Genomic DNA, 143,496 nt, shown 5'->3' with positions numbered 1-143,496 from the left:
CACAAAGAGTCTCTTATATATTAAAAGATATGTACAATTACAAGGATGCTCATATAGGGCTGAAAGAGAAAGAGAATAAGATATATAAGTAAAGTAATATACAACAGGGACTATACTAATAAGATGCATCAAGTCACTGAATCTCCATAAAGTGTACCACCAAAAAATAAATTCTTGTGAGCTCTTACAAAGATGGAGACCCTTTTAGTGTTTGTCTCCTCATGTTTGCTTCCTTTGTATGGCAAGTGGTGAATCTTCTTATCACCTATTAATGTCCTTTTCTTTTTGCTACTTGGATTTGGAAAAGGCTTTTCCTGGTCAAGTTGCAGGTAGACTCCCCCTCCTAATTTGGAGATATTCTTCAAACCTACTCTCTTTGCTCCACCAAGAAAGAGATAGAGGACACTACAAGAGATATGCTAGGGTGGTTACTCTTTAGTCCATTTGGGAGGAGAGGAATAATAAAATTTTTCTAGATAGGTCAAGTAATAAAGAAGAAATCACGGAAAACATTTTGCTAAAAGTAGGCCATTGGATTAAACATTAAATCTTTTGATTCCTTTCTACATTCTAAGGACTAAGGCGATGGCAATCGATAGTTGAATCATCAATGCTAAAGCTGAAATTATCCCAACAATGGCATCCACCCTACAACAATACTTACAAGCTAAACTCCGATCACTGCAGTTAGGAGAAACCTGGACCTTCAAGCATAGGAGGTGCCATTAGGAATTGCAATGGCAATATCAAAGTCATTTTCTCAGGATCAATAAGCATTGGTAACTATTAAGATTGGAAATATTAGGCAAAGAAACACAACATTGTTAGGCAAGTGGTTGTGGAGATTTCCTATGGAGCAAGAAAGTTTATGGCATAGGGTGATAAGAAGCATTCATGGATTGGTAGCAAATGAATGGGATGCTTGAATAGGGCTTCTCGCTCTTCCTTGTGGAAAGACATTGCTGGTGTCCTACCCGTTTTATCACCCTTCATCAGGTATGATGCTTGCTTGGGTAATAAGGTTCTCTTTTGGGAGGACACTTGGATTGGGGACTCTCTCCATAAGGATAGATTCCCGACCAACTATTCCCTCTCTCTGGACAAATTTAAAGTTATCTCTCATTTTTGTGTCTCTAGGGATTCTTGGAATTTGGGACTAAGGAGAGGTTTGAGGGACTTAGAAGTGGGATCAGCAGATGAATTATTTTCCCTCAAGGATAGACCCCTCTTGTCCTGATAGTAGAATTTGGACTCAATCCTCTTCACCATCAATGCCATACATTGGTTGAAAACTCTGGAATTATTCAAGGATGTCTCTGTAGATGACTTGAATAGAGGTTGGAGTGTAATAGCAGGGTCTTCTGCTTCATTGTCTACCATACAAGCAGTTCCATCTCCTTTGCAGTGTGATATGAAACCAAATTTTGATGGCAGCTCTGTTGGGAACCCTGGACCCTCTGGAATTGGGGATGTGTTTAGAGATGCAGGAGGAAGAATTCTGACCATGTATTATGGTCCAGTAGGGTGGAGGACTCGTTTAGAGCATAAGTGATGGCCCTCCTTCAAGGGCTCAAATTGGCTAAGCAATTGGGCATTCAACAGATAGAAGTGAAGGGAGACTCAAAATTAGTAATAGGTTGGCTTCAAACAAATAGCTTGGGAATGTGGTCCCTTAGACAACCTGTAAGGGAATTATTGAGCCTCACAAGGGAGCCGGGTGCACATGTTAAATGGACTAGGAGGTCAGCAAATGCTTTAGCTGATAATCTAGCAAAGCAAGGTGTAAATCGGGAGCCTTTAATTTGGGCTGTTTTGTAATTTGATTTATGATGAGGGGTCACCTTGTGTCACTGTAGGTGACAGTTTGTATTTCTGCCTTTTAAGATAATGAAAGTTACCGTTTCCTATCAAAATAAATAAATAAGCATTGATAACTAGACTAGAGCTGTACTGCTAGCAATATTACAAGGGATAAGGTTGAATAGGCTGCTAAACATTACTGATTTAGTTGTGGAAGGCGACTCAAGGGTGGTAGTGGGCAGGATGAAAAATAACAGTAAGGGAACTTGGCATTATAGGAGTAAAGGGAGATCAAAGCAATGACAATAGAACTGAAAATTACATATACATGGGTCCACAGATCAGCAAATGGTTTTGCTGATTCCTTGGAAAAGGATGGTTTCAATAGAAATCAGATCTTCTGGGGTTTTTTGACAATGTACAATAAGGAAAAAGAGTTTCATGCAATTCAGTTTTATGTAAAAAACGAGATGGAATGGGTATGGTGTCTGCTGTCACTCCTTGGGACAGTTTTGGCTGCTGTACATAATTGCCTTTCTTTTATTAGTGAAATTCAATTTACCAATCAAAAAATTTATTAAATAATTTCTTTGCAATGGATAAAATTTTAACCAATCCATATAATGGTATTCAAGCACTTGGATATAGTCTGTTGGCACTCAACACTGAGATTCAAGGGAAAAATTGCAAAAAAGAAGAATAAGGTTCTCTCCAATTTCCTCATTCTTCATCCAACAAATGCAAGCTTTAAGTCTTGTAGTAGCTCTACACAAATTCATTGTTATTTTATAACAACAGACGAATGAACAGAAAACTAGGATTGGTAGACTATGGACTCCACCACTTGATGGATTCATAAAACTAAATAAGTAGTAGAGAGAACCCAGGGCCTTCTCAGGTATAGGAGGCATCTTCAGGAGTGAATCAGGTCATGCGGTGGCACTATTTTCAGGTCAGATTGGCATTGGTTACTCTTTGAAGGCTGAAATAAAGGCAGTTATGGAAGGAGTATATGGAGCAAGGGAGCCAGATGTGCATAAACTGATAATTAAAATTAAAGGATACTTGTAATTGGTGATTAAGTGGCTGCTAAGGACAGCCAACAAGGGGTGGGGAGGGATCAAATGTTTTGGGCTCAGTTGTAAAAGCAAAGTGGTACTTGGAGCTGAGATGTTTTATCTCCAATTGCAATTCGTACAGTTGTAATTAACTTTTAATCCTATTAATGAAAGTTTCAGTTTTTGGTTAAAAAATAGATGAATGAACAGGAAATTATGAAAAACAAAAGAGAAAAAACTGTCAGGTGAAATAACTTCAGAAAAGTTGTTTTGACATTTAGCTTCTCCACAAAGCATCAACTTTATTTGTAAGTAATTGCAATGCATTTTATCATTTTTTGGCACAAATTTTTAAAATAAATGAGTTGCAGTTATATAAGTTGGTTAAGGCTCAAGATTTCTGTTTGGATGGTTCCTTTGAACAACTCGAAAATAGAATAGTTAGAAAAAAGGTTAGAGATGCTGCTCAAACTTATGACCATATCTGGCACATAAAATAAACTAGAATATGGTTGGCCCTAAATGATATGGGTAACCTTCTGAAAAAAGTATGACTTGTTTGTGTACCCTTGTGAGAGCTCAGGTAGCGATTTCTGAATGCCACAAAATTGTCCAAAGTAGATTTAACATGGCAAGATATCTTATTCTTCATAACCTTGAGGTTGACACCCTGGTCAAGGGCAGACATGTGCTTAAAGCTAGAGAGCCTTCCGCTGGCTCCCCTCTGTAAATCATTAACATGTGGAGCAACATGGTTCCAACCATCCTCCACAACATTTCTCATGGAAAGAAGACCACTGGATCTAGCGAACTCCAAAGCACCAGTTCTGGTTGCTGCAAAAGCTGTAAAAAAAGGTACAAGTTTATCAAGTTCAGGAGCACAACAAGACCAAAGTCCACAATGCATGTACAAAGAGGCTCAGTACAACATTCCTTTTTGCTTTTTTTTTTCTTTTCTTTTTTATCTGTAGTCTGATTATTTGTTCCCCTGGTTAAATCATTTACCTCCAGATATATGTGATCTGAATCCATACATCTTTTATTGGAACTTTGAAACCATGCCTTGATGCAAATAATCTTATATAGAGACAAATGCAAATATCACTAACGGTATACATGGATGAATGTACATAAGACTGTGTTTGGTTGCAGTGCAATCTTATTTGAATTAATACAAATGTATGAGAGTGCAAATGAAAAGAATGCAAATTCTGGTCTAATTTTGTTTCGGGTTTTAGTTCATTATGTTTCAGGTCTTATTTTACTTCATTTGTACTGCAATCAAATAAAATAAGGTACATTTTGAAACAAAAATAAAACAGAATTTGGACCCAAATCATTTGCACTACCTTAATTTTGCATCAGTGCAAATTTATATGCACTGCAACCAAACACAGCCTAAAGAGCATGCACCAACTCTTTCCCATTCTTATTGCTTTTCTATCTGCCTTAAACAGGTAACACATTCAACATATCAAAGAAAAGAAAATTCCCTGATTTTAATTCACATGCACTCTTAGTCTTGCTAATTGAACTTCACATTCATTTGCAGAAGGATGTGCTTTGTGATAACACTTTTAGTGGTTATTCACTATTGTTTGCACTAAACTTACTCTTAATTTTTTTTTTTTAAATTAAAATAGGCTCTTACATCAGGCAATTCTTTGAATCAGATTTCTGAGGATTTACTTCCACAAGGAATTGCCAGAAGTGTACTGTTAAAAAACCACGTCTTATGAATTAAAAAGAGCCATATCCCACAAAACTAGTTTCATAAAGGGTCTGGATAGTTATGAAGCTGATTATTACATCACATATAGGCAAACCTGTAGAAATTATAACACAGACATACACCTCATACATATATAAGCTCTAGGAATCATACTTGGGTTCAAAACTTAAATTTTAGAAAAACAAATGCTGCAAACAAGTTGTGTCTCTTTATTATCCAGTTAATATATGGTAGAGCATAAAATGCACGTCTGGGAGCATTATAAAATTGTAATATAAAACAATAATCAACTCAAATATTTTGGTCACAAATGTAACATAATTAAATTTGTGGGGGAGTAGGCTAGTCCTACATTCCATTGGGATGCTTGGCATGCTAGGTGTATAATTCATTCTTTATTCTCTTAGTAAAATGATGCAGTAAATCATTGAAAAAAATATATAAAACAGTAAAGTTCAATTTGTTCTTTTGGTTTTAATTTTCACAATGACAATCAGCCAAATTTTAACAGGCACAATTCTTTTCTATGCATTAAGGTGGCATCAGTCTGTATGGTTTTGAAAATCCAGCAGTAAACCATGGAATATCTGAAAAAATGTACCATTAGAAGGTATTTCAACAAGGAAGTTTGCAGGAAGACCAATGCCAAAACCAGCCACTGTGATGCCAACACTAAATCCAACCCCACAACCAGCTCCAACGTAGCCAATCACCTCAGGGCCAAACCCAGGACCCCATCCAACACCACATCCTACGCCGATCCCCATGCCCCAAAATGCTCCAGATGTTGGATGTACAGGGTTCCATTTTGCATACCTCTTAAACAAACCTTTTATGATCATAAAGATTTGCAACTGCAATAAAACAAGTGTCATAATTCTAGAAAACAATAACCAAGTTGAAATCAAACCACTAAATTAATGTACAACAATAAGCATATGATCTGATGTGATTGATGTTAACAAGAAAAAACTCCATATCTATTGCTCGACTAAATCCAATAGTCAGTATTCTTGAGAATTACACAAGAAATTACATCAAGTCAATCACCAAGGTTTGAAATGTTGGAACCAATGGAAATATAAGTCATCCAAATACAGGAAACATGTCAGAAATGTTCTGTGGAGATATAGTGTAAATTATAGACATGGTGGAAACATTGTGAAATATGCAAAAATATAGAATGGTATTTTATGAAATGATAAAAGAATCATAGGCACACCCTTTTAAATTATTATCTTGTACTAAACCATCAAACAAAGCTGAGAAGCTATAGTTAGCAGACAAAATAATACACTGCAAAGTTGTCCTGTAAACGTTACGAGTAAAAGCTACATAATAGTGCGGGCTCAAGCAAGATTTAAATTTGTAGAAAGTGTAAGTGATTCTAATAGATCAACCAAATAATATATTGTGCAAACAAAAACTAAGAGTTAACTTCATGTCTGAGAAGAATTTTGAGCTGGATCAAAGTGGCAATCATGTACAATACTACTAGGGGTAACTGGTTTGGTGATTGGGTGGAGAGGTCTTACCAAAAACTCAGTCTGAATCCATTTCCCACCTTAAAGAAATATCCCCAGAGAAACTGGGGAGTAAATTCATAACCCCTTTCTAAATTGAACAGCCTAGGGATGGCAAGGAAGAAGTATTAATCACCCAATCCCCCTATCCAGGCCATACTTTGTAGCAGTTAGACCTCTCCACCCGCTGTCTCTTTCCATCCCAAACCTCCAAATCCATGGACATGGATTTGATTTTGGTGCAACCAGAATTCATGAATGTGCAAAGAGCTTCCTTTAGATCCTGTTTTTGTTCTACTTTAGAAATGTTGACAGACGATTTGTAATTGGTTTTGTTTGGCTTGTCACCTTAGCTTCCATCAATTATATTTTTTGTGTTGGATGGCATCTCATCACCCTCTTTGCTTTTAAATTAAAAAAAAAAAAAAAAAAAAAAAAAAACTTCTTTCTATTTACTACCATTTTTTTTTGAAAAATATAAAGTAATTTTATTAAATAGAAGGGAACTGAATATAACAGGCCCCTGGGAAAGCACAAACAGCTTCCTCCTCCACGGGGACATGGACCAAATCAAATCCACCACTAGACAGAGTACATAATTCTCCAAAGCAACAGATGGAATAACTAAATTTCACATGCACTAATTGAAGAGAAAAATTGTTAAGAAGGTAACCAATTTTGTTGTATGGAGCAAAGCATCAGGTAAGCAAGAAGCAACATGTATTTTGAGGCTAATACTTCATTATTAAGGGTGTAGGCAAGGAGGGTAAGGCTACAAAGGGGTCTACCTAAAGGACAGTAGATGGCTCTTAGAGGAGGAGGGAGAGGGAAGGGAAGTAATTTAAGGCTTGGGGAAGGCTAGGGTTTCAGTCCGACAGAGCTTACATAGGGATCTCTGAAAGACTAAAGTGTGGATAACCTTGGGCCTCTCCTATTTATAGACGTGAAGCATGTAAAAGGAGGGAAACTTTCCCAGGTGGGAAAGTTGTTATTTGATTAGATCTAAAACAGGCAAGCCGAGTGGGGTGTAGCTACATGTCCATGTGAGGATCCCGGGATCTGGGTTCCTACCCTTCTCCTCAGGATCCACACATGAGCACTAGTGTAGTTGTTGGCCTCTTCTAGAAGCTAGCTCAATTGTGCCTTAGAAACTTCTTGTAAACACCTAAGTGTTGATGAGATACCACGAGAGGAGTGTAAGGAGTTGCATTGTCGTGATATTGCGATTTGATGCTAAGGCAGAATGTCATTGCAGCGCGAGGGGTTGCGATGCTATGTCAAATCTTGGGGTGAGACCGTAGTGGCAAGGTTCTTAAATCTAGCATGCCCACAATGCAATGGTGAGGTACCATTTCATGTTGCAGGACGAGAAGTGTGAGTTGAGATTTTGCGGTTGTTGCGAAACAAAATTGCGTTAGGGTGAATTTGGGTCTTATGCTGCAATGTGGCCACACTGTGGTAATGTGTTTGTATGACCTCCGTTGCAATTCATAGGATGACTAAATCCATGTACTTCAAAGGGGATTAAATTAATTCCAAGACCATTATTAAACAAATTTAATTAAATGGAAGGTTTAAGCAATTTGTCAAGTTGCTTCAAGGGACCTCTGAATATTCTATAAAATGAATTAAACAAAAGCCCAAACCATCCAAGTATGTTATATGTGCTCCCAAGATAAATGTGTCAAGAAACACTAGTTGTTTTGTCATGTTAACTGAGTCATCTCTCATATTCCCATATAAGCATGAACCAAGAAACCCAACCAAACAATTCAAGACAACAAAAATAAAACCAGTAAAAGTGTAACCTAACACTGAATCAGCTCAACTCAATCGGAGAAAAGATTAAGGAAATTGACTAAGAACCTAGAGAACTCAAGATTTATTTCAGTAATGGATATTGTTGAGAAAACTCAATCACTAGACACCATAATTCTATTTAAACTCAAGCTTACCATTCATTGACCCCAAAATTTTTCTGATTTGGATTCTTAAACTGAAATGAAACCATCAATTATCTAAGACCCAGAAAACTCAAAACAATTTGATTGAGTATTTCCATTGTATCAGAAAAACGTCTGGTTATTAAAACGCAAATATCCCATTTTAACAGAAATATAACAAATTTATTGAGCAATGCCACGGAATACCCTGTTCAAAATCTAGTAGAAAAAGTTAAATAAATATTACACTTAAAATCCTACACCAATATTAGAGCAAGGAGAAAAAAAACGAGGAATCAAACTAGAGTCAAATATACACAAGACTCCTACCTAAAGCAACCACTGAGATTGCAGAAGCATTCAAAACCCCAGAATCGTCGCATTACAGGAATTGACAAAAGAAAATCTACAAGAAAAGATACTAAGAAATGGAATCCAAATGAAAGAATGCTGGACCCTGAGAAGATATTAGAAGGGTTAAATGACATATAATAGAAGAAAGAAGAACAAACAAAAAGAAAGCAATTACCGGATTTCCATTATCAGAGAGACCCTGCATCAACTTGTTTTCTTCCTAGCCTTTCCTGCTCCACCTCCAGCTTTCTTTCTTTCTTCTTCTTCTTCTCTCGGAAATTAAGTAGAAATTTAACTGTTATCCTCGACGTTCGGAGACCATGTGCGTTCTTTTCAGTCCACATCGGGGATCACCGTGACTGTTTGTTTGTACTGTTTCCACTCCAACGGGAGTAGCGGTGGGCCCAACGTAACCCACCAACCAATGGGCTTTGTGAAGCTGCGGCCAGCGGGGCGGGCCCATACAATCTATTGTTTCAGGAGGAAATGCCAGCACTCGACAAGCTTACGCCTTAATTTGTTGCCACAATCCGCCGCTAGGCGCTAACCCACAAATGGGAAATCGCTCATTTGCACCGAGTCCCTTCAACAACAAAAAAATCGCGATCCGATTGAGCAAAAGTTCGATCGAGTCTGATGGGTGATAGCTGATGCATTTGGGGGGCTAGAGATTGTCGTATGTCCATATCCAGGATTTTTTTTTTTAAATATCATGGGAATATTTGGGTCCTTTTATTACGATTTTTCAAAAAAACTTTGAGCTAGGTTCAGGGGGATGTGGCTGTTATTCACAAAAGAGTTTTGGAGTCTAATTCGCTTTGCCAGATCATGAGCTAGCTTTACAATATCCCTATTTACATACAAAATCTTAATATTATCAAAAAATAAGAATAATTCAGATATATGTTCATATAAAGCCTATAGATCTGATATGATGTTTTTCCCAGTTCCTTTCAGCTTCATAAGAACCTCCTTAGCATCCAATAGCAAAAAACCTGCTTTAACACCCATACAAAAAAATTTGCGTAAGCCTCTAATTATTGCCTAGAACTCAGCTGCTGCTGGTGATCTTGCCATGCATGGTTGTCCTTCTACAATAAGAAGATGAAACCTATGAGAGAACATAAATATTCCAATGGATGTAGTTTGCGTGGAGGTGCTCCATGAACCATCCACTAAGATGATCGGAAGGTTTGTGAGAAGAGCCTGATGCAAGTCCCAAACTGGTTGTAGTTGTAATGAGTTCGAAATTTGAGGCTCAGTTTCTTTAACTATATGGTAACTATCAGTCTTTTGCAGAATTTGAAGAGGGTTTGGTTTCACTTTATTAAAATTTGATCATTTCTTACATCTCATAAATTTCTAAAGATAGCACAAATCTTTGCAATGTAATTGTACTTTAAATCTTTGTTCTGCAAGTGAGTGTTATGTTGCCACCACCATTGGATTAGATCCTCTTGTCCAGAGCTTAGAAAAGCCTCTAGCACAAGTCCAGTTTGGGCCTACATCCAAACAACCCTTGAGAGAGGGCATTCCAAGAAGAGGTTCTCTTGGGTTTCTGGAGATTCCTTACAAAAAGTACACCAAGTGTCTTCTCTTCTTCTATAGATCCATATTTTTGTTTTTGTTCGAACAACTTTATGGAGAAACTTCCACATGAAGATCTAACATCTATGGGAGCATAGTCTCTTCCAAATTCTGGACCAACTCACTATACTTGATCGAGTTTGTGATGGGGTTTCTAGAAGTGAGTGATAGGCTAAATTCACAGTGAATTCCCCATTCTTTGAGTCTTTCCAGAGGAGCCTATCAGGTTGTTGTGGAGTCCTTAAGGGAATGCTTAGAATTGCTTTGACACTTCTATCTTTGAATTATTTGTTGAGGACATCAACATTCTAGGTCTAATGATCTATAATTAAATCACACTTTTAAGTGTGGAGGTTCTGGGCTCTCAGTTCTTTTGGCTGGAACATTGCTCTGTAGTTGGGGCACCCAGGGGTCCAAGAATGCTGAGATAGTTTTTCCATCTCCAAGCTTCTAGAAAAAATGAGCTTGTAGTTCATTTTTTTTTAATTTGATGATACATTTCCACCAACTCAAGTCTGTGGCTTTTTCTTTCAAGTCAAGGAAGCATTTTCCTTTGGTGTATTTTGCTTCTAGTTGCTGAGCCCAAAGATTGTCCCTGAGGTTTAGGAGTTGCCAGATTGATTTCAGCATTAGAGCTTTATTCATCGAGGAGAATCTCCTTATCCCCAGTCCTCCTAGGGTTTTGGGAGAGCAGATTGTAGACCATTTCATGTTACAATTTGTAGCTGTGTTAGATCTCCCTGCCCACCAATTTTTTTTTTTTTGCAATCTATCCAGTTTTCTACAAAACACTATGGGAAGGAGGCTTGTTTGCATGGTGTACACAGGGATGCTTTGGGTGATTGCTTTGATGAGAATAGTACAGCTAGCTTGGGAGAGGGTTTTGCTTTCCAGTGTTCTATCTTTTGAGAGGTGCAATCAGCTAGATGTTTGTTGGTGTAACTGGACCCATTTTCTCCTTTTGCTAACCAGGTTCCAAGGTATTTGGAGTTGTAATTTATTATTTTCATTTTTATTAACCATACCAGTCTTGTTTACATACCAAAGAAGAGGGGTGCAGAGAAAGCAAAACACTTTAGGCCAATTAGCCTAAGTAATGTGCTTTACAAAATCTTGGCAAAGGTCCTGGCCAATAGAATAAAGCCTTTACTCCCAGACCTAGTTCAGCAAAATCAGATAGCCTTTATCAAAGGAAGGAGCATTACAGATAATATCATCTTAGCAAAAGAGATCATTCACAAACTCAAAACTCAAAAAGGGAAAGGAAAGTGAGCAGCTTTGAAAATTGATATGGCCAAAGCCTTTGACCAAATGGGTTGGAGATTTCTCATAGAATCTACGAAAAAAATGGGCTTTTTAGAAGCTTGGTGTGAGTTAATCTAGCAATGTATTTCCACTCCATCCTTCTCAGTCAAGCTAAATGGGTCCTCTTTTGACTTGTTCATCACCAAAAGAGGCTTAAGGCAAGGAGACCCCCTCTGTCCATACCTCTTCATTATTGGAATGCAGACCCTCTCAGCCCTTCTGTATAGAGAAGAGAGTCTCTCAAAACTCCAGGGAATAAAACTTGCAAGAAACTCAAAACCCATCACCCACCTCTTGTTTGCAGATGACTACTTTTTGTTCTGCAAGGCTGACCCTGAGTCTTTTCACTAGATCAAAACCACTCTCAAGCTATTTGAGCAAATCTCGGGTAGCACATAAATTTTGCAAAATCTGGAGTCATGTTCAGTAGTTTTTGACTCTCTTCAGCTGGGATTTGCTTGAATTTGAGTGCTTCTAAGAGGATGGGGTCAAAATTTTCTTCTTGCCCTGAGCTACTCAAGAAATGGTTTTTGAGGAGATTTGATATGGCATTTGAACCAGTGACCCATCTCTCTTGGTTTTCTATCAGACTTTCTATAGCCCCCCATCTCCTTCTGAATTTTGTTTTTTGGTGGAAAAGTTTTGTATTTCTATCCCCTTTTGAGAGCCAAAGTTCTCAGGATTTTAGTCTCTAAAGCTATTCCTTAGCAAGGAGACACTTATTGTACTAGGCTTCCAGCTCAACTAGCCTACTAATTTCTTCTTGGTTAGACTGGGCTACGATGATTTCTTGCTCCAGTTGTGATAGTTTCTTATGAATATCCCCATATGTGTTTTTATTCCAAAATTTGAGGTGGTTCTTCATGATCTTGAATCTAGTTGCTATTGAGTGGGCTCTAGAGCCTACAATTGTTTGGTTCCAACTCTCTGAAACAATGTTGTCACAATCCTTGTGATTTACCCACATTGGTAAGAAATTGAACTATTTTTTTCCTTCGAATGGGTCAGGTTTGGCATTGAGCAGAATTGTGGAGTGATTAGAGTTTATGGCTGGTAAGATTGATAATTTGGTGTATGGGGACCATGTTAGCCATTCCACACTAGCAAGACCTCTGTCTAATCTTTCTCTCACCCCTTTTTTCCTTGTTGTTTATTTGTCTAAGTGAAGTAAGGCCCTAAGTAGCCTAAGTTCGAGAGGGCAAAATGATCAATCAGTTGCCTAAGGTGCTAAGATGGTCTGGTTCTGTTGCTTGGTTCCACATAGTCCTCTGAATAGATTATATCATTTAAATCTCTTATTAGTAGCCAAGGGGTTCCACTTAGGTAAGATTTTGAGGTTGTGAATTGTTTCCAAAAAGCAGCTTTATCCCCACAGCTAGGTTTCCCATATAGGAGCACTATGTTCCATGGGTCAGAAGAGTCAGTGTTGCTTCCGGTTAGTTCTATAAGCCTTTGAGAGCTATCTCTTACTAAGATATTTAGGTTGCCTTTCCAAGCACATAACAGACCCCCCCACTCAAACCGACTGAACCTACAACCTTGAAGTTGAAATACCCCAGGGATTTTGAACAATTTTTGGCTTCTTTATCTGACATTTTTGTTTCTAACAGAAATAGGATGTCTGGGTTTTGTAACTTGCACCATCTCCTAATAGTTCTTTGAACTTCTTTACTTTTCCTTCCCCTTACATTCTAAGCCAAAATTTTTATAGTCTTTGCAAATTTGCTCAGATGATAAGTTAAGTAGACTAAATCCAGATAATCCGAAGTAGAGAAATGCAGGTTTATTTGAATGAATATAATATATAGCATAGAATATAAATAGGTGAATACCTGAATTACAAGTGATGTTAAGAATGCAATCCTCTGCTGCTGCACTTTCCAGAGATTGTCCCAGGCTTTTATCCATGATGAGTCCTCCAGACATGTAAGATTATCAAGGCTCCTTTCAGAGTGATCAAGGCCTTTGTTGTGCAGGATCATTGGGCTCTGATTAACCGGTAAGAGATCTGGGGTGTTGGAGGTGGTGATTGAGTTTGTCTCTAGGTGGTTATTTTTCGGAGCTCTCATTTCCTGAATCCACTTCCTTAGAGATGCTACAAATTGTCAACCAATGAACTCCTCTAGAGTTGGGCCAAAATTTGGGGGGATGTCAGACATGGCTTGGGAGTCTAAATGGTCTTTCAGAGATGACTGGTATCTAAAAGGTCTCCCTTTTCTTCTCGAGCTAGTAGAGGAATTAATTATACCAAATCCACCAGCTGCAGTCGAGTATATTTTGTACTGATTTTCCTAGAGATTTGGGCCCAGATTAATCATTTCTTTCTTTTGCTTGTCCTCGGGAGTCAGGCCCAATATAAGAGGGTCCTGCTTTTGCGGCTTCCGAGTGGCACTGTTACTGGACTTAGCTCGTTTCCGCTTTGATGACTCGCTCGACTCACTATGGCTCATTTTTGCTACCTGATCTTTGGCTCTGCCATTACTTCTCACCGGCAGTTGGAGACCCTTCGTTATTCTCTGCCTTTTTCTCGATCAGCTCGTCCTCTGAATCTTCCTCTGAGCTTTGGTCACCTCATACGATTTGGAGCTGCTTACATGTGTTTACATTCTCCTGAGACTTTCTCTGGATTGGGAAACTGAGTGGTTTCTTTGGTTTATGCTCTACCCGCAGCCATTCACCCAGCTCATCCAGCTTTCTCTCCTCTAACTCTAACATGATTTCGTTGAGAGGTGTTGATTTTGGAATGAGTTTACACTTCTTCCAGTTGTGACCTACTAACCCGCAGTAGATACACAATTTTGTAAGATTTTCGAAAGCAAACCTAACCCAGACTGGGTTGTTGTTATTTTTTAAGAAAAAACCCCTTGATAATGGCTTCCTGAGGTCAATCTCTATGTAAAGCCTTTCCATGCATCCACGAGTGGGCTTCCCCGGTTCAATCTCTGTGTTGTCATCTAACACTCTGCCTGCAGCTGAAGCAAAAACCTTGCAGTTGTGGTCGGAGATGTAGTTTCTTGGGATGTTAAACATCTGAAGCCAAACTTTCTGGTGCCACAGTTTTATCTTTTCACCCGCAGTTCCATCTTGCCAAACTGCTACCAGCATCCAGCTCCCCCGGATGAACCAGGGGCCACCATTCAGGACCTTCAATAGATTATCTTCCTGTTCGAAAATGAAAACCCAGCCTCTGACCAACCTCTACATGGTGTGACGGGTTCCATGCATGCTTAATAAATGCATGGACATTCTCCATGGATACTTTAATATGGGGGAAGATTCTGCCCCTTAATGTTTTCTTGACCACCTCAGTCGCCTCACGTACATGCTTTACATTTATTTCTAAGTGGGGACCAACAAGAGTTGCATACTTTTCTAACACCAGTCCCAAATCTATGGCCTGCTGGGTTGTAACCGGAGAGCTTTGCTTTTCATTGGTATTCTTGGAGTCTTTAAGCATCTTGAAAGGGACGTGTCTTGGACTTTGCAGCAGTAGAAGGGCGCACTAGTTAATGGAGAAGCATTAAGGATTGCGAGGTTCAGCACAATGGGTGCGAAGTTATCGAGGGTTCAAGGAGTTTCAACACTTGGGTGCAAAGAGACTATACATCGAGGATTGGGACCCACCATTCACTATAAAAATCTAGAGAGTAGAGAGAATTTCTATCCATGTGTCAAAAGCCCAGAAAATAATGCAAATTAGAGGGATAAAATTCATACAATAATGCTAATTTTTTTTTGATAGAACGAGAGAATAATGCTAACTTTTTTGGTATAGAGAAGGTGGGTTCTGATTCTCTGAATAGAAGAACACATGCCTAGGTTTTACTTTTTAGGGCCCACCGTTCCAGAACTACATCCCCTCCCTAAAGCCAAAACAGTTTTCTGGTTTTCTCCGAACTTAAGCCTTTTTTAGTTCAACCCAATTCCAGATTACAGACTAGACTAGGGGTGTCAATTGGACTGGATTTGGTCCAATCCGGTCCAGTCCAATGTGAGTCCATTACAAATGGACCTGGTCCAATCCAATCCAATGAATATTTTGGACTATTTTGGACCGGTCCAGAGATTGTCCAATCTGTTCAAATTCCTGTTGATTTAGATTGGTTTTAACTCAAACCTGGTCCATTGCACTTATGTTCTTATCTTCTACCAATGGACCAGATATTGGCTCAATCCAATATAAATTCATTATGGACGGACCAGGTCCAATCCAAAATGTCATATTGGTTCATCCAGTCCGTCCAAATTCAATATGTCTTATTGGTCTATCCAATCCGTCCAAATGGATTTTGATTTGGATGGAGTCCAACCCAAAACCGGTCCATTGACACCCCTAGATTGGACTATAGATTGTCTGATCATAGTCCAAGTGTTCAATCGAGTCTCTCGTCTAGGTTTATTATATGGCTTTTTGATAATGCTAGCCTAAAACTAGAAAAAGAAGAGAGAAAAAAAGACCTCTTCCCTTATTTGTTGGTGTGAACCATGTGATACATGGGATTTATCAAAGAAAGTGAAATAACCAAAACTTATATTTAATTAGTGGGGATTTGTTAAATTAAAGATAAACAATTTATGTAAAAGTATATAATTGTTTTATATAATAATTAATAATCATTTACATTTTATATACTATTTTTTTCCAATACAAAAATAATAATAATTAATTTTAGGTAAGGCTGTTTATCAAACTTAGGGATGGCAATTTTCCCTATTTCCTTGATCCCCGTGGGGATCTGCCCTGAATGGGGCAGGGATGGGGACGATCCCCCCCCCCCCCCCCAAACGGGGATAGAGTTGGGGAAATTTTCATTCCCATTGGCGGGGACAGGGAAAACATTCCCTACCCCGTAGGGACCCTAATCCCCGCCCCATGGGATCCTCGCTAATATATATGTATATATATGCATACGTTTATATATGTATATATGTACACATACATCTATATGTTAATATTTTTAAAAATATAGTTGAATATGTTTGAAAGGTTTCTAATAGGATTATAAATTTTAATTATTTTATTTTTATTTTTTAAATAAAATAACAAATAAAAACATAATGGTTGACATTATAAAGAATCACGGGGATGGGGATAACTTTATCCCCATTAGCAGGGATGGGGGATAGGGACGAGGATGGGGATTTCCGTGGGGACGGGGATGGGGAGAGGCTCTTCGTCCCTACCTTGCCCCGTTGCCATTCTTAATCAAACTAATGAAACTAACAAACCCAATTTCTAGTATTTCCAGTCGGCTTTAGTTCAACAATTTCCCAACCTAGTACTAGGTTGGATAAGTTTTGCTTTGGCCATTTATAAGTTGACTAAAATTGAATAACCTGACCATAGATGTATATTAATAATTTATATTTTAAATATATATTTTTTAATATGGGAAAGTGGGAAAATTCCAATATTTCTTAGGCTAAAATATTTTATATCATAAATTCATTTTTTAATAATGCCATTGAATTTTTTAAAATATAAAATTAATTTTAAAATTTAATTTTTTATGTTTAAATCTTTTGAACTGAGCAACCAAACCGAAAATTGACCCAAACAAATATAACCTAAGTGACTAACACCCCAACCTGACCTGGTCAATTTGGTTGGCCAAACAACGTACAACCGGACCGAACTAACCTATGAACAATAGTTTAATCTCCAATAATTATTAAAATTTTATAGCAAAAATACACAATAAATTAAATTTAAAAAGCTAAATAATAGTAGTTTAAATGCCAATAATATTGAAAATTTTCTATTAAATAACAAAACAAAAATAGATTTATACATAATTATTGAAAATATATTTATCACAAAAAAATAAATAATTACTGAAATACAATAAATATTAATTTTAGTATATATAGATTAAGTTTTTAAAATTATTATTAATAACTTTTTAAAGTTATTTTCTATAATTATTATTTGGTATAAATGAAATTAGTTATTTACAATATTATTTAATTATTGAAATAATATAATTATTTAAATTTTAAAATATTAATTACTTGTTGAATTTAATAATCCATAAAATTTTAGTACTATTAATACATAATTTTATTATTTTAACTATTTAAAATCTAGTTATGTTAAATATTTCATTATTTAAAATATTTAGTTACTTAACTAAATATTTAAAATCTTAATCTATTTATTATAATTGAAAGTTATTTAGTAACTATTTAAAATATGTTATTAATTGATTTAAAATATTAATTTTAATATTTTGTTATTTAATATATTTAATTATTGAAATATTTAAACAATATCTCATTTTTTAATGTTAGATTTTTATTATTTGAATAACATTTAAATTGAATAATCTAGAAAATCATAATTTATATTGTTTGTACAAAATATCGTGATGAATTTTGTAAAAATATATAATTATTAATGATGAAGGAAGATTTGGCCCGACCTCGCAATCACTCCACGTGGCAAAAACAAATAGCTCGGCACTTAAAGCAGCGTACCCAGGGCGTAAACGCCAAAGGGAAGAAACCAGCAGTCCGAACTCCCCTTGAGGAGACCGAACTCCCTTCGAGGAGCTCGAACTCCCTACGAGGAGCCTGACCTCTCTACTAAGAGCTTGAACTCCCTACGAGGAGCCCGAACTCTCCCTTAGGCCCCGAGCCACACAAAGCAGTGACCCGAACTGGCCCACCTCATGGCAGTTCGGGACACTCCTCTATCCGAACTCAAGACTTCGCCTCGCACACCACTCCAGCACTTCGCCTCCAGGATGTCGGACTAGACAAACCACACCGTACCTGACACCGAAGGAGTCTGTATCTAAGGGCGGCGCACCTGACTGACTTGGGATCTGACGCTTGATAGCCACACTTCAACGGCCACCTGCCACCGTCACTTGCCACCGCCATCTCCAGTTACAGAGACGGCTCCGACAAAAAGAGCAGTGGCGGTTCTGCCTCAGCAGAGGTGATGACACTCGAACTGGCAGAAGCACGGAAGTAATCATACCCGAAAGCCTAGGAGTGAGTGGGCGAGGTGGTTATAAAAGACTCTCTACCCCCCAAGAACAAGGTATGCAAACTTTGTGCTATCTGGTTTTATCTTGCCTTTGAAGGATTCTAACTTGAGCTTCAGAGCCTTTACATCGGGTTCCCCCTAGAGCTTCCTCATCTTCTCCATTTTAGGTTCCCTACAACTCAGTTCAGAGGCAAGGTCGTTGACAGCTAAGACCGGCCGGATTGCGCACCATCAATTGGCGCCGTCTGTGGGATAACGCTTCGAAAAGCCTCCCTCCAAACTCTCATAACCTCTTCTCTTCAAAAAACCCAACACTCATGGCTTCTTCCAGCAACGCCGGACGTGGCACGGAGACAAACACCACTGGGGAACAACTTCAAGTCCCCGTGGTGTGCGTCGGACAGTTCACCATCCCCCTTTCGGTGGATGGGATCCCCAGCTTGAATGCGCCACAAGCAGTGGCGCCCGTAAACCTTCCTGCCATGAGCATCCCCTTTCCTCCCCCTATCGAGACAACCTTTACTGAACCAACTGCCGTCCCCCTGGCAGCCAACCAAAACCGGTTGGACGACCTGATGCAGTGCATGCGGGCAATACAAACCCAAATGCAACAATTCCAGCAACACCAGCTCCATCAACACCAAGTACTGCACAACATCTCCCAGTATCACTATCAACAGCAGTTCCCCCAACTACCGCTGAACCAACCACTACTTCCACCTCGGCACCCCGCTCCGAGGCCGGTTAAGGCCTCCCCATAAGATCAACGCCCCCACCAGGGAAAGGCCTCCCGGCCCCAGAACCCCCCTAACAGCCAGGCCTCGTCTCCAGGCCGAAGAGAGAGAAAAATCATCCCCGCCTCGCAGCTCGCAGGCGGGTCAGGAACCTCGCCCACAAGGTCAGCACCTCGGTGCTCCTAGCCCAAGTTCCCGCTCACGGAAAACCGATTCGGTGCCCTGGCAGCAGACAGCATGACAATAATAACAATAAGGCAGGTCGGCAAGGGGAGCACGAAAAGGATGCCCCCGAATCAAGCAGCAGACCAGCCAAACCATTGTAGCGACAGCCTCTGGAAGAGAGGCCAGTTCGGGGAACCATCCATGTAATTGTGGGAGGTTTGGTGGTAGCAGGGTGTACCTCGACAGCGGCCCGGACGTCAGTTCGCAAAGCGATCCTCGAGGAACGGAACCCCCCGAAAAGACTGAAGACTGAAGAACCGATCTTCTTCACGGAAGACGATGCGCGAGGGGTCCACAACCCCCACGATGACGCGCTTGTCATTAAACTGAGGATCAGCGACTTCGAGGTTAGACGCATACTCATAGATTCGGGCAGCTCAGCGGACATCCTCTTCAAATCAGCATTTGACCAACTACAGTTAGAGATGAGCGAGTTGAAGCCCGCGAACACTCCTCTGGTGGGTTTCAGCGGAGAGGAAGTCAGACCCCTCGGAAAAATAACAGTACCTGTGGAAGTCGGCACATGGCCTTGTGCGGCTAGACTCAACCACGATTTCCTGGTGGTCGCGACCCCCTCCCCATACAATTTCATAATAGGACGGCCAATCACGCATATCCTGCGGGCAGTGGTCTCCACCTACTATTTTGCCATGAAGTTCCCTACAGACTTCGGTGTGGGGGTAGCGCGGGGCGACCAGCTCGAATCCCACAAGTGTTATGTTGCCGCCCTGAAGGGAAAAACCAAGGTGGCGGACAACCTTGAACTGGAGCGGCCTGCGGAGCAAGGCGAGGAACGAGCTTCGCCCACAGAGGAAACGGTCACAGTCCCGACTCGGCTACAGATCCAGCTCGCACACTACAGATCGGTGCTTCCGTCGAGGAACCACTACAAACCGAACTGGTGAGTTTTTTACTTCAAAATTTAGATATTTTTGCCTGGTCCGCGGCCGACATGCTTGGTATTAGCTCCAGCCTAATAACTCACAAACTTAATACTGACCTTGTAGTCAGACCCGTTAGACAGAAGAAACACAACTTAGCCCCAGAGCGCTGGAGGGCGGTCGAGAAGCTCCTCGCAGTAGATTTCATAAGGGAAGTCCATTACCTGAGCTGGGTAGCCAACCCAGTGTTGGTGAAAAAGGCAAACGGCAAGTGGCGCATGTGTGTCGACTACACCAACCTGAACCGAGCTTGCCCGAAAGATTGCTTCCCCCTCCCCAGAATTGACCGCCTAGTGGACGCGACCTCGGGACATGAGTTGCTAAGCTTCCTGGACGCCTACTCAGGCTACAACCAAATTAGGATGGACCAGTCCGATGAGGAAAAAACCAGCTTCATAACCGAGTTCGGCCTGTACTGCTACAAGGTCATGCCCTTCAGATTAAAAAATGTCGGGGCAACCTTCCAAAGACTTGTAAATAGGCTGTTTCGGCCCTTGATTGGCACGAAGATAGAATGTTATGTAAACGACATGGTCGTTAAGACACAGTTTTCACAGGAATTAATACAAGACTTAGATTCTGTCTTCCAAATCCTGCGTCAATTTAGCATGAAGTTGAACCCTAACAAATGTGTCTTCGGTGTCACCTCGGGCAAGTTCCTAGGGTTCATTGTCAACCGGCGCGGTATTGAGGCCAACCCAGACAAGATAAAATCCATCCTAGATATGAAACCACCCCAGAAAGTAAAAGAAGTTCAGAGGCTAAACGGCCGCATAGCCGCTCTAAGCCGCTTCATGTCCAAATCAGCAGACCGCTGCCTACCCTTCTTCAAAGCAATCAAAGGCAAAGGGTTCGAATGGACCCAAGACTGCCAACTCGCGTTTGACGAGCTAAAAAGTTACCTCGCTAGTGTGCCAACCTTAGCTTGGCCCGAAGAGGGCGAGGTCTTAGAACTGTACCTCTCGGCAAGCGACGAGGTGGTTAGTTCGGTACTAATAAAAGAAGCAGACCGGGTCCAGCGACCCATCTATTATGTTAGTAAAATTTTGCAGGGAGTAGAAACAAGGTACCCGCAGATAGAAAAGCTAGCATACGCACTGGTGATAGCAGCTTGGAAACTCCGCCCGTACTTCCAGGCTCACACCGTCATCGTCCTGACTGACAAACCTCTGAGACAAGTTTTACTCAAACCCGAGGTTTCCGGTCGACTGACGAAATGGGCCATCGAACTCAGCGAGTATGACCTCCAATACAAGCCAAGAACTGCTCTTAAGGCCCAAGCCTTGGCAGATTTTATTGCCGAGTGCACGTTTAGCCTCGAAGCCCCTGAGTCGGCCGAGCCCGAGATCCCCAGTTCGGGCGAGCTCGGAGCTCCCAAGCCAATAGAGTCCAAACCCCGTGAAGTAGCAGCCAGTGTACCATCTGTCCTGGTTAGGCCAAACGTGAACTGGGATGAAGAGCCCTGGATCCTTCACGTAGATGACTCCTCGAACCAGTAGGACAGCGGGGCTGGAATAGTGCTACGCGGCCCAAGCGGAACAAAATTGGAATACGCACTACGCTTTGAGTTCGCGGCATCCAACAACGAGGCGGAGTACGAGGCACTGATAGCCAGGCTGAACCTAGCGCACAAGGTCGGAGCAAAGCACATAGTTATCTGCAGTGATTCCCAGCTCGTGGTCAACTAAGTTACAGGCAAGTACGAAGCACGCGAGCTCACTATGATTGCATACTTGGCAAAAGTAAATGAGACTCTGTTTTCAACTTCTAGTCACACTTCATCAGGCAAATCCCGAGGTCAGAGAACATTGAGGCCGACGCCCTGTCCTGGTTAGCCAACACGAGTCACAATGCCATGAGAACTGTGTACATAGAGGACTTACCTCGGCCCAACATTCTCGATGGGGCAGAAGAGGTCGCTCCCGTCCTTGAAGCAGAGCTGAGCTGGATCGACCCACTCGCGAGCTTCCTGCTAGATGGAACCCTCCCTGCGCACCGCAATGCAGCCGAGAGGGTGCAGCGCCAGACAGCCAAATACGTCATAATAGATGAACGGTTGTACTGACGATCCTACACGCTCCCCTACCTGCGTTGCTTGCGACCTGCCGAAGCCGAGCTCGTACTCCGCGACACTCATGAAGGTCTGTGCGGCGGACACGTGGGGGGCAGAGCCCTCGCTCAAAAGGCACTTCGGCAAGGATACTTCTGGCCAACGATGAAGGTAGAAGCCGTCGAGCTCGTCAGAAAATGCAACAAGTGTCAGAAGCATGCCAATATCCACCATCAACCTGCTCCGACCTCAAGTACCTCCCCAGTCCATGGCCCTTTGCACAATGGGGCATCGACCTTCTGGGGCCATTCCCGCCAGCAACAGGTGGGAGAAAGTTCCTAGTGGTGGCAGTAGATTACTTCACAAAGTGGATAGGAGCTGAACCTCTGGCAACAGTTACAGCCCGAAACATACAGAACTTCTTTTGGAAAAACATAGTATGTCGCTTTGGGCTACCTCGGGTACTAATCTCCGACAACGGCAAACAGTTCGAGGATATCAAGTTCCAAGAATGGGGCCAAAATATGGGAATTCGTCAGAACTTCACTTCGGTCGCACACCCGCAGGCAAACGGTTAGACAGAAGTAATGAACAGAGCCATCCTCCGCGGACTGAAAGCACAACTAGACCGAGCTAAAGGGTTGTGGGCGGACGAGCTACCAAGTGTCCTGTGGGCTCACCGAACCACGGAAAAAACCGCTACGGGAGAGACCCCCTTTAACCTCACCTACAGCACCGAAGCGGTAATCCTGGCGGAAATCGAAGTACCTACACTGCGACTAGAAGCATACGACGAGCAGACAAACGGAGACGAGTTACGCACCAACCTCGACCTACTGGATGAGGTAAGAGACCTCGTGCACATCCGAACTGCAGCCTACCAGCAAAAGGTAGCTCGGTACTATAACGCCAGAGTAAAGAAGAGGAGCTTCCGTGTCAGCGACCTGGTTCTCTGTAAGATCATGGTACCCGAACCCGGCGTGGGCAAACTCGGACCAAATTGGGAAGGACCCTACAGAGTAAAGAAAGCACTCGGGGGGGCATACGAGCTCGAAACCTTAGAGGGTAAGCAAGTACCCCGAGCATGGAACATCGTCAACCTAAGGCGATACTACCTATAGACCGCCAAGCAAAGTGGATAAAATCACCACCAAAACAGGCTGCGCGAGTGCGGCAGCCCGGACAAGAAACAGATCGGATGTATGATTAGTTCGGCAAATATGCTCCGTTCGGGAGAAAGAACAACCAACACTTAACCAAAAGAGTCATTCCATTTCAAAAGTAAGGTAGTACATAAAAAAAAAATTTACAAGCCCGGAGCTATTTCTTCATTATCAGAAGGCACTTCAACAATACCCGAAGGCCCCGCCTCGCCTTCGGAGTCTGGCTCACCATCAGCAGCATTGGCCATTTCCTGAGTTATGCGCGAAGTGGATATGGCGCTAATATCGAGCTCGGGGTACGTATTCCGGATCATCCACCGGCTTAGTATAAAACCCCTCCTGTATGAATCCACCATCAGATCATCAAAGCCCGGCGAAGCAATGTACTCATCGACAGCCTTCTTCTTGGCATCTTCGATACCTTGAGAAAAGATCTGCGTCCTCTCCCTAATGTCCTCTTGAAGGTACTCAACCTGATGCTGCAGATCCAGCCTCAAGTCCACCATGTGCTTCTCCACCACTCTCATGGCCTCGGCATCTCTCTGAGACCTCGCCTGCCTGATCCGTGAAACACGAGCAGCCGCTTCAGCAGCTCGCGAAGTTGTCTCAGCAGCGCGAAGAGCCTCTTCGGCAGCTCGCGCCTGCCTCGAGCTCCTCTCCACCTAAGCCGCCAAGGCGTGAATAGAAGAATTCACCTACCAAAAAGAACCGAGTGATCAAAAGAACCAACAAAACGAAAGCCAAAGAGCTCTAAAAAAGGGAGAACACTCACCACCATGGCATGGGTAGCGGCACGACAGGCCACATGATGCAGAGGGAGATCAGTCCACGCCGCGACCTCCTCAGGGAAAATGGCCTCCTTACTCTTTTGAAGAGCATGGGTCGGCGACAGCACACTCCTGAAATCCCCTGAGCCTGAGGGCCTAGCTCGCGTATGAGTAGACCCGGAGTTAGCAGGAGCACCGGAGTATGTAAGAGCCCCTGTGTAAGTAGTCTCAACATAAGGGACCCCTGCCGGCTCCTACATTAGAGGAACCATCTCGGGCTCCCTAGGCAGATCTTTTGATGGATAGTCCGGCACCTCGGGCTCTGCATCCCGAGGCATCTTGGCGCGAGTTCGCTTGGCAACCCGCTTTCTCCTCTTCATGCCTTGGAACAAGTGCCCACCACGGGTCCCTCGAGAGTCCATCACACCTGCGAGAAGAAGTTCGCCATCAGTAAAAAGCAAGAAAGACAGCAAGACAGAATCTCTAAGTGAAGAACCTACCCGAGCTCAGGCCGGCCGCAATGAGCTTGGCCTCCGTCAGATACTGTTGACACTTCAGCCCAAGCTGCACCCATTGCCGGAGGCCCTTTGCCATCTCTTTATCAAGCGTGACCCCGGAGTCGGGAGCGGTCATCCCCCACCCAGTCTGAAACGGCCACCCTAGCACACTTCGCACCCGGAAATAGTCCCGCTTCCATGCCGGGACCTTGTTGGGTAGTTCATGTAAAAGCTTAAAGCCCGGGCAAGGAGACAGGTAGTATGCCCGCCTATGCCCGGGGAGGGGACCCGCTTGCTTCTTAAGCATCAAGATTGAAGAAAAAATCTCCAAGTCCAAAGGAAAGCTCTCTTCACAAAACAAGGAGATTGTCCCCACCAAATTTCGAATGGAGTTCGGGTGAAGCTGGCCGATCGTCACGCCGAAGTGGTTCAAGACTTCGACAAGGAGGAGATGGAAAGACAATCGCAGCCCCGCGGTGAGCTGCTCCCGGAATATCACGATCTCATCAGGACCGTGTTCCCAAGGAAAGCTCCCCGAAGGTATGAAATAAACGTACTCCCCAGGCAGGTTATAGTAGGTAATGAGGGATTGGAGCCCCTCGGGCATCATGGTCGAAGGGCCAAACTTGTCTAACATCCGACCCCGATGAGAGGTGGACGCCAAACTACCCGAAGCGCCTCGGCCTGCTAGAAGGACTATCTGAGCTATCCAAACTAGACATCGGGGAGTAAGATGAATTACAGGAAAGTACTCACCCGGAAAAAGGCTGTAGACCACAGGAGCTCGGATGAGCAAAAGGCCTTGAACGCGAATTGGATGCGAGCTGAAACTCGGATGTGAGCTCGAGAGAAATACAGAAGTGACAGCGACTGGGTCCCCCCCCCCCCCCGCTATTTATACTCACAGTGATTGAAAAGCGACGGCTTAGATCAAAGCCAATCCGACGGCCCACAGCCGCACTGACCGCACGTCTCTTGAGACCGAGACGTGATTGGCACACGTCTTTCTAAAATTGACAGAGCACCGGCGCACGTCTTCCTGAAACTGACAGAGCGCTGGCACACGTCTTTTCGAAACTGACGGAACGCCAGCACACGTCTCCTCAAAAAAAACGGCAACGACACGTTTTTTTCAAATTTGAAAAGACGCCTGCTATCACGCCTCCCAAGTGGCGCGCTTTTTTGAAATTTCGAAATAAAGCGCGCGCCGTCGCATCTATCAGCGTTTAGGCAGGTCGGCACATTTTCCGCCTTTTGGGCGCTCGAAGAAACCCAAGGAACTCTGACAACGCACCTCGCGCCATTAGAACCAAGATTCAAAGTACCGGGCAAATCTACCTGACACCTTGCGAACTCCCCACGCCAGGGCAAGACCCTTAGCGCGAGGAGTGGGGGGCAATTGATGAAGGGAGATTTGGCCCGACCTCGCAATCACTCCACGTGGCAAAAACAAATAGCTCGGCACTTAAAGCAGCGTACCCAGGGCGTAAATGCCAAAGGGAAGAAACCAGCAGTCCGAACTCCCCTCGAGGAGACCGAACTCCCTTCGAGGAGCCCGAACTCCCTACGAGGAGTCCGACCTGCCTACTAAGAGCTCGAACTCCCTACGAGGAGCCCGAACTCTCCCTTAGGCCCCGAGCCACACAAAGCAGTGACCCGAACTGGCCCGCCTCATGGCAGTTCGGGACACTCCTCTATCCGAACTCAAGACTTCGCCTCGCACACCACTCCAGCACTTCGCCTCCAGGACGCCGGACTAGACAAACCACACCGTACCTGACACCGAAGGAGTTCGTATCCAGGGGCGGCGCACCTAACTGACTTGGGATCTGACGCTTGACAGCCGCACTTCAACGGCCACCTGCCACCGCCATCTCCAGTTACAGAGACTGCTCCGACAAAAAGAGCAATGGCGGTTCTGCCCCAGCAGAGGTGATGACACCCGAACTAGCAGAAGCACAGAAGTAATCATACCCGACCTGACAGAAGCCTAGGAGTGAGTGCGCGAGGTGGTTATAAAAGGCTTTCTACCCCCCAAGAACATGGTATGCAAACTTTGCGCTATCTGGTTTTATCTTGCCTTTGAAGGATTCTAACTTGAGCTTCAGAGCCTTTACACCGGGTTCCCCCCAGAGCTTCCTCATCTTCTCCATTTCAGGTTCCCTGCAACTCAATTCAGAGGCAAGGTCGTTGACAGCTAAGACCGGCCGGATTGCGCACCATCAATTAATAATATGAATATTATTATATTATTAAATAGATTATAATTATTTTTGTCCTTTTAGTAAATATTTTAAAGTTATTATGTAATTTTGTTAGAACATTTAAATAATTCTTAAACTTTTTAATTCATACCTTCTTTAGATAGATGTAGATAAAAAGTGGGGGAGAAGATAAATAAGAATTAGATATAATTTAGGAGAGAAACTCTCTACTAAATTAGAGATAACTTAGGAAAAAGTTGGGGATAGTGGGGGATGTTGTTTGGGAGAAATTATAGGATATTAGATTATTTAGGTTATTGGAACATGTGGGAAAGAGAGTGATTTTAGGGAGATTTTTTAGTGAAAGTAGAGTTTTTAATTGGTAATTTCAAAAATGATATAGATTAAAAAAATTAGAAAATTCAAAAAAAGTAGAAATTTTCTAGACTTCCTTTTTCTTCATATATATATATATATGAAAGTGATGCTACTCAATCCGAGGTGGTGCGCGAACTGAGGAGAGCAACCAGATGATCCTTGCTGACTGGTCGGTGCCGAGCTTACAAGGATGGTGCCGCGCTATGTATCCTGCGATCAAGAGAAGTCAGAGGTCCGAGGACTTGTCCCCGAGTAGACACTCTGACGCTCAAGTTAGTGAGAGGGTGGTGGATGATCAGGCCGAGTAATGAGGGTTCTGGTCCGAGCAAAGTAGTGGTATGTACTCTTAGTTGGGATCCCTTACCTCGAGCATGGAGTACCTTTTTATAGCCGGGCGTCCGTCTCCTGGTCGGATTAGGGTTCCAGGATAATGAGATAGAGTTCTCTGCTGAGGTTACCGGGGTAGAGTCCTACTCCTCGGCAGAGTTGTCTTCCCACCCTGATCTGTAGTCGGGCTTATCCGCGTGGCATGTAGCTGGAGGGATAAGGCGGGGGACCACAACAGAAACATAGCTCGGCTGAGTTATGTCGACGTGGCCGGGCTGAGCCATTGTGGCCAAGCTGAGCTGATGTGGCTGAGCTATGCCGACATGGTTGGGCGGTGACTGGGCGGCCACGCATCTGTCTGGGCCAGCTCAGCCATGACCCCAACACCACTCCCCCAGTTCCGAAGTCCAGGGATGAGGTTCTCTTGGTTCGTTGCTCGACTGAGGAACTTTTGGGCATGCGTATTGTCCGCGCAATGTCGGTTGTTGCCGAGGGACTTTCGAGCTGCTGTCCTGTCCGCACCGTGTTGGTCGTTGCCGAGGAGTCCTTCAATCGTTGGCTATAGAACTTAAATAAGAACCGAAATTTTGGTTCCCGAACCACTCCCCCAGTTCTGCTGTCAAGGAGGGGGATTGCTTAGCTGGACTATTGTGCGGCCGTGTAGCCTTGTTCAGCATTGGTTGAGGTTGGTACTGGGCATTCCAGTTGGGCTGGCGTCCTTGGGCGGCCCAACCGACGATCCATGTCGAAGGTTGGATCAGAACTGAGGGTCGAACTGGCACAATCAATGGTCGTAATCGCCGCCTGTTGGGGGCGCCGCTTCGGTTTTTGATGCTTTACGCGTATGTTATTGGTCGCGTCGATTGGTCTTCCGAGACATTGTCCGAGGTGCTTCATCTACACCGTTGATCTCTCCTCGGTATGTGCTCGTGGTGGCTATAAAAGAAAAGGAGGGGGGCCCTCTCCTCTGTATCATTTGCAAGAAGGTGGTTGGCGTTGTTCGGCGGTGATTGCTCGACAGATTGCTTAGTGGGTTGCTCGGCAGATAGCTCGGCAAGTTGCTTGGTGGTTTTCGTTCCTTAGCTATGTAGATTGCCCGATATGTCTTTTTCATCTCGTCGGTCCTCTTCCTCTTCCGGGTCCTCCAGTAGTTCTGGTTCCAACTCTTTTCATGGCTCGAACTATGAGCTTGGGTTGAGAGATTTTGTGGTTGTCAAAGTTGAGGAGGCTGAGGCTGGTCCTTTGGGAAGGAGGCAAAGCTTCCTCTATGGGTAGGTCGCCGGTTTGGCACCACGCCCTGCGTCTTGGCACCCGAGGATATGGCTCGGATCCGAGCTACGTATGTCATCCCCGTAGAATACCAAATGAGGTGTCCGCTGCCCGGTGAGATGGCCACTGATGCTTAGCCTGGTGAGCAATGCGTTTATGAGCATAGCTTAGAGGCTGGGCTGAGGTTCTCGTTTAGCGAGGGGGTCATCGAGGTGCTGGGCTGGTATAGGGTGTTGCCGGTGCAGCTGATGTCGAACTCTTTTAGGTTCTTTCTCGGCCTCATGTCCTACTGCGCGGTCTGTGATATTGAATTAACCATGGGGATGGTGAGCTTTATGCTCCAGCTAAAACACCACCAGTAGGGGTACTACTATTTCTCCAATAGGCAGAATATCCGGTCGTTGGTCGGGGCTCCTTTTTCTGTGAAGCACTGGAAAGAGTCATTCTTCTTAGTGCACATTCCTGGGGGTCTCCCCTTTCCTACCGAGCTACGGGAGCCGAGGACAACTGTGCCCTAGCCCTAATGGACGACACTTACTTGGGAGGAGAGATCGGCCCTAAGCATGATCCACGGAATAGATGTTATCGCGTATACATGCTCGGAGATGCTGATACTAGCCGGGTTGATGGAGAGGGTGGCCGTTCTATTTCTTTTACTGTTTGTTTGTCGAGTCACTATTCCCTTGTTTGCTTTCTACTTATCTTGGGTATTTTGTGTTGTAGGTATATGGCCAGCGAAGAAGAGATTGTTTGTCGGATGAAGGCACTTCGGCAGATGCATGGGCGAGCTGGTACGCAGTCGAAGGCTTGGCCCAAGACAGAGGAGTGGCCCCGATCCGCGAATAGGGCGGATGTTGTCGTGGTTGACCTTGAAGGGGTTCGTCATCCTATTGGTGCATTGGGGATTGAAGTGGGCGACAACAGCTCGGGTCTTTCACATGCCATGGTGGTCGGTTCGTGTCGACGATAACTTGGAGACGCCTGGGGTTCCCAAGCAGTTGTTGCGGGGGATCAAGACCATTTTGATAGCTCGGGAGTCGGTCGAGGTTGGCAATGGATCCTTGGAGTGTGCGCTTGTCCAGTCTGCTGCCCAGGTGAGTTGCTTTCTTTCTTATTTTTGTTTGTTGTTTTTTTTTTTCATGTACACTTATCATCTTCTTCTACAAAATGCTTGTGCGGCGGTCGCGTTGGTTGATCATCTCCGAGACCTCCAATCAACGTAAGAGCAAGAACACTCTGAGTATCTGCGGTAGAAGGCCCAATTGATCAAGCTTTAGGATGTCGGGGAGCGATTGGCCGCACTAGAGAGGGAGGTGGCCATGCTGAAGGTGTAGCTGGCCGAGCAGGTCAGCATTGTCCGGGGGCTAAAGCAAGAGATCGCCGAGCTTAAGGCGGAGCGGGACAGGTTGAGGCAGGAGGCAGTCAATCAATACAAAGCATCAGAGGACATGCAACTACACATGGATGAGAATGCCGAGGCTTTCTTCACGGTTGGGTTCAATGTCTTCCGACGAAGGATCCTTTGCTGCCATCCAGAGCTGGCCGAGGAGCCGCAAGGTTGGGGTGCTTTCGATCTGGATACTCCGCAAGGATCTGCCGAGGGAGCCGATGAAGAGGCTGGGGACGAGGTCGAAGCTGTTGATGGGGCTGCTGACTCTGCCACCGAGGATTGAGCGGTTGTTTCTTCCATTCTTTTTCCGCTTTTTGTCGTGCTCTTCTCTTCTTTTCTCTTTTTTATTGTTGGCTTGGTATGCCGAGTCTTAAATGATGTAATGGGCCATTTTGAGTAGAATATTAGCGCTTCTTTGTGTTGACCATATGCATGCCTCTTGTAGTCGCTATCCTTGTGCTTTTTTCTTTTTCCAGCCGAAGCATGTCTGGCTGGGCTATTGTGTGTGCCAAGTCGGGCTATGTCTTTGAATCTTGTTACTTGTACAATTTTCTTCCGTTGGCTGGAGTGTGGCCGGCTGGGCTACTACGTGGGCCAAGGCAGGTTATGCCTTAGGCGTCCTCTTCGTACTTATGCGATTTTAGTTTGTTGGCCGAGGCATGGCTGGCCAGGCTATGCCTCGGTGTCCCCGGTCTTCTGCCGACCGAGGTGTAGTTGTCCGCGATCTTTCAATTCCTGAGCTCTTAGCCATGGGATGCTTAGTTTCTGGTCTCGTGATCCTTTGGGGCCCTTTTAGGGCTCGTCGTTTCCTAGCTAGCTCGGCCGTTAAGCCGTTGGTTGTGCGGGGTTCCACGACCGCCCTTAGGTCTTGGTGGGCAGGGGCATTCTTTCTCCATGTTTAGGCTCAATCGTGGTCAGCTGAGTCGGGTAGCTTAGTCAGTGATACACTGCTAAGCAGGGCGTGATGGGCTCAACCGTTCAGGGATCAGCGGAGTCAACTTGGTTGGTAGTGCAGCTTGACCTATGCATATGTAGTGTGTGCGGTGAGCGTGTGTGTGTCTGGGGGTTAAAGATGTAGCTTCAAAGAAAGGGACTTTCATTGCTTGCAGGTCTACTGGTAGTACATCCTGAGGTTTTCCAAGTTCCAATTCCTCGGTATCGGTCGGTCTTCGAGGTCTTTGAGTCTATAAGTACTCGGTCCGAGGACCCTGGTGATTCTGTACGACCCTTCCCAGTTTGGTCCGAGCTTGCCATCTTTGGGTGCGGGGACTATGACTCTACGTAGGACGAAATCTCCTGTCTTGAATTCACGTCTTCTTACTTTGGAATCATAGTGCTTTGCCATCCTTTGCTGCTGTGCGGCCATCCTTACATGTGCTCGGTCCCGGGCTTCTTCTACCAGATCCAACTCCGTGCGTAGATCTTCGTCATTCTGTTCTTCGTTGAATAGCTCGGTCCGGATAGTTGGGGAACCTATCTCTACGAGGACTACGGCTTTGGCCCCGTAGGTCAGGCTAAAAGGGGTCTCTCTGGTGGCGGTTCGCGAGGTCGTCTTGTATGCCAAGAGAATGCTCGGTAGCTCCTCAACCCACCTTCCCTTAGCTTGATCCAAGCGCATTTTCAGGCCGTATAGCAGGGTGTAGTTGGTTACCTCGGTTTGCCCGTTACTCTGGGGTCGGTGTACTGCGGTGGTCCGATGGTTGATTCTTAGGTCGGCACAGAGGGCTTCGAACTTCTTGTCAGTAAATTGCGTCCCATTATTCGTGATAAGCACATGAGGAACGCCAAAGCGACAGATAATACCCTGCCAGAAGAAGTTCCAGGCATTATGGAGGGTGATGCATGCCAAAACTTCGGCTTCCACCCACTTCGTGAAGTAGTCTACTGCCACGAGAAGTAATTTCTTCTACGCAACCGCGATGGGGAAAGGGCCGAGGATGTCCATTCCCCATTGGGTGAACGACCACGGGCTGGTGATAGAGATTGGAGTGCCGCTGGCAACTGTTGCACTTTCGAACTAATTGGGCGGCATCTTGCTTCATCGTCGGCCAGAAGTAGCCCTGTCGGAGTGCCTTATGGGCTAATGTGCGCGTGCCGGGGTGATCTCCGCAAATGTTGTCATGTATCTCCCTGAGGATGTAGTCTGCTTCGACTGGGGGGAGACACTTCAGGTATGGGAGAGTGTGGGAGCGGCGGTAGAGTTGGCCCTGTATTAGGTAGTACTGGGTCGCTCTGTGTTGGAGCTTCTTCGCTTCTGCTCGATCTTCTGGGAGAATACTTTCTCGAAGATACTCGGTTATGGGGTCCATCCAAGATGGGCCGTGCTGTTTCTGGGATGATGAGAAGGGTTGTTGGTATGATGCTTGGTTGGGCTAGTGTGTCCAGTCAGATAGTTGAGTCAAGGTCGGTCTGCGGCGAGCTGGCTAACTTCGAAAGGGCATCGGTTTGGGTGTTCTTGGCTCATGGGATCTGTTGAATATCGAAGTGCTCGAGCTACTGAGTGAGCTCCTGCACCTTTTGTAGATAACTTGCCATGGAGGGGGTCTGAGCCTTGAATTGGCCGTGGATTTGGTTGACCACTAGCTGGGAGTCACTGAAGGCCTTGATCCTTTGGGACCCAAGGTCCAAGGCAAGGCGGAGCCCAGCAATAAGGGCCTTATACTCGGCCTTGTTGTTGGATGCCTTAAACTCGAACCTGAGGGCATGTTCCAATACCGCGTCGTTTGGGCCGAGGAGGATGAGGTCGGCACCACTGCCCTGATGGTTTGACGAGCCATCCATGTACAGAGTCCATATTGGGGGTAGTGGGGCCAGTTCCTCGGTGGGGAATGTAAATTATGCGATGAAATCTGCCAGGGACTGGGCTTTGATCGCCGACTGGGGTGCGTACTCGATGTCGAATTCATTTAGTTCCACGCTCCACTTAACTAGGCGGCCAGATACTTCCGGCCTTTGTAGTATCTGCTTAAGGGGCTGGTTAGTAAATACTCAAATGCTGAGGGCTTGGAAGTAGGGTCTAAGTTTTCTGGCAGCTGTAACAAGAGCTAAGGCTAACTTTTCTAGGTTGGAGTACTGGGTCTCTGAGCCATTGAGGACTTTGCTGGTGAAGTAGATCAGCCTCTGTATCCGGTCTTCCTCCTTAACCTGCACTGAGCTGACGACCTCATCTCTGGCCAAGGGGTAGAGCAATAGCTCATCCCCTGGGTTTGGCTTAGTCAGGAGGGGCGGCGAGCTCAGGTACTGCTTTAGTTCCTGGAAAGACTGCTCACATTCTTCGGTCCAACGGAAATCTTTTGGCCGCTTAAGGGCTTTGAAGGAAGGGAGGCACCGGTCCGCGGATTTGGACATGAATCTGCTAAGGGCGGCTATTCTTCTGGTGAGTCACTGCACCTCTTTATGGGTCCGGGGGGATGGAATGTCAAGGATGGCTTTTATCTTCTTCGGATTTGCTTCGATCCCTCTCTGTGTTACCATGAACCCCAACAACTTGCCAGAGCCGACCCCGAAAGCGCACTTGGTTGGGTTTAGCTTTATCTTGTATTTTCTGTGGGTGTCGAAGACTTTGCGAAAGTCGGCCAGGTGATGCTCGGCCTTCTTTCTCTTCACAAGCATATCGTCGACATATGCCTCTACATTCTGGCCGAGCTGTTCTTTGAACACCTCATTCACCAGTTGCTGATAAGTGGCGCCGACGTTTTTGAGGCCGAAGGGCATTGCCTTGTAGCAGTACAGGCCACAGTCGTAATAAAAGTTGTCCGCTCTTGTTCATCCGGGTGCATCCGGATTTGGTTGTAAACAGAGAATGCATCCATGAAGCTCAGCAGCTCATGTCCCACTGGTGCGTTGACGAGTTGGTCGATCCTTGGCAGGGGGAAACTGTCTTTGGGGCAGGCTTTATTTAAGTCGGTGAAGTCGATGTAGATTCTCCACTTTCCACTGGCCTTCTTCACCATTACTACGTTTGCCAGCCAATCGGGGTACTTGACTTCCCGAATGAAGCTGGCGTCAAGCAGTTTCTGTACTTCATCGGCGATCACTTGCCACTGCTCTGTGGCGAAGTTCCTCTTTTTGTACTTCACAGGTCTGTAATGGGGGGTCAACGTTTAGCCGACGTGTGATCACTTTGGGGTCGATCCCGGGCATGTCTGCTGCCGACCAAGCGAATACGTCAGCATTGTTTCTCAGTAGTTGCACAAGTTCTTCTCGGAGGTGGTCGTCTAGTAGGGATCCGACTTCGACTGTCTTCTCGGGATCCTCTTCAGAGAGGGAGACCTAGATGAGATCTTCCACGGGTTGACCGCGTTGTGCCTTTACCTCGTTGTGCAGGTCATAGGCCTCTGCCATCAATGTCTCAATGGTTGGACGTGGCCCTCGGTAGGAGAGATGATAGCAATGTCGCACTACTCCCTGGTCTCCGTGTGCCACTCCTATGCCGTACTTAGTTGGAAATTTCATGGCGAGGTGGTATGTCGAGACTACGGCTTGCAGAGCGTTGAGGGTCGGCCTACCGAGGATTACGTTGTAAGAGGAAGGGCAACACACCATGATGAAATCTACCATGGCTGTCGCAGTGATGTTGCCATCCCCGACCAAGAGGGGAAGAGTTATCCTCCCAGTGGGCAGGAGGGACTCTCCCAAGAATCCCATCAAGGGCTTGCTAACTGACGTGAGCCGCTCTTTGCCGATTCCGAGCTTCTCGAACGCGTCTTCGAACAGTATGTCAGAAGAGCTCCTTCTGTCGACTAGGATCCACCACAACTCAAAGTTAGCCACTTTGGTCGTGATGACCAAGGCGTCATCGTGCGGTGTCTGGACCCCTCGGAGGTCATCGTCAGTGAATGTGATAGATGTGTTGCGCTTCTTCCTGTGACCCCGGTCGTCGATCTCTTACAACCGAGCATACCTTTTCCGACCTGAGCTGCTCTCCCCTCCGGTAGCGGTTCCTCCTGATATGATGTGGATAACGCCGGTTGGGGGCCTCGGGGTGGCGGTTGTCGATCTTCATTCATTCTCTGCTCCTCATGGGATGGCTTCTCACTTTTGTCTATGAAGCCGCTGAGGGCTAATCAGATCTTCAATATGGTTGTGTAGGTCGAAACAGTTCTCCTGTCATGGCCATGGTCCTTGTGGAACTCGCAGTATTTGTCTCAGTTCCTCTTATTACTTTGTGCCTTCATCTTCTCGAGTCACCTGGCGTAGTTGCAGTCACGGATTTGCATCAGAATTTCAGACCGCAGAATATTGAGCGGCGTGAAATTCCGGTAGGTTGATGAAGGGGTCCGAGGTCTATGGTCTGGCCGGTGATCCTATCTCTTGTGATCTCTGTCCGACCTCTCGGACTTCCACTCGTCGGTATCTCTCGGGCTTCTCATCTTCGTCTCTGGGTTGCGCTTGAGCTTCTTCAGCGTTAATATACTTCTGTGCATGGCTCATTAGCACGGCTAGCGTCTGAGGAGGATTTTTGGAGATGGAGAAGTTGAACGGAGAAGGGCGGAGCCCATGCTATGTAGCCATTACTGTGACTGATTGGTTCAAGTCCATGACCTAGAGTGCTTCCTTGTTGAACCTCGCTAGGTAATCTCTAAGGGACTCCGCCTTCTTCTGTCGGATCTGCATGAGGCTGGCTGAGGTTTTCCAATGCTTCTGGCTAGCGGTAAACTGGGTCTCCAACTAGTCCCATGACGCTATGGAGCGCGGCGGCAGAGAGGAGTACCACGCCAAAGCTAGACCGTGTAGGGTGGCTATAAGGGCTTTACACATCAATCCTTCTGACACGCCGTGCAACATCATCTGAGCTTTGAGTGCCGTGACATTGTCGAAAGGGTTGGTGTTCCTGTCGTATTTGTCGAACTGGGGGGCTCACCATCCAGCAGGGGGCATTTCGTCCATGATGTCCTAGACGAAGGGCGGCTCCTTCGCGGTATGCGCGGCAGCCCACGCCGGCTGGTTCACGGCAGGCGTCACGCTCTTGTGGGTCTGAGTGTGCTCCAGTTCTTCTACACATTGCCGGAGCTCTCTAATCTCAGCGTCTCTGTTGTTCGGGGCCATAATGTGGGTGGCTTTCTCCTTCTTAGGTCACGCAGGGCAGTCCTTTATTGAGCTTGACTCGGCAACGAAGACCATGAAGGGCGGCATCCTCTTGCTGAACCTCTCCTTGGCGGGGATCCGAGCTGATTGGCGTGTCTGGCTGTGGTGGTCCTGCTCGTGGGAGCGGACAGTAGAGGCGGGCCTTTGGGTTGTGTCCTGCCTCTCTTTCTCGGACTGTGCTCCCCTCACATCCAACTGACATACTTTGGGGTCCTCGGTCCGAGGATCATCCTTCATGCGCATCGGGGCGTGAGAGGGGACGGCCCAGTTGGGCAGCGCAACAGACCCCAGCGCTTGCATGAACTCGAAGATCTTGTCGACCTTCTCTTGCATAGCTCGGAACTGTGTTGGGTCCATTGCGGCCGAGGGCTGCGGGGCTTCCTGATGCGAGGAGCTATGATGTCGGTTCTCCCGAGACGGGGAACGGCCTATTGGTCGTTCAGATTGGTTTTTAGGCATCTTGATCGGTTTTGAGGTTGCGCGATAAGAAATTTTTCGAGAAGGCTTTTTGTGCGCTTCCCACAGACGGTGCCAATCTGATGCTGCTCAATTCGAGGTGGTCCACGAACTGAGGAGAACAACCAGATGATCCTTGTTGACTGGTCGGTGCCGAGCTTACAAGGATGGTGCCGCGCTATGTATCCTGTGATCAAGAGAAGTTAGAGGCCCGAGGAGTTGTCCTCGGGTAGACACTCCGACACTCAAGTTAGTGAGAGGGCGGTGGATGGTCGGGCCGAGCAATGAGGGTGCTGGTCTGAGCAAAGTAGCGGTATGGGTGCTAGAAGTTGGGATTCCTTACCTCGAGCATGGAGTACCTTTTTATAGTCGAGGGTCCATCTCCTGGTCGGATTAGGGTTCCAAGATAATCGGGATAGAGTTCTCTGCCGAGGTTACCAATGTAGAGTCCTACTCCTCAGCGAAGTTGTCTTCCCACCCTTATCCGTAGTCGGGCTTATCCACGTGGCGTGTAGCTGACATGGCAGGAGGGATAAGGCGGGGGACCACGACAGTAACATATCTCGGTTGGGCTATGCCGACGTGGCCGGGCTGAGCCATTGTGCCCAAGCTGAGCTGACGTGACCAAGCTATGCCGACGTGGTCAGGCAGTAACTGGGTGGCCACACATCTCTCTAGGCCAGCTTAGCCATGACCCCAACAGAAAGAATGCGATGTTGTTTAAAATAATTAAATCTTTACTTTAATAATTTGTTACAAAATGTTAATTTAGTAATTTGAATTAATTATATTAATATTTTTAACAAAAAATAAGTTATTGCTAATTACTTAATAAAATAATTGTTTTTCCATATTATTTGTTAGTGTTCTATTTTATTTATTTTACTTTATTAATAATTAAATATTTTAATTATTTGTAAATATCACTTAAATGTTTAAAATACTTAAATATTAGTAAATATATAAAATTAGGCTATAGTCATAGTTAAATTAATCTATATTTAATTGTTTTTATTCATAATTAAATTAATCTAAGCCCAAACTTAAGGTTTAAGACTTTGGATTAGACTTGGATTGATCCTCATCTTACCCAACCCACCCAAGTTGCATGCATCGTAATATTCGTAATTGGACTGAACCAAACCAAGTGCAACCCATGCATGCATTATTTTTTGTTTTTTTAACTATTTTTAGATAATATTGAAGCTAAAATAGCTATGAAGGATTGGCTACCCCCATTGTGTAGCCCAATGAACCAAAAAATTAAAAATCTCAGGCTAAATTTTGATAGTGCATTATTAGTTTTTAAGGTTGCTTGGCCTTGCCCAACCCACACCTTAAGTGTAATTAATAATAATAAGGTTGCTTGGTGCATTTTTGAGTTAGACCTAACTAAAAAAAGTTGATTGAGCATGGAAATTTATAGATCTAATAAGGTTAGGCTAAGTTATAAATGATTTGCTACTTTTAATTATTAATTTTAATTATCCTACCAATAATAATTTTTATTAATTCTATTAATTTCACAATCCTAATTCCCGCATTATTTGCTTAAGCCCAAGGTTGGGCTAAGTTATAAATGATCTTCCCTAAGTAGGAGTCTTATGACATAATTAATTTTTTTAATTTTTATATGGAATGCAAATGGTTTATTTTTATTATTTTTCATAATTGTTTACTTTTTATTATTAATTTTAATTATCTTATTATTATTAGTAATATTGAAATAGAATTAAATTGTATTTTAGTTTTTTAATTTATGAACTACTAACCGTTAATTTCTTAACTTCTAATAGTTGCTAGATTATCTTTAGTTTTTTAATACTTTATTAACTTTAATAATTTTTATTAATTATAGTTATTAAGTTTTAAATTATATATAAATTATAGATAAACCAGAATTGTTTTAAAAAATGGGTCAATATAGACCTGTTTAACTTGTCTTCTTTGTCTAAGTGATAAAACGGACTCTACATTTTAAACTTTTATTAAAATTTATAAGTCTCTTGTGTAGTATAGGCACTATGCATAGTAAAGGTCTCAACTCATAAAAATTATTAATTTTAATAATAATATAAATTAATTAATTAAAATGAATTAGTACAAACAAAATACAAAATTAGAACATGGGTTCTATTTGCAATATATCAAACCTATGTTTAAATCATAATAATATTATTAAAACTATCAATTAATATTTTTTTGTTTTAAATTTATTATTTTTGGCCAAGGACCGGGTTTGGAGTAAAACATAATTGGTTTCCTAGAAGGTTCCCGGGCCAAAGAGTCCTACAATCTGGGTCAACTGGGAGTTCTCGATGTGAAACAAATGATAAATGTAAAGTAGAACTCAAGAACTATTACTATATGATCATTTTCTTTTATATGAGATGCTTTGTTGAAACAATATTTAAAAAACGAGCACATGATGATCTCTTTTAAGTCTTTATACGAGTTTTAAGACTTGAGTACTTATAATTGCAAGTTTCTTATTAAGAAACCATTATCTTTTTTAATGTAGCAAATAACAATGTTACAATTTTATTCCAGCCCCTGCAAACTAGGGTCCCCTCCGCTAGTATCAAATTAATTGGCATGGAGTCACATAGCATCATGGGAAGTAAAATCAATGGGCAAGAAGGAACAAAGCTTTCTATCATGATAATCAGATTTTGAGATAAATAAAATCGTATTTGATAAATTGTTTTTCTCTTTCTTTTTTCATTTGCAATACAAATAAAGTAAAGTAAATCCTGAAGCAAAGTAAAACTTGTAGATGCAAAAATAAATCAGAAGTTGCACTCCTATACACGTGTACTAGTGTAAATGAATTTGCACTGAAAGCAAATGGAGCCTAATGGTGAAATCCGTTGTTCCATACTGAGTCTAAACTCTAAAGCGGGTGTTTTCAAAGCTCAAACCGTTGTTGACATGGGCAGTTAAACCGTAACCCAGTAACCCAGATAGCCAGTTGAGTCCTCGGTTTTGGTCAGTTTCGATGATTTCATCAGAAGAACCACCTGGTTCAGCAGCTTTCTACATTAGCATCAAGGTTCAATGTATTGGTATCGAAGAGAGATGTATTGGGGCGTGCATGGGGAATGCTAGAAGTTCGGATTCTAATATCATAACATAGATACGGATTCTTTGGGACATTAATTACCCTAATCAAAATGAGACATCAATGTCTGTGAATTTGTGATAAGTCTCGCTTGTTTCATTTATGTCTAGGAGATCTCAAATGCAGTATTTACTGTGTTTCTCTTTGCCCTTGCCTGGGATTAGGGTGGTTGCGGCACCTTCTTCCAAGCAAAAGATTACAAGTTCAAGCTGGTGTATAATTGAGGATTATTGGATTCTAAAATCACATTGGCTTCATCTCCCCTTGCCAGACATCTGCAGTGGGCATAATAAACAAGTAGTATACATATCATAGAAGGGAAAATTTCAAAATAAAATAAAGCATTATCTTCTAGAATGAATTAGAAAGTAGCACACTTGGTAATATTTTTTTTGGTAGAACACACGATAATATTGAAAGGCCAAAATTAAAGTAATAACATCTATCTGAATTTAAGAGACAACAAAAATAACAGATGGAATCATGCAATTTGTGGAGATGATTCCCTATTAAGCTGCATCTTCAGAAAACCTGGCATCAAAAGGAACAGAAGAATGGGGATGAGAAGTAGTAGCACCAGTTCCAGAACCATGCTGGAGTTCAAGCACAAGCCATCGAACAGCTTTGCTCATCTGTTCCAACCTAACTGCACTGATAGGTGGAAGGCCAGTGGTGGTAGCCTGCCCAGACTTCTGTGTAACTGATCCAGTTGCTTCATCCACCAGACATTCAGAACTTATTCTTTGCTTTACAGACTCCACAAACTCCTCTGCTTGATCACAAGCTACTCTAAACAATTCCCAACGCTGCTTAAAGTTATCTAGAGCAGCATCAGTGGCAGCTGTTTTCTGGCCACCAGAAATCTCTTTGGCTTCAAGCACACCAGCTGCAGCAGCAATGAAATCCTGGTACTCATTATTCAGAGTATCTACTATGCTATCCATCAGAGGGCAAACAGCCTGCTAATATGGATAATCACAAGCCACAGGATCCTAGAACTGTAAGAATTCTGAGTGAATGATTTATAAATTATGTTGCCATATAAACTATAAGCACGAAACACCTAGTTACACAACATAATGTAAATTAGGCTTGTAAATCTTGAATCCACAATAAATTCAATTGAAGAAACAAAATGATCAACACAACTAGACCAATTTAGTTTCTGCAACCATTTGAGTTCTTCATGAGGCATGTTCTTCTTTAAGTGGAAGGATCTATCATCTCTGGATTAGATTTAGATAGAAAATTTAGTCTTCATTATATTTATTATTCAGAAAAAAATGAATAAAAAACATAAGGTGTAGAAGTTTTACCAGTGGTTGCATGGACAGGGATATGGAATCTGACAAGTGTTATCGAGTCCAACTAATTGAGACTAAAAAGTAAGATTTATGGACACATCTCACATAAACAATATTATTAAATATTATGGTTTTTGAATATTCTTGATGTGTCTCTACGACCTGCACCAATGGGAAATCGCCATATGTCCCACCTCAGAGAGCAATTCAGTAACTTTGCTAGGTAGCCTGAATGCAATGTGGAATTGTAACAATGCAGGGCTGGGGAGGGACAGACGTAAGCAGCCTTACCCCTGCACATATAGAGAGGCTGTTTCCAAGATTTAAACCCTGGCCACCCAGGTCAAAATGGGGCAACCCAACCGTTAATTAACGCCAACACAATGTGTGGAATTGTAACAGTCAGCCGTTATACGTAGGCCAACCTGACCGGGTAATTAACGCCTGTGCACTTAATGGCAATGCAGGCTTATGGCTGACCACGTGGCCATGACATGTCTATTGTGGGGAGAGGAAGCAGACTGACCCAGGGAGCTGTTATGGGATCCATTACTCCCATGTGTAATGGATCCCTACCCTATAAATAGACGAGCCTCTCGAAGGTATGACTCTCGACACACTTTGCTCCCTCTTTCTCTCCAATCACCTTGGCTCACCTCACACTTCTGCTTGCTTACTGAGCTCTTCAGCTTGTCCCCGTCTCCAGATTCTTGCTAACTTGACCATCAAAATCTCTACACTCAGGAAGCCACCCCGGGGCCTCTAACGACTCTTTGTGACCATAGGTGACCTCTCTGCTGTGATCTTTGGATGTATTTCCAGTTCTTTCCCTGCCTGCCAAACCGAGCAGCATCAATATACATTCACCCTTTATATCTCATCTTTTTACTTTCTTACAATTGTGCCCAAAACAATTGATGTGCAACTTTACCCATTGGATTTGGATGAGAGTGCTGAATCTGTTTGGGGTTAAGATGTGCTTCTCGGCTGATGTGAAAGGATTTATAGAAGCTTGGGCAATTGGAGGTTTATCCAGGGCTGGAAAGGTAGCATGGAGTATCCTTCCTGCAGCAGTTTTTTGGGCATTATGGTGTGAAAGAAATACCAAGCTATTTGAAGGAAGACAAACTCCTAAAGAAGAAGTTTTTAACAGAATTATGGGGATGATACACTCTTGGTTGGCAGCTAATATCAGTTATCCAAAAATAGGCATATGTCTTCCTTTTTTTTGATTCAGGCTCCCTATTTGTAAGGAACCTATAGTATTTTCTTGGTCTTTTGGAAGGTTGGAAATCTGTGGATAACAGTTTTCCTGCTATACAGCTTCTCATTGTACAGAGGCTTCTTTGTAATTTGGCTTTTGATTTTAATGAATTACTTTACCTTAAAAAAAATAGCATGTATTTGCTTTTTCTACCACCATTAAGAGTAGGCCAAGATGAGAAGATTTCATGTGGCTGATCATATCTGTGTTTAGGTCATCCAAAATAACTTGAAAAAGAGGCCAAACAAAACCAACCTTTTAATGCATGTTGCACATCCTCCTCAGAATTCTTACATGTGAAACATTAACTAGTTAGATGGAATAATACTGTCCAAAGATTAAAAACATGCAGAAGCTTCCACCCTTGGTGGAATTAGATTTTTTCAACTCCCTTTTAAAGGAAACTGTTCCACCTGATACTCTGAAAAGAGCATCCTAATAAGATTTCATAGTGAACCTACCATCTAGACATCCCTTATGGACTGACCTTCAAAGATTCTTATCTTTCAAAAAGATTAGCACATCCCTCCAACTCTCTATCTAAAAGCAGTCTTCAAAATGTATGATACCACACAACCTGCTATCCTCTATAGTATTGTTTCAGAGCACTGACTTTTAGAACTTAATATGTAGTATGTACAATCAAGGACATATATCATACAACTTGCAAATCCTACACCACTTAGTATTTTTCACTTCTGTAGCTCTACTTCTCCTAAAGAACAAGATCTGGTTGAGAAAATATATGTGGATTGAAACAGACACTGGGAGAAAGAAAAATCCATGTAGGAATGTAAAGCTCTTAAACCCTAACCCTAAAAATGAAATTGCACTACTTTGCTTCTCTTGGGTATCAGGTTGAACTCTGTTATCACTTTGTTTTTATCAGAAACGATGACTTTCATTAGAGATAAATTAAACTGAAATACAGAATTCAACCCTTATTAGAAAAGGTTGATCCAATAAATATCAAACATTACAGCACTGCCCAATAAAGACTCTCCCTTATGATCCCTTGTTTTGCTAGGACGTCTCTGTCATCACTTTTGAGTTGCATTCTGATCTCAGAACCCACCTTTTGGAATCTAATGCTACCAGACCTATGATCTATTGAACCTTTGGCATCATCCTCATCAACGCCTTATCCCAACTAATATGGGGTTGGCTACATGAATCCTGTTTCACCATTCCGTTCTGCTTAATGCCATATCCATTATTAAATTATTGAACCTTCGACATAGCCATTATTAAATATCAATAAAATGATAGATTATATAAGGCAAAACTTCCCCAAATCTCATAGAAATTTGACTCTTATGCATCATTCTGAAGAATGTTTATAATGCCAAGGAGTAATTTAAAAAATTCTTTATAAAGAACCACTTCAATTTATTAACACTCTAAGCTTTGGGAATTGCAGAAACATGCTGCACAACTTCCATGTATAAAGAATAACACCTTTGTAAACACATTGAAACCAAATAGCTCAAGTTAACTCCAAGCACTAAAGAGAGGTGCAAAGATGTCCACAAATTCCAGTAGGTAAACCTTGGTGAAGAGCCTGAGAAGTTAGCAGCTTAGATTTGGGGCATTTGCATTAGCTGCATCGATGAACAGAAATAAAATAAAATAACTAGATCAAAATCTCACTGGAATTATTAATTTTTCGGTGACATCATGTACACGAATGTGAACAAATGCTAAAATGGAACTGTATTTGTTATATTAAACTGCAGTGGCTTATTGTAAGCTCAATAAACTTTTCAAATCATTTGTTTCAAGTTTCAACCCATCCACCTAGAACAATTTTTGGTCAAAACAAAAGAACACAATTAATATGGTTAGTATGTGTTTATAAATCCTAGATGGAATAACTATGTACGCATTCTATTCTACTTAGAAGACAATTTAATTTCCGATTTGCTTTCACTTGTTCCAGATGGAATAACTATGTAGTATGTACTGATTCTATTCTACTTAGAAGACGATATACTTTCAATGACTGGGAACTAGAGTGGATTTCCGATCTGCTTTCTCTTGTTCAGATCCAGAATTGCAATCCTCAAGGGCTGGATTTGGAGTGGAAGGAGCACAGTTCAGAAGTCTTTTCAGTTAAGTCCTTTTATGGGAGGCTGGCTGAAGGTGGAATTAGTGATTTCTCTTACAAAGAAATCTGGGCTATAGTGGCTCCCTCAAAAAGTGAAATTCTTCATTTGGCTGGTGGCGCTGAACAAGTGCATTACTAAGGATAAAATGTTGAGAAGGGGCATAGCAATGGACAGTTCTTTATGTTCCCTATGTGATGTGGAGCAATAGCCATCCAGCCATTTGTTCATTCATTGTGAATATGTCACCAGTGTTTGGTCTCATTTTATAAAGGCTATTCAGTGGAAAGGATACCACCCATTTTCTGTTATTGTCTTGATGAGGGGATGACATGTGAAGGATATAAACAAAGTGGACAGGGCAGTATAGACTTGGTACCTGCAGCTATTATTTGGGCCACTTTGCTTGAAAGAAATGGTTAGGTCTTTGAGCAGAAAAAGAATACAGGTTATAGCTAACTCTCTTTTGGCTTAACCAGGGAGACAGGGACTGGCTTTTGGTTAGCAGAATTTGCATTAGAGAGTACAATCAATTTTTTTTTTTGTCTATAGACTTTATTGGTTGTACTTATTGGGTTTGATGTATAGAATCTCTTTGTACTTGGCTGTTTATAGTTATTTACATTCTTAATATAATACAATACCTTACCTTTTCCAAGAAATGAAGACAATATACTTTCTTTAACAGAAGACAATTCAATTAGATTCTTATCTAGACATCTAGTCCAACAAATCCTTTACCTCCTTCCATAAAAACTAGCTTCTCTACTGTTCCCCACTTCTAGGTTAGTCCTACCAACAATATCGCCCATTGGCACTACAAACACGGCAACTAAGGGGCTTATTTTAGCTCTACATACTCTCATAACAACCCAAAATCGCATACTTACCCACACAAAAATGCTTACATCTATACCATCCACCTAATTGGAGGCTTAGGCAATATACCTACTTTACCTAATTCCGTTCTTCTTAAAACACAGGCTAATCTTGGAGATGGAGAAATCCAGAATGCCTCCTCCCCTCAGGCAGGCAAGGCAGAACCAGAGGTCCAACTGATGATGGGATACTTTTTAGAGCTTTACATGCAAATTTGGTAAAGCTTACAACAGGTGATTCTTTATTTCTTTAGTTTCTACAGGATACAGATCCACTATAACGAATGGCTAGTTCTATGCTCCTTGGAGTGCAGGAAATGCAAATTAGAAACATCATTTTAGAAAGTGACTGTTTAACACTCATCAATCGGGGAGTTGGGTTCTCCTTTGTTAAACGTTATAGCAATGACGAAATTCTCTTTTTGGCGGTACAGAAATACAATAAGATTCTGTTTCTTTTTTTTTTACTTTTAATAGAGATGAAAACTTGAGAATCAAAAATCAGTATAGATAAATCTTGGGTTGATGTAATGGAATTTAATATGTACATTACTGTGATTCAGCAACTTAATTTTCAAAATCTAGCAGAAACAACAAATCACTGCTTGTGAAATATAAATTTTATTTATTCTAATCCTGTGCAGTTAAAGCGAAAAATCTTGGTTGATCCTTTCCAAGGTTCAAATATTATTGACCTCGTGAACCCCAGCAGAACCATAATTACTGGATAAAGTAGCAATAGAATGATGATGATGTCTGTTGCTATTACTAAAGGGTAGCTTTGACGCCATTGAAGGAGCTTCAGATGACCCTTACCTTATATAGAGAACGTGTAGAAAGACGATATGGGTAATATATCTAAGCAATAACGAGTGTTCAGCACAGTATGAACCCAATTGACAACTTCCAGAGATAAAAGTAATCACCTCCTAAACAATATGACTAGAAACTGAATCTCCTTTCAGTTTTTAAGATTCCAAATAGATGAAATCAGGTTAAACTATAATTATCACTAAGAATATGAATCCAAACATAGAACCAGAGAGAGAGAGTACCTATCCGTGCCTTCGTTTCTCTCAGCCTCTCAGACACGTAAAATATTATTTTGGTCAAAGTACACCAGGGGATTTGCTGCTCAACTCCGACCGAAAATGGAATCAAACACCTGCAGGCTGCAGGTACGAAGGAGGGGGTCGAAGAAATTGAGGACTGATTTTATGAGGGGGTGTGTGGTTCAGTTATCAGCAAAGAAAGTTTTTTCTCAACATTTATTATATAAGCCCCTATAGCTCAGTGGTAGAGCGTCAGTCTTGTAAACTGAAGGTCTGTAGTTCGATCCTGTATGGGGGCATTTATATTTTTAAAAACTTTGAATCGATAAATTTGTGATCAGTTTAATTTTAGCCCACTTTTCATGTTTTCCAACAAGTTTGAATAGCTTATCTCGATCAATTTGGCTTTACTCGTAGGTTTTGGGTCTTAATAGGGACAAATTGCTTTGGTAGGGTTCAAGGAAGGTGACCTTGGGTCTACCAAATCCTTTCCACGAGGACCACGACTCAATATATGGGGCTTGAAATAATGGACTAATGGGTAAAGGCTAAACCGCTAAACCAATCCACAAACAATGTTTGCAAGTTCTTAACAACTCTGAACAACTGATTTGTTTAACAAGGTTTATTCTCTCCAATATACCATTTGCTTGCAAAATAAGCAATAGTTTCTATTTTAAGGAAATTATGTTTGAATTTCGGTACAATGCATAACTTCTTCAACTCCTTTGATCCTTTCCAATCCAATTTTTCTTTTTCTTTTTTTTGTCAATTTTTTTTTCTATACCGACCTTTAAGTTTTGTTTGGATTGATTAAAAAAAATTAACTTAGTAGGGGCCATGGACACTTCTGCGAAAATGGACCCCAATAGAACAAAAAGGATTTAGGAGGAGCTCTATTAAGCTTGGAAAACCTGGCAAAAAGTTTACCCAACCCAACCCGAAAAAACAGGGTTAGAGTCTCATACTTAACTACCTGAATGTGAGAATGACCCAACCCGACCCAACCCAGAAAAAACTGGGTTGGGTCATGGGTCAACTCGTTGGCCCGACTGTTAAGTCTAATTGGGACTATTTATGCATTGTTAGAAGTTTCCACTCTTTAATTTCTTCTATTTAGTCTTTACTCTTTATTGTTTACTCTTTAAATTGTTAAATGTTCAAGTTTTTTATTTTATATTTAGAATTTTAAGATTAATTTCTTTAATTTTGGAAAATTTCATGTAGTTTTTCTTTATTTTTAAAATTTCAGTTATTTTTTGGGATGACCCAAATTGACCCATGGGTCAACCCTAACCCGAACATTTAGGGTTAGGGTCTAGCATTTGATAACCCAACCCGAAGTGCCTTGATCCAACCCGAACCCGACCCGCCCAACCCAATTGTCAGGTCTTGGAGCCCAATTTTTGAAAAATAAATTTGCCTTTTTTTTTCTCATAATATAGAGACAATTGGGTAAAAATTCCTTTTTAGCATATCAATGACTTCATTGTTCTGGCCTTCTGGGAGAAGTTAAAGCTTTCCTTTTGAGGCACTTTCGGTCCCATTGATGGATTCAGCTTCCCCCGAAACCTGAATTCTACCTAGGGACCATACCAATACAGTCCTCTTTTAATTCAATTTCCTTTTCTTATTTTACACAAGTCCCATTCTCTCAAGAATTCCTATTTCTCTTAAATTAGGTTTTCTTGTATTTCTAGAGGTATTTTCTCCCATTGAATAGTTTTTTTGTGGATCCATCTTATGCTTATGTTTTTTTTTTTTTTTGCATATGTTTGGCATATTATACTTTATCTTTTCAAAACATTTTGAGATTTTTTGAATTAATAACCGGTGTCCTTTCTGTCTCGATTTTTATCATCACAAAATCATGTTGAATTTTTTTTTTTTTTTTTTTGTCGTTCGGTTTTATTTTATTCTACCAAATTTTGATGTTTTGGTACATAGAATTTTGCTCCATTAGGCTGCTTCAATATAATGATTCATCACAATTTTTTTGAAGCCGAGTCCATCACAATTGTTGTTTGTTTTGGACCAGACATGTCATCTTGTCTCTCATGCTCTTAACCTCATCTCCTTTGCCTACCCTTCTTAACCCTATTTTTGGGAAGAGTGCAAATACAAATATGTTCAATTGTTCAGTGCAAATACGTGCAAGGTTTGGACTATATGCAAGGTTTTACACTAAAGATATTTGTATTTGCACTTTCTCCAAATAAAGCCTTATTTGTAAACCCCATTGGAGTCAATTTTCTGATTTTTTATTACGAGATGATCAATTACATTTAACTAATTGGCGGTAACTCCTCATATTGATTCCTTTAATCTTCCGATATGAGATCACTAAAGCTCAGTTTGGGAAGAGTGCAAACATGAATATGTACAGTGCAAATACAAGGTTTAGAAATATTGTTTACACAATACATGTGTGTATTTGCACTCTTTCCAAACTGAGTCTAATGAGTCATTTAATAACAGTATTTGCACTATTCTCTTGAATATTTTATTATTTAGTTATTTTATCCACTAAAAGAGAAAACAAAGTTGTTCAGCAACTTCGGCCGCTACCAAACAGCTCCTAAGTTATATACCCTAGGACTGATTGAACATGACAAATCCAGTCATTTAACAAGGCCATAACATACAACCATGCTACACAATTAGCACCTTAATGACTCTTACTCTAGGTAAGGCAGGTAGTCCTTTTCCAATGGTATGTGGTCTCTTCCATGACAGCTCTACCTTGGCAGAAGGTATCCCTATTGGGCTATTCCTTTTCCTTTGATGGCCCTGACTTTACTTCAAGTAACCCTTCTTGTGATGGTTTCACTCTGCATAAACTAGCCTCTTCCCAATTAATGCTTTCCCTGCTTCAAATTTAGGATGTGATGACAGGCCTTGATGCTATCTTACCAACACATCAAAAGCCCTAGGACTGATACAATGCAGAAACCCAAACCATTTTTAACTTTAAGGACAAATGTCCAACAGATGCTAGTAATACATGGTGTTCCAATGTAACAATGACTTTCTAGCCACGGATTACACTGTTAATATTCCATGTATCAACTGGTGCCTAATAAAATGTAAGGTCACATATGGATATAACAAATCAGGATCAGTCCTAATTTCCTAACATTCAACACGGTCAACAAAATGCTAGGAATACATGATGCTTCAAGATGTCGATGGAAATATTGGTCGTCCAAATATAGGAAACATGTCTGAAATGTCGCATGGAAATATTGTAAAAATTATATCCATGGTAGAAACATTGTAAATATGCAAAAATATATAGTGGTATTTTGTGAAAGGGTAAATTGCTGAAACCTCCCCTAAAGTTCAATAATTACAATCACCTCCCTGAACTTTCTGACACAGTTGCAAGTAGACCCCATTTATTAAAATCCTTTAACAAGAGGCACAAAAATGTTCAAAATACCCATGCAGTTAATATTGAGGCTGGTTTCTATAGTGAAAACAATACAAACTTTATGAACAACAGAAAAAAGAGAGTTTAAAATTGTAGTTTTACCTTTGAACGATTGATATTAAAGGCAATTTGGAAAATAAATCAAATTCGGAAAAGAGATTGAAAGGGTTTGGGGTAGTGAATAATATGAAGAGAAAATGTGGAAAATAAACATTTTGGTCAAAAGTAACTGCATTGGTATTTTGGACATTTTTATGCCTCTTGTCAGAGGATTCTAATAGAGGAGGTACCAAACTTCAGGGGAGGTTTCAGAAAATAGTCAAAAACTTCAGGGGAGATTTTAGCAATTTACCTTTTATGAAATGACAAGAGAAATAGGCACACCTTTTTAAATTATATTCTTGTTCTAAATCATTAAACAAAGCTAAGAAACTAAGGTTATAAACAAAGAATATGCTGTAAACATTAAGATTCAAAACTACATGATAGAATGAGTTAAAGCAAAATTTAAACTCAAAGAAAATGTAAATGGTTCTAATAGATCAACCAAATAATCTATTAAACCAACAAAAACTAATATTTATCTTTATGATCGAAATGAATATTGGGCTGCCTCAAAGTGGTAATCATGCAAGTTAGGCGAGTAATAATGTTGCTACTCCTCATATCTACAATATTGCCACCAAATTGTGTTATAAATACTCTCTCTTGTACTCTGCATAGTGCTGGTAGTGTTCACTGGGGAATATGCCAATTCCAACAAAATTTGTCGCTACTCATGGAAATGGAAATATCAAATATGTAGTGGATATATTGGGGAATTTAGGGACATTTTAAACCATGCTACAATGTGAGAGTTGCTTTTCTAGCCATCAACAAACACCCTTAATATTCCTTGTCTTGTCATTTAGTGCCTAACAAATGTAGGGACACTAAATTGGATATAAGTATATAACAGATCAAGATTTCTCATTTCCAAATATGCAACACATGAACGTTTATCCAAGTAACCCACTTTATATGTAAATAACATGCCTTAACCTTTAGCTTTATGTTGAACTTCATTTATTTATTTTTGGTAAGGGTTGAATTTATTTATTCAGTGTCCAAAACATGTGAAATTTAGTGATGCTTCTAAAATTTGCAGAGCTTCTAGATATTGCAACTATATCTGACAAAATAAACCACCTAAACATTTTGCCTAGAAAACAAATGACGGAAATGTCAGTAAGCTATGGATATTATTACTTTATTAGAAGTATAACAGGAAAAATATATGTAGAAAAAACCATGTAGTATCTGGCATCAAAAGTATCATACTGTGTGCATGGGAAGCCACCAAATGTCGCCAAATGGAAATCATACTACAATACAGAACTTGCCTCAACTGCTTCTTACAAGGCTATGTAATCTGAACTCAAACTACCAAGTACCAACTGGATCAGATACACGTTTTTTTTTTTTTTTGGTGGCATACAAAAAGAGTTATACAGAATTGAAAATTTTCTTCATGCTTCAGTCTAGGACACATACCAAACCAAGCTACCATCTTTGCAACTCAAGATATCTGACAACATAACACCAAAAGAATTTCTGAGATTGATTGATTAAAATCTCTATTTTGTCAAATGTCAAGCCATGATGTTGCCCAAGATTAAAATGGTTCTTCTGTAAAGTTGAGGGCCATGTAGGAAGAATGCCAAGGGAGACGGAAGGGAAGTTTGTGTGGGTTCTGCTTGTTGGAGAAAAAGCCTGAGGGTGGAGGCAAAGGATTTTTTGTTTGAAGAGCTAAAGATTAAAGGTAAACCAGGCCTGAAGATAAGGGAGATGAAATTGGCGACAGTTTTTCTGGAAGGTCTAGACATGATAGAATGGGTCAAAGATTTTATTTCTGAAGCAGCTTCGGAAGGCAAGCAGATTAACTGGACAGAAAAGGTTACAGAGACTGGTAGAAGGTACGTGATAGAATGTAGGAAGAATGCCAAGGGCTCCTTCATAGCCCTATCAGAATTTTTTGCAAAGAACAGAAAACAACTAGTATGCTTTCCAGAAGGCAGAGACAGCAAAGGGTGGAAGGATGTGACTGCAGATTTTCAGGCTTTTTTGGATTGCAAAGAAGCAAATGTTGAGGAAAATCCTGGAAGGACTGAGAAGGGTGAAGAGTCTTTCAAGATAGAGTTCAGTTATACCAATATGGAGCAGGAGGTGGTGACTATGGCACAGAATATCAGCAATCCAACAGTGTTGGAAAATGCCAAAAAGGAACTCTGGGCTAGTAAATGGATGTTGGTTGCAGAGAAAACTGTTACAGATTGGAAGAAGGTAGCAGCTCTACTGATACATAAGTTCAATCTGAAGAAGCTGTTTGTGTTAACCCCTTTTAACAGTTGCAAGGCTGTGATTGATTTCTGTGATAACAAGATGGAAATCACAGCTGTAAATATTCAAGAAAGTCTGGGGTCTTTTACAATATTCAAATGGACACCAACTTCTAATTCGAAATCTTTCTCCATTGAGGATGGAGTAATAGTACATCTGGTTGGGATGCCATTCCATCTATGGAACCATGAAGTAGCAGATTCTATTGCAGCCTCATGTGGAGCTCGGTTGGCAGGGGAGTTCTGGGATGATCTTCAATCAGCTGCCATCCATCTGAGTGGAGTAAGGCCTGAGGACATTCCAAGAAAAGTGTTGGTTAGGGTCAAAGGTTTATTCATTCCAGTATGGCTGGCTTCCTTCATTGAAGATAATCTGTGGAAGGAAGCTTGCCAGGAAGAAGATGAGCTGGTGGAGATCAGGGCTTTAGCTGGCAACTCAGAATTGGTGACCCAAAAAGCTTGTGAACTTTTCACGAAAATAGACAAGCAGTGGCGGATGTGCTGAGTAGATTGATATCAAAAGCAGATAGGGAGGGGGTAATAGATGGTTGGAAGATCGGAAGGAATAATGTTTCTGTAACTCATCTCTAGTTTGTAGATAATATTATCATTTTTTGTGAGGGAAGCGAGCCAAGAAGAGTGGAAAATCTTAAGGATCTAATATTATGCTTTGAGAGAGTTTCCAATCCAAAGATCAACTTTGAAAAATGTTGTGTAGTAGGGGTCAATCTGGCTGACAATGAAGTTGAGTCTATTGCAAACTCTTTGGACTGCTCTATTTCGTCTTGGCCCTTGACTTATTTGGGTTTACCTTTGGGTGGGAATCCTAGGGAAAGCAGATTTTGGTACCCAATTGTTGAGAAATTTGAAAGAAAGTTGGCAGCTTAGAAAAAGAATTATATCACTATGGGAGGAAGGGTAACTTTGATTAAGGCTACACTTGCCAATTTACCAGTCTATTATCTCTCTATGTTTAGGATCCCCCATAGGGAGGCTAGGAAATTAGAAAAATTGATGAGAGATTTTCTTTGGCAAGGGAGGAGAAAAAAGGATCACTTAGTTAATTGGGAGACAGTTTATTGGAGTAAAGAGGTAGGGGGTCTGGGATTAGGGAATTTGGTCCTAAAAAATGAAGCTTTATTGAGAAAGTGGCTATGGAGATGGCCTCTAGAAAGAGAAAGTTTGTGGCACAAGGCTGTGCTTAGTATTCATGGTTGTTTTGTCTCTAGTTGGGATGTTGGGGTATCTCATCAGGCTACCCAAACAACACCATGGAAGGCAATACATGGCGTCCTCCCCAATTTCCTTCAATTTGTAAGGTATGACACTTGCTTCGGAAATTTGGTTCTTTATTGGGAAGACACTTGGGTGGGTAATCAACCTCTAAAAGACCTATTTCCTTCTTTGTATGCCCTTTCCCTTTATAAAAAAGAGGTTATTTCTGTCTTTCTTCCCCCTCCAGTTTTACCTTTATCCTTAAACTGGGACTTCTGTTTTTGTAGGGGCTTAAGGGAGGAGGAGCTTGCTTGCGTTACTGAACTTCTATCCATTCTAGAGAGTGTTAGCTTGGACCCCTCTTCTCCTAATAAAAGAGTGTGGACTCCTATCCCAAAATGTTCTTTCACTTGTGCATCCTTCTTCAAATCCCTTTGTTTGAGTACTTCTTTTGAGCCTTTCCCAGTGAAAGAAGTTTGGACAAAGCTCGTGCCCCCCAAATTGTTGTTTTCTATTGGGAAGTGTACCTTGGTAAGATTAATACTTTAGAGAACTTTCAAAAGAAAAAGCCTTTCATTTGTTTATCCCCAAATTGGTGTGTACTGTGCAATTCTCATTGTGAGGACTGTTACCACTTATTGGTTTCTTGTTCCTTTGTTGCAGCTCTTTGAGACTAGATGTTTGTTTTGTTTGAATGTAGGTGGAATCAACCAGCAGAGGTAAAATCATCATTCTCACCAACTACCTTTGCTTGCCTAACAAAAAGAGGGAGGAGTATGTGGAGATGTTTCAGAGCAGTCACCCTATGGACAATTTGAGAAGAAAGAAACGCTAGAATTTTCCAAGATAGAGAGGTCCTTTACAAAAATGGAGGAATGTATCTTAACCAAGGCTATCCATTGGCTGAAATCCTTGGCTTCTTTCAGATATTTTTCATTTTATGACATCTAGAGGAATTGGGCCACAGTTGCACACACTTCGGTTAGAAAAACTAGAGCAACTACAGTTTGGGTAACTCCCCCAGAAGGATTTTTTAAACTGAATTTTGACAGAAGCAGCCAAGATAACCCAAGACCGTCTAGCATTAGAGGAGTATTGAGGAATGAGAATGGTAACATCATATCCTTATTCTCAGGCCCGATAGGGATAGGGGACTCTACAAGAGCTGAGATATTGGCTGCAATACAGGGAATTCAGATTGCTAATCAACTAGGAGTGGAGAACCTATTGATGGAAGGGGATTCTAAGGTGATTATGGGCTGGCTATCAAATCCAAACTCAGTTTTTTGGAGTTATAGGGATCTCATCAAAAAAGTTAAATGTTTAACAAAGCACGTAACATGTAGATATCAATGGGTGGGTAGGGAGGCAAATGCCTTGGCTGATCATCTTGCTAAACAGGGGTCTCCTAGGGACCATTTATTCTGGGCAGCATTGTAATTTTATTTCTGATCTCTTGTAATGTTTAGGGGAGGCTGCATCTCGTGCCTCTCCAAGGGATTCTTGTAAAATCTTATTTCTCTTGTTTAATGAAATCATTTTCAATTATCAAAAAAGATTAAAAAATCTCATCTTGAAGAAATGGAATCCAAAATCCAGTTAGAATTACCCTAAGAGAGAGATTGTTGCCAGAGGAAATGGAAAAAATCCTTTTTTTCTATCGATAACTATCGATATATATATATATATATAACATCTTCCCCAAAAAAACGTAACTATTAAAATGGGTAAAATGGTCCCATCATGTTTTGTAAAAATTTCTCCCAGATGGGGAAGTTACTTACCCACCTAGGAGATGGGTAAGTTTTACCCAAGAAAGTAAGGGTAACTTTACTGTGGGGCCCATTGCTTAATGAAAAAGAACATGGAAAGTTGGTCAATGGGAAAATGTTACCCATTGACCAACTTTCCCATGCATATTTACCTACAAAAGAATGGGGCCTAGATGACATAAAAAACAACAATAGGTCAACTTACCCTAATAAAACTCCCTCCTCCCTTATCCCCCCAAGGTTCAAAGTATCGATACAATACGCATATTGGCCGTATCGTATCGGTACTTAGAAACGGTCAAAACACCTTTTTTTTTAGTTTTTTTTTCAAATTTTGGCTTTTTGGGAATCTTAAAACATGTTTTTTATTATTAAAAAAAGTTGGGGGTCCAAAACACCTGGAAATGGGCGTTTCGGACCATATCTTTTTCAAAAGATATGATACGATACGCCCGATACGGGGCGTATCATCTCGATACTTTAAACCATGTACCCCCCATTTTAACCATCCCATCTTCCAAGGAGTGTGCTGATTGAGGGATGTATCTGAACAAGATGATCACACAATAGGTCAACTTGTCACTACAATGTTCCACTCCCTCAATGTATCACTTACTGGAGTCCCTTTGGATTCTTTTTTTTACTTTCACCCAATAAACTGCTTTCACCCTTATTGGCTCTATCAATTTCTTAGGATGTTGTTCCTTGTCTTCAAATAACCTTGCATCCTTTTCTTCCCATATGCTCCCTAGAATATCATTCCTAATACAAAGCCATGCTACCTTCACTCTTTTGGTTTTAAATGAAAAGGATACCATCCAAACAACAGGGAGGCACACAAACCAAACCATCCCAAATAATGATAGAAAATGAGACCAAATCTGAGATGCAAAATGGCATGACAGCAATAGATGATTAGTACATTCTCCACTTATAAGACATAAATCACACATATAGGGAGAAATGCACCAGGCTTTGTATTATTTCCTTTGGATCCTATAAAGGGTGTGGACTCCGGGTAGTGGAATACCTCACATCTTGCCTCCATGTTTTAAAACATTGAAAATACATAATCACATTTTTGTGTCGAGATGGGAGTTTTTTGTCTTATTAGACAAACTATATTTAGCTTGCATTAGTCATGGTGGCACTTGGGAGTTGAGTAAAATGAAACGTAATTTAAACTTGAAATGGTTCAGTTCTTAATTTTTCTGTTTGTAACTTTTGGTATGCTTCCTAAAACCACATAGCATTTTAGTACATCCTCTTCTTGCAGGTCCACTACTCATAACCTATGGCTACGATTGAAGTCCACTAAAGCAAGCCCAATGGTTGAAGGATCCAGAAGGCAATATTTTAAGAAAATGTAAGCTTTTCTGAAGATTCAAGGTCAACATATTAACCTTTCATTTTCATTTTTAAGTTTTCTTGGGTTAAGCATCTCATGTATAGCTTTCGTTCAGATATAAAATAGCATACACATTTGCCTTTCCTAAAAACAAAAAGATAGAAAGAAGTGGTTTCTTTTTTTATTTTGGAACTAATCCAGTAACAAGATCCTCAGATCCTATATCATGGGATGCAAGTGTGTGGCAGAAATATGAATGCTCAGATAGATGAGTGGTAAAACTAGAAAGGACAGATTTAGAAATGAAGTCATACAAAGGAACCTAGGGGCAGCTCCAATAGGTGATAAAGTGAGGGAAAAAAGATTGAGATGGTTTGATCATATGCACAAAAGAACATCAACAGAGCTTGTTAGAAAAAGTGATCTGTTGCAGGTTGAAAGGGATAGAAGGGTTAGGGATAGACCAAAAAGGACTTGGATGGAAGCAATTAGAAGTGATTTAAGCACCCCATAATTTAATGATGGATATGGCACTGAACAAAACAAAATGGTGAAACAGGATTAATGTAGCTGATTCCATATGGTTATGTTCACAGTTAACAAAAAAGGCATCAACTTTTTGAATCCAATAAAAATTTATTTCATACCATGACTTGACACCAATCCTGTCTTACACCAATCCAATGGTTAAAAGCACTCCCACATATGAGAGACCCGTAGCTGAACCAAGACCCTTTTACTCTTATTTCAAAGTGTACCCCAAGATTAAAAGCATGATAATTAGTATTATAGAAGATTTTTCCTTCTGCACATTTTTGAATTAAATATGAAGCTTAAATTCTATTCAGAAAACTAAAACATAATTCGTTATTACATACAGAATTAAATAGAAGACAGTAAAGAAATAAATAAAAATGCTTACCTCAAATTTCACAAATATGATAGATTTTCTTCAAGATATATTCATGAACTTCAAACCATGATATGTTTGCTGGCTTTTAACAGCTGCACAATGCAAATAATCACCAAAATAACCAATCTTCTGGGCCTCGCTTTTCAGGCACACAGGAGCAACTAGATCAATTAAAACTTCAGAATTGTTTCATTTCTCTTGGTTGACTGTCTATGTTTTATCTACAATATGAATCTGGTAAAACTCAAGATCATCTCCAACTCAAATAGCATCTTGAATATAAAAGTAGGCAACTGTGCAAAAAAAAAATCGCTTGATGTGTTGGAGAAACATAATGTCAACTTCATTTTTAATTAAACAAAATGAACTTATGTTATAACTTTTTGTCACATGGAATGCTGCATTCTTTCATACTCTGTCAAATCCCTGTTAAAAGCATTATTATCTCCTGTTCCTGAATATAAATGCTCAAAGACCTTCATCACACTCATTGAGCCCTGCTCCTGAATTCCTTACAGATACCATTTCCATGTCCCTCTGAACTGCTTCCTTCCTCAATCTCAAGAGCTCTGCTCTCTCATGGTGCCCTTCAGCCAACAACTCAACAAATTTGTCTTTTATAGCAAGCAGTGGGTCTCGGTCAATCAGTTCTGATTCATGGTAGGCTTCCCTAAGGATTGCTGTTTCTATTCCACCTTTCAAAGACATGTAGAATATCCCTGAATGCCTGGTGAAAACACTAGAAAATGCATTCGAGAATCGATACTCTTCCCTGAATTTTCCCAGTGTTGCCACAGGCACCCTTTTAAGAATGGACAATGAAAGCAACTCATGAAATACTCCAACTGTCCTTTTCTCCATCTCAGGTGAAGCCTGATCCAAGTGAGAAACATCAGCATAAGGAGATATATAGGGAAGCTCCATCCAGTCTCTAGTCCATTCCCTCATTTCTTTCTTAAGGAAGAACCCAGGAGGCAGCTTAACATTAAATGAAGGCCTGACTCGGATCCCTGTTAACTTAGACTCCTCTTCTGCTCTCCGTTCGATAACTGATTGAGCATACTCAGTGTTCCATGAAACCAATTCCAAGAATGACTTGCCCTCTCCTGGGCTCCCAACCAACCTAAACAAATGTGGATACTTGGGGACCAAACTGCACAAGAAATCATCTGAAAAGCCAAAATCTCTCTTCACATGAAGCAGTTTATCAGCACTGACCACTTTGTCCCTGGACATCATGAGCAATTTGCACAATTTGGCAACAATGAGCGGTTCATTCTCATCCTTTATCTGCTTCTCTTCCTCAAGAAAGCATCGAAGCCTGCTGCTAGGGCGAAGAAACGGAACAGGCTCGGTCTTTGGTTTGATCCGATCAAGGTAAATATCGAACAACCCGGGGTTTCTATTGAGGAAAGTCTTGACATTGACCTGAAGTCGCATTCTTTCTCGACGTTTCTCAAGATAACGGAGGGGAATAACCTGCCCGGGTTCATTCAGGACTTCTTTGACGACTCTGGCGCTGAGACGCCACACCTTGTCATTCTCGATTGCCTGGTCTAGATGGCGATCCTTTCGCCAAACGACCTTGAGGCTTGAAATAGAAGCGAGTTGGGTCCAAAAATTAACTCTAGAATTTACCGACAAACAGATTGAATTCAATGGATAAGAGACATTAGTTGCAGAAGTTGAACCCAAATGCAGGGGACCCCTAAAACTCTTCAAATAACAGTATATTGTAGGAATTTTCAAACAACGCATGACTTTCCAGATTTGGAAATTTACTTTATTTACTGATAACTGTGATCGAGCAGAACTGATGGGCTACTGTGGAAATATTACTAACTCCTCTCTACGAGGAATGCTAGCATCAATGGCACTTTTCACTCGTAATAACCCACTCACACCTGATAAGAAGCATGTGGGTTTCTATAAATTTTATTAACTGGGAAATGGCTGAAACTTTAAAGGAATGCTTCCAAATAAAAGTAGGAGCAAGAGGAAGAGATACCAGAGATTTATGATAGTAACATCAGCAGGATGGAGCGGACTCTTGGAGCTCAGCAGTTTTTGCACCTAATCCATCTATGGTCTCTTGTTGGCCCTCCGCCACATCATGGTCGATTTTCGCAGTATAGATTGTTGGTTGGTTATGTTCTTATTAGTCTCGAGGTAAACTCTTTCAGAGTTTCTGTGATACTGGAGAGAAGAAGGTTCTACCTTCCAGAGTTTAAACACTTAAAACTAGTGTTTGGCTGTCTGCGTCTCAAAGCAGGCAATCGGACCGAACCGCGGTAGCTGAACTGCTGGAGAGGTGCAACCTGGGCCAGGTTAGCCTGACCCAATTTGAAAATTTTGGGTCAGGATAGGGTTGAATCAGAGTTGAAGCCTTGGGCGTTGATTGTTACTAGAGGTGAGCATAGGTCGGTTCGGTACCATGGTAGAACTTGGAATCTATTCTGTAAGAATCGGTTATAGGTTTCTGGAATCGGAACTTATCCTGCGAAAATTAGTTTCAGGGTCGATTCTAGGGTCTATCCGTGAAATTTGTTCTTTCTTTACTCTCCTCCTTAAAAAATGACATGTTCTTTAAAAATTTGACTTTTAATAAATATAATATATAGTTTAAAATTTATATAATTTTTTGTTAATTAAATTGAGTATTTTAATATGTAGATTATCATAATATGTTAATATATGATTCAAAACTTATCATTATAATTTAAATTCTGTAAATATTACCTTTTACATTATTTATTATACACATTCAATATTAAAATAAAAATAAATGATCAAATCACTTAAGTAACTCAATGATCAAGTGAAATCATGACCTTTGTAACCATAAGTGCTTAGGTTCAAATCTTTATATCCTTAAAAGTATTTTTGGGTTTATTTCAAAGCAAGTTTGGTTCTAAGGTTGGTTCCACTAAGCTCAGTTCCACAAAGGCCAACCAAGGTTGATTCAAGTAGGGTAAAACCCCTAAACCCTGGAACCAGCCTGGGTGTGGGCCGGTTTCAAAATTTTGGAACCAGACCCTACCCTGTAACATATTGGGTAGGGTCAGTTCAAGGTAGGTTCGAATCTCCCGTGCTGGTTGGGAAGTTGTTCCCAATACATAGTCAAATGTGATTGTGAGGTTGGTGTGAAGAGCGCTATGTGTAAAGCAAATCCCAATTCGTTGGTAAGGTCTCTGCTAGTTGTAGTGAAGACTTGGATCAAATTCATCCTGCATCTCAACACTTCTGCACTTGGACGAAGGGTTATGAGTTTGGAGGATGGATACCTTGTTTGTGTAGTCCCTTGGGAGAATAATGAGTTCTTAGTATTTAAGTATGAAAGTGCCTCAGGGCAGTAAATTAATTATCATAAATCAAATGTATCTATACTATATTATAAAGTGATTAGGTCCCACACCAGCAGCCCTCTCCCTCTCTCTTCTCTCCTTAAACGTCTCTCCTTTCTCCTTTACCCCTTCCTAACCCTTCCATGTAGCCACATGGCAGCCCTCTCTTCTTCACTAGAGTGCCACTCCAAATCTCTCTCTTATGTTCTCAATCACTAGCCAACCCCCTTCTAAAATTTCTCCTAATCTCTCCCACCTAAAATTCTTCCTAAAACACCTCTAAATCTATATTGCCATGTGGCAGCCCTCTCTTCTTCACTAGAGTTCCACTCCAACTCCCTCCCTCTCTCTCTCTCTCTCTCTCATGTTACCAATCAGCTCAACCCCCTCTTAAAATTTCTCCTAAACAATCTCTCCCATCTAAAATTCCTCCTAAGACACCTCTTAATCTATATTATAAACCATCTAAAAACCAAAAACGTAGGTAAATTAATTTGGGGAGTTAAATTAATTTGTGAAATATTTTTTATATTTTTAATAATTACTGGTATTATTGAATATTATTTGGTAAATATCAACACCTAAACTAAAATTTTTCGTAATTTTGGTAAATTGAAAATTTTCATTACTAAGAATTATTTGCTGAAAATTACTGATTTTGGTAATTTAATTTCAGAATTTTTTGAAAAATAATTATTGAAATCATTAATTACTAAAAAAATAAATAAATTAAATTATTAATAAATACCAATTTAATAATTAAAAATCATCAGTAATTTTTAGCAATAAGTAGTTATTGATATTTTTAGTAATTTTGGTCAATTTATTGATATTTTCAAACAATAATTGAAAAATTCAGTAATTTTTTAGTGGATAGTTAATTTCAATAAATATAAATTTATTTTTTAAAATTTCAGTAATTTTTATATTTACTATAATTTTTGAGAAATAATTATCGATTTTGTTAATTTAGTGAAACTTAAATTATAAAACTTCCAAATTTTCAAATAAATAATTGGAAAATTTTAATACTTTCCAATTTCCATAAGTATTGGATACTACATTTATAATTACCATAATTAATGAACCTATATTTATGGGTTTGGGGGGTGTTATAGGTTTAAGGGATGACCCCCAGGGAATGGCAATGGGTGGGTTCGAGGTAGGGATCATACTCCCCATCCCGACCTTGAGTTTTAAATTAATCCTTGTCAAAAATTTTAGCCTGCACCCTATACAAACCCATGGGCCCTTCACAAGGCTGGAAAAAGTCTTCCACTTGTTCATGAACATATTCCTTCTACTCTTCTTGGGTTGTCCATACACAAAAGAACAAGACCAATTTTTGTTTAAATTAGTTGTCATTTTTGTATGGATGAAATTCCTATCTGCATACATAACTTTTAAATTTGCTTCTCTTTTCTAGAACAGAGCCAACCCACCACTTAGCCCAACCGAATCAACCCCCCCTCCAGCATTTCCAATCTTTCAAAAAATTAAGTTTTTATTTTCCTGCAAATTAGTAACAAGGTTTTGATTTCCATAATAAAAATACAATCAACTCCCATTCTATTTTGGGTCTCTTTTAAGGCTTGGATTGTCAGGGTAGACCCTAGTCCCTAACAATTCTAACTTAATAGCTTCATTTCACACCTAGGGCCTATTGTGGGATAGGACCCCAAACCCACTCATTTGAAAACTCAAAAACACCAATAAAATTTTTTATCTGTAGGGTAGCAAAACCATTTATATTATAAACTCCATCGTCCATAGACAGTTTTTGAAAATATTTTGCCACCTTTTCTTTTAATTCATTATTATTTTTTTTTCTTTTTTGTTTTTCCTTATCTCGACTTCTTTTTTTTATTTTTTTGCAATTTTCCGATATACATTCCTTAGTAATTTATTTAAGTGGTATAGATTTTTCTTCCTTCCCTTTTTCTTCACTCCATTTGTTTTTTTACATTCTGCAAGGGAGATTTTTTTTCCTCTTATCCCATTTCCATTCAGTAAAAAAACTAGTCATGGCCTATTTTCCTTTTGCTTTTCTCCATTTAAGATAGAAACCATTATTTTACAAGAGAAAATAACTAATAACAAGAGCTTCATGAGAGAGGCATACCTCATCTAAGCGTTGCTCTCTTGGGCTCCTAGCAAGGGCAGCTATCAAGCTTTCTACCTCCATATAAGTCGTTGGCTCCTTGTGTTGACATCTTTTGGAAATTTGCAATCACAACCATTTTTTGTAAGTATTTCATCTATATCGAAATCTTCAGTCTCATATTCAGCCTCCTCCCATGTGATTGGATTATCCTTCGGCCTGACCCGTTTGGTGTAAGCATTCGGGTTTATTTTAACCCTTTTTTATTCTCCTCCATCCAACTCACGGATAACCACCCCACTTCCTTTTTTCTTCCTCTAACTCTTATAAAAGTACTCTTCTTCTAACCCATCAGTCACTATCATAGGTTCTTCCTTCCCTTTTGCGGCCCTTTTCTCAAATGTCGCTTTCCCAGTTACTTCAGTACCGTCTAATACTTTCTCTACATCAGTTCATTTTTCCACCTCATCAAGCCTGAACCACTCTAGTTTGTTTGGTGCCCGTGAATCCTCCCCTTGATCTAACCCTGACAAGATGTTGTCTCTCCTCGAGTTACTCCCCACTTCAACCGTCACCTCAATGCCCGTACTCTTTTCTGGCCACCTTCTCCAATAACCTACTGGTTTTCTCCAGTTATATTATCAAGTGGAATGAGCCTTCCTTTTGTAGCAAATTTCTAACATGTGCATTAATATCACTGGTTTCCTAGAACAATCTTATTTTGCACTTTTCTATTGTCTTTGGAAAGATCGATCAATCCGATACGTGCTCCGGTGACCCTTCCCTTGATTCTTCCTCTCGCTCCAACCTCACTCGTTCAGCTTTACTTTGATTCTCTACGAGAACTAAATATAGGATATCACTCTTCCTTCCCTCCTTTTGGCCTTCTTGATTTTTATATTCCTTCTCTCTCTTCTTCATTCCTTATGTTCTTTTATTTATGAACTTGAGCTTATCTCTCTCCATCTTTGCTCTCAGACTTGGCCCATAGTTCAACCTCTCACCTTCCCCTTGTTCCAAGCTTTGTCCAACCATTGTATTGGATAGATTTTGTAATACTTGTTCACTCGAGATACTCTTACAATCCAGTTCCTCGTGTCCTAGCAGTCCACATTTATAGCAGAACACTAGAAGATTTTCATATTGAAATCTATACCATTCTTTCTCCCTATTTTCCACTATATCATAGTTCCTAATCCCCAAAGGTTTCTTAATGTCTAAGACTATCTTGATTTTAAAAAATCACCTTCTCCTTCTCCTTCTCCCCTACCTTCTTTGACTGGCGTTCTTGCCACCGATACTAGTTTGGCTCCCCATTCCCAAAATCTTTTGTCGACTGGAACTTGTAGAATCCTCAACTCCCCAAAACTAAGCTTGTTTAAAGGAACTGAAGGTTTCCATCTTTGCAGCAAAAGCGGGTAACCATTCACGTTCCAGGGTTCTTGATCAAGGAACAAACACACATCTTTTTCTTTTTTAAAAACAATCCACAAAGTTTCTTCTTCAATCCATTTCACTTTGTATCTCAAACCTATCCAGAAATTTCTCACTTTCTACAAGACTCCATGAGCATTCATCCTCTTATCAGATAATACTCCACCATAGACCGCCTTTTTGCATTTATTTTGGATTTTTTTTCAGTTTTCCTTCCATGCTGATTTCTCTTTCTTTTTCTTTAGGTGAGCTTTCTTTCATTGCTATCTCCATGAATCTCTTTCCTATCAAGTGATATCCTTCTTCGCCAAGGCAACTACAAGCTTACTATGGTTTTCGAAACCCTAGAAAGCTAAGGCAAGCAACCCTAAATAAGCTTAGAGCGCAAGTCTGATGCAGTCTTGAGAGTAATTTGGGATTTATGGGTTTTTCATCAAACATAGCTTCTAGGATTTCCATGTGGGGCTGAAGTTGACCTTATAAAGCCAGAAGCCACCATGTAAAAGCTCTCCCAAATGGGCACTCACTAGGTTATTCAAAATTCTTGTCCAAAAGAAATTAAAAATTGCATTTCCTAGATTCAACTAGCGGGGTATGATTGGCCTGGCCTGATAAGCTAATGTGGATTTTTGATAGAAAAGGCATATTTTCTTTAAAATTTACCTACTTTGTACCAAAATATGAAGCAATTAGGTCTTAAAATGCTCTCTCAGATAGTTTGATGACTAAAAAATATTGGAGCTGCATTTCATCTCTGTTGTGGAACCAAAGACTAAAAATTTTGTATGGAGATGCTATACTGATAGTGTGGCAGTTTTGGAAAACCTAGTCAAGAGGGGTATCAAATCTGAGAACAAATGTCTTGTATGCAATTTTGGTGCTAAGTCTGTAATGCATGCACTTTTCCTTTGTGATCATGCAAAAAGAGTATAGTTTGGAAGCTCTCTGGGTTGCAAGTGGAATGAGTCTACCTTGCCCCACTCTTTTTTGGACTGGTGCAAGTTATGGGTTGACTCTTTTGCAAGCTTTGCTGACCAAAAGGAGGACAGTCTAAACTCTTCTACTCAAGTGTTATGGTTTATTTGGAAACAAAGGAATAATTGTGCTTTTAATAATGCCAACTCAAATCTTGCCCATGTCATTTGGAGTACAAAGGTACCGGTTGGAGTATAAAGGTCCTTAAGCCCAAGCTGCGACAACCCCCCCTCTCCAGTGAGAGATTTCAAATCTCTAGAAGTTTTTTTTTGGACCCGCCCTTCTTCGAAAATCGTTTGGGCTGTTTTGTCCAATGTTTTAAAAACCTACCTAGAGGCCAAACCATTTTTGCCTTTGGGTTGCGGGTCACCGGTTTGACTAGTAGGTCGAACAGTTTAGACCGTGCCACGTCATTACACACACACATGTGTGTGTATATATATATATACGTGTGTGTATAAATATATATTTTAGAAAAAATAATGTATAAATATGTTTTAGATATATTATACGTATTATTTTATATTTAATTTATGCATTTTAATTCAGCTTTTAATTTTTTATTTAAAAAAAATATTAAAAATTGCAATTTGAGCCCCAAAAAGGTTTTTTTTCGCAAAAATAGTGGGGCAAGGTGCCTAAGGCCCCTTGGGATGCATAAATCTCAAAAAATTTACCCAAAATAATAAAAAATAACCCCATCAGACATCAGAGTGCAAAGTTATGGCCTCCTAAAGTTTTGCATGTATTGAGTGTGCAACCCGTGACCTAGTCAATGGTCGAACCAACGGGTTGAATGGCTCTTGACCAAGTCAACGGTTTTAACTGTCTGATGGGTCTTGACTCTTGACTGAACCAGACCCGGAATCCTGACCGAGTGATAGTTCGAACAGTTCAACCAGCCATGTCAATGGTGGGTTGAAAATATTAGTTTTGTAGCTGCAAATTTGGGCCCTATTGTTGCTCTATCAGCTCAACATGCGGAGGCCTTGACTATGAAGGAAGCTGGTTAAGAGTAATTTTTGAAAGTGACCGTCTTTGTATCCCTTGCTGTTTGTCTCTTAAGCTGTGTTTGGTTTGAAGGAAAAAGTAGGGAGAGGAAGGGAAAGGTAAGGAAACCTATACAAGCTTTGTAAAGGTTTCCTTACCTTTCCCTTCCTCTCCCTACTTTTTCCTTCAAACCAAACAGCCCTTAGTGAATTCCACTTTTTCCTACCAAAAAAAGGGCACTCACTAAACGACTTTACATTCTCTAGTGAAAGGTTCAGAGTATTGATACATAATGCACCAATTTTCTGAATAGGTGATACATGAAATACTACCAATTAGGCTTTCAACAAAAAAGACCATTAGGCTTTGAGCAATGGAAATATACGAATTAGGGAGTATCTAGATCTCTAAATACATAGGACTGTAATTGCTTTCTCCTAGTTAGATGTTCATATTGGAACCTGAGTTTGAATGTTCATTACTTGAATTAGTCCGTTAAAATTGAATTGAGAATATGGACACTCCATTGGACTAAACGGTAAATGTAAGTTTCATTTTTTTTATCAATTTTGTTTTCCTTTAGGAAGAAGGTAGGAAACCACCTTTCCCTACCTCTTCTTTAAAACCAAACACAGCCTTAATAGACATTATTTATGGGCCTCAAATCATGGACTCTGAATTTGGGCTTCAGTGGGCATAATCAAGGTTCAAAATATTGATACGCTCGATACGCCAGTATGGGCGTATCGGGCGAATCGATACAGCTTTTGGTGCTTTTTTTATTTTTTTTCACAACTGATTTAGGGAAACTGGTTTAGGCCTCTTCTACACCCTGAACCGGTCAGACCCCACCCCCAATACTGTAGGGGTGTACCAGAGTGGTCCCGGAGCGATACGTATCAGTCGATACGGGCCGATATGTGTCGATACTTTGAACCTTGAGTGTAATAACAAAGCATCAAAGGAAGCTGAGCCAATTCTGAACTTGGTAAAAAACAGGCCTCAACTATAAAGTTAGGCATTTCTATTTCAGGGGGTGTTCGAAAATATGGTTGGGAATAAAACTAAAAAGGCAAAAAAAAGGTATACCGAATTAAAAAGTTAAAACTGCATATCACCATTAAACACTTTCATACAATAACTAGTTGATGGGGACACGGGACAAGTTAAAGTTGATAAGTGGTTGATTATCTTAAATGGGATTGGTAATTGATCCAACTATGTAAATATAAAATTTCAAATGTTTCAAATTTTTAATTAGTGTTCTTTAGTAATTAAGAATTTATTAAAATTAACAACCTTGTATTTTCCCACTTTTTATTCACATTTTTAAAGGTTTAAACAAAGCCATAATATGAATTACAAGTTTGCTAAGATTTTTGCAATATCAAACCTATTCCAAGAAAGAAACAATTGTGTAAAATTCAGTCTTAGTAAAATGATAAAAATAACCAAACTGTTCTTATTTGGTTATCAGAGAAAGGAAAGATAAAAGCGCTCCCATCACAAATTCCTTCAGCCATTCTCACTTCAAGTCCAACCAGCAAGACCATAGCCTTCCATGCCTCCCGGATTTTCGGTAACCCTTTGATCCTTTGGACTGGTCCAAAAGGTCCAAAGTATTCATCAGATTCGATTGGAATTTGGAGCTAATCCATTTGTAATGGACTCATATTAGACCTGATCGGATTGGACCAAATCTGATCCAATTGGCACCCCCTTTGAACTATCAATATAGCCATATAGGTATGTGAAAGCCATGATCCACTTTGAGCATCCATATAGAACGTGAGTAGGATGGTTGCCGTTTCTTTGGTCATATTTATTGCTCAAATATAAGCTGATTTTGTATAGTTTAAGTGCATGTGCATCTCTGAGATTTAAATTGTGTTTAGTTGCTTCTTTTATAACAGAAGACAACTAATGGTACCAATTCTGAATTTCTGATCAATCAATCTATCATGTAGGCTGATCTCTCCATCCAACTATATATTTTATGTCTAAAGCTGAGGTCAATGAAACTTTTACTGTTAATGATCATGTGCCAAAAGGCCTAGAATCCAGAAACAGTTTATATACGGGAGTTCCAGAATTCCAACCAGAATCATTATTTCAAGATTAAATTAAATAATGAACTAGGTTATTTGAGCTTAAATATATTAACTATGGAATCATCATATATTAGGGCTGCAAGTCAGGCCAGGTTAGGTCAAGTTGAGACCAAACCCTACCCCAACCCTAACCCTAACTAAATTCCTTCAACCCTAATCCAATCCAAACTCAACTTTGAGTTGGGCTGGGCTCAGGTTGGGTCCAACCCAACCTTCTTCCCATCCCTTAAAATCTTGTACAACTTCTTAATCTTAGATCTTAACTCAACTTTCATTACATATATTAATCCTATGTTTTACTAGTATTCGTTTGTTGATGTTTTTATTGGTTCTCTAAGTACAAAATTCGGAAAAAAAATGTTTGAAATGACTATAGTTTATTATGATGATTTATAATAGATCTTTTATGGGCAGCAAGCTATGGGTGACAAACAACAGAGAGGAGATAAGGAATAAAATATTCAGAAAACATAAAATATGTTATCAATGTTTTAGTATTTCCAATTAGGATTAAGTGAAGTGATTATCTTAAATGAAATAAATGATAGTATGTGGTAGTGGCTATATAACTATCATGCATCTAGACAAATCATGTATGATCATATATATTACATATATTTATATATAATATGTACTACAGAGTTGGGCTTGGGTTGGGCCGGATTGCCCAAAGGGTCAACCCTAATCCAACCCGAAGTAAAGTTGGGTTCATAAATTTCAACCCTAACCCTAACTTGAGCATCAACCTGACCCAACCCAACCCGACTTTTTCAAGTTGGGTTAGGGCTAACCTGGCCCAAGTTGCAGCCTTATCATATATATAAAAATTGGAAAAAAGAAAGGGAAAAAAGGAAATCGTTGTTTTCATCCTAGCAATTGAAAAATTACAAAAGCATGAGGCGCAACTTGTGCCTGGTGAAAATGACTTAGAACAAGAAAGAGAGGTGAAGAAAAAAAATCGGATTAAGCATCATACTTGCAGAGGTTCTCAAAACCCATGTACTCATTCTTCTCGATCTTATAAATCATATTTGATATACAAACTCCACCTGTTAAATAAAATAAAGAGCCTTCAGATTTGAAGAAGCTCAATTTTTTGAGGGTGAATGTAGAAAAATAGTTTGTTTGGTCTTTCAGTTAAGCTGTGTTTGCGTTAGAGCAAAAGCAGAAATATGTGGTTGAAAAGGAGTTGAAAATCTCCTTCACCACTCAGCTCTGGATCATAGAGAATAACAGATTATTACTATTAGTCATGTTTTTATCTGTCATTATAATGGATGGTAATAATAACTTGGGAAGGGGGTAGTCATTTTTATTTTCCACTGAATTGTAGCATCTAAGATGCTTTTCCACTTCTGCCCCTCAATCCAAAGACAACCTTATTGAATACTTGAAACCACTTTTTCGCAAATGATACTCAACCTAGTGAGATTGTAGTGACAAAGATTGTGAAGGAAAGGATGAAGATGATGAGGGATGCCCTCCCTAATACAATGATAAGCATCCTCACTACATATTGCCCTATAAAGGCAGCAATGGTTGCCACAACAACAAAGTAGAGAGCTTCCCAATAAGGCTCAAAAATAGAAGATAAATAGTAAACTGAAAACTTCATTATATGTACACCCAAATACATATTTTTCTCTCTTTATTCTTGGGGTCAAGAATTGTTCTCGACCAGCAGAACAAAATCAAGAATGATAATAGAGACTACAGTTGCTTTACTTACCATATGGAACTGAGAAACGCTTCAGAAGGTAATATTCTACAACAGACATAGATGAAGAGAATGTCATAGCAAAGGTGGATGTGGCACTTGACACCTGCACCAAAACTCACCTAGAAAAACAATAAAATTGTCTACTAACAAGAAAAACATGAAAAAGAAAAAAGAAAAAAAAAGCCGACGCTGGTCTCCCATGCTAACCCCCAACCAAAACCCCACCCAAGTATAGGCGAAACAAAACTACAGAGAAACAAAGAGAAGATGGAACTGGAATCCGTTGGTTAACAGGTGATCTGGTAGGGTTAACAGAGAGATAGAGGTGGTGAAGCCGTGATGGGTAATGGAGTCGATTTGAGAAAAAAACACGAAGGAGAAAAAGAGGTGGATGAAAATGTAGAGAAACCCCATACTTATAGAGAATCAAAGAGAGAAGATGAAATTTGAATCCGTTGGTTTACATGTGGTCTGGTATGTTAACAGAGAGACAGAGGTGGGTCGTGATGGGTATTGGAGTCGATTTGAGAAAAAAACATGGAGAAGAGGAGGTGGGTGAAAATGTAGAGAAACCCCATGTCTTCAATCACGTCACAACACGTTTGAAATGATGTCTTTCCAATGTGGGTTGTGTTGGTTGGTGAGTCAGCATGTCCGCTCTCCGCGAACTGCAATCCACACTCAAGAGTCACTTTGCCTTCATTTTATTCCGCTGTTGTTGCTTTGTCTACGACGAAATCGAAATGTAAGTAGAACTCACTTGGCTCGGAAATCAGCAACTCGCTATCTCTTTCCCTCTCTTTCAAATTTAATCTCTTAATTAAATGATCCAGTAGATGGAGACAGAGTAAATGGTTCTGTCAGTGTGAGGTGCGTTGAGGAGCAAATCCAATTTCCCCATGTAAATGGTTCCATCGACCATGCAAAGAGGCCAAACTTGAAGCCCCATTGACAATGCCACCATCACATGCTGCCACCACTTCCACCACCACCACCACCATGAAGACCATGGCACACAAAACCATAACAGAAAAGAGGAAAACCCATAAACAAATAAATAAATAAATAACAGAGAAGTAGAGAGGGATGAGGGGAAAGAGTTCAAGAGAGAGAGAGGAGGGGGAAAAGGAGGGAGGAAGAGAAAGAGACACACAGAAAGGTGGAAGATAGACGGAGAGAGTGGGAAGAAGAGAGGGGAAGTGGTTAAAGCGGAGGGATACAGATATGCATGGACAAGTGTTGAATCATGCAAGGAAAAAAGACAGAAATATAAATACGTGTTTGCCATGCAGTAAAGAATTGCAAGTATGTAAATTTACAGTAAATCTACAAATCTACAGTAAGATTCCATTTAGCGAAAGGGGAAAGCACCCCTTTCACTTTAATATATATATAGGTAAAACTTTATTTGTATTTGCAAATATACAGGCATATAACAAGTTTAGTGAAGATCCATACAAAGGTTAATCCCATGATCCATATAAATATGAAACCATCTATACATTGTTGAACTGCAAATTTAGGCACTTCTCAAATTAATCATTTTGCAAGACAATAATGCATCTTGACTGTATTTAAGCTGCATCAAGTTAAATAAATGAGATGCCCATGTAGGTAGTTATCAAATCATCTGCAGTCATTTCCCTGAAAACCAGATAATTAACATGTGAAATAAAAGGCTAGGGAAAGGCATGCAAAAAACCATTTAAGTAAAATGGAACTTTTAAGAAATGACAATCTAATGTTTCTTTCCTCATGAAATTCAATAGACAGATTGGCTTGTCCACTGTACTCTTCTCTTTGGCAAGTGGCAACCCAGTTGATTGTTCAGACTTGTAGACCTGGATCCAGAATTGATACTGCAGGGAATTTAACTTGACATAGCATGCCAGTGGAGTAGATATTGTCAGAGAAAATCATGAGAACTTACCCAAGGCTAACCAGATGTCAAGTTAGAAAGAATTCAGCCAGAATAGTAGCACCTATTAAACCAAGAAGGCACAACAAAGAAATCACATCTTCCATCCCAAAAGATGACTCCAATAAGAGGTAAATATTGTAGGAGTCACTATTGCCTCGGAAACCTCTGACAATCATTGCCTGTAAAATTCATAATCAGGAAGTCTAGGAATGGATTTATTGGATGAAAATTGTGCAAGTAAGTAGACTTGCACAGTTTTTTTTTTTTTTTTTTTTGATAATTAGACTTGTACAATGTTTTATGTCAATGAAATAATTTTGTAGAAAAAATGGGCAGTTTAAGGCCCCATGATATGGATGTTGAGTTGTCCAGACAATACAATTTCTCAATGTCCCTTGACATACCAATAAGATGGCATTGGACAGATGAGCAAAACTAAAATATCACTAAAGGATAACATGATAACAACCCATTCAAGATGAAAGTCTTTGGTTTTAAAGAATAACATACCTAAAAAGAATCCAAAGCTGGGAGATTTGCTCAGCATGACTGAATATTTTTGAAGATTCGGTGAACTGTGAACATATATGGAAAAAACTGCATGAACAAAACAATATATTAATAAGTATACAGCCCACTTCTATAAGGCCAAAGGCAAAAAAACAATTCTCATAATCAACTGATAATAATACCAAGAGTAAAACAATTATTGTTTTCCAATAATTTTCTGTGGCAATTTCTGTAGAACTGATAATAATACCAAGAATTTCTACTGTAAAAGAAGATGAAATAAAGAAGGGCCACTTAGATCTGCCAATAACACAGAAAAGTCTGATGGTCAACTTACAGTTACAGAGGCAAATCCAACCAAAGAAAGTCAAACATATATAGGGGGCCCTCTTGTCCTCAGTAAGATAAACATCTGAAGTCATTAGAAAGGATACTCAAGGAGCCTAACACCTTTTCATTCCTCATGATTCATGAAAGACCAAAAGATTAGGAGGTTTTTGTATGTATATAATTATGTTTTCTGCAAGGAAAATTAATTCGGAGCCCAAAAGACTTTGCCATGTCTTCGAAAGAGTTCTTTTATCTGTGCAAGTTTTATATTAAAAACTGAAACTGCTAAAGAAATCCACTAAATGGTGAGTACTGATGATATTGCATGTGTGCTGTATGGCTCCAACAAATATTGACTTCTTCCCTTACCACAAAAGCTCAAGTTTGTTTGGTTGATTTTAAGACCACAACTCAGTTGTATCAGAAAAGACTAATGATGTACCAACAATAAAGGATTTGGCAAAAGTATAAGCAATTACTTTGAACTACAATCCCTAAAGAAATTACTATGAGACCACAACTCAATAGTTTCCATTACTGTCAACTGCTTCCAGTTTATCCTTTGAGCTACAATCCCTAAAGCAGCATTATGGACCTGCCAAAAGTATAAGCAGTTACTAAAAAGATTTTTTCCAAAAATAATTGATTAAATTACCAAAAGAAATGGAATCTTCTATAGAAAGATGATATCTAAATGTTTACTGAAAGCAACCTACCCAACTATTACCTCATCAAACACTAAATTGATGAAACTCAAGGAAGGCAATAGGGTAAGGATAACTTCAGCCACTGGAGCACCAATCATGTTCAAGGGGTGCATAAACCACCTTAGAGCAGATGCAAGTTGTTTTGGAGTTGTGGTAACTAAGCAAAGGTTTGCACTTTGGAAGATCTTTCAATGAAAAACAGGTATTGGTTCAAAATGTTGCAGCAATCAAATGACAATAACTGATTGAATCTTTCTTTCAGGAATAACTAGGAAATATTCTACAAAACAGTCCCTAATGAAGAGTTGAAAAGAACTCATACTTTTTTTTTTGAAGGCAAAAAAATATGTCAAAGGCAATACAAAAACATAGGTGGACAAATACAAGGAAATAGCAACATACTGTGAAGGTCAGACAGGCAGATGTGCTTGCCACTGACAAGCCTTTTCTGGCAAGCTGCAGTGGCCCTAGCTTCATAACTAAATATGAATAACCTCCCAATGACATAGGAATGTTAGGCAATCCCATCATAGCTGGTGGTGGGGTTCTTAACTGGACAAGAGAAAGCACACCATCTGAGCCCAATCCCAGCATAAGAAATAACAAACCAGAAAGCAAGCCCACTCTTGCCAATTGATCCTACCAAAGGTATTCAAAAATAATCAGTAGAAACTTCATATTTTTACAAGGGTTGAATATCTTCAAAAGTTCGATTTACATTGTTAGAAAAAAAAAAAGAAAAGAAAGGAAAAGACTGAAAAGAAAATAATAGAAAAGACAATATAATGCACACGAAATTACTTCTAAATGACTAACTCAAGCTAAACATAAGACTGATAATTCTAAATTCTTAACTAGAACAAGACAAAGCAATTTCTGGGTCTTACCCAATTCATCTGTAGTCCAATCAGCTGATCCTATTTCAATCAGATTTTCTCAATATCAAATAACAAGATTTTACTGCCTTCATGATATCTAAAGACCATTTCTGTGGAAACTTTACTGCAATGGAAAGCATTGTCACAAGAAATGCTGAACAGATGAGGCTTGTACTTGTTTACATCCTAAAACTGTTCATGCTTCACGAGCTACTTATGTTCAGGCTTACCATCCACAAATGAGTAGGGAGGATCCATATTGATAAAAGAGCCAAGCATATGACCAATGCAAAGCGCATAACTATATTTGATCTTGCCAGTAAAACAACAAAAGCCAGAAGCCATACCTGTAAAACCAGGAAGGATTGAAATAAAAACGAGAACTTAATACTATTCTCCACAAAAATGTTCGTCAATGGGCTTAAGCATATAATCGAGCCCCCTAGAAAAATGGAATTTGAAAATGTATGAAAACTAATTCCCAAAAAAAAAAAACCCTGATCTGTATAGATCTTTTCATTTTACAACCTAACCAGTAACCACTTGAACAGAGTCCGAGTGGCTGACTGTACATTACATGGGTTCTGGTCTATCAATTGCATATATTGCAATATAAATCAATGTTTTACCGTTTTGAAAAAAAAGTAAAATAAACAATTATGGGAAGAAATCTTGATCAGAACTTGGGCAATATTTTTTTTCTACAGAAGTGTGTATATATAGCTGATATAATAGATAAACCAAAAAGGTCTGTAAATTAAATCCAATGCCTGAAAGAGAAACTATCTTATTTGAGATAAAATGAATAATCTTCCAAATGGGAATGCAGTATTCTTGAAAGGAACCAAGAAGATCTAACTCGAACAAGTTAGACCCCACCCATACATCGTAAAGAAGAAGAACAAAGGCGCATCAACTTAAATCCATCAGACCTTCAAATTTAAGCCCCCATCACAAAAAAAAAATACGAACATTACCAATTTGATTCTGGGGTTCACCGAATGCAAAAACGTGGTGGGAGAGGAAACGAACTAGCAAATGGGACTCGAAGTTGCATTGGAGATCAATTTCAAGATCCTCTCTGCTACAGCTCCTTTCGGCACCCACTTCGCCCATTTTCCAGCTTCATTACCACAAACACGGCCTAAAGTTTTTACGGTAAGAGGAATGCTAGTCCTACGGTAATGGGTTGAGTCCAGCTTGAGCGCCGTGGATATTGAACATCATGTGGGGCCAAGTATCTTATATGTTTTTCTCGTGAGCAAATGCTAGCCATAAATATAGAATATTTTGCCATTTCATCTGACCTAATTGTCAGAAAAGTGGGTCCCACGGAGATGGATAGGGGTTACCTCCTTACCGGTTACAAGAGCTTAGGCTTTGTTTGGAAAGAGTGTAAAAAAATAATTTGCACTTTACATGTTTGTATTTGTACTTTCTTCCAAACTGAGCCTTAATATGCTTTAATAAACCCTGGGCGGCTGGGCCCAAGAACGGTTTTAAGACCATCGATACTCAGTCGGAAGGAAAATAGGAAATACGCTGTGTAGGGTTTAAGGGAGAGCCTCAGTTGGAAGTCGGAAAGTGAAGTAGCAACAGTTTTGCAGGGTTTCGCCACCTTCGATCATGGAGAAGGCTTCTTCGTTCTTGTTCTCAGGCATCCGTTTCGATAGGAAGAAGTTTGCTAGCGACATTGCCAGATTTAAGGTTGTCTTTTTCTTCCCTTAGACCGATGGAGGCCTTTTTATTTCTCTTACGCTTCATCTGTGGATCCAAAGTAGATAGCTTCAAGTTCAAAAGTTGTTTTTTTTTTTTTTTTTAAATAGTTATCGTTTAATCTTTTTTGTAATATTATTGTTTCGAATACATCAAGTCATTCTTTTCTCATACGTTTAGGAGAAAAAGGAGAACGCGAATTCACCCGAAAAGTTGAGGTTGGTGGAAACCAGCCAAACCGAACCAGCAGACGATATGGTATCTGGGAAAAAGAGAAAGCGAAGAGGAAAGGTTACTGGTAAGTTTCGTGGTTGGTTTGTTGGTCGTTTAAGTAATGGTGTTGAAATGGCCTAATATTTGCTAAATACTACTATAGTACTATGTGCTTTCTGTGTTCATGCATGCGTGGATTTGTATTTCAGAAACAGTAAAAGGATTCAGTGTCTTCAAAAGTTCAGAATCTTCCACCGCAACTGCACAGAACGAAAAATCAGAAAATGAACTTTCCCGAGAAAAGAAGGAATTGAACAGACAAATTGAGGTGATTTATCTCTCTACTGCTAACTTTATTTGTTGGTTTATTTGGCTGCTAACTTTATTTTTTTTTCTTCATGAGTTTAGCGGGATTCAATATTACGTAAAAAACATGGAATTCATATTTCTGGTCATAACGTCCCATCTCCATTGCAGAATTTTGCAGAGCTTAGCTCAAGGTACGCTAATGAATATCAGATGTGTTTGTGAATTAGGTCTTATTTGACTATGTAACTTGATTTGTTTTCAATAGTCTGAACTATGGGTAATCCCAGATGGAATTTAGAATAACTTTTCTTTTACAAGTTCAGGTTACATTCTTCACCAAATCCAGATAAGTTCAGATTAGTAATTTATTGAGTTTGTGAAAAATTTCCTTGTGGCATAGTAACCTGTCCAATAAATCCTGATGGTACATGACTACTTGGGTTTTATAGTTTTGTTTATGCAACATATCTTTCTTTTACAAATCATGGTTATCAAGTATACATGTTCAGTATTTAACATTTTAACAACTTGCAATTGCATGTACATTGCTTTTGCTCACCATATTAGTGCTTGAGAATTTCCTATGAAGCAATATTGTTTTCATTTTTTGCCATTGGATCTGTTTTCTGTTGCTTTATTCAAATTCTAAGATGGTCACTAACAATTGTTTTTGAATGTTTAATAGGTTTGGCTGCAAAGCATATTTGTTACGTAATTTAGCGGAACTTGGATTTAAAGAACCAACACCAATACAAAGGCAGGCTATTCCTGTTCTTCTCTCTGTATGCTCTTCCATTTAAGCTATTTTCATTTCCCGTGGGGTTGTTTGCATGCTAAGTTGTTCTATTTAAGTTTTAATCTGAATAGAATTTCAATTTGTGTTCATAATTCCATGTTTATTTCTTTCCTTTGTTTTTGAAAGCAATTATATTATTTTTATCAGGGACGAGAATGCTTTGCTTGTGCACCAACAGGTTCTGGCAAGACATTGGCTTTTATGTGTCCTATACTTGTGAAACTTAAGGTACTGTCAAGAGCAACTTCAAGGTACTTTTGCTTTGATATAAATACCTTTTTTTCTATTTTTGTTGGTCTAATTCATAAATACTTAAATGACTTTTTTCCATATAATCAGCATGGATCAAAGGATGGCATTCGAGCTGTGATCCTTTGCCCTACACGAGAATTAGCTGCTCAGACAACCAGAGAGTGCAAGAAGTTGGCTAAAGGAAAGAAGTTCAATATCAAGTTAATGACTAAAGAGCTGGCTAGAAGTGGTAATTTTGAGAAAATGTCTTGTGATATTCTTGTTTCTACACCACTTCGCATAAGGTTTGCCATGCATAAAAGAAAGCTTGACTTGAGCAGGTATTTTCTGGATCTAGTTTATTTCATATCTTAATTTTTGTATTTCTCACTTCTGTCCTGACCTACACATGCACACAAATGCAGATAATAGAGATCAAGTAAATAGTATGGCTACTAGAGCTAATGGAAGTTCCTTAATAGTTCATTTCCACAAGCTTCTAATTACATGGATAAAAATGGGTGGTATGAGTTTTGGGGAAGTTTCTTCTGCCTGTTTTGTTTTGGACTATGATAGGAGCTGCAGGAGAGCACCAATAGGATAGTTCTAATGTAAAGGTGGGATAGTTAGAATATATCTGATATTGTAAATGCCCTATATATTCTTCTTATTCTCAATAAACCATTATCAGCTACTGATAAAAAAGAAATATGGCTATTAGTTTTTCTCTAGTCTGCTTCTTATCATGTTGTAGCTTTTTAGATTAACAAATTATAATAGCAATTTGAAATTGATCTCTAGAATTTGGAAAAAAAAATCTCCTTATTCATTCATTTCTTTTCTTTTTCTTTGATTGGTAAAAAAGGTTTTATTGACAAGAAATGTAAGTTTTATGCAATGTTATATGTGAGCTCAAGGGTTTCCCAAAAGCCATTCCTGAAAGATAATCTGTCCAATCCCTTCTTTGAGAAGAGAGATCAAATCCACAGCTGGAATGCTGGGTGGTTATTTCTTCCCCATACAAATCATTGGTTTCTCTTCCTTCAAATTTCCTAGAAAAGCATAAATAAGATCACGATGCAGTAGATTTTAGTCTGAGAGTAACCTTGAATTCTAGCTTCACTCTAATTTTTTGGGTTGAAAGTGTTGTAAAAAATTATTTTCTTTGTGGCACAAAGGCATTGACCATTAGTAATGTCAATAACAAGTTTTAGTTGGTCCTTATGATAATGTCCTTTCAAACTTACGTTGCTGTAAATAGTTATCTGAGACTGTCACTGCATTACGATAGCATCAATGAAATTAGTATCTCTATGAGGGCAAGCTTGCTAGTCTTATTTGGGGGTAGATGATCCAAGGAAAAATTTGTAATTCGGGGGGGGATTTTTCTGTTGAAGTTTCCCTTCTAACACCCAGTTTTGTATGTAACCATTTGGAGGATGGATTAAAGGGTGTGCTTAAGGGGTTCAGTGGGGTTCACACACAAGTCCTTTGAAGTTTTATAAGTGCATATGCCATTGTTAACAATGGAAGAGAGCAAAAACATACTAAACATGGTTGGTGCTTCATTTGTGTGTAAGGAGAGGACAATTACAACTATGGTGTAGGCTATTTTGCAGTCAGGTTCTAATTGTGTCCAATGGCAATTGGGGCAACGACATATCAAGGAGTCATGACATGGAATTTCATCAAATGGATGTAAAAATGGACTTCTTGAATGGAGATCTTGGAAAGGGGATTTACATGGAACAACTGGAGGGTTTTATAGAAAAAGGGCAATGAACACTTGGTGTGCAAACTGAACAAGTCCATTTATGGTTTAGAACAAGCCCCTTGCTAGTGGTATTACAAGTTTCATGATGTAATCACATCATTTGGGTACAAAGACGACATGCTGGTATTGTATGTTGACGACATGCTGATAGCCAGTAGAAATATGGGCTTATTAAACCAAACCAAAGAATTTCTTGCACAATGATTTGACATGAAAGACATGGGAGGAGCATCCAAAGTTTTGGGCATAGAGATCCAGGGAGATAGAGCTTGTAAGGTATTGTGTTTATCCCAAAGGCATATATCAATAGGATCTCAGAGAGGTTTGGCATGCAAAATTGCGCACCAAGTGTAGCCTATTCATAAAGGAGATAAGCCTGGCATTGATGACCGTCCTCAGTCAAATCTTTCTATGCAGCTCTTGTTGATTGGAGGAATGGTTCCTTCCCTTGGAGATGGATATGGTCTCCATATATTCCAACTAGGATTTGCTTTTTCATGTGGACAGACTATTTGAAGATGTAAAGCAGGGCTGGGGGGTACTGCATAGGCAGTGAATGTAAATCCATGTATACAGCAACTTTTTTTTTTGAGAAAGGATAACTACTATATCCAAAAAGGGGCAAAAAGGGGGGGGGGGATGTACATGAGAAGGTGTACAAAACCATCAAGATCTCACAACTATAAAAACACCCCACTTAAGGGGGCAAACTATTCACACTATACAAAAAATTTCTATCCACCCCAGATTCAGCCAAAGGATCTGCAATTGAGTTCAGCTCCCTTGGAATCCATCTAAAGCCGCAATGCAGAGAAGATGTTATTTCTGAAATCTCATTGAGGAAGTGACCCAACCTCCAAGGGCCCTTTTCTGGGTGGGAAGCCCAATTAATAACATTTCTGGAATCCCCTCAATGAGAACAGAGTTCAGGTGCAGAGATCTAACCATTCTTAGACCCATCACCAAAGCTCTGATTTCAGCTTCAGAAGCATATACAAAACCAACTGGGCCACTGAAAGCCCAAATCACAGAACCTTCTCTGTTTAAGATAACTCCCCCGATGCCAGCCACTAGCAGTTGATTGGCAGATGATCTGTTGTTGCCATCAAACTTCAGTAAGAAATCTAGATCTGGTCTTGGAGTGCTGGATTGTCCAGGCTGATTGTTAAAGTGGGAGGACTGTACAATCTCTAATAAATTTCTTTCAAGATCAGAATAGCTGAAATCTTTGAACTGATCAGAAGAGAGCAGCCAGGAGAAAATGTAAGAAAAGATTCCTTCTCCAATGGCCTAGGCCTTCATCCTAGCAAATTTGTTGTCAAGGATTCTCTTGTTATGTTCATCCCAGATACACCACAAACAGCACGAGTTAAGGCTCTCCAAAAGGTTTTACCTCTTGAACCAATCTTGCAAGAAGGCCACTGATTAAAGAAGTTTGCCACACTATTGGGAGGAACCCAATAGAAGCTAGCACCAAACATCATATCAAGGAAGTATTGCCAAAGAGATCGAGCCATCTCACAATTAATTAGTAAGTGGCTAGTCAACCCACCATCCTTCATGCACATGACAAAGATGTGGGAGGAGAGGTATTGGGATCCTAATCTTCTTCTTTGTATCATGTCACAAGTGTTGATACGCTCCCATACTGCTTCCCATATAAAAAGAAAGAGACTTTGAGAGGTACCACACGAGGCCAATTTCTGTTGACCAAGAAGGCAGGAGGGGTTACGGAAATAAGGTGGGTTAAAAAGGATTTAGTGGAAAAAACATCGTTGGGAGATAAAGACCAGATACGTTTGTCAGGGAGGTGAGAAGAGAGAAAGACTCCATTTAATGAGAGGAGAAGGGAGGAGGCTTCTTGGGCTTCAATGTCCGTTAGGGCTCTACGGAAGTTGGAAGTAAAGGACACATCTTGGTTATCTCTAACTAGGACATTGGAGACTAGAATGTCTTTATCCAAGGTTAGGCTGAAACGATTAGGATAGGTAACAGACAAAGATTGAGGACCCTACCAAGTACCAGTCCAAAATCTGATACGATTCCCAGTTCCAATCCTAAGTCTTACTAAAGAGGAAAAAAGAGGAAAGACTTGCATAATACCTTTCCAAGAATTGGCTAGAGAAAATCTGTTTGTCACATTGTTGCTGTCCCACCCGTTGTTGTTCCTTCTGTATTTACTTATCACTGAAGCCTAGAGGCTATCTTGCTCCAATGGGAACCACCAAAGCCATTTCCCCAGAAGGGCGACACTTCTTTCTTCCAAATGGCCAAGACCCAAACCTCCATCCTTCTTTGGTTTGCATACAGTCTCCCAATTAATTAAGTGCTCCTTTTTTTCTTCTCTTCCCTCCCAAAGGAAATCATGTTGCAGCTTTTCAAGACAAGCTCTAACTTTAGCTGGCAACTTAAAAACAGAAAGAAAATAAATTGGTAAGCTGGAAAGAGAGGATTTGATAAGAATGAGACTTCCCCCTTTTGAGAGGTAGTTCCTTTTCCAAGAGTCCAATCTTTTTTCGCATTTTTCAATTACAGGATTCCAGAAAGCAAGGGAAGAGGGGTTTCCCCCCAAAGGTAGACCAAGGTAGTTTAAAGGTCACTTCTCAGTCTTGCACCCCAGAATTTCTTTAAAGGTATTCATCTTGCTTTAGGTGACATGAATACCTACAATGCTTCTCTTAGCTAAATTGACTCTTAAACCCGTAACAGTCTCAAAACAAGTGAGAATTTTCTTCAGATTTCTGAAATACACTGCTTCACCTTCTAGAAAAAGAATTATGTCATCGACATAGAATAAGTGGGAAATCTGAATCTTCTCTCTACCTACTGGAAACCCTTTAATAAATGTCTATTTGTGGTGGACTTAAGCAGAAAGTCTAGTAAATCTGCTACCAGAGTAAACAAAAGAGGGGATAGAGGGCATCCTTGTCTCAGTCCTGTAGAAGTCCTAAAAAAGCCTTGGGGGGCTCCATTAATGAGGACTAAGAGCCAGGTAGATTGAACACATCCTTTCATCTATCTAATCCATTTATCCTCGAATCCTTTAAGTTTTAAGATATTCCAAAGACATTGCTAGTCCACTCTGCCATAAGCCTTTTCTAGATCAATTTTGCAAATTACCCCTTCTTTTTTTTGATTTCTATCTGCTACTACTTCATTGGCAACCAGGATCCCATCCACAATTTGTCTACATTTAATGAAAGCACTTTGAGAGAAGTCTACCACATATCCAATTACTTCCTTCAGCCGATTAGCTAAGGCTTTAGCTAGAATTTTATATAAGCTGCTGAGAAGGCTGATTGGTCTATAATCTTTGATCTCTATTGCATCAGCTATTTTTGGAACCAGCTTAATAAAAGTGGAGTTATTGCCTTGATTCATCTTGGCAGATCTGTGAAAATTAGTAAAAACCTCCACCAAATCTGACTTGATGATATCCCAGCACTCCTGATAAAACATCAAGGAAAATCCATCAGGGCCAGCCGGCCAGGGTCCTTATCTTATCAAGGCTAAAAACTGCCTCTTTAATCTCCACTTCACTGAATTCTCTCTCTAGCCAAGACTTTTTATCTTACGAGATCTTTGGGCCAGTCCATTCTGATAGTGAAGGACTCCATATTCTATCTGATGAGTAAGGATTTTCAAAGAAAATCTACAGTTTCCTCCTTAATAATTTGGGGATCCTGTCTCATTGTTGCCCACCATCAGCTTAGAAATGAAATTCTTTCTGTTTCTTCCATTCACAAAGCTGTGAAAAAAACGGGTGTTGTGGTCTCCTTTTAACCAGTTTTTTTTTTTTTTGATCAATAACACTTTCATTAATTCATCAGTAGAAAATTTACAAGTGGAAGACAAACACACTTATCTTCCAAGAGTCACAAAGAACTTCAAGAAATGAAAAAAGAAATTACAAAGATACAAAGACACCAATGTTACAGCTTAGCCCAATACAAAGAATCCTTTTCTGCCCTTTGTTTTGCTAAACCGTCAGCTAGGGAATTAGCTGATCTTTTAATCCAACATGTCTTAACTTCCATCTCCCGCACCAGCCATTTGAATTTCCTCTTCTCATTATTATACTTCCATAAATCATTTTGATCTTTAGTCAGCCACCCTATCACCACCTCTGAATCCCCTTCAATTATAAGTTTCTTGATGTTCAATTCCTTAGCTTTCCGAGCTCCTTCCATAACTGCACATATCTCATCTCTAAGGGAGTCACCCACTCCAATTGGGCCTGAGAACATAGCAGAAATGACCCCATTTTCATCTCTTAAAACACCCCCGATCCCCGATTGTCCCGGGTTTCCCCTACTGCATCCATCAAAGTTTAATTTCAAGAATCCACTAGGTGGGGGGGGGGGTCCAAGCCACACTCATTACTGACTTGGTCTGCGTGCAATTTGCAATTTCACCCCACTTCCTCAACATGTCATCCACAGTGTAATATGTGAATATTTCCAAAGATTTCAGCCCCTGTACTGCCCTAAACTGTATGATAGCCCTCAGATCTACTGTTCCTCTCTGAGTTTCTGAGAATATCCTGGAGTTTCTTTCTTCCCACAGTGTCCAACATACTGCAGCCCTTGGTCCTCTCCACATTGTCCTTCCCCTTTTTAACCGCTACCTGAAAAAGGAAGGTGAAAAAAGGCCCTGCATGTCTGATGGGGGATTCCAGCTGCATCCAAATAAGGAGAAAGCCCAATCCCACAATGACCTTGCGAAGTGGCAAGACACCATTAGGTGAAAACCAGTCTCCCCATCTGCTTTACATAGAACACACCACTGAGGTGACAAGCAAGTATTGGGTCTCTTCTTTTGGAGTAGATCACTAGTGTTGATTCTTTCCAGATAGGCTTCCCAACAAAAACTACCAACCCTAGGAGGTATAGCTCTGCACCAAACCTCACCAACAGGGAAAGGGGACAAGGTAGGACTGGTGGATTGACTTAAGACTTTGAAGAACGAAGAACAAGAGAAAATGCCATTGGGGGTAGGTATGCAGATTCTAGAATCCGCCCTAGTGGGGTCTAAGACAACGTTATCAAGAAGTGCAAGAAGGCTCGAAATACAGTCGAAGTCTGAGTCCCTCAAATCCCTTCTTAGACCCAAGTTCCACCCAATCCCTGAAGTGGAAGAGGACGGGGTGATGAAAGACGAGATCGGCTCATTTTTCAAATCAGAAAGAGCATACAAAGACGGAATCTCATTTCTTTTAGACAAATCCTCTCTCTCTAATTGCCCATTAACCTCTTGGGATTCTATATTTGCAATATCCGCTAGCAACTTGTCTTTTTCTTCTGAGATGTTTTTGAATGTCTGCTTACTCCATTCCTTCAATTTCTTTTTGATATATTTTAGCTTTTGCCCAAACCTAAAACTTGCCCAACCTTCAGGAGGACGTTCTTCCCACCGTTTGGTCACTTCATCTTTGAAGTCAGGATGGAAAATCCAAATTTTCTCAAACCTGAAAGGGCTTTTAGCCACTTGTAGTTTTTCTGTATCCAACATTACTGCTCAATGGTCTGAAGTACAGCGATGTCTGGTTGTCTGAACAGTTTTGGGGAAGTGATTCTCCCAATTGGAAGAGTAAAGAAATCTGTCCAACCTACTACAAACTGCTTCAGCTTGCAACTTGTTGTACATGTTTTGTTTCCTTCTTTCTTTTTATGAGGTTATACTTGTTCTCAGAAAAAAAAAAGATTATTTGATGTTTTTAATGAAATCTTGAAACTTTAAGGGGTAAAACATGAAAAGTGAGTGTTTGTTGTGCACCTCAGCCTCAGAGAAGGTTTCACACCTTCTATTGCATTGCAGTTTCTCAAGTTCAGTGTATTAGCACTGATTCTTGGCGTGGGGGCTTATGTTTGAGGTGTTAGTGGTGAAATTTTTGCTTTTCCTGGTACTGGGGTTTTCTGCCTTTTCCTTTGCAAATAAATTTACCTTTTTTATAAAAAAAGGCCTGTGAATCTTACTCATATGTAAATGTATATAATTTTGCAGACTCTATGGTTGCTTTGGATCAAGGTGAAAAAGGAATTGGGGCCATTATTGGGGGGAGGGGGACATCTGAGCAAATTTCCGCTTGTTTGGTTCCAATTACATGTTGCAGAGAAATTTGGAAATTTGCAGGCTAAAAGCTTTCAATTACTTGCATTCCAAGTTCCTTGGTTTGTCATTGAATTCTGTCAAATTCGGTTTGGAATGGAATTCAATTTTGTTCCATTTCTCAATTCCATGGTTACATGAATATATCCCAAGGGTTGTACTGTAGGAATATAAACAAATACAAATCCTCTACACTTGTCGATGAGAATGAAGACAACCTCTCCAAGGGTTTTCCCATGGCAGGGCGTAAGACAGATATCAGTATGACAAGAACAAACAGCACATCCCTGAAACTTCAGTCTAGAACAAACATAGGATCAATCCTAATGCTGTGTATTATTGACAAGCTATCTGCTGTGCTTATCTAGTGGTTAACCATTGTTGACAAGAAAATCAACCAACATAAATAGCACACTAAAAATGACATTAATCTCATGTAGTTAACTTCTTTGTTTTTTTTTGAAGGGTGGAGTATCTTGTGCTGGATGAATCTGACAAGCTATTCGAACTTGGTTTTGTCAAGCAAATTGATTCTGTGGTCAAGGCATGCTCAAATTCTTCAATAGTGCGCTCTCTGTTCAGTGCTACGTTGCCTGATTCTGTTGAAGAACTTGCCCGTACAATAATGCATGATGCAGTACGAGTTATTGTTGGTAGAAAGTATGTATGATGTATAATCAATTCCAGAGCACTCTCTACAAATGTAGTATAAGTTTTGGGAAAAACATGGCTTGCTTATCCGTAAACTTTAAAGACCATATATAAACTAGCTCATTGTTCATTTGAGACAGATACAAAGCGATGGGATGCATTATCTATTATTATTGATATTGATCTGATCTTTACAGAGTGCATACAGTTCGGCAGTTCGCCAGTAGCCCAGTTCAGTTCTTTCTCTTCACCGGAAGATAATGCATCCCATCGCTTTGTATCTGTCTCAAGAAAGGTCTAATGGATGGATATGATATTGATCTGATCTTTAACTGGCTTAAGAAATCTTGTCATGGAGTTCTATTTTCCACGTCTTTACATGTTTATCATATGTTGTATTGTTCCTCTTTTTCTGCAGTCAGCTTTTGAGAAATGGATGTCTTACTTTTTTTTAAAACCTTTTGTTTGATAGAATTCAAATTCCAGTCTTGTTATTTAATTTCAAATACTTGCTCACTTTAAACAGGAATACTGCTTCGGAACTCATAAAGCAAAAACTTGTTTTTGCTGGAAGTGAGGAAGGGAAGTTGCTTGCACTTCGGCAAAGTTTCAAGGAGGTATGGCCTGCTAATTTTCATGTTGTATAAAGAGTTTACTGCCTTCTATATTGGGCGCCAATTTTTGGGACTGTATGGTTGTGAGCAAATTCTAAATTGGAACTTGTGGCCATGGTTTTTAAAAACAACCCGGTGACCGAACTGGTCAGGGGTCCGGTTACTGGGCCGTTCTGACAAAAAAAAACAAAAAACAAAAAACTGTCAAAACCGTTTGAACAGTTAACCGCCTGGGTCAGCGGTTTGCTGACCAAAATCAACAGTTTTGGGGAAAACCGAAACTGGTCACCTGACCAGTTCCCAGTTCCCGGTCTGACCATCCGGTCCGGTCTGGTTTTGAAAACCATGCTTGTGGCCCAAAATGAGGATTAAAAACCAAGACAGGTGGCATATGCCAACTGGTGGCTGTTCTCTCAGCTCAATTAGATGGTGTTTGCAGCAACGCAAGCATCTGGAAATCTCTTATATCACATAGTCATATGCTCATTATAACTGATTTACCTCTGGTGATACCGCTGGTGATGATACTGCATTTCTGTTATGTTGATTAATGAACTGACAGATACAGAATTATAGATGTAGTTTCAAGATACCTGTTGGATAGGTTGAACCATCAAAATTCCCAAGTGAAATATAAAATGCTCACCTTTTATTTAGGGGTGGGGGGTGAAGAGGGTTTGTTCCCTCTGTAGCAAGAGGTAGTTTGGCAGTTCCCTCCTTGTACATTAAACTTATTCTTTTTCCTTGCATTACTAAACTTTTCATGTTCCATAGAAACAGTAGAACCATAACTTTTGTGAGGTCATTCCTTCTTGATTTTTTGTCTTTCAATTATAAGTTGGGTTCATCTTCACCTTTCTAACTAATGCCTTTGGCCCATTTTTGTGGGTTTTGATCTCATTTTGGGTGGACAGAGTCTGAACCCACCTGTACTATTGTTTGTCCAAAGCAAGGAACGGGCAAAGGAGCTCTACAGGGAGCTGGCATTTGACAACATAAGAGTTGATGTTATTCATGCAGACTTGTCCCAAACACAGGTAACCTCATAAAACAACCCCAATATATTGAAGCAGTTTTGCAGTAATAATAGAAAAAAGAAGCAAAAAAGAAAAGTTTTCAGGATTAGCTACAGGCTAAGTAGAATGATGCCTTTTGTTCAAGTCTTCATGATGATCAATGGTTTCTTGTATTCTATTTGCATTACTTGCCAACAATTTTTAAGATGATTGTGCACTAATGGGTTCTTCTATTAACACAGAGGGATAATGCAGTCGATGATTTCAGAGCAGGGAAAACATGGGTTTTAATTGCCACAGATGTTATTGCTCGGGGTATGGACTTCAAGGGCATAAATTGTGTGATTAATTATGATTTTCCTGAGTCTGCTGCTGCATACATTCACCGGATAGGTATGCCACTTTATCACTTCTTGCTCCTAATGTGCTTCATGTGTATCAAGTGGATTAATCAGATCTTTTGGAGTAGTTTCGAATAGTTGTGGGTATGTGATAGATGTACTTGGATGTTTGGTATTCAAGATTTTAAGCTCCAGCAATGTAATGAAAGCTAGTTATAAGAATTGTAGGTTTATGAGTATTTTCATAATCTTGCAAAAATTTGAGTGTTGAATACTGATAAAAAGTATAGAGCAATTTTGATACTCAGAAGGATGTCATGCCCATATCAATTTGAAAGCCTGTGTGGATAAATCACGGGAAAAGAAGGGATAGAGAAAAGCCTGTATGGATAAGTAATCTTTGAAAACAGCTGAACTAGGAGCTGAATTGTGAATACTGAAAAGATTTAAATTTGAAAATTCCCTTAAATTGGGACTTTTTGGCATGTAGTAAAAACTTTGGGGGTGAAGTTGTCACCCCAGTATCAGAATCATTTTAGCATCCAGGATGGGGGAGGTGAGTTGCTGAATGCTGAATTTTTGGTTTTCAAATTGGACTCTTCAGCATTCACATTATCAAATACTACCAATTTGTAGATAATAGTGATGAGTATAACATTTTTACCCTGTTTTAAATCATCATCATCCATAACTTATTTGCTGACAGTTTGGAGAGATCAGGGAAAGTTGCTCCTCTCTTATGGTTTACTGAAACTAAAGCCTGTTGATTTTACCCAGGTCGGTCTGGCAGAGCAGGGAGAAGTGGTGAAGCTATTACTTACTACACGGAAGATGATGTTCCATTCTTGAGGAACATAGCCAACGTGATGAAGTCTTCAGGGTGTGAGGTTCCATCTTGGATCATGGCCTTGCCCAAACTCAAACGGAAGAAGCACCGACCACAGAGAGATTCCATTTCAACCAAACCAAAAGATGAGGAAGATTGATGCAGCTGTTTTCACACTTCACTGCAATGGGGAATGTTATGTACCATTCGCATATATGGCTGCTCACCAGTTCCAATTGTAATTTGTTCCCTCCCGACTTCTAATTTATGCATGATGTCGAGGATAGCTTGGCGCTTTGGGACATGATCTCAAATTTTTATAGCTTTATCGAGTTATTCATATTTTTAATTGATCATTTCCCAACAGGGGGAATAATGATTTGACTTGGAAGCTTAGTATATTCTGGTCGACCTCTTGTATTATTACTCAGCATCCATCCCAGAAGTCTAACCTACATTTGTGAACTCATGCCAAATTAACTGCAGGAATTCTAAGAAAAGATTTAAGAAAATGTCAATCCAAATCACATCCATAAAAATCAAATACATGGAAGCATCGACAAATGATAATTCATGTTATCTTATCTTTGATCTCAAAGAGGTTAAAGAACCAGAAACAGGAAATAAGAAAAACAAAAACACTCCAAACGGAATCCAAGGGTGTAAATGTAATGTAATTGATAGAATCAGAAACAGCTGGATAGTAGCATTTGCAATTACGATCTCAAACTGTTCCTCCACTTCTTTGCAGGCCAATCACATTGGTGAGCCCAGCGTGGATGGTGCCCATGTAAAACAATTGTGTCCCACTCAGAATAATGGTTAACACCTCCATTGTGCGCTGTAAAACAATTTTAGAATAACATAAAAATCTGTAAACAAAAACTGTAGAGCGTTCCTGAGGAGATGGGCTTTTATCAGGGCAAATCTGTGCCAAAACCATTCTAACAACCTTTTGTAACATTTCATTGGGAGTATCTCTCCATGAAATAAAAGTTGCCTGAATGGGCTTTACCCTGAATTTGGTTTTATTGAGAATAGGTTTGCGTTATTTCCTGCACTCCTTTGGTGCATCTATTTTGTATCAGAGATGATGATACTTACTAGGTTCGCGTCTCTCCAGCCTATATTAATCTCTTTGCATGCCAATCTGCAATAGAAATAAATAATTAGCTAACTCTAACGTTCAATTATTCACACGAGGGATATTCCAAAACGTAAAGAAGTGATGAAGCTTTAAAAAGAAGAAATAATTTACCCCATAGCTAGAAGAGTGAGAGACCACGTCAAGATAGAAGAGGATGCAGATGAGAGTAAGTTGGACAAATTCCATTGAAGGACATTACCAATCCCAGAGACTGAGGTGGCAATGCCCACAAGTCCAGCGATGAGGGAAACAATGACGAAGAATCCAGTTGCCATGTTTCCAATTGGAAAATATATTGGAAATATGTGGGCTGGGATTGGTACTGCATAGACAATAGAGAATGATAAACAGAATCAGCTATTGCATCTTAGAGTATCTTTGATAACTGTATTTATGTCCGCTGGTTTCAATCCTAGACAAGAGTCTATAGAGCTCTCTATTCATTTTTATTAGAGCAAACCATTTTGAAAATTTTGCCCCTATTTCTTTCAGTCATCTAAGCTATTGCTTCTTGATTAGATTATTACAAAGAGATTTGTATCCCTCTGGTTATGGCCTCATAGAAACACTGGTGACACTACGGTTATGGCCACATTGGCTCGTGACCCATCAGGCCATCACTCACCGGATTTAGATCCAGGACAGAGAATCCAACAATGACTAAACAAGGTTGTGTCATAAAATCCTTTAGAATAACGAGTAAGACGGTTCAAATTTTAGATTACCTGTTGTAGGAGTATGCTCAATCCCATAGTTGATGGCCCATCCAGCGATGATGGTGACGATTACATACATCAGAAGATTGAGGATTAGGAGGGTGAATGCCATTACTTTGGTTGCTCCAGAAGCCATTGCTTCTTCTAAACTCGAAAAGGTCCTCTACAGAAATAACCTTGACCTTCTTCAGTCCAAGAATGAGAGAGAAAGAGTCATGTATACATATACCGAGAAAAAGTAGCCCCTTGATATTCCTTACACCTATGTTCTTCATCTTTCATAATATTTGTCGTCAGTCCAAAGAAATGCTTTCGAAGTTTCGATTCCTTGCCCTTGTGAATCGTGATTGCTTTTGCCTCGAGGTGTGGCCAAAGAATCCCTTTTTACGTAGGTTTCTCTTTTGCCTTCTCTTTTTTTTTTTTTTTTTTTTTCTGCCTGGGACCATTAATGCACATCGAAGGCATGTTTGGCCACAGATTGTCACCAACCTAAGATCATGGTTTGAAGAAAAGAATATGCATCTTTTCAGACTATAGTTTTGATGCAACCCAGCAAATCTATAGATAGCTAGAACGTCCAGAAATTAGAAGGGAAACAATAATGCAAATGCCACTGATTATGAAATTACCAAAAGTGTTCAGGAAGCCATCATGAGGTTCAAGATGTACTGCATCTTTGGAGTTATTTATCACTAAACTGGACGTGACCATGCACTCACTTGAACCTTCATTTATAAGGGATCCTCTCTAAAAAGCAAAAAACAATAACAGAAGAAAATGACACAAAGGGGCTTTGTGAGTTTGATCCTGAGCACCCCCCCCCCCCCCCTAAAGTCCTTATGGTTCCAAGCTTCTGAACCCATCTTCAGGAAGTTGTTTCACACCTTCAGGGACAACTTCTGAGCTGCAAGTGCTTCGGCCTCGAGTGTGGGCTCCCACAGTATGGTAGTCTCAGCCAGCAATGAGGTCACAACATATGGGTCCATGTTCGAAGCTGGACGACGATCTTCCAAGTAACCTAACAAAAAGAAAACAGCAGAGCAAGATTGTCTTACCATCAACTTTTTAACAAGTAGTATCTGCATTATTGCTTTAGATATGAGAAGTGAATCACCCCCTACCTTTCCCTTGTTTCTCTGTGTCACGTCCAACACGGATTGAACAACCACGATTAGCCACCCCCTGCAAGTCACGATTGTTTGATCTTGTAAGAATGGTAGGAGACACAGTTTATGCTTTTCTTTGTAAATTACTAATCTTCAAAATGGGTGGTGATGTCTCCAAACATACCCAGGAAAAGGTGTTAATGTTGGCCGTCTCGTGCTTTCCTGTCAACCTTCGCTCATTTCCTTCTCCATAAGCACTGATGTGCTCCTTGTGGCGAAGGGACAGATTGAGAATTGCTTTCTTGATCACTTCAAACCCTCCCTCCTCTCTCATGCTCTTAGTACTGTGTGAACTGAATTAGTAACTGTCTAATACTGTTTACTAATGCTTATAGTATACTATATTTCTTTATAAGAGATCAAGATGGTGGTCTGAAAAACATGAATTGATTAATGTTTTAAGGTCCAATTGGCCACAATTAATTGATGATTAAAATGAATTCCTCAAAATACCTGTAATTAGTGTGACATCCTGCACCATTCCAATCACCCTGGCATGTGATAAATAAATAAATAAATAAATAAAATGAAGGATTCATAAGGAATTTTATTAATTAATCAAATGTGTAAATATTTCTTGAGGAAACTGGAGATGCAAGGTACCTCTATTGGTTTTGGGTCAAGAGTAAGAACAACACCAGCTTGTTCAGTAATTCTCTGTTAGAAGAAAGTACAGAAGAATTATAAATATTAATTCATAACAAAATGTTTTTAGCAGCTCTATATATGCCAGCCCATAGAGAGTGACTCATTCACTCAGCAACAGACGAGACTTAATTTTCCTCATTCTACAACTACTTGATCATGAGCAAGTGGTCATCAGATGTGTGCCCACCACCCTAATATCTGGGTTTTACCAAATATAAATATATAAGTGAATTACCTCAAGAATATATCTAGAACACCATATATGATCTCCAGCTTCAATCCCAACACTAGGACCCACTTGATATTCCCACTGTAAAATCATCACAAATTCACAATTAACAAGGCTAAGAAACATTGAAACTACTGCAAATACATTAAGCAAAGCTAAGAAAGAAAAAAAAGGAGAGAACCTGGCCTGGCATGACTTCTCCATTGGTACCACTGATGTTGATCCCAGAATATAAGCAAGCCTTGTAGTGAGCATCGGATATGTCGCGCCCAAATGACTTGTCTGCTCCAACCCCGCAGTAGTAAGGACCCTAATGTATTAAGATAAAGCAAAAGGGTAAGTATATTGTTTATTAGAATTCAATATTACATTTCATCAATACCAATTGAAAAAGCACTGCGATTTGGAAATACGGGCATCATTATTATAAATCAAAAGAAATAAAACTACGTTTAGTAATCTGTAATTAGCAAGAAGCTTACCTGGGGACCAGGGTAGGCTCCAATAGGCCAACCAAGAGGCCATTTCACATTTGTTTGGAGTAAGGTGTACTCTTGTTCTATCCCATACCTAATTTAGAAAAGTCATAAATCATTAGCGAATTTGAGTCTTTTATCCCTACTAAGTCCAAAAAAAAAAAAGAAAATAAAAAAAAAGCCTAGAAGCTCAATAAGGCACAGTATTATACCATTTTGTAAAATAACATCCCATTCTCATATTAAGCAATATTTGCAATTAGATTTAATCAACTGAATACCAGAGTTCATTGACAGGATGTAATGCCGATGATGCCCATATTTGTATGCACATAACACATTCTTGTATTTATGTACATTCATACATAACACATTCTTGTATTTATGTACATTCATGCATAACACATTCTTGTATTTATATGCACTCATCATGTCTAAGCTCCGAATCAACTTACCATGGGACTTCCTGGACGACCTTTGGGTCACTGAAGATTTGAGCAGCCCTGTACCTTTTGTTTGTTGGTATGGGCTCCCCTGCTGGCGTATATGAATCACAAATTACCTTCATAAGATCAAACATAAATGTATTATCAAACAAATTTGACGAGAAATAGTATACCCTTTGCATTAAATCACAAGATAAACCACCACCTTAACTTTCAAGGTTTCTTATACTCACCAAGATGTTGTTACCACCTCGGAAAGGATCTTTGAAAATGGCTTGAGGACTAGAGAAGAAAGAGAAAAAAAAGGGAATGACAATAAATATATGAAAATTTTCATGGTATAGGAAATGAAAAAAATATTTTTTTCCATTGAAAGATCTTACTATAGAATTACTTCACTATCTTCTCCTGGGGCTTGCCCGGTGCTTGAACCATCATAGTTCCACTTGGGAAGCTCGGAAGGGTGTTCAACGGGCTTTGAGATTGTCTAAACATTTAAAAAGAACGAAAGAAAGACGGAAGCTAAAAAGAAGTTACTACATTCTCTTATAAAATCAAAATAAACTAAAAAAAAAATCATACCCTGGACTTGCTACGCAGATCAATCCCAGACCCCCCGATCCTGATTCAAATTAAGATGATTTCTTGTAAATGTCAAGTGGGTTAAATATTTAATAGCAAATAATAACACAAGATGGGATAAAAGCTGCTGCTGCATATATTTTAGTGCACAGCCATGTATCTATGGATATGAAAAATTGACTCAAATTGCTACATCTGGGATTGGCCATAGCCTAAAACTTATACTGAATTACTAATCTAAATCATCTGAATGGTTTAGAAACTCGCTTACAAATCAATCATTAGTTTAGTTACAGCAACTCTTAAGCTAGAGCCACTTAACGATGGTTATATCATTTCATGAATTCGATGACATTAAGATGAGAGTGGAGGAAATAATATACCAGATGTACTCAGCAATGATCTTATCAGTGTAGGGTGTGGTGTCCAACTTGAGCAAATCCTCCAACCTGTTCACAGTACTGCTTTCAGACTGCAGAGCAAACACTCTAAATTTAGCAGAGCCTTTAGCTGCTCCCTTTCTTTTCTGATTCAATAGTAGGGAACTCCACATCTTTGCTGTTATGGGTCTTGCACTGCTTGAGTTCTTTGTCATCTTTATCTGCCATTGTATTGAAGGCGCCAATATCTGGGCCATTTTCACCTATTCAACCTGAAAATTGAAACACAAATAAATAAATAATGTCCCTAATCACTTTTCACATTTCCAAAACTCCATAACCTTTGTTATGGATCTCAAATATTTTTCTCCAACAAAAATCAGCACTGCATTGTTGAACTACATTGAACAGCACCATTCCGATTGAAGCAACATACATATCAACTGTCTTGTGTAAACTATGCGATACCATCATTCAATCATTTTTTTTCTCTGAACAGTAAAGGCTGTCTATTGTAATGTAACTACTTCAAAAATAAGGCTCAGATTCAAAGGAATACAAATACATATAAAATAATACAAAATACAAGAGTTGCACTCTAAAAATTGCATACGTTTTAAAGCCAAACCTGCTAAAATTATCTGTTGGTCCGTAATGACCGTAAGCCTGGTCCATGGCCCACAAGCCTTAATTTCATAAGCCCGAACTAATCCATTGTGATTTGTGATGTAGCCAAATTAAAGCCCAAATCCCTTGAACCTTGGGCCTTGGGCGATAGGTGGAGCCCACATAAAGACCTGGGCCAAAAGCCCACTCTAACACGTTTATATCTGCCTAGTGCCTCTAGGCCGCCCTAGACCTAGGCGCCTTACCCTAGGCTGACTTCTAGAGAACTACCAAAAGAGAAGCCCCACACATGTACAAGTGGGCACACATGTCGAGGGCAAGATCAGTCAATTGAGACAAGACCTGTTCATGGGCCGGGTCGGGCCGGGCTTAGGCCGGGCTTTCACTTGTCACTAATGAAAATATACTAGGCCTGAGTCCGAGCTCGGCCCGACCAACGGGCCTATAACTTGGGCCCGAGCCCGGCCCTGGTAAAAAGCCCGAAGCCCGAGCCCGAGCCCGAAGCCTGACCAAATTGAAAAAAAAAAACAATTTTCCCTATTCAAATTAGAATTAAAATTTCAGATAAGTATTTTTTTTTCTATTTAAAGGAACAATGGGCCTACAAGATGGTATTTTTCCCTTTCTTTTATATTTTAAAACACAATTTTACATTCTTAAATCAAAAAAAATTATTCAAATGGACATAATCATATAAATAATTTTAAGTTTAATATTAGGTTGGGTCGGGCCGGGCTCGGGCCGGGCTATTTTGACAAAACCCGAGCTCGGCTCGAATTTATTGTGGGCCGGGCTTTTTGGTCCGAATTTAAGCCCGCAGGCCTATAAAAATGTCCAAACCCGTCCGGGGGTCGGGCCGGGCCGGGTCGGGCCACCCGGCCCATGAACAGGTCTCAATTTGAGACCCAACCGGGGAAAGCCTCTAAAGTGGAAAATCACAAAGCTGGATAACCATTAAACTCATAATATTCTACTTGCCGAGTAGGAATAAAACAATTGACAAAATAGAAAATCATTAAATCCACCACTACTCACTACGGAAGTTTACCAGTAGCTGCCTCTTTACAGAAGTATTGACTCTGCGCTGGCCAAAGTTCAGAAATTACCTGGAACTACCTCCCCTTTATGTATTTTTACAATATCCGACAACAATAATCACTACACTACAGGCAGCTAAATGTAATTTTCCCCATAATAGCACAGTCTGCCTTTCCAAGACGTAAGGACGGATCATTTTCCAGTTCCCAAATCCCACCCACCAAAAGAAATCACGAATCATTTGCCTGTTCCAATGAGATTCACAGGCAACCAGGTTAGATGACAGATTGACAGGCCACCCACATCTCCTGGTCCTGGGTTCTACTTCTCCATGTTGAATGGGTGCGCCTGAGCTAACTCCTTTGCAATAATGCATGTAAATTAATGAAATGTATGTGATTGCTGCGGAATGGTAATGGATTCAAGTAAGGACTAAAGCTACAGGATTAAGAGATTAGACTCCTAATATTTTTCAGCAAATGGACAAGTGATGTGATGACAATCCCTATTCCTTAAGCCAACCGGCGGAAAGCATTTCGGCGGTAAAGTGTAACTACACAATGGAATCGCCAAAACGCCCCTCAGTCATTTCGTAACCCTTGTGAAAGAAGAGTTCCGAGATGTCTCGATTATATTGTCAGGCTCCGACTACCAGCATGTCGGATCCCGCCAATCAGTTGGCCAATTTGTCAGACATTTCCTCCTTTTCCTCGGAAGGAGTGAGAAACAGAGTATCGTGTAAGAATTACCTGAGGAGAACTGACGAGGGACGGCCGGAAAACCGAGCTTGGAACGTGTGCTGTGCTTATAATGGAGACTCTACTGATTACTAAACGAACGAACGAGAGGGAGAGAGAGAGAGTATAGAAGAGAGAGCTTTTAAAGGGTCGTTTTGGTTCAAGTGCTATAGATGGGGAGAAAACTGAAAGGTTTATTGGCTTTTCCTATAAGATAGGGTTGTGTTTTGGGTGGAGGAAAATAGTTTTTGGCTTCTTGGATTCAAAGGGGCATTTAGTGACAAATATAAATGTCTTAAGCAAAGCAACAACATAAATCTCTCTCTCTATTCTCTAGTCTCTAGAGACAACAACTATTTTTTAATTGTTAAACCTAGAAATGTATAAACTAAATTACAAGAAAGTGTTTGAGAAATAATACTATAATGTGAGAGATCCAATGTTTCTTTTTCACTAGTTCTAAATTTCTTATTTTAGATTAGTCGGTTCTTCTTTCTGTTTTCCTTTTGGTAAGTGGTTTATATTATACACATTCTGTTTCTTAGAACAAAAGAAAACAGGGGACACGTTTTTTCATTTGATTTTGTCCTAGAAGTGGTTGTTGCCATGCTGGTGAGAATTACCTTTTTGTGCATTTTTGGGACCAGTGGATAGGGGGGGGGGGTGGAATCTTGGAGATAAGAGGTGCACATGTTCACCAAACCATTTGCACCACTGGTTCTAGATCAGATGGGTTGTATAAACTGTTTTTTGTATTTTCAATGAATCAGTTGAGGAAAATAATAAGTTTTGGTTTGGTGAATGTATACAAGACTGGGTTGTTTAGCATTCTGATGGAAAATTTCAGAATTCAAAATTGTATTAGAATGAACTACATATGGAGATCAGGAGTAACAAGTTGTTTATTTTTTTTATTCTTTGGAAATGAATGAGTTGTGGATTTCCAAATTATACAACTGTAATACTTTGAGATTGAGATATAGCACCATTAGTAGCTTTTATTAAAAAAAAGTTTTAACACGTAAGACCCATGTAGGTCATGTGGGTGGTGATTAATTAAATAAGTGCATGATTGTGATTTGTGAAACCCTATTTTTAATATTGAACTCTTCAGTGGATAGAAATAATTTAATAACAGGCAGACATTTTGAGATGGGTTTGGACCAGATGTAGAGCCTGTAAGTGGAATGAGCTTAGACTTGAAATTAGGTCTAATACAATTATGGTTTTCAAAAACCGGACCGAAAATGGAACCATTTTGACTACTGGTTCTCGGGTTAAATGGTCTGACCATTCGATCCAAACCTGGGTCGGACGGTTTTGGGGTCCAAAACTGGATCTGGACTCATGACCGGTTCCCAAGTCAACTGTTCCGACTGTCTGATCTGGTCTGATTTTTAAAACCATGAATACAATGATATGTTTGGGCTTGGACCTGAATTGAAGGCATAAAAGGAAATTTCAAATAGCAAGCCTTGAAAATAAAACTCTCCTTGGTTTGGCAGCTGGCTGTGGATCTGCAGTATTCAAATTGGTTGCAATCATCTCTAGCCCATGGGCATTCCTATTCATGTTTACTCCAAAATGACATTGCCCATGGTTTCTGACTGTGACCTTTTCATATGTTTTCCAGCCAAACCATTCCGTGAACTACACTGTAACCACTACTGTTGGTGATTTCATATGTAAATGAATTTCATCTCATCCATTTGAACGAAGCTTCACTGTGTGATTTATAGAAAACCCATTATTAAGTGGCAAATCAGTCTTAGAGGCACTGGTCATCAGGACCATGTTAAACTTACCAATCTTTGGCTATTTTCATCTCTACCACAGTTAGATCTGCCCTGGTTGGGAAATGATGGCTGAATTGAAATGTACAAATACGAAACTAAATTCCAAAATACACCTTTGTATAAGATGGTTCTCCCTTGTTGGCAAATGCAAATTTGACTTTGTGAGATTCTGCTTTTTTTTGGCTGGGTTTCCCTCAAATCAATTTGTCAGAATTAAAACACAATAATTCTTGTATAAATCAGCTCTCACTTTTTAATGAATAAAATATCAATAATGATGACAAATGCAAGGTTGACCTTGTAGTTGTCAGTTCAGAGATAGCATTTCCTAATCAAAGTAATTAATTAAAGAGCATGATCTCATGAAATGATTAATAACAAATTGAAGTCTCCTAAGCTAACATTTGTTAAGCCAAAAGGGTTCTAAATTCTAACCATTACAGGATGAACAATTAAAAGGATCACCAAACAAGTTATAAATCAGTGAATAATGAGACTTCAGTAGGAGTGTCAAGGCTTGCAAATAACTGAAGAATGAGACTTTGATGTACATGAAATGGAATATTGTGGAGATTTTGTTCAACTACTGAGTTAGTCCTAAACATTTTCTAGTTCTGCACCCTAAGAGAAATATGATCTATGCATCTTCAAATAAGCAACCCCACTGATACTCAATGGTAAAGATTTCACCTTGAAATTTTCAGGAAGCATGAAACTTCACCATTGCCAATATTTGAGAAAGGTATCCATTCTTGCCTAGAAATTGAAGAGTGGTGAACTTCTTTTAGACAAGAATAGTGATAGCCTTCGCATATGATGGAAGGATGAGTCATGAAATGTTAGCATGGTCATCAAAACTGAAGGTGAAGATGGAATAGGGGCACTGGGTTTGGTTTATGTTCAATAGGGTTAGGATTGGATTGATGATCCAATATTTAACAGAGTAAAGGTTCAAAATATTGATAATTCGATATCATATGGGCAATTTGGGCTGATACCAAACAGGTTTTTTTGGCTCAGGGGCACATTACACCTACTAAATACTGATCATCTAGCAAATTCATCAACTGTCTTTTGATACAGACTGACACAAATATTGATATAGACCGATAAGGACTAATGTAATTTAGTACGATACAATGCCAATACTTGCTTTGGTCCCATGTCAAATGAGATGGGATCTGCTGAAAGTAATTAAGAGCACGGTAGTAGCTAGGTATAACAATTCTTCATGAATTTAATACATAAGGATGAGAGATTCCTGATGTATGGTTGGATGTCATGCTCTTAACGTGTTTATATGCTTTTTACTTGTAGTAGATCCAAGTTTATAATGTATTTGGTTTAAAATATTAATACAGTTTGATATTTAATTTTTTTTTTTCAATCTGGTTCAAAAGGGGTTTAAGGCCCATTTATCCTCTAAATCATGGTCTGACTTGACACACCATCCGTTGGGGAATACCAGAAAGCCCCTACAATATGTATCAGTCGATACGTGTTAAAATTTTGAACCTTACCTTTTTCCCTGCTTTTTCCTTCAACCAAACATAGCCTTAGTTCATTTATTTTCTTCTCTCCTCTATCCGTCTTTTCTCTCCCCTTGTAGATAAGATTAAGTGAACGCAATTTCTGTTCAGCAAGCTGTGGAATCAATTATAGCACTCCACATCGATTATAAAATACATAGGGCCCACAACTATTCATCTTCTTAGTCTGCTTTGAATATGCAGAAAAACTTCTGCATCCGCCAATAATATTTTACCACGTCCCGTAACGTAAGCCCAGCTGAGTTAATTTTAACGGCGTTTCTAAACTCCCTTCTTTCTCTTGCTCTCTTCCTGCCTCCTCCTCTCCGCCCTGTTACACCGTCCACCGGTGCACATCTTCTCCTATATCTGGCAACATAGATGGAATCGTTGTCGCTGGAGGGTTTGCAGTTGGTGCCGGGCTTGGTGAGTTTGATCGATGAGAGTGGAATGACCAATGGTACGCCGGCCGAAGTGGACAAGACAATCCCGCCAGAGGTCGGTGGTGGAGCTGGGAGACTCCGGCGTTGGCGAGCTGCTCAGCCTCTAAACGGGCTTTCAGTGAGCCGTTGTTGAAAGAAAAGTAGGCATAGCTAAAGACTGATGGGCGCCACTAAGCTAAGCAATAGGAAAGATATTCAAAATAAATTATCAAACAAAATGACATGGAAGAAGAAAAAGGATTTCATCCAAGCAAGGAACCTAGATTTAAATTTCAGTGGAAAAGGAAAGAGAGATGCTACCATGAAGGAGGTGGAGTTGCATTTGTTGAGAAGTGTGGCTTCAGTGGAGTTGCAAAGCTTGAAGGCTAGGCTCTTCTGTTGTGGAAAATATAGACGTCCTGGTGGCGTTCATATTTGAAAACTATCAATAGAAGGGCATAAGGTTAAATGTTTTAGCTTCTGTTGCTACTAGAAAATCTAATGGATGGCCCTAACTTAACTTAATATGTGTCATTGGCTCTCTATTCACTAATGAGTATCTGTGTGCATTGTTAGTCAAATACTTACCGAGAGAGTCTCCTGTGTGGGGTTCCTCCACTCTGCAATTTTATCTACAGCAATGGTCTTGGCATGGGAGGATTGGAAGACTAGTGTGAGCAGAGCAGGAAAAGAGGGCATGGAGGAAGCCTCTGTTGGATTTTAATTTCATGAGAGATTAATTTCAATGGGTTTGATTGATCAATTACATGAGAAATTGCACCTGTATACTTGATTGAAAAAATCAGTTTTTCTCTTACAAAACCTGTTTTGAACTTGTCCCACATTGGAAAATTATAAGTTTTGTTTTCAATATTTCAATAGGAGCTGATTTACACTCCTTAGAATTAGTAGAGGAGTATGGGGATTCGATACCGCGCAATGCGCGTGCACGCGTGTGTGCGGTGCAATGATGCGCACTTTGCTCTAGTTTTGGTGCGTTGATCACCGTTGATGAGATCAACGGTCACGATTCGATCGGGTGTGATCAAGAGGCACAATTCAAAGTTAACAGTCACCAACTGTTAACTACTTTTTAAACAGTCACAATTTCACACACTCTCTAAACCAGCACCTACCTTTTCTTCATACCTCTTCACAAATTATTTAAGGAGCATGAATCAGACTCCAAAACACACAATTTCGAAATTCACACACTCTCTCTCAATCCGGTCTGCTACAGTCTCACTGAAGGTTTCTTTGGAGACTTTTCAATTTTGCTGGTTGCAGATTCTCGCCCAAGGCTCTGTTGTATCCTGGGAACGAATTTGCCTGTAACCCAATAGCAAACTCAATAAAATTGAGTGGGGGCAAATAACATTCTAAAGACAGTGTCTTCAGATGCGCCTCAGAGCTTCTCCTCCAAAGTTACAGTGACCCCATTCTTCCCCAACAATTTTAGAACGTTATTTTGCAATGGAGGCGGAAGCAAGCATGACTTCGATCAAGATGATGAACCAAGATCTTGTTTTGACTGGACCAGTTCGATGGAGCAAATTTCTGCCGATGGCAAGACAAGATGATCTTCTTTCTGACCACACTGAAGTTATACTATCTGCTAGACCCGAATCTGCAATCACTTCCTGAACCCACTGACAAAGACTTAGAGAAACTAAAGAAGGAAAGATCAAAACGGGAAGATGACTCACTTCTGTGCCGAGGACACATACTGGATGCCTTATCAGACCGGCTCTACAACTTCTACAAGGAACTTACATCTTCAAAAGAAATCTGGAAGGCCCTGGAATTCAAATACAATGTGCAAGAAGCAAGTACGAATAAGTATCTTATTGCAGAATACTTTGACTTCACCATGAACGACCATAAACCTATACTGGAGCAAGTTCATGAACTACAGGTGATAGTCAATAAAATTCGATCCCTTAACATCATCATTCCTGAATCTTTCCAAGTGAGAGCAATCATTGCCAAACTTCCACCCTCTTGGAGGGATTACAGGAAGAAGCTTCTGTACAAGGCTGAAGAACTTACCTTGGAGCAAATTCAGCAACACCCTCGTATTGAAGAAGAGTCTCGAAGAAAGCCTAATTTAGCATATCTAAAAGTGTGGGGGTGTTTAGCATATTATAGAGTTTCAGATCCTAAAAGAACAAAATAATTGAAACTAGACTTAGCATATTTAAAAGTATGTTTGTTGGAAATGCAGAACATAACAAGGCCTATAGGCTTCTAGACTTAGAGTCCAACATAATAATTGAAACTAGAGATGTTGAATTCTTTGAAAATAAACTGTGTTCTGAACCTGCAGAAAATGACAGAAACTCAGATCTCAATACCTGTTGATAATAATGGGAGTGAAAGAAGAAATGACACAACTATAACAACTACAATAGGACTTAGAAAGAGTCAAAGACAAAGAACAAAGAAACACTTAGGTTCAGATTTTATCTCTACTCAGTCAATTGTATTTTTGGTTGAGGCTGATAGAGAGAAGATTTTAAATAAGATACCTATTGTCTTAAACATTGAAAATGATCCAAAAACTTATAGTGAGGCCATGACCTCTAGAGATGTTGCCTTTTGGAAGGAAGCTATAAATGATGAAATGGATTCAATAATGTCAAATAACACATGGGTACTAGTAGATCTGCCTCCAGGATCAAAACCAATAAAATGTAAATGGGTGTTTAAAAGAAAATACAACACTAATGGAACTGTATAAACTTTTAAGGCTAGATTGGTAGTCAAAGGATTTAGTTAAAAAGAAGGGATTGATTACTTTGGCACCTATGCACCAATGGCTAGAACAACTTTTATTAGAACACTCATAGCATTAACATCCATTTATCACTTATCTGTTTACCAAATGGATGTTAAAACCACTTTCTTAAATGGTGATTTAAATGAAGAGGTTTATATGGAACAACCAGAAGGATTTGTTCTTCCTGGAAACGAGAAGAAAGTCTGTAAACTAGTTAAATCACTATATGGATTAAAACAAACACCTAAATAGTGGCATGAGAAATTTGATTCTTGCATCCTAGCTTTTGGCTTTAAACATAATAGTGCCGATAGATGCATCTACTCAAAATTCACTGAAAATTATGGAGTAATTGCATGTCTTTATGTTAATGATATGCTTATTGTGGTACAAATATGGTTGGCATAAATGAAATTAAAAACTATTTATCCTCTGTCTTCAAGATGAAAGATTTAGGAGAAGTAGATAGCATCTTGTGAATAAAAGTTAAAAAGCATAGTAGGGGCTATGCATTAAGCCAATCACATTATATTGAGAAAGTACTTGAGAAATTTAAGCATTTAGGATTTAAAGAATATAGCACGCCATATGATTCTAGTATAAAGCTAGTAGAAAATACTGGTAGAGCAATTGCACAACTTGAGTATGCTAGTGCAGTAGAAAACTTGATGTATGCTATGCTTTGTACCAGACCTGATATTGCATTTGCAGTAAGTAAACTCAGTCAGTTTACAAGTAATCCCGGTGCAGAGCACTGGAAGGCAATTGGAAGAGTTCTTGGGTATCTCAAGAAAACCTTGGAACTTGGCTTGTTTTACTATGATTATCTAGTTGTATTAGAAGGGTACACTGATGCAAGTTGGATTACCGGTAATGGAGATAACAAGTCCACATCTGGATGGATTTTCGTCCTTGGTGGGGTGCAATCTCTTGGGCATCCAAAAGACAAACTTGTATATCTCAGTCGACCATGGAATCCGAATTCATAGCCTTAGCGGTTGCTGGAAAAGAGGCTGAATGGATTATGAATTTATTATTGGATATAAAACTTTGGCCTAGTCCTATGCCTCCAATTTCCAATTACTGTGATAGTGAGACAATTCTGTCAATGACCTACAGTGGTACCTACAATGGTAAGTCCAGACATATAAGTCTGAGACATGAATTTATTAGGCAACTGATTCAAGATGGAATCATTACTATAACCTATGTGAGGTCAAATAAAAACTTGGCTGATCCTCTTACCAAGGGCTTGGCTAGAGAATTGGTAAGAATGACAGCCAAAGATATGAGATTAAAACCCTTTACTTAGTCACCTACAATGGTAACCCAACCTGAACTGAAAACCATCAGTATTGGGTTTAATGGGTAATAACAAGTTACAACAATGTGACTGTTAGCACTGACATTGAGAAATTTTCCATCACAACATAAACAGTGTTGTCCGTTATAATGAGAGGTTGAGATAAACTCTTAATGAAGTTCTGAAATGTGTCAAATAATGGAGCACATAGTGGAATTTCACCTATGTAAACATAGAAGTGGTGCCGCTTCTCATGAGGGTTTGGGTTTGCTCTCGGGATTGTTCATGAAACCAGGAAAAAAGCACATTGCCATAACAGTGCTGAGCAAAATTTGAAACTCTTGCAGAGACTGGACATTTTTGTGTGTACAGTTGTCTCCGGTCTGTCTTGAGAGTAATTGATTTAAAGTCTTACTACCAATAACTTTGACAAGGCTCTGAGATAACTATACTAACAAGAGGTTTAAGTTGATAAACACCTTTTGTATGCATAATTGTGTCATAATTGTTTGGATTGAGAGAGAACTATGTAATTGATCAATCAATGTGGGGGATTGTTGGATTTTAATCTCATGAGAGATTAAATCCAATGGGTTTGATTGATCAATTACATGAGAAATTGCACCTGTACACTTGATTGAAAAAATCAGTTTTTCTCTTACAAAACCCAGTTTTGAACTTGTCCCACATTGGAAAATTATAAGTTTTGTTTTTAGTATTTCAATAGGAGCTGATTTGCACTCCTTAGAATTAGTAGAGGATAGTATGGGGATTCGATACCGCACAACGCATGCGCACGCGTGTGTGCGGCGCAATGAGGCGCTTTAGAGGCACACTTTGCTCTGGTTTTGGTGCATTGATCACCGTTGATGAGATCAATGGTCATGATTTGATCGGGTGTGATCAAGAGGCACAATTCAAAGTTAACAGTCACCAACTGTTAACTACTTTTTAAACAAACATTGTGACTGTTCAAGGTGTCTTCTCTAACCAACACATACATTTTCTTCATACCTCTTCACAAATTATTTAAGAAGCATGAATCAGACTCCAAAACATACAATTTCGAAATTCACTCTCTCTCTCTCTCTCAGTCCAGTCTGCTACAGTCTCACAGAAGTTTTCTTTGGAGACTCTTCAACTTTACTGGTTGCAGATTCTCGCCCAATGCTCTGTTGTATTATGGGAACGAATTTGCCTGTAACCCAACAGCAAACTCAGTAAAACTGAGTGGGGGCAAATAATGTTCTAAAGACGGTGTCTTCAGACGTGCCTCAGAGCTTCTCCTCCAAAATTACAGTGACCCCATTCTTCCCCAACAGCCTCCATGGGCTGTTCTTGGTTTCTCAGTTTTGGAATCAAAGGTGTAGATAGATGGGGAGGGGTTCGGTGAGTTTGTCTGCGATGGGTCTGTCTCTGTGAGTTTTGGAAGAAGGTCCTCAGATTTTCGATTTGGGTGCATGTAGTTGTACATGTTTTCGTTGCAGTAAGCTTTTGTATACGTTTTCATTGCAGTAAGCTTTCACCGTAAAGGAGGAATTATTTTCTCTTACAGTGAAACTTTTTTTATTACAAAAAAAAAAAGAGAAAGGAAGAAAAACAAAGCAAGGAAATGAGGAATTGAGGCTGTAAAAATGAATGGTTGAGACTTGAGAAGAGAAAATTATTACTCTTTAAACATTAGACATTTGTTAATGGTTGATTAATCAAAGTCTAGATTCACGACTCAACACCAACACTCTTTTTGTTTGATTGTTTTAGTACATATGCACTCATTGAAGTGGGGGTGCAGGTCCAAACGGCGAGAGACATTGTATACCGGCAGCGTAATGGTCGCTGGTGGATGGTGGAACAAGGGAGAGCAGACTGCAGAGGAGCCAAGAAAGAGAGAGAAAGAAATGTTGTGCAGATGGACAAAATAAGATTGGACCTGGGCGGGTATTCAAATTTTAATAATTAATAAATTTGGCAAGGTTTAGCTAAACGCTTTAACTGTTCAGTGGGCGGAACTCCACGTCAGTATTTAAATACATGGGACCCGCATCTTTACAATGGGGCCCTTGAATTTATTATTATGTGGAACCTCATTATTGGTTCCCCAACTAGCTGAACAGCTAAAGCATTCCATATAGACTCAGTGAGTCCATGACAGTCACGTAGCTTGGGACTGCAGAGGCTGTGGAATCTAAGACTATCAAAGTTTTCTCCCAACTATCAGCTATGTTGCTAAGACGTACGGGGTGGATCCAAAGCAAACTATCCACAAGCAATTCGAGTCTAGTTCATAAAAAGCTATTTTTATAAGTATAATAAGAAATGGGATAAGTTGCCGAAACCTTTCTTGAAGTTTCTAATTGTTGCTAAAACCTCCTCTAAAGTTTGGTCATTGAATCACTCCCTTAAACTTTTCGACAATATAGTGCAAGTAGATCTCTTTGTTAAAATTTTCTATCACGTTAGACACAAAAATGTCCAAAATACTCATGCATTTGCTATTGAGGCTAGTTTCTAGTTATACAAAAAAAAAAATGCAAACTTTATGAATAACAGAAAAAAAGAGCTTGTGGTTTTAACTTTACCTTTGAGCAATTGATATGAATGGAAAATTTGGAAAATAAATCAATTTCAGTAGCCAATGATATAAAAAGAAAATTTAAAAAATAAACATTGTAGTCAAAAGTAACAACATGGGTATTTTGGACATTTTTGTGCCTCATGTTAGAGGATTCTAAGAGATGAAGCCTACTTGCAACAGTTTCAGAAAGTTTAGTGGAGGTGATATACAATTATCAAAGTTCAGATGAGGTTTTGACGATGGTAATAAACTTCAAGGGAGAACAATAAAAACTTAGAGGGCGTCCGTTTTTAGGATTTTGAGAGGGGGGAAAGTTGGTCAATAGAATTGTGATCCCATTGACCAAGAAATCCATGTTCTTTTTTCTAATTTACCTGGAAAATAAAAAAAATATGGGTAAATGCACTTACACAAGACCCGGGTAAATAACTTACCAAAAAGCAAACAAGGCCTTAAGGTTTAGTTTTCTTAATTGGCTAATCCCCAAACTAGACCTATTCATTGGCTAGGCTCGGGCTTGACTTTTGTCAAAATTATAATAGGTCCAACCCGAAGCCCGAGCCCGAGACAGTGTACAATTGGGCCCAAAGCCCAGCCCATGAACAGGTACACCCCAAACCCAACCTCACTCCCTTTATGTTCATGCATCACGACCAAAAACCAAAAGAGCTTTTGAGCTAAGTCAAACTTAAACATACAAGCTTTTGAGCCAAATCAAACTCAAACATTTTCATCATTTTGATTCTTATCAGATCATTTTGACCTATTGACAGTCCTAATCCCTAATAAAATATGAACAAATTTCTTTTTTTTTGTATAATAGGAACCAAGGGTTTAAAAACCAGATCAAACATGGAATCATTTTAGGAACTGGTTTTCGGGTCAAATGGTCCAACTATCCGATTTGAATGGATGGTCTGTTTTGATTAAAAAATTAAAAAATAATTAAAATAAAAAATGGTCAAAACTGATTGTCCAGGTTGACGGCTCTATTGCCTAGGTTAGCAAACCATCTGTTCTGATTTAAAAAATTAAAAAAATAATTAAAATAAGAAATAACCAAAAACCATTGTTCGAGTCGACGATTCTTCCACCCAAGTCAGTGGCTTCATTGACCAAATCAACGGTTTTTGGCCCAAAATGATTTTAGGGTAAAACGAAACCGATCAGGGGTGAGCATTACTTGGTTAAAACCCAAAAAAACTAAACTTAAAATTTCAATTTTAGTTCTTTTTTTGGTTTAGTTTTTTTTTGGTTAAATCAGTTTTGTTAATTTGGTTTTTCAGTTTCAATTTTTAGAATTTGAAATTCGGTTCATCGAATTAACTTTCTCATATTACATATTATATATTATATATTAATATATAATAAAATGAATTTTGATTTCATAATATATATTTTATAATATATAATATATACAATAGAATATATATTATTAAAATTCAGTTTTAACTGGAAATCAAACAAAAAATTTTGATTTCGGTTATTTTAGTTTTTCTATAATTCAGTTTCAATTCGGTTTTTATTTTTTTATTTCGATTTGTTCAATTCGATTTTTAACTGAATAAATCAAGTGCTCACCCCTAAAATTGATTACCTAACTAATTCCCAAATCAACTAGTACGACCATTTGATCCGATCCGGTTTTCAAAACCATGATATGAGCAACGGGGCGGGGCACCCCCTCCCTGTCCCCGCCTCATAGTCAAGATATTTTGCCCTGTCCCCGGTGGAGGGGCAGGGCATCCACTCCCTACTAGGGACAAGGAATCCCCTAATTTTCTCTACTCCAAGGCAATTACTTAAAGATTATCTATTCTATAGACAATTTACACATAGGATATAGGAATTGAATTATACTAATTTAGGGGTAATTCAAAAAAAGAATTATGGGATCCTAATATTTTAAATATCAATATTAAACCTAAAGATATTTTATTAATTTATCTTCAGATTTAGAGCAGGTTTGAAAAATTATATATAAAACCCGTCTTTGCCCTTTCCCCAATTCAGAAAAAAAATATATATATTTTTTCCCATCCCCACCTCATCCCTATTTAAGGTTGGGGAAAACCCGCCCCATTCGGGACGGAATGGGCCCCAATTTTGCGGGGAAAATTGCCATCCCTTGATTTGAAACATCTTATGAACCGATTTTTCATTTGAATCACTAATATGCCCATGTTTAATTGAAAGGTTGCAAAGGACTATTGCAACCAGCGCACAGCAAAGGTTTTGTCGATTTCGTTAATTAAACAACAGTGGTCATTGGAGTACTATGATAATGAAAAACTTAGAGCCAGTCAACTGGTGTCATAATGAAAAACTTTGAGGCATTGTTGGTGCTCTTTCACAGGGCAACTCAAAATTTTCTTTTGGGAGAAGTACGGACAGGCCCATTGCAGAAACCTGAATCCCAGGCCAGCCTATACAGAATCTATAATAACAGTTAAGTTCAACTTTTGAAATTATAGGACAGATTCTCACGCCAACTAAGCATTATGCTGCTTCAAAGTCCACATAGAACATGTACTCGAAGTGCTTTGTCATCCCCACGTTGGCGTCGTCCACCAGCCTTATCGGGCAATTCCTGTGCAGCCGGCTCTTGATCTTCGTTAGGCTTATATACCGGAATGCGAACGCCGATAGCACCTTAAACAGCATCTACGTCCCCTTCTCGTGGGCGAACACTATGCTCGTCTTGAATGGACGGTCTGTCCGAGGGATTATCGACTCTCAAGCCAGCATCACGAACTTGGGTCACATTGCTTGAGTCGTCCTGTATCCTATCCACCAGCACCTCCAACCCGTATAGCTCTACCGCCCGTGCGCTCGCTTTGGCCATCGTGTCCCGCAGGTTGTTTGTTGCCACGAACTCTGCTACTCCCGCCATGTCGTCCACCGCCTCTTGCACCACGTTGAGACCCATTTTATTCTGAGTCAGCTCGCACTGAGAGAGGGCTTGCGGGTAACTATGACACGGCTCAGGTACTCCTTCACTCTGGGCAAGGCGAGCAGGCAGTGGTGGACGGGGAGTTGTACTTCCCCCATGATGTGGAGGCGATGACAGAGGAGCAGGTTGTAATTCTGGTGAATGCTACCCCCAGCGAGTTCTCAACAGGCAAGATGGCCTGATTGGCGATCCAGAGCTCCATTGCTTGAAATGCCACGCCACTTCGAATTGGTCACAAGGGATGGCCTGGTATTTGGGGGAGGCCTTGCCTGTAGTAGCTTCACTGTAAACTCCAAAGATGCCCTGATAAGCGACACTAAGCTAGGAGCCGTGCATCAGGGCGGGAGAGAGATCGATGATGGTAAGGGGTTTGAGGAGATTGTTGTCGATATTGTCGATTGGTGATGGCAAACTGAATTGCTACCTCATAGGAAAAGCATAGGGAAAAACATGATGCTTAAATGGCGTGGGAATCTGTTTTATAATTTTAAAAATTGAATTTAACTATTATTATAGATTCTGTTTCGGCTGGCCTCGGATTCAGGTTTCTACGATGGGCCTCTCCGTATTTCTCCCTTTTCTTTTTAAGTTGCAACTCTCGTAAAACCTGGTCCGTAACCGTAATCCCGGACTTTCTTGTTCTTGTCTTATCCAAATTATATTGATCAAAGATGTTACGATACGGTACCATGTCTTTTTCCGGTATCATAGAATTTTACTACAAGAGAGAATAATTTTGCACCAGCTGTTCTAAGTACGTACTTTTTGAAATTTCAGAAAACAATGTGGATTAATGAATGTTAGGTGGCATTCAGCTACGATACGATATGGTAATCAACGTAACAGAATTCCAAATTATTGTTCAAAAGGTATATTGCACGGGAAGCAAAGCATCATTCATCAAAGTGGCGCAAGTGTCAGTGGCTCCCACTTTTATTCTTTTGATCAGTAAGGATCGAATCCTATTGGCGAAAAAGGAATCTGAGAGGTGATAGAACAAACAAGTAACCAGTGGGGTCCCTTTGGCTTTGTTATTCGATTGCAATCTTTCCCGTTCCAAAATAATAGGGCGTACCGAACATTCTTACACCAGCACTGTACATAATCTCCCTGCATGTCAGCCAACCCAAAATGACAAAGCCCATTCACAATGTCTGTTCGAATTTCCAAAGCATCAAAGCATTTGCTCAACCACCCTCATCACATGCCACATGGCAGATATCCAGAGGATAACTCGTTGTTCGATAGGCCCCACCTAAAAAATAGCCTGTACAGAAAATCAAATTCAAATTTGTGTGCTTACCTTTATAAACTGTACACGTACTCAAAACTGACACACCCTTACTTACACCGTCCTCAAAGCTCTGAAGTGTCGCCGTTGCGGGGGCGAGTATCAGAGTATGGATGGGAATTTAGCTTGTAGAGGTTGGTTTTGGGTTTTGGGAGTTAGAGCATATCCTATATGAAGGTTGATTTTAGGGTCGGTTCAGTTTTTGGTAGTTTTAGGGTCGGTTTCAAGGTTTATCCATAAGTCGGATCATAGCAAACCTCCCGCACTCACCGTGCTGATCCTACCTCCCGCACTCATTGTGCTGAACCCAAAACCTCCTGTAACCCTCGTTTTTCCTCTCTCAACCCTAAATGGTTGTTCACTAATTTCCCAAGCTCTCTACTGCAGCAAGTTTCAGAGATTTTCCTTACTCGAAATGGCTGAATCAATAACAAATACTGAAAAGGTCAGTGGCAAGACAAGCTTTCTAGGTTCTACACAGCAGGTCGAGGAACTAGGCCTAGAGCTTGAAAAACATGCAACATTGGTCGGTCCCCACCGTAGAAATAAATGTGGAGCCAGTGCAGGAAGCCTTCGAAGTAGTAAAGAAGACTGTAAGCGGAAGAATCTTCCCACGTATTAAAGTCACTTTGGAGAATATTCATGCATTTATTAAGCATGCATGACATCCCTCTCGTCACGTCAAAGTTGGTCACGACCAGACCTGTTCACGGGCTGGACTTCAGGCCCGATTTTACACTGTCTCGGGCTTGGGCTTCGGGCCGGGCTCATTAGAATTTTGACAAAAGCCAAGCACAAGCCCGGCCCATGAATAGGTCTAGTCACGACGACAATGGCAGATGGGTTTTTATCTTTGAAGAAGAAGATGACATGCAGAAAGTTCTAAACGGTGGACCTTGGTTCATAAGAGGTAGTTAGATACTGGTGGCGATCTAGTAAGATGGATTGACAGGAGAAAAAATCAAGCCGTGGCACTAGAAGGTCTGAATTCAAATGTTCAATATTCCAAGGCACTACATATCTAATCAAAACTGTAAAGTTTTTGCTTCGGTTGCAGGTAGAGTCCTTGAAGACAATACTGAAATTGAGTCAGGGAAACCCACCAGAGGAAACATGGTAAGATACCATATAGAAGTTGATCTAAGGAAACCATTATCACAAGGATTCTTTCTGAAAAACAACAATAACCTAGTCTGTATCAGATTTGCTTACGAAAATCTCACCAAGCTCTGTTTCTATTGTGGGCTTGTTGGACACAACTAGAAGAAATGCAAGCTCATTTCCAAAGCTGTCCCACTCACTATAATCTCAGCAGAGCTCGAAGAAAGGAAATTAGATGAGCCAGGAGAGTGGAGTTCAGACTAGAGAAGCCATTTAGTTTTCCTACTCAAAAGAAATCTCAAGACAAAGGAGAGACATGCAAGCAACTCCAAATCTGTAGAGGGGACCAAAGCTCAGAGGAAGATTCCGAAGATGAAATGGCTGAGAAGCGGCAACGGCTAATGAATTGTTCACAATCGTCGGGGAGAAGCAAGTGCAAAGCAAAAGAGAAAGCTGCAAAAACAAGTCAAGGTGAGTCCACCGAGTCATCTAAGAGGAAGAAAGCCAAGTCAGGTAACACATCAACTCAGAAGCAACTGAAGTGGAGCCCAATCATCACAAGCCCAACTCCCGAGGCAGAAGAAAATTTTGAAATAATTAATACTAGTCCGATTCCCAAGGAAGGTAGTATCAAATATACTTAACGACAACAGATGGATATGGTATAATTAACCCTTCATCTAGCTCGAGGAGAAGAGGAAGACCATTTAAATATCAATCATCTCTAAAAGATCACTTGGATTCATAAGCAATGTCAGAATTACCAGCAAATCTTGGCCCTTCTCTTGAAGAATTAATCGGGCACCAATCAGTGGCTTCTCTGGGAAAATGGATCCAGGAAATGCGAACCTCGAGCAACACCCGCACCCAACAATCTGAAGCTACCTCTCTCTCAAGCTCTAGTATCCTAGAACCAAAATTTGCTTCTCAAAATACAATGCTCCAGAATGATCAAGATCTTGACCCTGTGGATAGAAACTTGGAAAGACTGTCATGCTTAGAAGACACTTCATGGATAGATGCATGGGACTGTCTCTGGAAGGAGCAACAACAAAGGGCAGTATCTTTAACAGCTTTAGTTTTTCAGGTATTCACCAATTTATATTCTTTGCTCTACATTATTTTCATTCAAATAAATGCGTATTTTTCTTATTCAAGTTACATACTAGTAGTCTATCCTTCGATATATTTGCACATTTATAGTTCAAAAATGAAAATCCTTGCTTGGAACGTGAGGGGGGTAAGGGTAGAGAAGTCAACAGAATAATAAGAAGATTGTGCAAAACCACAAATCCAGATAACCTGTTCCTCTCTGAAACCAAAATGTTAGAATCAAAAGCCTCAAATCTAGCAAAGTCCTTTGGTTATTTTAACTCCAAAACTGTCAGTTTAGTAGGAATGAGTGGGGGTCTCCTCTATGCTTGGAAAGATAACCTAAATATTATAGTCATTGATAGTTCTCAGAGGCTTATAGAGCTGCAAGGAAACCTAAATGAGTCCTCAGAACCTTGGAATCTTGTTCTTCTTTATAAGAAACCCAGCTGAGGGGACAAAGCTGAATTCTGGCAACACTTTGAAACTACAAAACCCTATATGAAAGGAACCCCTTGGCTCCTAATGGGAGATTTAAATGATACTGTGCATTGGGAAGATTATGAGGGACCTAGTACTAGACTAAGACCCTCTTAGCACCTGCGGAATTTAATTAACAATTTTGCCCTTTCTGACCTTGGCTTCATTGGTCCTTACTACACTTGGACAAACAAGCAACAAGGGAAAAGAGGAGTGAGAGAGAGAGATTAGATCGAGGCCTTGGGAGTATGGAATGGTTAACCTATTTCCTTGACACCAAACTCTCCACCTTCCCGACAATAAATTCAGACCACTCCCTAATCCTTCTAGGTACAAATCCAGCCCAATCAAAAAGAAAAAAAATTCCACTTCCTCCCAATGTGGGTAAACCACAAGGATTTTAACAAGTTGGTAAGTGATCATTGGAGCACACAAGTTCCTAGATCCAGAGCCCACTCAATAAGACTCCTGAAAAACCACCCCAAAAACGGGAACAGAAATATTTATGGTGATATCTAGAAAAAACTAACACAACTAGAGCAAAAAATATTGTTAATTCAGGCAAGCCAAAGAGACAGCAACAGACTCAATGAACTAGAAACCCAATACAACAAATGGCTTCAAGCTAAGGAACAACTCTAGAGATTGAAATCTAGAGAATTATGACTTAAAGAGGGTGACAAAAACACCAAATTCTTTCACCAGAGAGTAAAATTCAGAAGGAGATGGGGAGCAATAGAAAGCCTGGAAGATAACCAAGACCAATGGGCCTCTGAACCTGAAGCCATAGCAAAATTTTTCAAAACACATTTCTTACAAACTTCAGATCAAGAGGAGAACTTTGACTCCAACCTCTTTAACTCACTCCAATTCAATCAAATACTAGCAGTGAAAAGCCAAAAGCTTATGTTACCTCCCCTAAAAGAAGAAGTCAAGATAGCCTTATTTCAAATGAACCCTCATAAAGCTCCTGGGCCTGATGGCTTCATTGCCTTCTTCTACCAACACTTCTGGGAACTAGTGGGTGATGATGTTACAGGGATGATACAAAGTTTTTTCATTCAGGTTGCCTTCATTCAAGGAAGGAGTACCACAAACAATGTCATCCTAGCCAAGGAAATCACTTACAAACTCAAAACCCAAAAAGGGAAGAGGAAATGGGCAACCTTGAAAATTGACATGACCAAGGCTTTTGATTGAATGGGGTGGAGGTTTATAGTTGAGTTAATGAAGAAAATGGGCTTTCCATCAGTTTGGTATGATCTTATCTGGTAGTGTAAATCCACAACATCCTTCTCAGTCAAACTCAATGGGACAACCATGGATTTCTTCAAAACCAAAAGAGGTTTAAGGCAAGGAGATCCCCTCTCACCTTATTTCTTCATCATAAGAATGCAGACTCTCTTAGCACTCCTCAATGGAGAAGAGAACCTCTCAAAGATTCAAGGTATAAAACTTTCAAGAAACTTACAACCCATCATCCATCTGTTGTTTGCAGATAACTACTTCTTCTTTTGCAAAGCAGACCCCGAATCATTCCACCATATAAAATCCATCCTCTAGCTCTTTGAACAGATTTCTGGACAGCATGTTAACACTGCAAAATCTGGTGTGATGTTTAGAAGAAACATGCACAGAAACCCACCAAAAGTTGTTGAGTCGTATAGTCAAAATGAAAATTACAAATTACAGCTCAAAATATTTGGAAACCTAGCTAGAAAATGGGGAAAATGGTATAAATAACAACAAACATCAGTTGTTAGACAATTTCTCCAAAGGATAAAGCACTAGCAAGCAAAAACCTTGTCCCAGGCAAGTCGTACAACACTCATAAAAGCAATTACCCAAAGTATACTAGTGTATACCATGCAAAACAAATCTTCTCTCCTCAGCCTTATGTAGAACTTTGGACAGAATGCAAAAAAAATTCTGGTGGGCTGGTAGTTCAACCACAACAAGAAACTGCAATTTGAAATGGGCAACGATCTTCTCTTCGAAATCCTTGGGAGGTTTGGGAATAAGAAATTTCTCTTTGATGAACAAAGCTTTAATGCTAAAGTCAGTCTAGAGACTCCTAAACTCAAGGAGCAACTTTTGGTCCCAGTAACTGGAAGCAAAATATTTCAAGGAAAAATGTTTATTCGAATTAAAGGCAAAAGCCTCAGACTTCCTTTGGTGGAAATGTATTATCAAATTAAAAAATGAACTAAAAAATCACTTTTTTTCTGGAAGATTGGAGATGGTAGATCAATCTTTGCATTTATGGACCCATGGGTGGCCTCAACTTGAGAGAAACATCCTGGCCAAAAGAACTAAGAGCCCTGAACTCTCCCACATGAAAGTGTGTGAGCTAATCACAGATCACTAGACCTGGAACACTGACCTCCTCAACAGCCTGTTTGAAAAAAGAAGTGCAGAAACAATACTAAGTATCCCTCTGATGAACATGCAACAGCCTGATAGACTTCTTTGGAAGAACACAAGTAATGGAGAATTTACTATAAACTCAGCTTATCAGTCACTCCTAGAAACTCCTTTCCAAACAAAATTAAGCCCTCTTAGCTGGCCCAGAATCTGGAAAAGCCCGTGCTCCCACAAATGCCAAATCTTCATGTGGAAGGTTCTCCATAGAGCTATTCGAACAAAGACAGAAATATGGAGCTGTAGGAGAAAAGAAGAAATTGGGTGTACTTTTTGTAAAGTCCAAAAACCCAAGAGCATCTTTTCTTGTAGTGCCCTCTTTCTAGGGCGGTCTAGATTTAGGCTTAGGTTGGTTTGGTACTAGAACTCTATTTGATTTCTAGCCAAGTGGACCTAATCCAGTGGTGGTGGCAACACAACTCCCAATTGGAAAATAAAGTGATAAAGTATAACTATATTGTAAAGATATGCACCATATTCAGAAGCCTATGGGATGCAAGAAATGATCAAATATTTAACAAAGTCAACCCAGACCCCCTTCAAATATTGGGAAAGGCTGAAAGCTACTGTAGCTACAAAGAACCGGGCCATTAACTCCTCAATCCATCAGATCCTCAATCAGAATGGGATTTACAACAAGTTTTCTCCTTAGACTTTCCGATCATTCTTGTTGATGACTCAAGGAATCTATTCACACAAACTGCATTTACTGGTATATATATGTTCATTCACAGGTCTTATCTTATCCTTGTAGAAGGAGAACCATGCTTGGCAAGATCCCCAACAACACATGAGCTCTGGGCAGTGATTAGAGGACTAAGAAAGTTTTTTTGTATGGGTGTAAAGACAGGTTTTTTGTTTTTAGATGCTAAAGCAGTGCTAATGAAGTTCAAAGGGACAGACAAGCAGATACCGTGGGACTAGCAAGCACTTTATGATCGCATTTTGGAACTTCTATCTTTTTTTTTAATATTAAAATCATGTATGTAAGCAGGGATGTCATTTTGCCAGCCCATGATCTGGCAAGGAGAGCTCGGCATATGAACTCTTTAGTAAATAGTTGTGCCAGCTCAGTAAACCTCACTCATCTTTTTGTGAATCCATGTAAAGGGATTCAAACGTTCCCTTAACTTCCCTTTAATGAATTTCAGTTCAATCGTTGTGGGAGAAAAAAAGGTTTATCCATAGAACATGTTCTTTATTAATTAAATTGAATAATTTAATATGTAGATTATCATACTATATAGTTCAAAATTTATCATTATAATTTAAATTTTGTAAATACTAGCGGGTGTGCCCCTGCATAGGGGATAATGATAAGGAAAAGTACAATACATACCTTAAGTTTTTATAAATTGACTTAAACATACTCTACGATTTATAAAAAGACTTAAATATACCTTATAACTCTTTTATCCTTCATGTTCATTTAAAATTTCAAAATATATGCTTAAATATGAAAGATAAATTTACCTAGTATATCAGACTTGTTAGAGAACAACTTTTTCCTAGACCTATTCCCAAAAAGTGGTGAGCACGAAAAGTAGGATGGTCGGATTCGACTAGGTTCGAATCACATTTGGGTTGGTTGACACCCGTAAGGAAAAGGTGGGCCCACTTGAATTTCTGGTTGGCATCCACCTACAATGACCAATTATACATGGCTGAACATGGGCAAGTCCAAAGGATGGGCCCAAAACTGCTAGGAAGGGCAACGGGATCCAAAACCTATGGTCAAGTCACCATTCTCAGATCTACAACCAAATCAGGTCGAATGAGTTCCTGTAGGAATCTAGATTAAACTGGACACATACCCACTGGTCCGAATCGAAAGGACACATAGGCCATAATTACAAATGAAGAAAGCAAAAAGGGAAAACCACATGGCCACATTGTTGTCATCACTGATAACCGCCAACACCTACACTGCACCAACACTGAAACCCAGAGAGGGCAGAGACTACACTCTTACACCACTACAACCACAAGACACTATTGCTACCACTAATAACCGCCACCACCATACCTGCCAACGATGACCCAAAAAGTGTAGAGACAACACCATCATTGATGTCGTAGCACAGCCAAGGCCAAAAAATATTGAAGTAGAGGTTGGTCACCATGACCACACCATAAAAACCCACCACCACCGCCACTGGCCAACATCACTAGACGTTTGTAAACAGAACAACAAGGCAAAAAATATTAGCATAAGAAAGCAAAGGCAAATGAACAGAGAGACAAATATATCAACATAAGAAAGTTAAGGGAAATCAATAGCACAAATCACGCCACCAAACCCACCGCCGTTGCCGTTAGCTAAGACCGCTGGACCCTCGTAGATAGAACAACAAGGCAAGAAATATTAAGTAAAGGTTAATCAACAACACAAACCACGCCCCCAAAGCCACCGCCGCCGTTGCCGGCCAAGATCACCAGACCCTCATAAACAGAACAACAAGGCAAAAAACATTAAGTAAAGGGAAATCAACAGCACAAACCATGCCACCAAACCCACCACCACCGCCATCGACCAACATCACCGGACCCTTGTAGACAAAACAACAATGCAAAAGATATTAGCATAAGAAAGCAAATGCAAATTAATAGACCAGAAAATATATGAACATAAGAAAGTAAAGGGAAATCAACAACACAAATAAAATACAAAAAAAGGAGAGAAAATGCCCCAAAAAATACAAACCACCACCTCTGTTTCGAACACCGAATTTGGCCACCATGAATGATGTCAACAACACTGGCAAGAAACTTATCGGACCAGCAAAGTACCAAAAAACTTGCCCAACCGAAGCACAAAATGGATAGAATTAGAGCGACTATACGAGAGAGCAAGAGTTAGAGAAGACAAGGATATGAGAGAGAGAGAGAGAGAGAGAGAGAGAGAGAGAGAGAGATGGGTTTGAGTGAACAACCAACTAAGGTAGCTGGTGATATGAGAGAGAGAGATAGAGAGATAGAGAGAGTAGGAAAGGAGAAAAAAATGCCCCAAAAAATACAAACCGCCACCTCTGTTGCGAACACTGAACCTGGCCACCATGAACAATGTCAACAACATTGGAGAGAACCAGAGCGACCATACAAGAGAGCGAGAGTTAGAGAAGACGGGGATATGAGAGAGAGAGAGAGATGGGTTCGAGTGAACAACCAACTAAGGTAGATGGCAATATGAGAGAGAGACAGAGAGAGTGAGTTCGAGTAAAGAGAGATGAGAGAGAGACACTATGAGACAAACACACACACACACATATGAGACAACGTAGGTCGGTTCAGCTTAAAGCCTAGAGATTAATGGATGGCTTTGTTCATATACTCAGGCAAGAGATTGATAGATGGCTTTGTCCATTAGCCAAGCTTAGACCCAAGAGGCTATGTCCATCAAGCTATACTCAGGCAAGAGATTGATGGATGGCTTTGTCCATCAGCCAAGCTTAGACCCAAGAGGTTATGTCCATCAGGCTCTACTTAGTCGAGAGATTGATGGATGGCTTTGTCCATCAGCCAAGCTTAGAGCCAAGCTATCATCCATCGGGCTATGGACCTAACCATCAAACTATTCCCGTGCCCCCGGTCCATGAGCCAAGCTTAGAACTCACACGTGCAAGATTAGAGCTCACATGTGAAGATTCCATTTCGGAAACATAAAGGGGTTGAAAGGTTCCATTTTGGAGGCGTAGAGGGCTCGTCTATACCCCATTTTGTTTTTAGCACATATATAAGATTACCTTTTACATTATTTATTATACACATTCAAATATTAAAATGAGAATAAATGATCAAATCATTTAAGTAACTTAATAGTCAAGATAGACCATGGCTTTTGTAATCATTAGTGCTTGGGTCTTCACATCCATAAAAATGTTTTGAGGTTTATATCAATGCAAGTTCAATTTCAAGGCCAACCAAGCCCAATTCGTCGAATTGGTTCAGGTAAGGTAAACCCCTAGACCTTGGTATCAACTTGGGTGGGGGTGAGTTCCAATAATTTGGAACCAAACCTTGCCTTGTACTAAATTGGATAGGGTTGGTTTAAGGCCAGTTTGAGGTCAATTCCATTTTGTTTCTAGGTAGAACCTACCCATTTGCTCACCCCTAATGTGAAGACCCATTTTATGAGAACGAAATCTTGTTATACGTGAAAGGTTTTGTATTGGACATCGGTTGCAGTAGGATTTGTTCACTTAACATTCACATATTTTTTTTTCAAAAAAACATTTGTATATTTGCTTCTAGCAACACCACATTTTAAGTTGAAGCTTATAAGGCTATAATCAAGTAGGATTCGGATCCATTCTAGCATATGATACATTAGAGTCAGATTGGATTTGGATTTAATATGAGTTTGACTTATTATAACTAGGGATGGCAATTTTCTCTATCCTTGCCACGTCCCAACCTGATAGGGTCGGGGATGGAGATTGCCTTGGTGGGGCGGGGATAGGGATTAATAGGGATCCCCAACCGGGGATGAGGTCGGGGATGGGGAGTGAAGTCCCCATTCAGCCCTAATCCCAATTATATTATATATATTGTACATATTAAATACATATTATTTTATATATATGATATTACTTATGTTTTGAAAGTTTTCTTTATTTTCTGTAAATTTATTTTTAAAAAATACAATTAGTTAAAAAATTTTAGGGATTTAGGTCCCTGTGGGGAAACTGTCTCCAATAAGAATTGGGGATAGAGGATAAGTTTTATCGCCGATAGGGATTGGGGTTGGGGACAAGGATTTATTTCAGAGTTAAGATTTGGGATGGGAAATATGATCCTTGCCATGAACCAGCCTTGTTGCCATTCATAATTATGACTAAAATGGAGAAAAAATTTAAGAGTAAATTGCTAAAACCTCCCTAGAAGTTTGGTAATTGCAATCACCACCCATGAATCTTCTAACACTGTTGCAAGTAGATCCCCTCCATAAGAATCCTTTAACAAGAGTTACAAAAATGTCCAAAATACCGATATAGTTACTTTTGACCAAAATGTTTATTTTCCAAAACTTATCTTCATATCAATCACTACCCCAAGCCCTTCCAATATCTTTTCAAAAATTAATTTATTTTCCAAAATTGCCCTTCATATCAATGCTCAAATGTAAAACTGCAACTTTAAACTCTCTTTTTTTGTTGTTCATAAAGTTTGTATTTTTTTTGTGGAAATCAGCCTCAATAGTAATTGAGCAGGTATTTTAGACATTTTTGTGCTTCTTGTTAGAGAATTTTAATAGAGGGGGTCTACTTGCAACTGCGTCAAAAAGTTCAAGGGAGGTGATTGCAATTATAAAACTTCAAGGGAGGTTTGAGAAATAATAAAAAACTTCATGGGAGGTTTTAACAATTTACTCAAAAACTAAAAAGTTTTAAAAAAGCATTTGTTTTTAATTTATACAATATAAAATATTCAATTTATTATGTATAAAATTTATGTAATTATATATAATGTCTATATATACATAGTTTGAGAAGCAACTTCTCGTTGCATCTCATTCTTTTGCCCAAAACAAACAAGAGAAAATAGGAATCTTGGGCAAATATCTCTATTTTCTTGTTCGAGTCATGAAAACAAACAGACTATAAGGTTGTGAAACATTGTTCATTTCACACACTAGTAGGACTCCTATTTTAACTACAATACCATGAAAAGGAAAATGAACTCTTTTTTTTTTTTCATTTTGTATTGTAATAAAAAAACACTTACACTGATGTCTTGTGGCTTTTGTTTGGGAAGAGTGCAAAATGCTGGTTCACTGCATATATATGCACTCTGATTTAGTTTTGCTAGTATTTGGCAATAATGGATTTGTCTTGACAATGACAAAAAACACAAGTTCCAAGACATTTGCATTCAAAATGACATCAAATATTAAAAAGGTATATTCTAGCATTGGGTTTTGTATTTGCACCTATTTCAACTAAAATTTATTTGACAAGAAAATAATTTGATCAATACAAAACTAAACCCCCCTTACAAATACATGAACCAGAATGCACTCTACATGATTGTATTTACATTCTATTTGCATTTCTCAAATGGAGCCTTGGGAAATAAGATAATCATATAATAAGATATTTATGGGTATAATAATAACTGAAACATGTCATTGAACTCACATCCAACTTAAATGGCTCTATTCCATAAAAGATGACAAGTTTAATTCAGGCAGTGTAGTTGTTACCAAACAACCCTAAAACTTGACTATTTGACAATGAGGAATAGCAGCAAGTGGAAGAGAAAACCCACAATTATATCCAGGAAAAAAACCATCTCAATAAAATAAACTAATAGGCTGTGTTTGGTTTGATAGAAAATAAGATTAAAGAAAGTTGGGGGAAAATTATTTACTCTATGAAACCAAATATAACCTTAAAATTCTACCAAAATAGCCTTAAAGAAAAGACTCACATAGCCATACTGCTTAATAAGATCATAACTTAAGGCCTACTTTTATTTCTTTATTTTTTCATTGAATTTCATTTCTGCATGCAACTCTTTGCAACAGTTATTCCTTAGGACCTTAGCTTCTCTACTCAGCAACCACTATTACTATTATCGTTATTCGTGAAACTTAAGCAGTTCAACTTGCATTTTGGTAACAGCTGAAGCAATGAACCGAATGGCTGAAGCTAAAGTTGGGCTGATTGAATATTTTATTATTTAATTAGTTTGTCCATTACATCACAAAGCAATAAGTCACCAATTCAGTCGACTCAGTCACTGTCAAACGGCAAAAAACTGCCGGCACGGCGGTGCCCTTCCATCAGATTCAGAGCTGCAGGAGAAATCCGTCAATCGAAAGATATCAGAGGGAGGAGTCGGTAGAGCCGTAGAAGCAATCGCGCATAGGGCACTTATCCTAACGTCGAAGGCTCAAACAAGCCCTCGTTATTGGGCAGAACATAAACACGTGTGAGTGCCTTCGCCGACGTTTCCCGCGTGTGGAGAGAAGAAGAGAGAGAAGCCAGTTCTGTGTTTGCTTTGCTTTGGTAGGAGAAAGGAGGAAAAATTCTCATTCTTTTAAGAAATCGTTGTCTATCGACGGGTTCTATTGTTTCTCTTCTTGAATTTAAACGCAATTACGAATCTGAGAATCTGAATTGCAAATAGAAGAAGGATTAAATCTAAATCGATGGAACAGCTCGTCAACTTCATTATTCGCCCTCCAAGGTAACAGTACAAAATTGAAAATCCCAGTTTGGCTATTTTTAGCTGTTTTTTTTCGGGCTTTAGTTTTTTTCTATTTTTGTTTCTTCTACGTGATGGCATGGCTCGTCTACGTTTTTTTTTTTTTTCCATTTATTTTGTTTTTGATTATTTTCCTTTTTTGGTTTTTTTGGGTACGATGAGGTAGAAATTGAACCGTATTCGCTTTAACTGCCATTGTTTGATTTGGAAAGATTGGAATGTTATTTAAACTTAGGAGGTTTCAGTAATGTTTGCTTGGGGGGGGGGTTGTTAATGGATATTGGACTTTGTGAGTTAAATTTTCCTTCTTGTTTGTTTTTTTAGCAAGTGAAATTTATATCTGGGTTCTCAGGTGGATTACAACTCTGAAATTAAATTCCGGTTGGACCTTATTTTTGTTTGTTTTCATATATTTCTTTGAATTTCTGATGCGTGGGATCTGATATTGGATCTCCTGTTCATTTGTGCACTTTTCTACAACATCTAATCGAGTTTTCATTTCCGTGTGCCTCTGAGTTCGCTAAATTCAAGGAACTGGTACCCCTATTTTGAAAGTTTGAATATGACACAGGTGGATCTCCATGTTGTTTATTCATTTATTTCTAATGCACTTTCGTGGTATCTGCAAATTTGGATACCTCTAAAATAACCGTGGAGCTAATGTAGAGATTCTAGAGTTTCTTAATATTCACTTTAGGGAGTTCTAAACCTCCTAAAAGGTTTATTGCAATGGTCTTCCTATTTGGGCTTTCTTAAAAGGTTTTCAAGTTAGCTATATTTGAAAACTTGATAATACAAACAATAAAAAGAAAAAGAGAATAGCAAAATACAGAATTCTAAACCTCTTGGTTTTATAACTTGGAGTTAGCTTTTGGCTTATACATAGGCCAGTGCCAGTTGAGAATCTCCAACAGCTCCAATGCATTATTAGTTCAACTCAATTCAATTCAACTCAACAGAGTCTTGTCTCAACTATATGGGTTTGGGAACATGAATCCTGTTCTGCTGTTTCTTCTGTACTTTTTTTTTGATCGATAACTGCAACATTTCAATTCATTAATAGATCAAAAGTGTACAAGATAAGAATTATAAGAGAAAGAAGATTCAGTCAATGAGAGATAAAACCTCTTATCTCTCCCCCAGCTTTCCTTCCTTCCATTACAAGAGTGCCTAGAATAAAGATTATTCCGCCCCTTGTTTTGCTAATACATCAGCTAATGAGTTAGTGCAACATTTAACCAATTGAAAGAGATTTCCATATCTCTTGTCAACCACCTTAGTTTCTTCTTTTCATTGCTATAAATCCAGAACTTTTAATCTTCTCCTTGTAACCAACTTACTACCAGTTTGGAATCTCCCTCAAGAATCAGCTTCCTAATGTTCAAGTCTTTTGCTCTTTCCATGCCTTCCATCAGTGCCAATATTTCTGCTCTAAGGGAGTCCCCCTCCCCATCTGGTCCTGAGTGGAGAGCTAGGATTTTGCTCTCCTCATCTCTAAACACTCCACTAATACCTGAAAGACCTAGGTTTCTCAAACTGCTGCCATCAAAATTAAGTTTAACAAATCCTCTTTCGAGAGGAGACTGGAAATAATTGGTGATAGGCTTAGATGAGCATGAATCAGCCAATTCCTTCCACTTTCTAAAGAAGACATCCATTGAGGCATTGGAAAAGGTATCCAAGGATTTCAGCCAATGTACCACTCTGAAGAGGATTAATTCCATTAATTCTTCCTCGATTCTCTCCTCTAAAATTCTATAGTTCCTTTCCCAAATTGTCCATAATGTTGCTGCTCTTAAGCATCTCCACATGATTCTTCCCCTTTTCTTTGGCCAATTGAAGAAAGGAGCCAGCAAGCTTTGAGCATTTGCTGGATGGGACCACCTACATCCAAACAAGGCGAGAGACCATTCCAAAATAAAAGAAGTAAATGAACAATCACCATTGGCCTTGCACAAGATATACCATTGAGGGGATACACACCAATTTGGTCATTTTCTTTGGAGTAAGTCACGAGTATTAATCTTTTCAGGAACAACTTCCAGATAGAAAGCGCCTATTCTAGGAGGAACAAGCTTACACCAAACCTCCTTAATTGGAAAAAAAGGCAAGGAGCTAGAGGAGGGCTTAGACAAGGCTTTGAAGGAGGAACAAGAGGAGCCTGAAGGGGTACAAGTCCAAATTCGGTTATCTGGCTTAGAGGGATCAAGAAACACATCTTCCAACTTTTGTAGTAAGGTGAGTACATTCTGGAGTTCAGAGTCTCTTATACCCCTCCAGAATCCCAAATTCCAGCTGAATTCGTTACTCAAATTTGAAACAACCAAGAATATAGAAACAGTTTCATTTTTGGAGCAAGAAAGTTCAAATAATGATGGAAATTGTTCCTTCAATGAGGAGGGCCCCAACCAAATATGTTCCCAAAATTTAACTTTGTTACCACTACATAGATTGTATCTGATAAAAGGAGAAAAGAGTGGTAGTACTGCATTGATGACTTTCCAAGGAAGGCCCAATTTGCCCTAGCCAAAGTTCCAGCATCCCAACCATGTTTTCCAAGAGCCATGAATGAATTTTTTCTTTTTTTTTTTTGAGAAAAGTTAACAATTTTATTGATGAAAGGAGAGGTACACAAGAGTGTGTACAAATACAAAAGAGGGGCTAGACCCCTGAGAATTACACAGGAGGACAGGAATCACAGTACAGAGTCTCTAGAATAACTAACTCAAATCGGTAAAACATTGGATGTAGAGGGCCTGAAGCTGGATAGTTAATCTCCAATGATCTGTAAGTAGTGAGAGATCCTACTACTGGAGCCATAAAGGTGTTATTTACTTTTAAGACAAAGGGATCTACAATACTTGGGTGACATGCTCATTTCTTTCTTTCTGGTTCATGGGCAGCTATCTAGATTCCAGTCTTTCTAGGAGGCACTTCATGGTTACTAGACTTGTTTGATAAGTTGGTTTATCACTTCTCAAGATATGGCCTATTTGACAGTGCCTCACACTCAAACCATTTTGAGAACCTAATTAGCAGTGGCACTTGTTGAACCACTGTTATGGTTAAGGTTTTTTTTTTTTTTTTCTCTTTTTGATCAGTAACAGCAAATTTTATTAAGACTATGAAACTTTAATTACAAGAGGGGGAGGGGGGAAGTAAACTTTCTTAACTCCCCCACCAGCACAAAACAAAGGATACAAAATTAGAAATGAGCCCCAAAAAAGGAACCCCTATTCACCCCTTGCTTCACTGTTGTGGTTAAGTACCAATCATGGTTGCTGATAGGCCATTATTGTTCCTAGAAAGCAGATATTCCTAGGCATATTTTGCATTGGAGCTTTATTGCTGGTAAATCACATTGACCAACCACAGACTTGGTTGAAACTGAAGAAGAATCTGCTCTGGTCTACTACCCTAATTGTAGCCCTTGGTTTGGAGTTTCACAAACCAATAAGAGGGGGATGGTGGAGTGTACAACCATAAGGAAGAAATTCCATTTAAATTTAAATTTTTTTTTTTTTGATTGGAAACGGTAACTTTCATTAAGGATATTAAATAAACATCTTACACTGTCAACCACTCAGACAAAGAGTGTTGACCCCAAAATAACATCAAGAATTACAGTACAGCCCAAAATAAGTTTTCCCTGAAAGTCTTCTGTTTTGCCAAGCTATCTGCCACAGAGTTTGCCGATCTCCTTACCCATTTGAATGTTACTCCAACTTTCCTTGCCAAGCAGATTATTTCCCTTATTTAAAGTCTAAACTTCCATACACCCAACTTCTTTGTTTGCAGCCACCCTATTAACAATTTAGAGTCTCCTTCCACCTCCCAAGTTCTGAAATTCCCATTGCTTGGCAAATCTCAGGCCTTGTAGGAGAGCCAAAATTTCAGCTCTCATAATTTCCCACTCCTATGGGACCAGAGTATAGTGCCACCATTCTGCCCTCCCCATCCCTAAAGACTCCCCCAGCTCCTGAGGGTCCTAGATTACCCATGGAGCTTCCATCAAAATTTAATTTTACCCTTTGTTGTGCTGCTGGTGTCCAAGAAGGCTGAATGACAGGCTGTCTGGTTGAAGAGTTTGCCACTGTTGGCTAGCCCCTTTGTATATCATCCACTGAAAAATCTTTAAATAAATCACTTACTTTCAGCCAATGTATGACTTAATGGCTACACAGTTAATGATTCTTTCTGTTGGTCTTTGTGCCCCTTAGAATATTTTGTTATTCCTTTCTTCCCATAAAGACCAAAGAATGGCTGCTCTTATTGCCCTCCACATCACTCTTCCCCTTTTCTTTGAAAGTAGGAAGAAACTTGGATTGAAAAGACTTGTCACATTCAGGGGAGGAGTCCACCTGCAACCAAATAAGGAAGAAAACCAATTCCATACACAAGAAGCAAAGGGACAAGAAAGTAAAAGATGTGTTATTGTCTCACCATTTCCCAAACAAAGGCAACAAACAATAGGGGAAAGGCAATGATTCGGCCTTTTTTTTTTGTAAATTATCCAGAGTATTAATTTTCTGAAGCACCACCTCCCAACAAAAGGCTCTTACTTTTGGGGGTATAGGACTACACCAGACTTCCTTTGTGGGAAAGGAGCTTCCTGGGTGCGAGGATTGAAGGAGGGCGGAGAAAAAGGAGGCACAGGTATAGGAGATTGGTTCATCTACTAAGCCCATTTCATAGTCCCTTAACCCTCTCGTTAATCCTAGATCCCAAGAGTTTTCATTAACAAGCACTGAAGAAATCACTCTCCCTTTGTTGAGGGACCAAGAATAAATAGGTGGAAATCTGTCTTTGAGAGGAATGTCCCCAAGCCAGATATCCTCATCCTCCCAGAAATGTATTTTATTACCCAAACAAGCATCATACCTGACCATCGGAAGGAAAGAAGGTAGCAAACTGTGAAATTCTTTCCAAGGAGAAGACCTTGTTGCCCTAGGATCAAGACCAACATCCCATCCGTTGTCTACCATGCCATGAATGCTTACAATTACATTATGCCATAAATTTTCTTGTTCCAAAGGAAACCTCCATAGCCATTTACCCAGTAATGCCATGTTTCTAAGTTTGATGTTTCCTAACCCTAGGCCTCCACTATCCCTACTTGAAACCACCTCAACTTTACCAAATGATCTTTTTTTGTATCCCTTGGCTCCCACAAGAAGTCTCTCATCAGTTCTCCAATTTATTGGCCACTTTTATGGGGACCTTAAAGGTTGAGAGGTAATAGACTGGCAAATTAGTCAATGTTGACTTTATTAGGGTTATTCTACCCCTTAGAGATATGTAGTTTCTCTTCCAGCCAGCAAGCTTTTTTGTGAATCTTTTCACTACCGGATCCCAGAAGCTAACAAAAGTTGGGTTCCCCCCCAAGGGTAGTCCAAGGTACTATAGAGGCCAATCACCTACCTCACATCGCAACAAACTAGCTAGGCTTTCAACCTCTTCTCTCTCCGTATTTAATCCTGTTACACAACCTTTTCTCCAGTTTACTTTGAGATTGAAAATCTTTTCAAAATGAGTTACCATCCTTTGTAAATTTGTCATTTCCTCCCTTTCTCCTTTGCAAAAGATTAGAATATCATGTACAAATTGTAAATGGGTAACCACCACATTATTCCCCCCAATTCTCCACCCTTGTATCAGATTGTTGGCATCAGCCCTTGAAATCAAATCACTAAACACATTTGCTATTAGAGTGAAGAGGAAGGGGGTCACCTTGTCGAAGGCCCCTTTTAGCTGGAAAGAAATCTTTGGCAACTCCGTTAACCAAAATGGAATAATGATAGGAGGAAATACAACCCTTTATCCATTTCCACCATCTCGATCCAAAACCTCCCAACCTTAGCACTTCTAGAACGAAATCCCAATCTACCAAGTCATAGGCTTTCTCTAGATCCAATTTGCAAACTAGCCCTTTTCCTTTCTCCGTTTTTTATACTCTACACACTCGTTTGCAATAAGGATTTGGTCTATTATTTGTCTTCCAAACACAAAAGCTCTTTGATTTGGAGAGATTAAAGAGAGAAAAGCTTTTTTAATCCTCTCAACTAACACCTTGGAGACAATTTTGTACATGCTACCCACAAGGTTTATGGGTCTAAAATCTTTTGGGTGGGAGGCATCTTAGGTCTTATGGATCAAAGTGATAAAGGTGGCATTTGCCATTTAGTTGAATTTTCCCCTTAAAAAATTCAGCAAAAACTTCCACTAAATCAGCACCCACAATTTCCCAGCAATCTTGAAAGAAAGCCATCGTGAAGCCATCTGGGCCTGGGGCTTTGGATCTTTGCATAGAGAATATAGCTTCCTTTATTTCTTGGACTTCAAAAACCTTTTCTAGGGATTCCATCAACACCCTAGGACCTCTTTTCCAGTCAAAATTTTCTAGTGGCTCTTTGGAAACTCCCTGACTAGTAAAAATGCCTTTAAAAGTGATCCATAAAAGCCTGTGCTATATCCTCCTCCCTAGTTAGAGTTTGCCCATTCCACACTAGCTGAACAATAGAATTTCTTCTTTTTCTCACATTTTCTACTAAGTGGAAAAAACTTGTATTGCCATCACATTCCTTTAACCACCAACATCTAGTTTTCTGTCTCCAACAAATCTCTTCTTTCCTCAAAATCTCTTCCAGCTCATGCTTTAGTCTCCATCTCTCAGATTTCTCTTCCTCTTTTATTGTCCTTTCCCCTTCCAGCTCATCTAATTCCCCTATTCTATGTGAGATGCGCGTCTTTCTTTCCTCCAATGACCCAAATACTTCCTTATTCCACTCTTTAATCCTGCCCTTCAACCTTTGTAGTTTTTTGTAAAATCTAAAACCCTTCCATCTAAACTCCACTTGGTCTTCTTCCCACCATTCTTTCACTTTTAATTTGAAATCCAGATGTAGCAGCCACATGCTCTCAAACCTAAAAGGGTAGGGCCTCCTCCCACTCTTTGTTCAGAGACGCTGATAGGACAGTGATCCAAAGTAGTTCTAGGCAAGGCCCTAACCACTAGGCTCCACCACCCTTCCTCCCAGTCTAAAGTAAAGAGAAATCTGTGGAATTGGAGGGTTACTCAGGAATAATGCTTAATTATTCTAGCAAATTTGCAACCTTTATTAACATGTACATGAGGTCACCTCTTTATTTTATAACATGCCTTTTTATTAGTGGTTGCCTGTTTAGTGCATGGTCACTGACCATTTGATGCATTGCCTAGGGAAGCCACAACGACTTGTATACAGAACCTCAGGTTATCAATAACCATTGGATGGCAAAGCATGATGATTATTTGGGTGGGGGGGGGGGTGGAGATCATAGGTTGTGATAGGAGGGATGAGGGACAAAGCCAGATCTGGATGGCCATGTAGACTGCAATTGGATTAGATAGTTGAGACCTTTGGCATCAAGAAAGAATCCTCCTTTAGTTTCCTAGACTAGCCAATATTTCTATAACAGATAACCTTGAAAGAGAGGGTGTGCCAAGAAATGAGCTTTCAAGCCCATACTTCTTTACCAACTTGAGGGTATTATTTTCTACATTTTGTGTAGGGGATTTGATGGGATGGTGAACAGTACTGGGCTTCCTTTTATCGTGAGCTAGGGCCTTGCATATCTATTAATATATATATATAGAGCATTTAAACAACACATTTAAGTTGCTTATATAAAACCAATGGAAAACTTTCTTGTACAGAAAGAGAATAAAAGGAAATTATATAAATAAAGAAACATAATAATATCTCATGGAATATCTTTTCTAAATAATCAAATAAAGAAAATATCTCCAGAATTGGCTGCTTTGATGGTATTTATCTCTCAAAATAATTCTCCTTGGACTTAATCATATGAGCATCAACTATATTACTCAATAATCTCTAAATGCTGTTATAGCAGCTTGCTCTTTACAGGCAAACCAACTAAGCAAACAACAGGTCTGGCTGAGATTAGCCTTATTTCTGGGCTCAACATTTGGACTTGGTTGTATGAACAGCATGGATGTCCTGTAGTACCTTTCGATGCTGAAATCCTTATGAAGCTTAGCCTTCATTAATTATGATGCTAAATAATCTCTCTCATTGCCATAAAAGCAAGCGTTACTAATTATGCCACAGATAAAACCACAGATCCAACTTCGAGTAGAGTTGGATATGGAGTTTTTTGCTTTCTTATTATAGGACCAAGAAACAAATACCTATCAGAATGGATTCTATAAAACCTGGTTTAACATCTACAAAAAGATTTCATGCCTTTGTCAGACTCTTTGGCTAAGCAAGGGGTTTCTTGGGTATCTTTGTATTGGGCTAATTTATAATTTCACAGTGCTTGGGTCTGTAGATTCTGTACTCATATCTTTGAGGAGGTAGCATCTTGTGCCTCCTCCAAGGCTGATTGTACTTCCCCTTTTTATCTCTTTAATAAAATTTCCTAATCATTCATAAAAAAACATCTACAAAAAGATCTGGTTTAAGAGCTTTTCCCCCACTATCTCTGGGTACATAACTGCACCATACATTCCATCTTATCAGTATATTATTCCCTGCCTACTGGGGAGGTTACCTAGTTAACTTTATTTTTCTGACTTGGGAACTACTTTTTTTTAACCTTTCTTATTTCTACTTGATACATTTCTACTGTAGACATGATTAAAATCTTTTGGACATTAAGATTGCAAATGGTTCAAATTTTATATTTTTGTTACTCATATGCTTTTCAGCAGATTTTCCTCTCAGCATCTTAACTCTTCAATCCATTTTTAGTGACATAAACATAATGTTCTTTGGGCTGCAGAGCTGATTATAATCCACAAAATGACTTAGTGGATCAAGAATTTACTTTAAGAGGACAAAGGTTTCATAGAAAAGACCTACAGGTAAATATTAATTTATCTTGTTAAGAGTGGTAAATGTTCACTTCACTTTCTTAAAATATAAGTTTTTCCCTATTTTCTCTAAGGAGTACTTAAGAATCTCCTTGCCTTCTCTTTTTTGTTATATATATTGTTAAATTTTCATCTCTCATAACTCTCTCTTTCTTTCTCTCTCTTTTAAAGGTACTTCTCTCATAACTTGGTTTTAATCATTGTTATATTAAGGCATTAAAGTATATTCTGAAGTCAAAGTTCTTTCTTGACATGGTCAGCTCTCAGTGTTGGTCACCAATCAAATTCTTTTGTTCATGAGATAGACTTGAGCCTTTTCAAAATCTACTTTTGTATTTTTATTTTTTATTTTTTACTTTGAGCCTTTTCAAAATATACTTTGAATCACAGACTTAAAATATATTTGTCAATATGCTTAGACCATTGCTCTTCATGAAGGCATGGACTTCTAATGCCTTTTCTGATGCTTCATTGAGTATGAGGTGAGAATTCCGTTGGATATGGCATTCATGGAGGCTGGCTGGGTAAACTATAAGTTCCAAAATCAGATTGGATAGGACCAGTTTTTTGGGGTTAAGGCTCTAATTACTTTTTAATAATTAATGCCAAACAATTCACTATAAAATTTTCCACTTGATGGGTTTTCTGGATGATATTTAATATTTCATGGGGCTTAAGTACAACAATTAGGATGCCACTGGACATAAAAGGGCAGCCCAGTGCACAAGGCTCCTGCCAATGCGGGGTCTGGGGAGGGACAAATGTACACAGCCTTACCCCTGCACATACAGGGAGGCTGTGTCCAAGATTTTAACCCTGGTCACTCAGGTCGCAATTGGAGCAACCCAACTGTTGTGCCAAGGTCCACCCTCTAGGATGCCACTGGACTTAAAAAGTTAAAAATTCTCAATTGAGAAGAACTAGGGTGGGGTATTCATCAAAAAAAAAAAAAAGAACTAGGGTGAGGCTGGAAAAATAGAGCAGTAGTGCACTTTTTTAGTCCCTTCTCTTTGGGGCCTTGGTCATGGAGGGGGGAGGGTTGGTGGTGGTGGTGGTTACATAACTAAAATAAAGCTAAAACCAGGGCCATTTGAATTGGGCAAGAGAAGAGAGGATTAGGAAATCCACAATAACAAAGTTAATATATAAGGATGTGGTGGAATTTTGATTCTCCTCTCCCAGTCCTGCAAGAGGGAAGAGCCTCCCCCATCAAGGAGAGGAGAAGGAAGTGACTTTATACTTTGATGGAAGTGCAACTGGAAACCCGGGTACAGCAGGAATTGGTGTTGGTGGTGTGCTTAAGAGAAGGGATGGCCACCCTATGTGGGCTTTTAGCGGACCAATTGGGGTTGCAGACTCCACAACTGCAGAAATTTTAGCTGCTTTAATAGGACTCTGTATCACGAGGGCTCTAGGCATGATTGATCTAACAATCAAAGGAGATTCCAGCAACAGGATAAAGTGGTTGGGGGAGAAGGAAAGGAGGACCTTGGAGACTAGCCCACTACTTAAATGAGGCTAGAGATCTGTTAAATTCCTTGTCTGTAAACGTTTGCTGGATTCCTAGGGAATTAAATTCTGTAGCTGATAGTTTGGCTAAATCTGGTACACACAGGGATTTTTGTACAGTGATAGAAACATACCTTTGTAACCTGTGTGTAGATTGATTGTACATCATCTCATGTACTCTCTTTTTCCTTCTTAGTCAAGTTAACCTTTTTCTCAAAAAATTTTTGAGGAATTATAAGAGGAAAACAACTAGGAGATTGAGACGATTAAAACCATGGAAAAAAAGGTTGAGGAGTTTCCCTTTTCTTTCTGAGCTAGGATTGGGTCTCACTAATGACACATATATGGAGTCTATCATTAAGTGAAAGCATGGAAGCAAACAACGTAAGAGTGAAATTTCAATACAACTTTATTCATCAATTGTGTTCTCTATCATAGGTTTAGGTCCATATTTATTGACTATCAGATTTCAATGACTGGTTCTATGGGTCCTAGACATAAGTTCTGTTTTTTGCCCAACACAGAAATTATAAAGAACAAAAAATTTACTTGAATTTGATCTAGGCACAATATAAACTTTGTAAGAACTGGTTTATTCCTAATTGGACTCATATTTGCATTGGTTCTTAATATATCTAAGTAAAAATTGGAAATGCATAAAACAATTGGGACCGGGTTGTTTCTTTATTTGGGTGCAGGTGGAACTTGCCCTCTGAAGTAAAGCTGCTCTTCACTCCAGTTGCTCTTGGACGATTGACGAAAGGGGGAAGATAATGTGGAAATGTATCAGAGCTGCCACCTTGTGGATTTTATGGGAGGAGAGAAATGCTAGAATATTTCAAGAAAAGGAAAGGAGTCTTGCTGAAGTCAAGGAATGTATATTGACAAAGACAATTTCATGGCTGAAATCTTCACAATTGTTGGCAGATTTCTCCTTTGATGACTTAAGGAGAAATTGGGAAACAGTGGCTTCTACAGTCTCCACTAAGAACAAATTACAGGTTGAATGGAAACCCCACTGGATGGAGTGGTAAAATTGAACTTTGATGGCAGCTGCCAAGGTACCCCAGGGCCATCCGGAATTGGAGGGATTCTGAGAGATAAAGACAGCAATATGTTGTCTCTTTTCTCAGGACCAGTGGGTGAAGGTGATTCTGTAAGGGCAGAGCTACTAGCAGCAGTACAAGGTATACAAATGGCTAGTCAATTAGGAGTGAACAATTTGTTAGTAGAAGGAGATTCCGAGGTAGTAGTGGGCTGGCTGAATAGCCCAGATACAGTTTGTTGAGGCTACAGGGATCTGTTAAAGAAAGTTAAATGGATGAAGAAATATGACTGTTAGGTTCCAGTGGGTTAGCAGATCAGAAAATGTAATGGCCGATTCTTTTATTTATTTTTTGATCAATAACAATTTCATTAATTCACCTAAGAGGTTACAATAGCTGGATAGACGGACAAGCCGGCGAGATGGCCAAGCAAGGGGTGTCAAGGGGTGATCTGTTTTGGGCTACTTTGTAATTTGTATCTAAGGTTTGGGCATGTTTAGTGTTTATGGTTCAGTCCTTGGGGGAGGTAACATCTCGTGCTTCTTCCTAGGCTGCTTGTATTTCTGATATTTATTTCAATAAAATTACTCTCATTTATCAAAAAAAAAAAATTGGGACTCTACAAACATTTCTTTTCTGATCGGCATACTCTACAAACAAAATATGACCATAGAAAAATATTTTAGAACTCAACTCATACGACAAACTTGATAATTGCTGCAGCCTATGTGGTATAGTGGATGAAACTGTTCCCTGCTTGCTACTAATCGCAAGTTCACTATAATCATTTGGTTCCATTTTGTCCTGCTGTTCATATGGCAATTGGGTAATGTCCAAGGATATTCTCATGCACATTATTCATGGTCAATAAGGGCAGTAAATGCACAATCCTATGGAACCTTCTATCCTGCATGAGGGTGATCATTTTCAGCCCAGCCCAGAAATTCTGGGCTTGGACCTAGGTTGTGTCCAGGCCCGGCCTGCACACATTTGTATATTATATATATATATATATTGTATTTTGTATTTTATATATATAATATCAATATTTTAGGCATAAAAGTCATTAGTGTGGAACCAGGCCCAGGCCCATGTAGCCCGGGCCCTAGCTTATGTTTCAGGCCCACAACCCAGGTTAGACCAGGCCCAGGCCTGGGCTATAGCCGTTATCACAGGTGATAAGCCTGGCCTGAGCCTAGAACATGATCACCCCTACCCTACACCCTTTTCTGGTTTATTTGGAAGGAGACAAATGATCTGATCTTTGATGGTAAAAGCTTACCTACTGAAGGGTTAATTGGGGAGGTTATGATTTTTGGTCACTGGATCATAGGTCAAATGGTTCAACCATCCAGTTTGACTTAAATAAAAATATGAAAAAGTAAAAAATAGATAAATATAAAATGGTTCTAGATTATCTTATACAACTATTTACATGACAATAAACATAAAACAATAAACATTAGGGATTATAACACTCATTAACACTTGTATTTGTGGTATGTTTTATGACCAAATCAACATTTCTAAGATTCAGGCAACAAAAAAACAGTTTTTGCTGCAGGTTCGTAGTTTGACTAGTCTGACAATCTGTTCTGGTCTGAGTATAAATTTTTAATGCATGAGATTTGTTTACCGTCCATGTTTGTCCACTTTGGGTTTTTCCATGATGGCAAAGATGAAGGCAAGTAAATAATTTGAAAAAGTGGAAAGATTAAGCATTGATAATGTTTCCTTGAAATATGTATTGTTTTGTAGTGGACCGTTTTTGTGGAATGGAGGGATTATGAAAACAAAAACAATGAGAAATGTACAAGTTGTATAAAGGAGAGACTAAAAGATTGAATAAAGGAATTTTGTGCAAACAGAACCAATCGAACTCCAAAGGAAACCTTATATTTGTCTTTGGGGTTTCTGCACTCTAGAGGTAGCATTCCCAGGTTTGCCAGGACATTCTGGATCCACTTAGGCTTCTAAGAGGAGGCCAATTTTCGAGAATAGATTGTCCATGTTAACTGGCTGACTGCTGGCAAGTGTTGATGATTGGCTATTCCTTAGGCTTTTCTTAAGAACATCTTATGTTCATGGGTTTTTTAGTTGGTGGGTGTGGAAGCACATTTTTACCTTTTATGCTCAGGGACAAGGGAACTGACAGGAAGGCTAAATAGGTAAATAGATGAAAAAAAGATCAGTACGGTCCAATTAAGAGCAAGAACCGGTTTGGTCTCACTCCTCAGAATCCTATGGCATGTTCAAACCCTCTTAATATACAATGATAGTTAGATTTCGTTTGCCCAAAATATGCTGCATTCTTCATTACCAGAGGTGCTATTTTGTTTTGAGATATGAAGGCTGTAATATATGGTTGCTTATCATAGTGAATATATCAAGAACACTTCTGGAATCTTACTCTACACACCAATCCATATCTTACTCAAATATTGATTTTGTTTTATCATATTTTGTTTTATTTTGGGTATAGACTTGAAAGATTCTAGTAAAAGCCAGCTCATGTTAGATGGATTTAAAAATGCTGCAGGTTACTAACAGTCGGGGAAATGTACTTCAGTGTAGCCATTACATGCCTGTTGTTATTCCTGAAGGAAAGGCACTTCCATGTGTGATATACTGCCATGGAAACAGGTCAGTAAAAATAAGTTTTAGGGTCTTTCGTGCAAGTGTTCTCTAGATGTTTCCTTGTTTACTCTCTCTTTTTCTACATGGTGCTATTCCAGTCATCACATACATGTAAGAAACTCAAACTGTGCACTTGTCATATAACATTTTCCGCCAAATAGTGGAACCCAGACGTGTCAAATAACATCTGGTATTGCTAAAGAGCATTTCATAAAACATCTAACCCTCAATAATGGTTTCTCAATTTGTCTTCTAGATAGACTATCTGATAGGAATCTGCTTAACTAGGAACTCTGAACAATCCATTCATCCCAGATTTCATTGATCTTGCCTTCGTGATGTGATGTTTACGCTACCAACTTGGCGTGATTGCATTCATCCAATAACCACTTGAGTTCCCTCTATTTTGAAGGACAAACCCACTCTCAAATTCTGTAAGTGCAAAAATGATCTCTGACGGTGTTTCTCTTCGATGGGTCCAGAATAAATGCCATGAAACTGCCTTGTTTGTCCCCTGAAGGCTTCTCCAGCACGCGAGAGGCTGGAATTAGTAGTTAAAAAAGAGTTTGCTCTTGTCCTGTGCTGGTGGTGACTGATATTTATTGTCATGCCTATCTTTGCATAGTAAAACTATGGTCTTCCACCCTCCAAGAATTGTGTTCATAATCCTCCTCTTCATGATCCAATGTGCTTACCCTGACTGGCACCAAATCGATGATGGTTCTGACCTCATGCTTCTAATCATGAAACCTTCAAAATCTCTCTTCTCATATGCCCCACAAAATAGCTGCTCATATACACCTTCACATTATTTGCCCATATATTGGCCACTGGTGAATATTTCATGTCTCCTTTTGTCAAGGGACAGTTCAATACTTTGCAGTTTGCAGGAGACTGTAAAAGAAGAAAGGATAGGATCTGAAGCTACACATGTTTGAATGCTTTCCTGATATATCTTGGGCTAATAGAACTGAACATTTGTTTTTTTTGTTTGCTTTGGATTCCGATCTTGGGCTATCAGAACTGGCTTTTCTTCTTTTGCTCCTACAAAGTGTAGATAAACTGAGTTAAACCAATGGGTTCAATCTAGATAACACTTGAAAACATCATATGCTTGCTTTCATGATTCAATGGTGCTCATACCTTGGCTTGAGATCTTTTCTGTGCATTGGGCTGGCATACTTCTTTTGTATTCATCAACTTGTATGAATGATTGTAATTACTTAATCCAGCATGTGATTAAGAATGTGTAGGAAATACTTTGGTTGACAGAGTCTCTTAGTTGTAATGGACCAGGAAGATCTATTTCTGTTAGAGGTGCAAGTTACCTCGGGGCCTTTCTGAATCCCAAAATCATCCAACTTGGTACAGATGATATTTCTAGTGGACATGAGGAGGTGATATAGGCCTATCAGGCCTAATTTTAATGTGTCCACTTCAGCAGGTCCAACATATCTATTTGTTCCACCTACATCCAATTGTAAATCTAATTGAAGGCTGATTGTTCATCTTCTTCCTTTGTTGGAAATGCTTGTTGATATGAGTCAACTCAGTCAAGTCATATACTTGAAGTGAACGAGTGTTGTATTTTGTTCTTTTGCTTAATTTTTTCCTTAATAGGACTAAGTCATTTACTCGGTCTAGTCAGTCAAGCTTTGGTTGTAATAATTAAATAGCATGAGAAGGTTTGTGCTATATTAAACTCATTTTAGTTTCCCATGTACCACATTAAGCCTTTGGATTGTGAGGATTATCTTGTAATTTCCACTACTTATAATGATTCTTAGCTCATCTTTTCATTAGACCTGAGGATTTTTTTGTATTTGCAATTTAATGGCCCTCACTAATTGAAAGCCATATATTCTTTAATGATCACTGGAACTAATTTTCTTTTTTTCGCATCCCTTGTGGATCCTAAGACAACTTCAACTAAATTGATGTAAGCCTCTTGTGTTTCTAAGTTTGTTAACTAACATCAATATATCTTGATTTCCCCAGTGGTTGCAGAGCAGATGCCAGTGAAGCTGCTATAATTTTGCTTCCATCATATATCACAGTTTTTACACTTGACTTTTCAGGATCTGGACTCTCAGAAGGGGAACATGTCACTCTGGGATGGAATGAAGTAAGTGCCTATTAGAGGGCTATTCCTTCTTTCAGAGATGATTTGAAAATTTATGTTTCATCATTTCAAACATGTAATGTTCTATTGATTTTTCCCAAGCACCATATCATTGTTTTTCTGTACTACAAATAGCCAATTTATCACCTTTTTTCTTCCCATCTTTTATGGAATCTAACATGGTTTGGGAATTTTCCAGAAGGATGATCTGAAGGCTGTGGTCAATTATTTACGTTCAAATGGCAATGTGTCTTGCATTGGTCTGTGGGGTCGTTCAATGGGTGCTGTAACCAGGTTTATTTTTTGCCATGCCATTTATTGTTCTTGCATACAAGGATTCTATAATGTAGTATGGACATTGTTCACATGTGTTGAAAGAAATGCTGTTATAGTGGTCCTTTAAAGGATGGTTTAGCCAGAAGTTTCTTCTACAATCTTTAAGGTTCCAATTGTGATTTTGTATGTCAATTAAACAGATCCTTTGACCAATTTTTGCAAGACATTTTATTTTTGGAGTAGCAAATCAATTTGACTGGGATGGGTTCTACTCTACTTAGATGAGTTGGTACACTTGTGTGGCATTCTCTGAGTTATATGAGTTGGCCAAGATGTTAGTCACTTAGTCTTTGAAGGTTATATGGAGGTCAGTGTCCAAAACCAACCTCATTGAATTTTGATCAAATTCAAATTGAGGGATGCCAAAAGGCAATGCATATGGATATGGTGCATCTGCAGCCTGCCATTGTCACCAGGACAAAATACTCCAACTGGGAACTGACCCTTCCAAGTTTTCCATAACAAGTAGCTTGTCTCCTCACCCCCTCTTAAGAGAGCAGAGAAGCCCTAAGTTGATCTTCACCATCAGCATCTGTTGTTCCTATTGAGTCTTTCTTTCTTTCTTCTTTTGTTTCTTTGTGTTTTTTGAAAGAGATACCTTTATATTTAGTATCCATTATCTCAGCTTATAGTTTTCAGGGCGCTAAGGTGAGGTTAGGCGACAGGGGGGGCGCCTTGTTGCCTAATGGATTTTTTTTTTAAAGTAAAAATCATATAACCTATGCTAGTTCCCTAGGTTCTGTAGCTACTCGCAACCATATTTCCTTAATAATTATCCATAAATTTCATAAGTATAGACTTCATGTTAAAGTATAGAAAGTCAACATATTCATGAGATGAAGGAAAAGAAAGGAAAGAAAATTCAGGGGCTGAACCCCTATTTTTGTTATAGGAAAAGAAGAAAAATATGTTGATTAGATAAAAATTTAAGTTCTTCCGTATTGGTTTGGGTTTTGAGGTTTTTGAGGGTTCATTTAGCAACATGGGTGTTCATTAAACCCTAAGAAATAAGAAAATAATAAAAAGAAACTAGTATATAAACACACAAAATGAATATTTTAGTTTAATAATTTCTATTTTATAATTATAAAATAGTAATAAAAAGAAACTAGTATATAAACACACAAAATGAATATTCTAGTTTAATAATTTCGATTTTATAATTATAAAATAGACATTATTAAACAGATGATGTGATGTGTTGCTCAAAAAATGCAAGCTCAACTTGAGGAAATGAGTTTTTTTTTTTTTTTTTTTTTTGTTCACCAAATAATCTTAGAGAAAATGCTTCTTGCATGCATGGATGGAGGAAGAAAGGGTAGAAGTTTTCATGTATAACTAGATGCATGATTAGCAAGTAACCGCTTAAGATATTTATGTTAGTTTTTGATTTCTTCTTGCTGATGTTTCTTTATTTTTATTTATATCCAAATCTATTTGTTTTAATTATATTTAATGATCCCACAATATGGTACTTCTGTACCAAGGTTTGTCTCTTAAGATTCTGTATTTAACTCTACACATGTACAAATTTTGGTTCTTTATTCTCTTTCTTTCTCTCTCTCTCTCCACATTTATACGTGTGTATGTGTGCATGTCTATCACATCTATTTCATCATCTTCTAAGACTTGTCCCAACTATGAGTTGGCTACATGCATCCTGTTTCACCATTTCTTTATGTTCACCAATTAAATTATGGGCGTTTCTGCTACGTCTTTCTACTATAAACATTATATTTTGTCACTTGCAGTTTAATGTATGGAGCTGAGGATCCATCCATTGCAGGAATGGTCCTTGACAGCCCATTTTCCGATTTGGTTGACCTCATGCTAGAACTTGTGGAAACTTACAAATTCCGTCTACCCAAGTTCACTGTAAGTAGATGTATCGTAAAGAAACTTTTAGATTGTTGATATGGTTTTATGTCAGCAGCTTCATTTGTTTTCTTTGTGAAAATATTTTTGTTCTTATATTTTCCTTCAATGGTGTCTGACTAGGTAGATAATGAGAGTAAAGAAAAGAAAATTGAAAAGAAAGAAAAAAAAATGAAAACAACGATTCTTTCAGGAGAGAGTAAGATTAGTTTTTCCTCCTCTCACCCACTGTTTTCTTCTGCTTCCTCTACCTTTAAGGAGAGAAAATAAAATAAACCAAAGAGAAAATTCACCTTCATATTTTGTCTCAACTTTTCTTTCTGTTTTGGTTTCTCTTGTTAGCCACACTGAGGAAAGTCACTTTTTTTTAGATTTTCTTTTCCTAACATTTTCTTCTCAATCAAAAAGGGTGTAATTAATAAAGTAAACATTAAATCCTATTTACTTTCCATACACATTGATATGGAAGCATGCATGTATCGGTGTTCAAGAATTTAGGAAATAGAGTTGTATCCCCCTTTTCCTGTACTTGTTGGTATCCATATCTGGGCATTACAAGTTTTTTGGTAGGGGTTAGGAATTCCTTTTAGTAGGGCTGCAAACGGATCAGATTGGATTCGGTAAAGTACTAAAGTGTATATCCGATCTGATTCGATAAGAAATCTGACAGACCTGAATTTGATAAGAATCTGTTGGATTTCCAAAATTATGATTCAAATTCGAATATCTTATTGGATAATCCAATTTGAATCCAATTCGATTTG

The 143,496-nt window shown here is 39.5% G+C and overlaps 8 protein-coding genes, 1 non-coding gene and 1 pseudogene across 24 annotated transcripts in view; 3 read left to right on the top strand and 7 right to left on the bottom strand.

Moving 5' to 3' along the window:
* Window positions 1-9,157, bottom strand: part of LOC104596395 (cadmium-induced protein AS8-like) — a 15,268-nt gene extending 6,111 nt beyond the window's left edge. The window contains exons 1-4 of one of the 4 annotated variants that reach the window (XM_010257530.3): window positions 8,586-9,157; window positions 8,387-8,513; window positions 5,192-5,444; window positions 3,395-3,701 (exon numbers count right to left, since the gene is read on the bottom strand). In XM_010257530.3, the coding sequence (XP_010255832.1) occupies window positions 3,395-3,701; window positions 5,192-5,432 (548 nt within the window). In that variant the 5' untranslated portion in view covers window positions 5,433-5,444; window positions 8,387-8,513; window positions 8,586-9,157. The remainder of the gene's footprint in view (window positions 1-3,394; window positions 3,702-5,191; window positions 5,445-8,386; window positions 8,514-8,585) is intronic. The other 3 variants (XM_019197600.2, XM_010257529.3, XM_010257531.3) reach the window with 3 other exon arrangements.
* A 31,072-nt stretch (window positions 9,158-40,229) lies between these two features.
* Window positions 40,230-46,671, bottom strand: MED32 (mediator of RNA polymerase II transcription subunit-like protein). Of its 3 annotated transcripts, none has more exons than XM_010257536.3 (2): window positions 46,512-46,671; window positions 40,230-40,903 (listed from the first exon to the last, which is right to left on the bottom strand). In XM_010257536.3, the coding sequence occupies exon 2, from the start codon at window positions 40,847-40,849 to the stop codon at window positions 40,415-40,417; it is 435 nt and encodes a 144-aa protein (XP_010255838.1). In that variant the 5' UTR covers window positions 40,850-40,903; window positions 46,512-46,671; the 3' UTR covers window positions 40,230-40,414. The 3 variants fall into 3 exon arrangements, with proteins under 3 accessions (XP_010255838.1, XP_010255837.1, XP_010255836.1); XM_010257535.3 differs by having other exon boundaries at window positions 40,230-40,867; XM_010257534.3 differs by having other exon boundaries at window positions 40,230-40,864; window positions 46,512-46,670.
* A 64-nt stretch (window positions 46,672-46,735) lies between these two features.
* Window positions 46,736-46,807, top strand: TRNAT-UGU (transfer RNA threonine (anticodon UGU)). Its single transcript has one exon. It is a non-coding gene; the product is annotated as a tRNA-Thr (tRNA).
* Window positions 46,808-55,619: 8,812 nt separating this feature from the next.
* On the bottom strand, window positions 55,620-60,004 carry LOC104596397 (Ubiquitin carboxyl-terminal hydrolase family protein). Its single transcript, XM_010257537.3, has 2 exons — window positions 59,576-60,004; window positions 55,620-59,471 (listed from the first exon to the last, which is right to left on the bottom strand). Exon 2 carries the CDS (start codon window positions 59,323-59,325, stop codon window positions 58,036-58,038), a length of 1,290 nt encoding a protein of 429 aa, XP_010255839.1. The 5' UTR covers window positions 59,326-59,471; window positions 59,576-60,004; the 3' UTR covers window positions 55,620-58,035.
* Window positions 60,005-71,577: 11,573 nt separating this feature from the next.
* On the bottom strand, window positions 71,578-75,770 carry LOC104596398 (protein ABCI12, chloroplastic-like). 9 transcript variants are annotated; one of them, XR_016080665.1, is made up of 9 exons: window positions 75,566-75,767; window positions 74,598-74,935; window positions 74,113-74,349; window positions 73,731-73,895; window positions 73,483-73,598; window positions 72,674-72,760; window positions 72,173-72,224; window positions 71,997-72,083; window positions 71,578-71,888 (listed from the first exon to the last, which is right to left on the bottom strand). XR_016080665.1 is itself a non-coding variant. In XM_088895293.1 (8 exons), the coding sequence occupies exons 3-8, from the start codon at window positions 74,604-74,606 to the stop codon at window positions 72,206-72,208; spliced, it is 546 nt and encodes a 181-aa protein (XP_088751419.1). In that variant the 5' UTR covers window positions 74,607-74,712; window positions 74,819-74,935; window positions 75,566-75,770; the 3' UTR covers window positions 71,578-72,205. The 9 variants fall into 9 exon arrangements, 7 of the variants coding, with proteins under 7 accessions (XP_088751419.1, XP_010255841.2, XP_010255842.2 ...); XM_088895293.1 differs by having other exon boundaries at window positions 71,578-72,224; window positions 74,113-74,262; window positions 74,598-74,712; window positions 74,819-74,935; window positions 75,566-75,770; XM_010257539.3 differs by having other exon boundaries at window positions 71,578-72,224; window positions 74,598-74,712; window positions 74,819-74,935; window positions 75,566-75,769.
* Window positions 75,771-76,082: 312 nt separating this feature from the next.
* On the top strand, window positions 76,083-89,582 carry LOC104596401 (P-loop containing nucleoside triphosphate hydrolases superfamily protein). The gene is made up of 12 exons (XM_010257548.3): window positions 76,083-76,295; window positions 76,485-76,602; window positions 76,727-76,845; window positions 76,926-77,017; window positions 77,512-77,608; window positions 77,770-77,850; window positions 77,962-78,194; window positions 86,201-86,395; window positions 86,913-87,003; window positions 87,915-88,037; window positions 88,259-88,409; window positions 89,135-89,582. The coding sequence occupies exons 1-12, from the start codon at window positions 76,215-76,217 to the stop codon at window positions 89,341-89,343; spliced, it is 1,590 nt and encodes a 529-aa protein (XP_010255850.2). The 5' UTR covers window positions 76,083-76,214; the 3' UTR covers window positions 89,344-89,582.
* A 157-nt stretch (window positions 89,583-89,739) lies between these two features.
* Window positions 89,740-91,323, bottom strand: LOC104596402 (AWPM-19-like family protein). Its single transcript, XM_010257549.3, has 4 exons — window positions 91,056-91,323; window positions 90,442-90,652; window positions 90,288-90,333; window positions 89,740-90,024 (listed from the first exon to the last, which is right to left on the bottom strand). Exons 1-4 carry the CDS (start codon window positions 91,180-91,182, stop codon window positions 89,908-89,910), a joined length of 501 nt encoding a protein of 166 aa, XP_010255851.1. The 5' UTR covers window positions 91,183-91,323; the 3' UTR covers window positions 89,740-89,907.
* Window positions 91,324-91,630: 307 nt separating this feature from the next.
* On the bottom strand, window positions 91,631-97,454 carry GS2 (glutamine synthetase 2). The gene is made up of 14 exons (XM_010257550.3): window positions 97,388-97,454; window positions 94,977-95,245; window positions 94,594-94,633; window positions 94,395-94,498; window positions 94,245-94,293; window positions 94,021-94,127; window positions 93,572-93,659; window positions 93,271-93,399; window positions 93,096-93,170; window positions 92,816-92,869; window positions 92,666-92,703; window positions 92,337-92,496; window positions 92,168-92,228; window positions 91,631-92,064 (listed from the first exon to the last, which is right to left on the bottom strand). The coding sequence occupies exons 2-14, from the start codon at window positions 95,228-95,230 to the stop codon at window positions 91,925-91,927; spliced, it is 1,299 nt and encodes a 432-aa protein (XP_010255852.1). The 5' UTR covers window positions 95,231-95,245; window positions 97,388-97,454; the 3' UTR covers window positions 91,631-91,924.
* A 12,726-nt stretch (window positions 97,455-110,180) lies between these two features.
* LOC104596638 (arogenate dehydratase 3 pseudogene) lies at window positions 110,181-111,423 on the bottom strand (annotated as a pseudogene).
* A 12,247-nt stretch (window positions 111,424-123,670) lies between these two features.
* Window positions 123,671-143,496, top strand: part of LOC104596404 (uncharacterized) — a 39,584-nt gene continuing 19,758 nt past the window's right edge. Inside the window, exons 1-6 of one of the 3 annotated variants that reach the window (XM_010257551.3) lie at window positions 123,671-124,308; window positions 133,117-133,198; window positions 138,302-138,405; window positions 140,398-140,524; window positions 140,721-140,815; window positions 142,609-142,732. In XM_010257551.3, coding sequence (XP_010255853.1) covers window positions 124,271-124,308; window positions 133,117-133,198; window positions 138,302-138,405; window positions 140,398-140,524; window positions 140,721-140,815; window positions 142,609-142,732 — 570 coding nt within the window. In that variant the 5' untranslated portion in view covers window positions 123,671-124,270. Of the gene's footprint in view, window positions 124,309-133,116; window positions 133,199-138,301; window positions 138,406-140,397; window positions 140,525-140,720; window positions 140,816-142,608; window positions 142,733-143,496 lie in introns of those variants that run through there. The other 2 variants (XM_019197635.2, XM_088895292.1) reach the window with 2 other exon arrangements.

The sequence above is a fragment of the Nelumbo nucifera genome, chromosome 1 (assembly GCF_055504915.1).
Source record: "Nelumbo nucifera cultivar China Antique chromosome 1, China Antique-T2T, whole genome shotgun sequence".
NCBI lineage: Eukaryota > Viridiplantae > Streptophyta > Magnoliopsida > Proteales > Nelumbonaceae > Nelumbo > Nelumbo nucifera.
This window is presented reverse-complemented; position numbering and strand designations above follow the sequence as displayed.

Coding starts and splice junctions, on each gene's coding strand:
- LOC104596401 (XM_010257548.3), top strand. CDS start 76,215: ATGGAGAAGGCTTCTTCGTTCTTGTTCTCAGGCATCCGTTTCGATAGG. Junction 77,018..77,511: donor TTTGCAGAGCTTAGCTCAAG/GTACGCTAATGA, acceptor AATGTTTAATAG/GTTTGGCTGCAAAGCATATT. Junction 78,195..86,200: donor AGAAAGCTTGACTTGAGCAG/GTATTTTCTGGA, acceptor TTTTTTTTGAAG/GGTGGAGTATCTTGTGCTGG.
- LOC104596397 (XM_010257537.3), bottom strand. CDS start 59,325: ATGCGTTGTTTGAAAATTCCTACAATATACTGTTATTTGAAGAGTTTT.
- MED32 (XM_010257536.3), bottom strand. CDS start 40,849: ATGGATAGCATAGTAGATACTCTGAATAATGAGTACCAGGATTTCATT.
- GS2 (XM_010257550.3), bottom strand. CDS start 95,230: ATGGCCCAGATATTGGCGCCTTCAATACAATGGCAGATAAAGATGACA. Junction 94,499..94,593: donor ATCTGCGTAGCAAGTCCAGG/GTATGATTTTTT, acceptor TTAAATGTTTAG/ACAATCTCAAAGCCCGTTGA. Junction 92,704..92,815: donor TTGACCCAAAACCAATAGAG/GTACCTTGCATC, acceptor ATCACATGCCAG/GGTGATTGGAATGGTGCAGG.
- LOC104596402 (XM_010257549.3), bottom strand. CDS start 91,182: ATGGCTTCTGGAGCAACCAAAGTAATGGCATTCACCCTCCTAATCCTC. Junction 90,653..91,055: donor TGAGCATACTCCTACAACAG/GTAATCTAAAAT, acceptor TTGTCTATGCAG/TACCAATCCCAGCCCACATA. Junction 90,025..90,287: donor GCTGGAGAGACGCGAACCTA/GTAAGTATCATC, acceptor ATTGTTTTACAG/CGCACAATGGAGGTGTTAAC.
- LOC104596398 (XM_010257539.3), bottom strand. Junction 73,599..73,730: donor TCAATTTAGTGTTTGATGAG/GTAATAGTTGGG, acceptor TACTTTTGGCAG/GTCCATAATGCTGCTTTAGG. Junction 72,761..73,482: donor TTTAGGGATTGTAGTTCAAA/GTAATTGCTTAT, acceptor TTGTTCATGCAG/TTTTTTCCATATATGTTCAC.